The sequence below is a fragment of the Mesoplodon mirus genome, assembly GCF_964341445.2.
Source record: "Mesoplodon mirus genome assembly, chromosome: 2".
Classification (NCBI taxonomy): domain Eukaryota; kingdom Metazoa; phylum Chordata; class Mammalia; order Artiodactyla; family Ziphiidae; genus Mesoplodon; species Mesoplodon mirus.
Window position 1 is genome coordinate 62,475,650 of NC_138977.1, and position 121,896 is coordinate 62,597,545.

The 121,896-nt window shown below is 44.8% G+C and overlaps 3 protein-coding genes across 7 annotated transcripts; 1 reads left to right on the plus strand and 2 right to left on the minus strand.

Moving 5' to 3' along the window:
* Positions 1–2,182: 2,182 nt before the first annotated feature.
* DUSP29 (dual specificity phosphatase 29) lies at positions 2,183–27,114 on the minus strand (the record flags this gene model as incomplete). The annotated part of the gene is made up of 4 exons (XM_082642929.1): positions 2,183–2,384; positions 3,582–3,807; positions 12,841–13,061; positions 26,873–27,114. 4 exons carry the CDS (start codon positions 27,112–27,114, stop codon positions 2,183–2,185), a joined length of 891 nt encoding a protein of 296 aa, XP_082499055.1.
* A 31,324-nt stretch (positions 27,115–58,438) lies between these two features.
* On the minus strand, positions 58,439–72,570 carry DUSP13A (dual specificity phosphatase 13A; the record flags this gene model as incomplete). 3 transcript variants are annotated; one of them, XM_082606439.1, is made up of 4 exons in its annotated part: positions 58,439–58,954; positions 60,373–60,593; positions 62,002–62,175; positions 72,422–72,570. In XM_082606439.1, 4 exons carry the CDS (start codon positions 72,568–72,570, stop codon positions 58,752–58,754), a joined length of 747 nt encoding a protein of 248 aa, XP_082462565.1. The 3 variants fall into 3 exon arrangements, with proteins under 3 accessions (XP_082462565.1, XP_082462567.1, XP_082462566.1); XM_082606441.1 differs by lacking the exon at positions 72,422–72,570 and adding an exon at positions 63,053–63,417; XM_082606440.1 differs by lacking the exons at positions 58,439–58,954; positions 60,373–60,593; positions 62,002–62,175 and adding exons at positions 69,724–69,923; positions 71,185–71,402.
* Positions 72,571–74,265: 1,695 nt separating this feature from the next.
* On the plus strand, positions 74,266–121,672 carry SAMD8 (sterile alpha motif domain containing 8). Of its 3 annotated transcripts, none has more exons than XM_082606365.1 (6): positions 74,266–74,476; positions 91,499–92,091; positions 107,521–107,616; positions 111,685–111,802; positions 116,740–116,890; positions 117,063–121,672. In XM_082606365.1, the coding sequence occupies exons 1-6, from the start codon at positions 74,303–74,305 to the stop codon at positions 117,365–117,367; spliced, it is 1,437 nt and encodes a 478-aa protein (XP_082462491.1). In that variant the 5' UTR covers positions 74,266–74,302; the 3' UTR covers positions 117,368–121,672. The 3 variants fall into 3 exon arrangements, with proteins under 3 accessions (XP_082462491.1, XP_082462492.1, XP_082462493.1); XM_082606366.1 differs by having other exon boundaries at positions 74,266–74,443; XM_082606367.1 differs by lacking the exon at positions 107,521–107,616.
* The last annotated feature ends 224 nt before the right edge of the window (positions 121,673–121,896 follow it).

Consider the following 121,896-nt stretch of genomic DNA (forward strand, 5'->3'; position numbering starts at 1 on the left):
CAAATCACAGCCCTTTGTCCTAGAACACTTCACTCCGGGAGAAAGCCCTAACTTGTCATTTCTCTGATTTAAAGGCTTAGGTAACAAATACATGATGCTTTTAAAGCTGTTAGGTGCTCTACATACATAGGTTACTTTGTTGTTACAAGCAGTACTGGTTTACAGTACAAGTACTGTTATATTATGAAGCAGGACCTTCAATCTCTCGGTACCCACACTCCTGGTTTTCCTTCCCCCTCCTCCATCTTCTTTCCTGGATCTGCCTCCCAACAAACAAACACTCAGGCCTTGGGCTCCCTCTCTGTTTTCTCTCATTATCTCACCCAGTACACTGACTTCCAACACCACCTCTATGCAGATAATGCCCAGGATTATGTCTCTAGTAGTGGACCTTCCTTTGAGCTCTCTCTAGATTTAAGATGAAATGACATGGGATGCCTTTTGTATGTCTTAGACATGATATAACTGGTGATGTCCAACCCCTACCCCCATTTCTGGCCCTGTCAACCCCATCTCAGTATTAAGGCACCACCAAGAAACCGAATCACTATTTTCCAATTCTCTCGCCCCTCCCAGCAGGTTCTGTGTATTCCCCAAGATAATTCCAAAATAATCTTGAATACTAGTCCCCTGGCACTAGCTTAGTCCAGACCATCTTCCTCCTTCCTGTCAACAGTTCCACAACCTCCTTACTGGTTGCCTCCTCCCTGCAGTCCATTCTCTCTACTTCAGCCTGGGTGATATTTTTTTCTTTCCAGAGTGATCTTCTTAAAACATAGATCAGACCATTCCGCTGCTTAAAATTCATCAGTGGTTTTTATTTGCACTTGGAATAAAGTCCAATCTCTCTACCCTTCCGTGTCCACTTGCCCTCTCACCCACAAGCTCCAGCTCCACTGATGGGCAGCTCCTGAAACACACCACCTCAGGTTAGAAACACATCTCTTTGCCACTTTGGTGCCACTTCACCTGTGCTGTTCCTCAGCCTAGAATGTTCCCTCCCCATTTGGCAGGTGCTCTCCTTCAAGTCTCATCTCATCCCATCCGCTCAGGTCTTCTTCAACCACCCCATCTAAAGTGGGTTTTTCCCCATCCCATCCCCATGCTTCTCCACCTCAGTACCTGCTTCCCTCATTCCACTTTATCACAGCATACATTTTTGCGCTGGCCTCCTAACCCAAATTTTAGCATGTGGTAGGTTCTCAAATACTTGTTGACCAAATGAATATTTTATTTCTGAAGAATTTAAATGCTTTTGCAAAAACTTCTGTTCCTTGGATTTCCCTGGTGGCTCAGTGGTTAAGAATCTGCCTGCCAATGCAGGGGACACGGGTTCGAGCCCTGGTCCGGGAAGATCCTACATGCCGCGGAGCAACTAAGCCCGTGCACCGCAACTACTGAGCCTACGCTCTAGAGCCTGCAAGCCACAACTACTGAAGCCCGTGCACCTAGAGCCCGTGCTCCACAACAAGAGAAGCCACCGCAAGGAGAAGCCCATGCACCGCAACGAAGAGTAGCCCCCACTCGCCGCAACTAGAGAAAGCCCATGTGCAGCAACGAAGACCCAACGCAGCCAAAAATAAATACATTTATTAAAAAAACAAAAAACTTCTGTTCCTCCTTTCTCCTACCCCTGGCTCCCATCTTAAAGAGACCAGACCTTCAACTTCTGCTTTCCTCAGCAGGACTTACAGCCCCACAAAGAGGTGGGAACATGTGGGAAGGTTTGAGAGAGAACACCGAAAGAGCACTCCAAGGAACACCAGCACTGGACCTGTCCTTCCCACATACGGATTCATTTAAATGTAAATACTTCATTATGATGGATAAAAGTAACGTTTTATTAAAATGGAAATATTTCTTTCTTTCTGGATAAGTAATAGATCAGACCTAGGAGATAACTGAGTTTAGAGGGGTCTATTGGGATCCTATGATGGGAAGGTCTAGGTAGGGGCCACTAGAATCCCTTTTGGTCTACATCTCTTTCCCAAAAGCCTGTGTATATGGCTCCCCTTACATCCAAATCTGAGTCATTATGAGGACCCATTATGGGCCAAGGTGACCATCCCAGAGCAGATACTAGGCAGCCCCAGGAAGCCCTACCAGCCACAGGGGCCCAGGCCACAGGTCCTCCTCTCTGGCACAAAAGCAGGGCAGCCACCCTAAGGTTACAGGGTGACCCTCAGGTGGCTTTACAAAGCTGCTGAGCCCCTAGTGGCCCCTTTTCCTGTTTTCCCCGTAGGCCTTTATCAGGCAGTTTGGATTTCTGGTCCTGGACTGCTGGCATCTCCATCAGCATCTCTCTCTCTCTGGGTTCTATCTGGTTTCTAGTTCCTGGTTCTAGAAGCCATCTCTCCCCGCTTGGTGCCTGCTGCTGTTTTCTCCTCAAGAATGAGAATCACGCCGTCATGGTGACTGGCTTAGCTCTCAGGGGCGGGGGCATCTCCACACCTGAGCTCACCCGGCTGCCTGGTTCTCTCATTCCAGGGCAAACACATTTGCAAATACTTTCTTCCGGGACTGAAAACAAGCTCATGTTGCTTTGACTAGAATCAACGGAAAAGAAGCTTCCCCAAGTTCCGGTCCCCCAAAGATTATCTCCTTCCAAAATTATAAAGTCAAACTCTTGTTCAAATTTACCAGAATTTGTTGAATTTTTCTGGGTAGTGGCGTTTCTGGCTAAGATTCTGCACAGCCCTGGTTTCCTGAGGAAGGTAGGGGAGCCCAAAGCGGGGGGCCTCTGTGCAGGGGACCGCCACTCCCTACCCCTACCAGATGAATTGCTCTCTGCCTCTTCCAGAGAGCAGCATCTATGGATGGTGACCTGAGCCTGGGGATTCCATCGAAAGGAAGATGCAGGAGCCACCGGTAAGGAAATGCGCGTCCTCCCCATGCCCACCCCCCACCCCAGACAGCCGACTGACTAACAAGCGGTGCAAACTCTCCTGTAACAGCTCTCGCAGGCACTTTTCTGTGGTTAGAAAATAAAGTTATATTTTTAAATTATTTTTTAAAGAATGTGACTTTCAGACAAAGCCAAATATTTAATCACAGCACAATGTCTACACATCTTTAAATCCTTTTCCGCATCCGTCTTACCAAAAAAAAACAACAAAAAAAAACAGAAAAACGGGGGCTTCCCTGGTGGCGCAGCGGTTGAGAGTCCGCCTGCCGATGCAGGGGACAGGGGTTCGTGCCCCGGTCCGAGAAGATCCCACATGCCGCGGAGCGGCTGGGCCCGTGAGCCATGGCCGCTGAGCCTGCGCGTCCGGAGCAAAAAAAAAAAAAAAAAGAAAGAAAAGAAAAGAAAAGCGGCGCATGCGTGCTCACTTGTAGCCAGTTCCGCTGGGAAGCCCGTCTGCCCCATTTTGCTGTGAAGCCAAGCGCTGGCCTCCTATCGGAGGCCGCTATGAATTACCCGCTCTGTTAACCAGCCCCTGGGAAGTTTAAGATTGTTTGGAAGGAGTCAAGCTTTGGTTTCACGTCCCTTCTCTGTGACAAAGGAAGTCACAGGCCAGAGCTATTTTCAGCCTCGCCCCTTCATTCCCGAGTATCCTGCTCACCCCGTGAGGGGGCCTTACAGCTCCGCACCGTCCCCGCCGCGCCGGGCCTGTCGCCTCTGCTGCACCAGTTGCTTGTCCAGTTCCCGGAGCTGCTTCAGAAAGCCCCGGTTGGGTAGGACACAGCGGTTCTTGGCCACTTGTTGGATGGCGTCTACCAGGGTCATGTTCCTGTGGATCATCAGGTAGGCCAGGACGAGAGTCGCCGACCGGCTGCGGCCCATGGCACAGTGAACCAGGATCTTATCTGTAGTGGAGTGGGGAGAAGAAACACCCGCGTTGTAGGTGCAGGGTGGCCTGGAGGGTGGGGCATAGGTGTGAGGCTCACGCAGAGCCAGCTCAGATCCTGACTCTCCCACTATTGTGGGACCCTGGGAAGGTTACGGAGTGGCTGGGAGCCCCAGCTTCCCCATTTGTACGATGGGGATACTGTCAGTATCCTCTTCATTAGGGTCGGTGTGAAGGCAATTGGTGCAAAGCAACTTGGTACACTGCTTGGTGCGTATTAAAGGTTCAGTAAGTCACAGATATTATTGTTGCCTCGGTGAGGAGGAGGAGGGATTGAAACTGATGCTTCCTACCTGCCAAAGCACCTCCAAGGGAGAGCCTTACGAGTTTTTTTTAATGCTCACTTTTAATTTACTTACATTTATAATATATTCATATTATTTATTTACTTAATGCTTACTTATTTTGAATAGGGCAGCCACTAGGGTTCAGATTTCAAAAGGTATAAAATGATGGCATTGAAAAGCCTCCCTCGCACCCACCTCCTCAGTTCCCCAAAGCAACAAGTATTACCAGTTTCTTCTTCCGGAGAATTATCTGTGCATATACATAGCCAAAACATATTTTTTCTCTTCTTTTCTTGCCCAAAAGGTAGCAAGCTTTACACACTTTTCTATACCTTGCTTCTTCCATTTAACAATATATCTTGGAGACCTTTGTGTATCAGTCTCTGAAGAGTTCTCTCTTTGTTATTTTTTTCTTGTGGCTGCACAGAGTTCCTCTATATGGATGAACCATAATCCACTTTAAACGGGGTGCGTTCCATCCCGTGCACGGCTGCAGGTGGATTGTGGAGGAATGCAGGCTTTCTGCACCATTTGCCGTGCTGCTGCATTTGACCTCGAATAAGGAGAGAGCACCCACAGTCCCAAAGGGCCCTTTGAGGGGCCGAGACAGAGGGTGCAGTCTGCTTGCCGTGGAGTCTGTGAGCATTCACGTGGCCGCAGGAGCCTGCAGAGCCCTGGCCTTCTCTCTTGCAGTCCTGGGTTCGAGTTCGGTTCTGCTACTGACCACCTGGGTGTGGGGTAACCCACTCAGCCTGTGGCGCCTCGACTTCCTCAATTATCAAAAGGGGCAGCAACCTCAGATCAACTGTGAGCAAAGCCAACTCAGTAAAAATCACATGGTCAGATTTTTAAAAAATTAAAATAGTTTTATTGTGTCATGTGGTAAAACCAGGGGATGAATATTCTTACAGCTTAGGTGACCAAATTGTTGTCTAGATCAGCGGTTCTCTAAGCATGAGCCAAGACCCTGGGGGTTCCCAAGGTACTCTGGGGAGATCTGTGGAGTTAACATTATTTTCAAAATAGTACTATGGCGGTGTTTGTCTCTTTCACTGTTTTGACATTTGCACTGATGGTACAAAGGCAGTGGTGGGAAGAACTGCTGGTGCCTTAGCGTGAATTATGGCAGGGACACTGAACTGTAGTAGTAATCGTTGCATTCACCACCAAGCACTCTTGGGGAAAAAACAAGCCAATTTCCCTTAAGAATATCTTTGATGAAGCAGTAAAAATTAATTTTATCGAATTTCAGCCCTTGGTTACACTTCTTAATATTCTGTGTGATGAAATGGGATGTGTACGTAAAGCACTCTGGCTGCATACCGAAGTATGATTGTTATCTCAAGGAAAAGCTTATGAGAGATTGAGTTGCAAGCTGAATTAGCCACTGTTTCATGAAACACCATTTTTACTTAAAAGAGTAAATGACAGAAAAACCATGGTAATTCAAACTTGGGTATTTGGCAGACTTTTTCTCGAAGGTGAACAAAGTGAGTCTGTCACATCAAAGAAAACAATTGAGAGTATCCGTTGCCAGTGATAAAATGCAAGCTTTCAAGCAAAAATTAGAATTTTGGAAAACTTGTATCTACTGTGAGATTGACAGTTTCACAATACTCTTAAGATTTTTCTGTTAAGATCGGCAGTCATATTAACAAATGTGTCTTCTGACAATGTACGGTGAAAGTGTCAACATTTGGAAGATCTGCATAACTTAGTGAACAAGATTTTCCACATAACCAATGTGAGATATTACAAAATCATGTGTGGGTAAAAAATCCATTCAAAATGCAAGAGAGACCAATGGATTTTCATGTAACCGAGTACGAAGTTTATAGATATGGTTTCAGATTCCACATCACAACTCACCTTTAAGACGCTATCACTTGTCAAGTTTTGGTGTAGTATCAAAGAAGAATATCCACAGTTTTCTGAAAAGGCTGTTAACATATCCCTTCCTTCTCCAGCTATATATCTGAGTAAGCCTGGATTTTCTCCATATACTTCCACCAAGACACCATATCACAACAGACTGAATGCAGAAGCAGATATAAAAACCCACCTGGATTCTCATAAGCCTAACATCAAAGAGATTTGCAAAAATATAAAATAATGCCATGCTTCTCCCTACTTTATTGGAAAATATAATTTTTTTTCATAAAAATATGTTAATATGCAGTGGGTTCACTTTATTAGTTTTAAATAAATATTTTTACAATTTTCAGTTCTTATTTCTAACAGAGTAGATATTGATAGATCTACCCTACATAAATGCTCTTTGAGGCCTTCAGTAATTTTTAGGAGTGTGAAAGGGACCTGAGACCATAAAGTTTGAGAACCGGAAGATCTAGAAGCATCTCCACACCGGACTTCCCTGGTGGTCCAGTGGTTAAGAATCCCCCTGCCAATGCAGGAGACACGGGTTCGAGCCCTGGTCTGGGAAGATCCCACATACCACAGGGCAACTAAGCCGGTGCACCACAACTACTGAGCCCATGCTCTAGAGCCCGTGAGCCACAACTACTGAAGCCCGTGCACCTAGAGCCCATGCTCCGCAACAAGAGAAGCCATCGCAATGAGAAGCCCATGCACCACAACGAAGAGTAGCTCCCTCTCGTCACGACTACACAACTAGAGAAAGCCCTCCACAAGAAAAAAGCTCCCTTCCGCCACTATCATGGCAACAGCTGGGCCGAATGAGAAATCTACCACTATCATGGCAACAGCTGGGCCAAATGAGAAATCACCATGAGAAGCAGCTTTCCATCCTTCAGGCCTCCATTTGGTGGCGCTCTAGAGCTCACAAAGCACCTCAACATGTTTTATCTCATTTCATCCTTAATACAACCATCAAGGTTTCATTATCCTCATCCCTGCTTTACAGATGGGGAAAGAGCCGAGGCGAAATGACTGCTAGAGGTCACCCAGAAAGATGGTGCCATCTCTAGAAACAGTTCAAAGCAACTTGTTATTGAGACCCCACTGTGTGGTGGCTACTTGCTGCTGTGCTCTGGGGACAGAAAAAGTAATGAGATTAGCGTCTCTGGCTGTCCCCAGCACTGCCGCCACTGCCATCCCAGTGGCGGCCCTCTCCTGTGGTTCTGGGATCCCTTTGCTTGGGTCAAGCTGGCTGGGGCACCTTGAGCTGTGTGACCCCAGTGCTGTCCCTGTTCCTGATTCTTATGCCTGAGGCCTGGAAGGATGACCAAGGAGACACTCATGGACATCACTGGGTTTATGGAGGAGATGAGAAGAGCTTGGCAAAGAACACTTCTGAATGGACGTGGCTCCCCGTGTCCCTCTCACCTCCACTCCCCACCTGCCTCATGGGACCAAGCCCAGGACAGCGGTGATGGTCAGCAACCGTGGCAGCATTAGCCGTGCAAGTGGGCCCAATACCAGGCACCAGGATTCTCTTTCCCCACCCACCCCAGCTGGAGAGGCCTGCACACTCTGCCCTATGGTAAGGACCCAGCTGGTGGCCTTTCCACACACACAGTGCTGACACAGAAGGCGCCCATAAAGAACTGTTAATTTTATCACGATTCGTTTCCACGAATCTCCACAGGCTAACCATGCAGGCCTCCAATCCCCATCGCTGAGCTGCAAGAGTGTGACTGCCTTTCCCCCGTGCACCTGGGCCAGAAAGGCCAGAGGGCGAGAAGCAGTGCAGCTTCTTCAGTGCTGGGTGGGGTTTGGGGGCGGCTGGCCCAGCGCATGGACATGACTGTCCTCCTGGACTGGAATGTCTACCTCTGGCGTTCTAATCCCCACAGACTGTTCCAGAGGCTGCCTGGCCCCTTGCCAGCTCTGCTGATAACTAAAGCGTTTCTTCCTCCCTTGGCAAAAAGGGTAATTCTTTCTGTCATGACTAAAGACTTGAAACAGACGAAAGCTGTAGTTCATTAAGTCTTTAGGGAGCCTGAAGTCTGTTAAGCGGGCGGAGGGGGAGGGGAGAGAGATGGGGGAGGGGATGGGGTTCCTCTGCTCCAGCAGAAGCTCCTCCCGGCTGAACTTGGCTTTCACGACAGCAGCACTAATGCCGTCAGTCAGCCGTGTGAGCTTGGTGGGCCTCCTAGGGTAGAGGACCTGTCCCCAGACTCTCAGGGCACTGCTCCCTCTTTGCTCTGTGGCTCTGCTAATCACCACCCTTTGGGACCCAGCGTTGGATGGTGAGAAGCTGCTCTCAGGAGAGTTCGGGAGACATGCAAGGAAGGCTGCATTCAGCCTGTTCACAGCATGGTCCACACCAGAGGAAGCTGAAGGGAGCATTGTCAGGCTTGGCATTTTCTAGGTCAGTGGCTTTCACATTTTTGTGTGACAACCACCTCCCGCCCCCCGCAAATCAAAAAATTCACAGCTAACAAGTACATGGGTTCAGCCTACCCCATATCTTTCAAACACTTTATATGTTCGTTGTAGTCAGTCCTCAGAACAACCTGATGAGGTAGATGAAATTAGTATCCCTGTTCTATCGAGAAGGTAGCTAAAGTGCAGAGAAGCAATGTGTCTGAGTCACACAGCTGGGAGGTGGCAGGACTATGATTCAAGCCCAGGCCACTGAAACCAGAGGACTTAGATGTTAAGGGGGCTTCACAGGTATGTGTGTGTCAGACAAGAGTTTCACAAATATTTGTGCTTTTTTTACATGCAGTGTAGGCTGATGTCGTCTATTCTTTCCTAATCTTTTCAATTTTTTTTTTAAAGAAATCCTAGTCAAAGCCACGAAATTGATTTTACAACCCACTGATAGGCCACAATTTATGTTTGAAAAATGATGGTTTCAATTAAATATTTCTCCTTTGGCCTTCACCAGAAGGTGAATTCCCACAATCTTATGAAGAAAAGCCAAATCCAGAACCTCTACTGTTTACCTAATGGCACGTTTTCACTGGCAACCAGAAGGTGGGCCTCTGTCACTCAAATCAGACGTATAGGCTAAGCCTGTTATCACCAACCACCCCCCCGACTTCCTTGGTTTGTGTGGGATGCCCTTTGTCTCCCACTCACTACCTTGGAACCTGCAGAAGCAGAGTTCCTACTTCTCCCAAAATAGTTCTGCACACATGGAAGTCCTCAGAAAAAGGATGCATGGCATGTTTTAGAACTGCCAGGGGGCAGGCTTGTATGTGCTGCAGTGGGTCAGGATACCCTTAAAATACCCTGAAAATCTGGTCTGATTAAAGCTCAGAAGCGCCGGAGAAACAGCCTCTTGCTCAAACACAGACTTCATTTATTTCTTCAAACCTACCGTATCCATAATAGATTGTAAGATGGCTTCCAAAGCAGCCTGTGGACTGTTTGTTCAAGTAAAAGAAAGAATAAAAGGAGAGTGGTGATACTAAAATCTGATCTTTAGAGCCGCATGGTATCCGCCCTGGGATTTCTTAGAAGATTTCATTAAATTAAAACCACAGTAACTCAGCTCTGAGGATGCTGTGCAAGGAGCGGTGAAGGCAGTCCAAATGGGGCTCCCAAGGCAGTATGTTGTCCATACTTCTTTTTCTGATGAAGAAGGACAAGTTCAGTTGTTTTAGATCCTATAACCAGCTGGAATGTCTCACCTTCCATGATATTGGGTGACCTCTTATACAGCAAAGTCATCAGGTGCTCAAAATAAGGACAAAGGACTCTTCCGTGAGGCCTGAGGGACAGAAGCGATGCCCGTTGGCCCCTGATTAACTCTGTGACCCTCAGCACATCAGCTGGCTTCTCTGGGTCTCTGTTTCCCCAGCTCTCAGGGCAGAACACTGGACTAGATTATCTCTTAAGATCTTTCAAGAGTGTCTGAGGTTGCCTGGTGAGTTCTTTCGGAAGGGTCAGATCAGGGTAGGGCAGACACAGGGGTGGGCCCCATGTGGCTGATTACAGACCACACGTACAGCTCTGCAGCACCACAAGGGATGCTTTTCCAAAAGAGGGAACGAGACTGGCTGTGAGGAGCCGTGGTGGGAAACGCTATACACTAAGCTGAAGCTAACCAAGGAAGAACAGGAAAGACAGAGCGAGGAAAAAGACATGTCTTTGCCTTTTGGCCAGACCGTCCATCAACACCTCTTCCATCAAGAGTATAATAAGGAATATACGAGTGCGTCTGGCTCCTAAAATGCTACAGGGGTGTCCCGTGGTTTTCCAGGGCATGACTAGACCCGTCCTGGCTGCCTACTGCCTGTGCCATACGTGCTGAGCACACGCCATCTCCACGTATGGAGTCTCTGACAATGCTGATGAGCTTTTTATTTTGTTACTCTGACTACTCAGGGCACAGGTTACAAACTGACAGCCACTGGGTTTCTTTTGTTTGGGCTATGCCGCGTTTTAAGAGATTTTCAATTTGTTGCCAACACTTAAAGTTTGAACAATTTTACATTAAAATCCAGATTGGAGACTTTTCCTGAGAAGTCAGATCTACCACATTGGCACTGATTCTCACAAGACAATCATTGGTTGGGACTGAGTAGCAGCTGTCCCCTTTGGAGGGGATATGGGGCTCTCAGCTCAGCCACAATCACCCTCTCCCCTCACCCTACGGCCACATGCAGCCAGCGTCATCCATTTATGGCCTCTGCCTGGTCCTGAAGGGTTGGGGTTTGAGCCCTCAGCTTGAGGAAGTCTTTAGATATGCAAGTACAAAGGGCACAGAGTAGGGAGTCTGGCCTCCCACTGGCAACAGGGTCCTGTCCTGCTCCCCATCCCTAGCCAGCTGGGCTAGGCCCACATTCCCTGCATGTCCTCTGACCTGTGGATATGCTTTTCCCTCTTGACCCTTTCTTGGCTAGGTGCTTTCGACCACCCGGTCTACCTGTCACGATCCACACCAGCCTGACATCTCCACATCGATGCTCTGAGATCTGCCCAGGCCTAAACGTACGACCACAAAGCCCATTCTTTCCTAATCCGGCAGTGGGGGCAGACTCTAAAATGGCACGCCAGGACCCCGGCAGGCTGTCCTGTGCGTGTATCATACCACTGTAGTTCAAAGTTGGAATGTCTTTTTTTCCTTTTTTTTTTTTACCCCCTCTGGGGGTTGGAAACTTTATTATGATGATGTGCACGTGCTGGTGTGGTTATGTGCTTCGTGGTGCGAGACCTCTCTTTATCAAACACATCTGACAGCCTGCTGTGCACCAGGTTCTAGGCTAAGTGCTTTTTGTGGCTTACTGCTGATCCTCATTATAACCTTTCAAGGTAAATATTTTCATCACCGGATGGAGAAATCAAGGCTTAGAAATCACATTGTTGTGCAGCATGAATTTGAATGCAGCCTTGTCTTCTCCAAAGCCTTCCAGGCCCCTTGCATTAAGGGGATGGTTGAAGATATAGTAACGGCAAGTTGAGCATATTAAACAGAATCGGAAGGATCGTGTGGTGGTAGCTTTTTGTTTTTTCATGTCAAATATGTTTTCAGTTTAACTTCAAATACTGTGAGGCGAATTTCACCTTATGGTGATGAGTCAGAGTCCAGTTGCTTTTTTGATCCTGCTTGGAAACCCAGAATGTGCCTAACTCAAAAGATGGTCCATAAATAGACTCATAAAAAGGATGACTTTGAAATGAGGTATCCCCTAAGACAAGAACTTCAGCTCTGTGGGTTTTTTTTTTTTCCTTCCCTCTGTCATAGCCTTCTGAGCCAAAATAAAGACAAACTCTGGGACTGTCCAGCAGACGTGGCCTAGGCCCAGCTGCAGGTTGCAGTTCCTGAAACAGGCCAGTTGGTCAGCCACTGAGCCTTGTAATCCCAACCACTTGTGGTAAGAAAGGCCTTTAGTAACTGTATACCCTGAATTATGTGATGGCCCCATAAAAGGGTGTGACACGTGGGGCTGAAGTCAGAGCACAGATCAGGGAGTTGAAGTCCCTCTGGCCTCTGTTGAATGTCACTGAGATACATCCTGCAGCAGTCACGGCATATTGGCTCAGCCAGATGCATACCCACACTGTGCCCTTCTCTCCAGCATAGCCTCGTAGACTTTACCTGGATTAGGGCCGCTAAAACTGCATTTTGGGTACGAGGACTAGCACTGTGATTTAAAAGGCGGTTAATTAACTTTGGGAAACTTGGACATCATGAGTGTAAAACTCAGATTCTCAAATATAGTTTGCCACTTAGAAAGAATAGGTTGTTAGCTTTCTACAGGAGGGTTCACTAGACTGATTATGACTAGGGTGGGAGGATGAGGGAGGCAGGTATGAACTTGGTTGGCTGGCAGGAGAATCTGAAGTCTCCCCTAGATTCCCACTCAGGTCAGCTCCCTGAGGGTTTTCGAGCATCGAGGCCCTTGGCTATTAGTCTGGCCTGGACCCAGGCACAATTAGCACCTTGGCAGCATCCCACCTTTGAGGGCTCCCAACCACCCCTGGCGTTCAAAAGATGGATGCTGTGCTGTGCCTTAGGGAAGACAGATTCAGGCCAAAGGCCTCTCCTCTGAGCCCTCCTGATTCTGATTTCCCATAGCGGCAACCAAGGGCCAAACCTCAGCAGCAGCAAGCTCAGTGGTGTTCATAGCCTCCAGGGGAGCAGACATTTCCAGCAACCCTGGCAGGGCGGGATTTGCAAGGGGAGCTTACTTAAAGTGTGCAGATGCCTCTTCCCACCAGGTTGAGGGGCGGGGCCTCAGGCTGGGGGTGGGGCCTCGGGCTGGGGTGGGGCCTTGAGGTGGCCAAGGGCTGGGGGCGGGGCCGTGAGCGGGCCGAAGGTCTCTTACTGTGATCGTAGCGGAGCGCAGCATCAATGAAAGCGGCCGCTGGGTAGAAGAAGACGCTGAGGTCGAAGGTGGGCAGGTCATCGGCCTCGACGCCATGGTACTCGATGGCCATGTCGCGGTAGTAGTCGGGCCCGGTGTCTACGTTCCAGCGGCCGTGGGCCGCGTTCAGCACGTGCGTGAAGCCTGCTTTCTGCAGCCTGTAGCGGTCCAGCGCTGTCGCCCTGGGTGCGAGGGAAAGAGGCTGGTCGGCCACGCGGAGCCTTGTCCTGTATCTGGGGGAAAGTCGGGTGCAGCCCATGGGTTTCTGCTCTCGATTCCGGCTTCCAAAATAAGGCCTAGCCGTTGAAATGAAGGACTTCCCTAGTCCAAGCCCTGCTCTTACTGATCCTTTGGCCACTGTACCCTATTCTTTTGTCCATTCATTATTTCATTCACCAAATGTAGAAGAGCTTGGTGCTGGAGACTCCAGTGGTCCGCGGGAGTGGACTGTCAGCTGCCAGATCCCCTCTAGGGCCATCAGAATAACCTGTTCATCAGGCAAAGCTGAATGTAAGGGAGAGGGCCACCTTCATAGAGCCTCGGGGAGACCCTTTAAAGTGGGCCCCTCCTCTGAACCCTCTGGGTGTTTACAGTGTTTGGAGGTTGGGACTCGAATGAATGGTTTAAGATGGGTCATTCAGGGAATTCCCTGACGGTCCAGTAGTTAGGACACCACCCTTGCACTGCAGGGGGCATGGGTTCGATCCCTGTCGATCCCTGTGCGGAGGAACTAAGATCCCGCAAGCCAGTGTGTTGTGCCCTCCCCGCAAAAAAACAAAAACAAAAACTTGAAAAAAAAAAAAAAAGATGGGTCATTCAGTGTGACGGTTTGATTGGGATCTGGCAAAATTCTTTTCTTTTTTTTGCGGTACGTGGGCCTCTCACTGCTGTGGCCTCTCCCGTTGCGGAGCACAGGCTCCGGACGCGCAGGCTCAGCAGCCACGGCTCACGGGCCCAGCCGCTCCACGGCATGTGGGATCTTCCCGGACCGGGGCACAAACCTGTGTCCCCTGCATCGGCAGGCGGACTCTCAACCACTGCGCCACCAGGGAAGCCCTCTGGCAAAATTCTTAATCTTGGATGTTCAAGAGATCGGTGAACACAGTGCAAAACCTTTGCTTTGATAAGTGAATCATTGTCTACTTGGGCAAAGCACTGTTCTGAAGAGGAGAACTGTTTGAGAAGTCTGTTACTGGAATTGATTTTAGGAAGTTCTTGAAGCCAAGAATTTCCAGGAACAAAGAGTAAAAGTCATGTTAAAGTAGGTGGCCTTGGAACATGGGGCAAAGGAAGCAGGAGTTATTTCAGCCTAGAAGGGCCAGGGGATACTTTATTGGAGAGAGGGCTTTGAGCCTGCCTTACTACAAGTGTCAACACTTGGTGATGGAGGGGAAGAGGGAGGCAAGGACACGCCCAAGCCAAAGAAATAGCACAACCTAAGGGATGGAGGCTGGAGATAATGAAGGCCTTCCAGGAAATGTTTATTATTTCCTGTAACCAATCATTTATCCCCAATTTAATGATTTAGAATCTATTGTGTGCTGAGCACTGTCCTGGGTACTGATGATGCAGCAATAAGCAGGTTAGTCAAGATCCCTCGGGAAGCTTAGATTCTGATGGGGAAAGCAAATAAGTGGATAAATAATTTCAGATAGCAGTAAGAGCTGTGTAGAGTGACCATGGTCCTGTTTTTGGTAAGGTAGTCAGGGAAGGCCCCTGCAGGGAGGTGGCATTTAAGCTAAGACTGAGGGGTGATAAGGGCCTAGGCAGGGGAAGAGTTGGAGGGAAAGTGTTTCATCCAGGCAGAGGCAACAGCAAATGCTAAGAACAGAAGGGAGACTAGTGTGCAAGGGTGGTAGTGGTACAAGGGGAAGCTGAAAAGGGGAGCTGGTTCACGGTGGGCCCTGTAGACCATAGGGAAGAGTTTGGATTTTACTTTAAGTAGTGTGGTATGCCACATGCCACAGAGGAGTTTAAGGAAGGGCTGAGCATTGTTTACTTTTTTAAAGATCAGTCTGGCTGATGCATGGAGATGGGTTGGAGAGGAACAAAAAATAGAAGAGGGAGCTCTGTTGGAGGCTGTCATGGTTATACAGCCAAGAGAGGAAGGTGGCTGGACTAAGTCACAGCAGACTTGCTGATGGATTGGGAATGGGGGCAGGGAGGAGGGGACTGGTGTGGCCAGAGCATAGCATATGAGAGGAGAGATGAGAAAGGTCTGAAGAGGGAGTGTGGGATTTGGCCATGGAGTGCTTGGATGTCAGGATCTGCATTTGGGGGTCAAGGAGAGCTTTTGATGGTGTTTGAGGAGGGTGATCCCATCTGAGCTTCGAGATGACATCTCCCTCAACAACACAAAGCCCAGTTCTACAGCTCAGGGAAGAGGTGACAAGGGTCTGGAATTATAACAGAGGCTAAAAGTGGCAATGCGCTCCAACTGAGGACTCATCTCAAGGCCACTGGTAAAAGGACATGGGCAGAAGTGAGCATATTGGATGCCAACGTGGATCAACACCCTGGGCGGGGAGGCTCCATGCAGTAGAAACACAAGCCATGGTCCCTCGGCCAAGGGGCCCTCGTGTATCGCTGGTTCCCTGGGGCTTTTTATTGGTCATGAGAGGAACCACAGTGGAGTCCAGTGTTTGGGAGAGGGAGACCTGAACACAGGCCTTGAGCTTTTAGAAACGTGCAAACAGCCCATGGGAACTGAGGTGTGGGGAGATGGGGAGTTCCACCAAGCCCCGCAGCTGGCTTTTAGGGCTGCCATCCTGACTACGAAACCCATTCTGCTTTCAAGTTTTCCTCAGAAAGGTCTGTTTTTCATTTTTCTCCTCATCCCAAAGTATGTATACAACAAACATTATGCTTTGGGGACATAGATCTGCGCTCAATTAAAGCCTCCACTAATGCAGTCCATCTTGCTGAGTAGCAATCAACCTTACTTTGAGGTTGAGCTCAGTGGAAAAATTAAAATTAACTGTCCTTGACAGGAAGTTCCTACCCACCATAAAGACTGGTCTCGCTGGGTTCCGCAGCTGGGTTTCAACATAATCAAATGGCAGTAACAGTTTGCGCTTTACTGCTTTGAGGGTCAAGGATCAGGGTAGATATGCAACAAGACTCATTGCATGACACCTCTACATTCACCGCGCCGCCCCACCAGAGCTGGTTTTGACTGTGTCTGAGGGAGAGAAAGGGGCTCATGCGGAGGATTAGACCTGGTGGGTGTCCTGAAGCCCATTGCAGGTTTTCAGGCTCTGTGGCTACCTGGGCCCGGAAGGGGAGGTAGTGTCCTCACACACCCCTCTGGATTTCCCCCAGCTTGGTTTACTTAGAGTCCAGTTGAGGGCTCTGGGTGGTATCCACGGCAGGATGGGGATTTGCAAATACACAGAGTGACTCTCAGTAGACAGTGGCTGTTTTGGAGGCAGATCCCCAGTTGGCCCAGACACCTAGCTCATCTATCACTGGGAGTGGGGTGGGGTCGGAGGGTGCTGCCTGGTGCTGCGTTGTTTAATTTTCTTAACTTTCAGGGCCACCTGCTCAGATATGTGGGAAAGACTAAGAAATGTGCCTCTGCTGAAGGAGAAAAGCTCAGAAGGAAAACAGGGTTAAGAAGTTACTTCTAGGATTTAGGTGATTCAGGAGCCTAAACAACAGTTTCTGGTTGTTTAAGAAAAATCTTAGGTGTAAGTAATCTATTGAGGACACGGGGGTGGGAGAGGGTAAGCTGGGACGATGTGAGAGAGTGGCATGGACATATATACACTACCAAATGTAAAATAGTTAGCTAGTGGGAAGCAGCCTCATAGCACAGGGAGATCAGCTTGGTGCTTTGTGACCACCTAGAGGAGTGGGATAGGGAGGATGGGAGGGAGACACAAGAGGGAGGGGATATGGGGATATAAGTATACATATAGCTGATTCACTTTGTGATACAGCAGAAACTAACACAACAATGTAAAGCAATTACACTCCAATAAAGATATTAAAAAAATAAAAATAATATGTCATCTAATTACAGAAATAACACATGTTCTATGCAGAATGTGGAAAACATATTCCCTCCCACACACACACAAAAACACCTGTATTTCTACTCCCTAGAGATAAAGACTATTTGCCTTTTGATATAAGATCTTTCAGTTGTAAGCAGAAACTAACACACCAATGTAAAGCAATTATACTCCAATAAAGATATTTTAAAAAAAAGATCTTCCAGTTGTTTTTCCATGAATAGATTTGTATATTTTATATAAAGGTTGGGATGGGGGTTACAATACTATATATACACTTTCCAAAACTTTGCATGGTGATATATTGTAAACTTTTTTATTGGAAGCATTTTTTTAAGTTTATTTTATTTATTTATTTTTGGCTGCATTGGGTCTTCGTTGCTGCACGCGGGCTTTCTCTAGTTGGCGGCGGGCAGAGACTTCTTTTGTTGCGGAGTACGGGCTCTAGGCGCACAGCCTTCAGTAGTTGTGGCTCATGGGCTGTAGAGCGCAGGCTCAGGAGCTGTGGCGCACAGGCTTAGTTTCTCCACAGCATGTGAGATCTTCCCGGATCAGGGCTCGAACCCATGACCCCTGCATTGGCAGGTGGATTCTTAACCACTGCGCCACCAGGGAAGTCCCTGTAAACATCTTGTTAGGTCAACATACAGCCTTCAATAGCTGCATACTATTCCATTCCATAGGTAAATCTCAATTTTACCTCACCAAGCCCCTAGCTCTGGACATTTGTGTTCTCTCTCTCTCGTCTGTCTCTCTCCTGGAGACAGAGTGATGGGTGTTACAATAAGAAACACTGTAAACAAACAACTTGCTGTGTTTCTTTGGGCACATCTCTGTGTCCTTAGGAGAGAATTTTTTGAAGTGGAATTGCTGGGTCAACGGATATAAGCATTTTAAACACAGTTGATACTCGTTACTAAATTATCTTCCAGAAAGTTTGCTCAAATTAACATTCCGATTTTTGTTCATTGCTAATTTCATAGACCAAAAAAATGTCTCATTTTCATTCATTTATTTTAGCAATGAAGCTGAACATTTTCTCCCACGTTTGTTGGACTTGTACGGTTTTACTTTTGAAGAACGTTATCACATCCCTGTTTTTGACCCAGATCTCTTTAGCTCTTCTCCCTGCCCGTGACCCTCTGGCCTCGCTCTGGATTCTGAATCTGGGTTGGAGGGCCAAGGAAGGGACTTTCTTCCTCAGAGACCTTCCCTCCCTTCCTCCTTCTCCGGCCTGGCCCAGCCTCCTTTCAGCCCCTCGGAGTTCCTCCAGGAAACTTGCTTTAACCAGCATACCCTCCACGTTGAGGAGTGTCAAGTAAGAGCAGTCTCCCTGGGCAGAGCTCTTGGCATTCCAGTTTTTCGGACCCCTTGGGGGCCCTCCTGATTCCTAGCCTACATACCTCAGCCCCTGCCCGGAAGTCCGTTTCCCACAGATGTGTGCTCTCACAGAGAGGAGGAGGGACATGCAAGTACGCATCTGTACAAGCCATCCACCCGCTGCCTTGCAGTGGGGAACCAGCTGCTTCCGTGTTGCCAAGATTCTGCACTGGGCATTGACAAAAGTCCACTAAAGCTTGGGCAGTTCTCCGTACCCTCACGTCTGTGAGGACCCACTGAGTTCCCGCACCTAATCATGGACTCCTGTTCGCCCACGGCCCACATCCTGTAATCTGGCACCTTATTTATTCTGATGCGTGTGACACTTGTGGTGGCACATCAGTTCGTGGGCATGACCCTGATGGTGACCTTCTCCTTCTCTGGAGTCTTGACCACACCTACTCCTTGCAAGTGAATTTTAAAACAACAGGCACATTTCTAGCTTTTGATCTCCCTCAATTCACGTGATATGAATGCAAAATTCACTAGCTGTCTGTTTTTTTGCCTGTTCTTGTTACTTGCTGATGATGAAGCTGTTTGGCTGTGAGGCTCTGCAGAAAACACAGGGCTCACAGGCGTAGTTTGTAAGCTTAAACTGCTGCATGAACCAAAACAATGACCCTCTGGGACCCTCAGTTTTATTTGTTAAATAGAACCAATTACATTGGCAGTACTTTCCTTACAAGATTCTTGTAAAGTTGAGTGATGCGATATTCAAGTTTCTTTAAAAGGTTAAAAGATAAATTCTGGGGTGAGGGGCAAACAATAGGAAGATGCGTGACAAAATGTTATCAGTGGTTATCTCTGGGTAACGGAATTATAGGGAATTTTAATATTCTTTTTGTCTGTGCTTTGTAAATTTTCAGTAATGAACATAACATATATGCACTTAGTGGGTAAATATATACCAAGATTTTTATTGATGTTCTATCCTTAGTTCTCAGCAGAGACTGTTGCAAAGACATAAGGTGGTCTCGGTGTTTTTAACTCCTTAGAAATCTCTCCATCATCTTCCCCACCCCCCTAGGCTCTAGACCTCCAAGGATGGAGGCTAAGAGGGGAAAGACAATGCATGGGAAGCCTGGTTTCAAGAAATGGTGTTGTATTAATCACTAGACTAGGCATTTGGCTAACCATGAAAGGAAATGGTTGACATCGCTGGGTGAAAAGCTGTCATCCAGCATGAGAAGGCCCAGCCGGACCAGGGCCACCGCATCTCACCCTGGGCACCTTGCCCATGACTGGTGCCCAGTTGTACCTTAGTCGCCTTCGGTACCTGGAGGCTCAGAGTCCAGGTTTTCTAGTTCTTTCAGGTGACATTCAGCATGTTAAATTGTCAACCTTGGCTGTGTTTTTGCTGCCCACCCTGGAGAAGCAGGTCAAGTTTTAGCTGTACTTGGTGCCTCAAGGCTGAATTAGTTCTTTCTTTTTTGGGGGGAGAGATTGCAGCTGTCCAGGTGCACCAGTGAGAGGTCCTCTCTTGAGCTGAGGACCATCTCAGCCATTGATTTGCCTTCACCTCACTCTCCAGCCTCTACGGCTACAGGCCAGCCCCAGAGCTGCCACTGGCTTCAGAGGCTGTCGGTCTGGTTGGGAGCAGAAAAGCAGAAAGGGTGAGCTGGAGAGGCCCCTGGCAAGTGAGCTCAGGCTGGGTAGAGCTGGCCCAGGCATTTGAAGAGTCAGGCTTTATAGGGAGGGGCTGCTGGCTGTCGATGACCCCAAAAGCCAGACCTTGGAGGCGACTGTAGTTATAATAAAAATAGGGCTCCCACCATTCAAGCAGAAGGAGAGCAGCTTCGCAGAGCCTTGGTGTTGGCTTATAGGGCTGCCTCTAACATGAGAGGGAAGAGAGATTTCTCAGTTATGCTGTTGCAACCAAGTCTTACTATGGGGAGCCTGTCCTGCCTGGGACTTTACAATCTCTTTGATGGTAGCCAGGATATTTCCCCTCCTGCTGACTACTGGGGAGAAACAAGACAGAAAGAAAAAAGAATTTGCTCAGAAAATGGAAGATGTGAATGAGATTAAAGTGAGACTATTTAAATTACAGAAATTTAGTGCTTTCAAGCATCCTCAAGCACTTCTGAAGCACCCATTTAGGGACTGCTGATTGATAAGAGGTGATGAATTATTCTTATCTCATCATCAATGCCGGTCCCTGGCTCTCTGGAGGGCAACCCTTGTTTAATCTAATTTGAATCTAATTTGTATGACTTAAAAGTAATAAAACAAGTGCGTGCTTGAGCCTAATAAAGCCTAATTTATTTAATAAGACATTTCTTAAAGAATTTTACTTTAGAGCTGGAAGGGACATTGGAAATCATCCCTTTATTTTACAAATAAAGAAACTGAGTCCCAGAACAATAAGATGTTTTGCCAAAGGCCACACGGAATGGCCACCCACACCGGAGGCTGGAACTCTCTGCCCCGACTCCTGCTGGAGGGCTTTCGCTCTACACCACACTGTCCCCAAGGTTCCCACTTGCAGATTCAGACCCCCTACCAAGTTGTGGGAAATGGGTGGGAGAGGGTGGCCGTGCCTTGAGCCCTTGAGCGAGGAAGACTTCCCCACGAGGCCACCAAAAGGTAGCTGCCTGGCCTGCACTGACCCCCGCCGCTGACCCAGCACATTTCACACCAGCCACATCCCTCTCCCGTCGGTGGCCTCTTCTCTCCAGGCTGTGGTGATGGTGGAGTGGGTGGGAGGATGGGGGGGACATCTCTGCTCTCCTCAGGCTGGTAAGCAACAGACACTTGGAGTCACCAGGCATCCCATTTGGTGGTCCCCTTGGGATAAGCTGAGATTGAGAAAATGCTTTAGACCTTCTGAAACCCACAGGCGTGTAGGGCTTTGATGTGGTACTGCCCCTCAGGCCTTAGGCCACCCGGGTCCCTGGAAGGCCGGGACAGCATCTATGCAGGGAGTAGGCTGGAGAAGGCCCATTAAGAGGGAATTCCTTCCTTCCAACCTGGACTTGGGTTCATGATAGCATCTCCTGGGAGAAATTTGACCAGGGGTGTTTTCTGTCCCAAGGCTGCCCTTAGCAGAGGGACGCTGAGTGGCAAAGTGTAATGACTGTTCTTTACCTCCGTCTCACACTGTGAGTTGGATTTCCAGAAGCTGCCTGATCTCTAATAGTTCACACACAGTGGGTGTGCCAGGAACTGTGCTGAGAATCAGATGTATTAACCCATTGAATCCACATCTTCTAGGTGAAGAAATTGAAGCTCAGAAAGCTTGAGTGACTTGTCCAAGGCCACATGGCAACCAGTAATTTGACCCAGATGTTGTGGCTCCAGAGAAGATGCCCAGCCATTCTGTGCTTGAGGAGAGAGGAGTGGGGAAAGAGTGAGCTGCTTCTTGGGGGTCAGTCTGGTGCCCAGCAGGTCCCAGGCATCGTTGGTCTAGACTTCAGGAGCAGCCGGTGGCTCTGGCTGCCTCAAGGCACCCATTCTCATTCCTGGATCCTAACCACCTTAACTTTCAGATCCTTGGCTTTTAAGAATCTTAGGCGCTTTTAGGGAACGGAAAAACTGAACCTAAATGCAAATATCAAATTAAAACTGAGGCTTCGTGCATGAGGAGCCAGCTATGAGCATTTCACTGCTCTGGGCAATACCTACAAAGAGACGGAGAGACACGGGCAGCTGTGCCTGCTTTCAGCCAGGCTGTACCCTTGGTGTGGTTGCATTGATGGTGGAATTAACTTCTTTCTCAGTAAGCATCTGTGAGTCTCATTAACCTTGTTAAGTGGGTGTCAAGGAGGGACCCTGAGCAGAGAGGGGGACAAGGTCAGGTGGGTGCTGACCTTGGTCCTCTTCTGGGCTGTGCACACAGGTCACACACACTGACTGTGGAGCCTGCCTAGACTGCGTTTGTGTTTGTTTGGGGGCTCAGTTAGGCAGAGCTGGATTGAATCAAAAGGGCAGTGACATTCCCTTGCTTGAAGGAAGCAAACTTATGGTCAGATGTCAAGGAAGTAAGCATATCTTATTGTGTCAAACTCTATTGTCTGTCACTCTATTACACTAGGCCATTTGTATCCTGCTCAGACACTCAGTGGCTTCCTGAATAAAGTCCCTTCGCCCTGACCTACCTTCCCAGGTTTCTTTCTCACTAAGTAGCAATAATAACAACATTTGCATTTACCTGTTACTTCATAATTTACAAAATGCTTTCACATTCCATTATTTCTTTGAATCCTCTCAGTAACCATCTTTAGAGGCCCAGAAAGGTGAAAGGACCTACCCAAAGCCTCTGCACCTGGAGACGACTGTGGCTGTGGTACCTTGTGTGTTACCGTTTGGAATGTTTGCTGCCCATCCGGAGGGCTGTGTTACACTTTCCTGCCCCATTGTCATGAGGCTTTGGCATGGACTTGCTTTGGCCAGTGAAATGTGAGCATCAGTGTCTTGTGTCACTTCCGAGTCAGTCTGTGGTTTGCCATGTCTCTCTTTTCTCTCTGCCGGGAGCCTGACAATATCCCAGAGAGGGGCTGAGTCCTGAGTCCTGGAGTCGAGTGGAGAGACCATGGACATGTCACATGAGGGAGAAGTAAACCACTGTTCTGGTAGGCCAACAAGATGTCGGGGATACCTGTCATCACAGCACAGCTAAGTCTAAGCTGATCACACAGTAGTCAAACTTAGCTTAATCTCAGACCCTCTGGAAGCACATGCTCTACTGCATTCATCCCCAATGTTCCAGATGAATCACCCTGTTTGTTCGCACCTCCTTGCCTTTTCTCACCCTGTCCCCTCTGCCTAGAATTCTGTTGAAATCCTATCCATCTTCCAAAGCCAAGCTTAGAACTCACCACTCCTGTGATGCTTTCTCAGATCCATAATACCAAGCACTTACTGAGCATTTACTACGTGGCAGCTACTACTCTAGCACTTCACTTGTTTTAATTCATTTAATCTTCACCTGTGAGATAAGCCTTGTTACTGTTTCCATAGAAGAGGAAGAGAGGTAAAATAACTTGTCCAAAATCACACACTGGTAAATGGCAGAGCCAAGACTCAACCCCATGCTCCTTCCAACCCACTACCTATTTCTCTTTCTATTCCCTGTTACATGTCTACACATCTCTTCTCCTCAACTGGAAAACAGCTTCTTTATCTGACTGACCACATTTTCTTGATCCTGCTTTGAGAATATATACTGCCACTGCCTGGTGGTGTACCCTTGGGCTGGTCACTTAATTTCTCTGAACCTCAGTTTCCTCTTTGTATCCCCCAAAGCTCCTAGCAAGGTGCCCCGTAAATACTGACTGACTAAATGGATGAACTCCATGAGCCTTGGTTTGCTCATTTTTTTAAATGGGAGAGATAATGGTACCTCCTTCATAGAGTTGTTGGGGGGTTTCAGTGATGCCTAGCACAGGGCACGGCACATGGTAAGAATCCAATATAATTTGGCTATTGTTACTATTATAAGCTGTAGGAAAGGTAAATGTAGTATGTAATATACAGAGAGAAAAAACTTACTTCTCACCATGGGGATTGGGAAAGCTAACTTCATGGCAGAAGTGACTTGAGTGGACTTTGAAGAATGCATAGAATCTGGACATGGAGATGAGGTGAAGGGAAGGGCATTTTAGGCAAAGGGAACAGCACAGAGAAAGACACAGAGACAGTGTAAATCTTTAAATCTTAATCCTCCTTCCCCTATTTATACCATTTGTAGGGTCAGATTTCAGGAAATAATCCTAAATATTAAAAATAAGTTTATGCATAAAGATGTCCACTGCAGCATTATTTATAAAAGTGAGAAGGTGAAAGTGACTGATATGTCCAATAGTAGGGAAAGTGGTTAAATAAATGATCTTCTATCCATCTGATATAATACATATATAATTATACCTACTATTATATTATAATGAAATATATGAGAAGTATATAATAAGGGAAAAGTTTATGAATGATGCTATGTGGAAAAGAGACAAGATAAAGTGAATAATCAATATTGTCACAACTATATAAAAAATTTAAAACCAAATGTATCATGTAGAAAGTGTAGGAGGAAATGTACTGCAGTCTTAGTAGGCGTGGCTTGGCGTGATGGACTTGGGTGATTGTTCTGAGATATTTAAAAGTTTTCTTCCTTACACTAATCACTATTTTATTATTATAGCTAAACTTTTTGAGTGCTTACTCTGTACTAGGCACTGCACTAATATTTGACATATATTATCTCAATCCATACAGACCTATGAGGAATGTTCTCTTGTTAACCTGTTACAAATAGGGAAGCTAAGAGGTCTATATTTATACAATGAGTTTACATTACTTTTAAAATAGGAAAACAATATAGTTACTACGTTTATGTAATATTTTATTATTAAAACATAAGAGATTCAGATTTCTCCCCCCCTTTTTTGCTACTTCAAACAATGATAAACATTGTTGTACATGTTTCCTTGTGTATTGGTACTCTTATTTCTGTAAGTCACATTTCTGAAAGCGATATTTGAGGTCAAAGTGTATGCATGCCTTTTTTGTTTTGAACTAATTTTAGACTTACAGAAAAGTTGCAAAAATAGTACAGAGATTATTTGGCAATAAAAAAGAATAAAACACTGATACACACTACAGCTTGGATGAACCTTGAAAACAGTATGCTAAGTGTAAGAAGCCAGTCACAATAGGCCATTTATTATTATTCCATTTATATGAAATGTCCAGGATAGGTAAATACATAGAAACAGAGCAGATTGTTGGCTGCCTAAGGCTGGGGGAATATGGGGAATTGAGAGTTATTACTTAATGGGTTCAGGGTTTCCTTTTGAGGTGATGAAAATGCTTTGAAATTAGCTGGTGGTTGTACAACTCTGTGAATATAATAAAACCGCTGAATTGTACACTCTAAAAGGGTGAATTTTGTGGAATGCAAGTTATATCTCAATAAAGCTATTTTTTAAAAAGTAAACAATAGAGTCCCTAATTAGGGAAACCCACGTTCCCCAATGTTCACAACTGAGAAATGATTGGATAAATTATGGTACAGCTATACTAAGGAATATTGAAAGTACAGAAGAGTATAACTCTTTTTTTCTGCTAAAAATTATTTAAAAGAAATAAAAATCCTTTCAATATATGCATATATTTCCTTATGTTTGCAATAACATACATAAAGTGAGCTTAATGCTGGTTACTCAGGGCAGAGTTAAGAGAGGACAAAGGGAGATTATGCAGTTTGTTTTTATAACCCTCTATTTAGTTTAATTTAGTGTAAAAGGGCATATAATTTTTGTAACTTTTTCCATTTAAAAATATTAAGGAAAAAAAAGAAAAGGGGTTCTGCCCCTGGAGTTCCCATGAGTAGACAGTTATCTCTAGGTTTGTTTGTTTTTTTTGCGGTAGCGGGCCTCTCACCGTTGTGGCCTCTCCCATTGCGGAGCACAGGCTCCGGACGCGCAGGCTCAGCGGCCATGGCTCACGGGCCCAGCCGCTCCGCGGCATGTGGGATCTTCCCGGACCGGGGCACGAACCCGTTTCCCCTGCATCGGCAGGCGGACTCTCAACCGCTGTGCCACCAGGGAAGCCCTGTCTCTAGGTTTTTAAGCAGCAAGGTGTTTATTAAAAATCACACATGCAGTGGTCCTGCACCATCTCAGAGAGGTGAACCATGAGCTGGAATCTGAGGGATGGAGGAAGGAGCAGGAGTGCTAGTCAGGATGAAAGCTTCTGGGTTAGGCAAAACTGCATTTGAATCCCAGCTCTCAGCCACTTACTGAGCTGTGGACCTTGGGCTAGTTACTTAACTGCTCTGTGCCTCAGTTTCCTTGTCTTTAAAATGGGAGTAATTAGATGACCTCTCATTGGGCTGTAGTGAAAATAAAGTGAGGTCATGCATGCAAGATGCTTAGCACAGTGCCTGGCACATAGTATTCAATAAAGGATAAGTATAATTACTATTATTATTTACAGTAGGCACTTCCTAATTGTTTGAAGAGTGGGGAAAGGTGACTATAAAAATCTAGAGGAGGGGACAGTGACCTCAACTTTGCTAGGTCTGCTGTGCTTCCTGACACATATGATGATGTGCTCTTATGCCACCCACCTGAAAACTGACTTTATTCTTGCTGGTCTTAGCCCCATCTAAAATAAAAGACTACATTTCCCAGCTTCCCTTGCAGCTAAGGGCAGGGGAAGTCTTGGGTGGGACTTCCTTTCGGGAAGATGTCCTTTTCCTCTTCCTTGCCTTCAGCCTTCCAGTGGTCCTACAGTTGACGGCAGGAGCCCTGCTAGCAGTGTCAGACCTTGAAGCAACCCTGAAGGAAGAAACTGCACCCTGGGGATGGTGGAGCCCAAGCCTGGGAGCCTGGGAGCCTGAGCCCTTGGTGACCCTGGAGTCACTATGCCATCCCCAGCTCGCCTTCCTCTGCACTTCTTTTATGTGAGAGAGAAACCAATCTCTATCTTGCTTAAGCCCCTTTTCTGAGTTTTCTGTGATAGGAAAATAAACCCAGCCCTAGCTAATAGAGTTCTCTCAGAACCAACCTAAAAAGCAAGAGCTCATGGCAGGGATGTGGTGAGGGCTGTGCCCTGGGGAGGGCTGGCTACCAAAGGTGAGGCTGGGCCTCGCCACTTACTCATCGCCGATGTAGAGCTTGGGCCAGACCTCGTTGACGTGCGTGTACTGGGGACTGCCCTTCCAGAAGAGACGCTCCAGCTCGAAGGCTCCGGGGGTACAGTAATCCTCAGCCTCCCCCTCCTCCTCCACCTTCGGCAGCAGCTTCTTGGCAGATGGGTAAGCATTCTTGAGGCTTGTCTTCGGTTCTCTTGATGTCATTTTGGAGCCAGGGGATTTTCTTTCCTTTCTGCAGCTGGTCATGAAAGAGGGTCAGGATTGAGGTTAGCAGGGACAGAGGTAGGGAATGGGCTTTACAAAAAAGAGGAGGGTATAAGCTGATCTGAAGATTTGGCAGGCATTTCCCCAGCCTGTTATGCTCCTGCTTCCTCTTCCCAGGCCACAGAGGTCAATAGGGAAGGCCATGATAGCAGTTAAACAACACTTCCCCGAGATTCCAGTCTCCTGCAAAGCAAGCATGCTGGGCACCCTCTGACGTGGGCATTTGCTGCAGACACAAACAGGCTTCATGTCTAAGAAATCCCTGCAGGCTGCCTGTCCTTTGCCATCTTTCTTTTAGATTTAACCCCTTTTTTGGTGCCTGTTCTTTCCTTTATGTGACTGGAGTCTGCTGGCTCAGGCCATTTTGAACCTGAATAAGAAGGCCCAGGAGGTCCCTGCCATTCCAGGCCTGTGGTATTCAGAGTCTGCAGAGAGCTGTCATCCAGTGGAAAGGGCACACCTGGAAATCCAGAGCCTGTGTGGTCTGGGCAGCCACACAAATTCCGGGGCTTCGGAAGTCTTGGGGTGGAAGGAAACTTGGCTGCGTGAGGGTTTGTCAACTTGTTAGGAAGTTGAAGTCAACGCTGGCTGCTCTCACACTAGGAGGCTGGCAGTTGTGCAAGCTCACCAGGGGTTTGGAAGAGACGTTCCAAGCTACAAAGCTGTGTCTGCAGATTGGAACGTGTATTTGCAGAGCTTGTCAGGCTCTGCGGGTAGAATATGGGTGAAGAGTTTCCATTGTCCCCAAAGAAATGAATTCATTGAGGAATTGGGCACCACGTGTTCCGTGAGCTGAGTGACCAATACACTCAGGCAGCCTGGGAAGGGAGGTTATACTCATCGTGCCGGGAGACTGGAGGGAAGGGGGAAAGGGTGGAGTGACTGAGAAACGTGAGCGCAGGTGAGTGATGGGGAGGGAACACGACTCATTTATGTAACAAATACTTATGTAGCACTTACTGTGTGCTAGGCACTGTTCCAAGTGCTTTGCAATTATTAACTCATTTAATCTTCTTAACAACCCTAAGAAGCAGGCACCATGATTATCTCCATTTTGGAGATGAGGAAAACTGTAAATTCAGGGTACTTATAACACACGGTCTTAAGTCTTCTGAGAAAAAAAATAATTGCCCAGAGGGCAGGGGTTGGGGTGGAGGATGCAGCGTGAGGGGGGGCAGGCCGGGGACTTGAAGAATGTAAAAAAGCCCCAGTAGCTTCAAAGACCATTAGGATCCTATCGAAAAGACCCAGAACACATCTTGAAGAGGCTCCCACTTATCAAAAATGGGACAATTTGATCATGAATAATAAAAATAACTGCAGTTAGTAGAAACACATCAAACATTTAAATCATAATGGTACTCAAAACAGTTATTCACTTTTGGAAGATGCTAAAGAGCCAGCTCATTATGAAGACAGGCCAGTAAAGGGAAAGAATCTAGCATTTGTCATTCCTTTTGGATGCAAACTATACTACTGGGTAGATGAGGGAAATTTTCTTTTATAGAAGACCTTCAATAAAGAAGGAAGGAAGCACCATTTTACAACACCCGATGAGCTAATGGATGTAGGCACTGAGCACTGACTGCTGGCAGCATAAGAGACGTCAGACGTCACAGGCCTTCTGATGGAGGAACACACCACCGCTACCATGAAAGGAGCCTCACCAAAGGAAGACCTGGATCTTTGATCAGAGTCCTCAGAGTCTAGATCTAGCAACCAATTTGCAGGAGATTCAGAAGACAGTTAAATTATACCTCAGGGCCTTATCTTTTGGAAATATGTAGTAAAATGTTCACAGATGAAATGATATAATGTCTGGGATTTGCTTCAAAAATAATACTATTGGAAAATACAATAATATATTGTGTCGGGGAGAGGGGTATAGGTGGAGGTGTGATGAGGCAGGATTTGCCAAGGATGATGGCTGCAAGGTCATTCTGTTCCTCTTTGTGTTTGAAATTGTCCATTACATTTTTTTTAAAAGAACAGGAAAAGGCTGAAACCACCGCTTTGGGAAATTTGATTGTCCCACGTTCACAGTAGGTGAATTAAAGGATCACTGGCTAGCAGTGTTTTGGGGGAAGCCAAATGTGACTTCCTCCTGCAGAATCCTGAGTTGAGGTGTGGGGGGGCCATGGGCTGCAGAGGCCCACGCTTCTTTGGAGTCTGTCAAAGCGTGATCTAAAGACCACCTCCCTCAGAATCATCTGGCACTTGCTAAAAATACAGATTCCTGGGTTGCACCCTAGGCCAGAGTGGGGCCTAGGAGTCTGTATTTTAACAAATTCCCAGGTGAGTCTGTTGCTCACTAAAGTTTGATAATAATTGCCCAAGAATGTGGTTCAAGAGTCAAGGAGCTGGGACTTCCCTGGTGGTCCAGTGGTAAAGAATCTGCCTCTCAATGCAGGGGACGCGGGTTCGATCCCTGGTTGGGGAACTAAGATCCCACATACAGCGGGGCAACTAAGCCCGCACGCCACAACTACCGAGTTCGCGCGCCTCAACTAGAGAGCCCGCGTGCCGCAAACTACAGAGCCCACGCGCCCTGGAGCCTGCGAGCCACACCTAGAGAGAAGCCCACGCGCCTTAACCAAGAGCCCGCATACCTCAATGAAGATCCTGCGTGCCACAACTAAGACCTGATGCAGCCAAAAAAGAAAAAGAAAGAAAAGAGTCAAGGAGCTGTTGAGTCAAGAGAAGGGTAGGAGGGGTGCTCAATAGGCTTTCCCTCTTCTCATTGACGTGCAGACCCAGGTCTTTAGCCCAGAGTAAGGGTGTGGGACTGGGACGAGGGAAGGGCTGGACAGCCTTATTCCAAGGCTCCTTGAAGATGCTCTTTCATGTTGTTTTCAGCCTCGGTGTCTGACACATAAGAGGTGCTCAGAAGGTGAATGAGGGGATGACCTAGTGAATGAACAGAAGGAGGGACTCGGGGTGAACGAGCAAGACTGGGGGGCCTGTGCTAGGGGCGCAGTCGGAGCTGATGAGGCAGGATGGAGCCTTGGGCTAATTTGGAGGCGGGGGAAGGTGAGTGAGGAGCAGAATACAGGATGGACAGTCCCCTGCAGCAGGGACTTGCTCAGACCCGAACTTCACTCTGGGGCCTGGCGGCTGGCGTTTGCAGTCACCAAAGGAGGTGTTATTTTAAGGGATGGCCTGAAACTTCTGCAGCAGAGCCAGTCCAGACACCTCAGTCTCCTGAGAGTGGCCACGCCCTCCCCGCTGCAGGCCTGAGGCGCCTTGACTTTGAGAAGTCTGGAGTTCTGCCCGTCTATGGCACCAGCTCTTCTTCTTTCCAAGGGAGTCAAAGCTGGGCACCATTTACCTAAATTTAGAGGTTTGGGCCATTTTGAACCCTGCCTGCCACCAAAGGAGGCTTCAGAAGAAGGGATTTTAGGGAGACACTGGAGTAACTGCATGCTGAACCTTCTGCCCGCCTCCTTGTATTACTGAAGCTGACCTCACCCTTGCCGAGGCTGGTCCTCCTTCATTATACTGTGGAAGGAGCCATCCCCATCCCCATCTCCGTGCTGAAAGCCTCGGCTGGATTTCCAGACAGAAGAGGAAGTGGTGTGGTCTACCCAGAGCGGCTTGGCACGCAGAGGGAGCTCTGGGATCTATTATCCTCCAGCATGCAGATTGGATGGGGTACGAGAACAAAGCACAGAGCCGTCCAGAAACCACAGACCTGTAATCTTTCCAAATCCTGAAGGCGGCTTGTGTGCATCCCTCTCTGCATGGCTCCCAGATCTTTGAATCTCAGAAGGGCTGGGAGTGTCTGTTTCCCAGATCACAGCCAAAATGGAAGGGGAAGACAAATCTGTTCTGTTTGGTTTCCATAGATTCGACCTAGAGATTAACTGCCAAGGTCTTGATGACACATACAATATCAATCACAGGCTAAATGTCATAATGAGAGCTGGGCAGGTTGTCAAGAGAGGCCTCCAGGTTCCTGTTACAGCTTCATATTTAAAGGTTTGGTCCCAGGAAACCAAATGCCAACTTGAAGGCTATGTGGCCTATATGTGCAGCAGCAGCCTACCTCTTCCTCAAAGGATAGCAGACTCAGGCTCCTTCCTGGACGGGCCAGGCAGGTAACATAGAGGGGTTAAGTGCATTGGGTGGTAAAGAATAAAACAAGCAAGAACCTAACTATTGGCCTCAGGTAGGAGGCATCAGGGAGTGGTGGGGACTGTGGCAGAGTAGAGAGCAAATGCCCCCACTGAAGGGGGTGGCAGCTTGCCATTCCATGTGGGAATGCAAGCCCAGATGGTCGGATAGTTTTATGAAAAGTCAGAAAGCCAGAGTTTTGTGGGAAATCTGCTGATTTTAAAATTTTAAGTCAGTAGGCAGCTGTAACAGAGGCTCTCCTTGTCCTGTCACATTCCTCAGCTGAGATCACTGCGGTATAAGTGGACAGCTCCCTTACACAAAAGGCTTCCTGGGCTTCCCTGGTGGTGCAGTGGTTGAGAGTCCACCTGCCGATGCAGGGGACACGGGTTCGTGCCCCGGTCCGGGAAGATCCCACATGCCGTGGAGCGGCTGGGCCCGTGAGCCATGGCCGCTGAGCCTGGGCGTCTGGAGCCTGTGCTCCTCCGCAACGGTAGAGGCCACAACAGTGAGAGGCCCGCGTACCGCAAAAATAAATAAATAAATAAATAAATATAATTATTAAAAAAAAAAAAAAAAGGCTTCCTCACTCAAGCCCCTGTATTCCCCTGATTGAGGCTGTTTTCTAGTCTTTGTGCTGGTCAGGGAGTTACCTGCTTCCTGGAACACCTCACAAACAATTTGTTCCCAAACTCTGGTCTCAGCGTCCACCTTTGAGGGAACCCAAACTAAGATACTGTTAATTTTAAAGCATTTAAAGACACTGTGATAACAGAGAATGCAGGGCCAAGTGTTACTTGACCCATAAGATATGGAGTGCCATTTTCCTCTGTGAAACAGTGCCCTTGCCTTTGAGGAGCTATTTCCAGGAATAATCAAAATAGGGATCCCTATCCTGACTCCATTTCAGACTTTTCAATGGTATAGCTCATTTGGTTAAAGGTTTGGTTTGGTTAAAGGTTTTGGTTAAAGGTTTCCCTTGCCCAGTGAGGAAAGGCTTTAATCTGAATTCAAAAATATAGTTTTGACACCATGATTTGACTTTATATAAAAAAACCCTTATAGAATTTAGGATTAACACATACACACTACTATATATAAAATAGATAACCAACAAGGACCTACTGTATAGCACAGGGAACTGTACTCAATATTTTGTAATAATCTATAAGGGAAAAGAATCTGAAAAAGAAAAGAAAAAAATATATATATATATTCTTGTATATAACTGAATCACTGTGCTGTACCCCTGAAACTAACACAACATTGTAAATCAACTATACTTCAATTAAGAAAAAAACAAACTTGTATATTTTTGTTCTTGTTTTTAACTAGAAAAAAGAAAAAAACCCCAGCAAAATGTCAATACTGTGGGCAAGTGGCAGGACTCAGGGAGATTTTTTTCCTGTCTTCTGTTTTGGGATTCTTTTAATAAATAATCCTATTTTATAATAAATAACCATGTCTATATTTTTTTAACTATGCTGGCCAAATAGAACAGTCTGGGCTGGAAGCTGCTTGTGACTTCTCACTCCATCTTACGTGTTCCCAGGACCTGGCTCTTTCCTGGGGCTCCTCTACCTCTCTGTCCCTCTCTCCCCACATTCACTGGCTTGTGGCTCTTCTCTGCTCTCAGAGCCCCAGCAATAACTGAGGACTCAGATCTACACGTCTTATCCTCCCCGAGCTTCGCTTTCTTCTTTAATAAAATGGAGCTGTAACAAGAGGGGTAAAGGCGATTTTAAAAACAAACAAACAAAAACCCAACCTGAATTATTTTGCTTTCTAAGGTGGAAGATGGAAGCCCAGTGGAGAGATGCATCATTCATTTGAATGGGAAACTTAAACCCCTCAGTGGACCCCTTGAGCCTGCAGAGACTGGCCAGGCAGCCATGCCCAGGAGTGTGAGCCACAGAACAGGCCTCCTGCTTAACAAAAAAACACAATTTAAGGATCCTTTCCTTGGGGAAAAGGTAAGTCCTAAAGCGTGACTCAGAAAGTGATGGAGTGAACAAAGAGAGCTAAATTGTTCTGTGCAAGAAACCAAGGGGCGTTCCAAGCCTCTAGAACATCCCCAGAAGGGGTGTGAGGGACCCTGCTGCGGAGTGGCGAAGGGAGGGCTTGGGGCCAGAGACAGCCAGGTGAGGAGCATCCAGGGCACACAGCCACGGGACTCCTGAGAAGAGTGATCCTAATGCCTAACTTTGCAGTGCCCCCTGGCAGTGTCAGCCCTCTCTTTGTCACCCCAAACCTTCAGTGAAATTGTTAGGACAGACAGCTGTGTTCGTGGTGGGTTTGAGAAATCAAAGGGGAAGAGGCTTGTGCTGGTAGAGAGAAGAGACCAGAAGTTTATGCAGCAGCATGGACAGTCTGATTCTGTTCTTATACAAAAATACATGTCACCAAAATATTAACACTGGCTCTATGTTTATTTTAGAATGATGAAATTATATGTGATTCTTTTTTTTTTTTAAGGAACCATCTTTTCTAAAAATCTCTGTGCTGAACATATATTACTTGAGTATATGGAGGGGGAAAAAAAGCCTGTGAAAGTTGTATTTGAGAACTGTTCTGGATGTAGTAGATGCGCACCCTAAACCTACGGGCTGAGGCACAGGAAGGTGGCCTTCAGGACAAGGCCTAACCAGGTGTTCTTTACATCACATGTGGCACTGAGTGCCCTCCCAGTCAGTGTGAGCTCCCCAAAGGCAGGCCTGTGTCATCCTTGAGCCCTCTGGTGGCAGAACCTGGCCTAGGTCATGTCACAAAGTCATTCTAGTCCCTCAGTGCTTCCCGGGAAACCAGAAGGGAGTCAAGGTTTATGGCTCCTGAAATTTTTACCATTTCTTTAAGAAAAAGAAAAACAAATAGGTGCAGGGCCTTAGAAGAGGCTGGTGCAAGGGGTTCTGAAGCTTTGGGGTAAATCCACCTCTGAAAGAAGATTCTTTCCCCTTTGACCGGAGGCAGACCTCAGATGAAGAGGGCAGCATCCCTCCCCATCCCTTGGGGCTCTTTGACTTGCCTTACCCTGGTCTTGGTTTAGGCTAAGTCAGCCAACATCAGGGGTGCTCTGGTGGGTCATGAGTGGGCATGGGAAGTGGCCTTGTTTTGTTTGTTTGTTTGTTTGACCGTGCCACGTGTGCAGCCTGTGGGATCTTAGTTCCCCAACCAGGGATTGAACCCGAGTCGTCCGCAGTGAAAGCACAGAGTCCTAACCACTGGACCCAGGAAATTCCCTTGTTTTTTTTTACTTCACCTCAGATGTTCGGCCTGGCCCTGCCTGTCCCCGCATGCCTCCACATCCCTCTGTTCAGCACCAGGGATGGGCTGGGCCAGAGAGATCTCTGCCTTCTTCAAGTTTTTGGTCTAGTAGAGCATTTATAATCTAATCTTTTAAAAAGGTGTCCTCTTTCTTTGAAGGTATTCTGTATCTGTGGATATCACATATTTACGTTCCTTGATGCGTTGGGCTCATGGGGGAAAGTTAGTGTGTGTTGCGTGCATACCACATTTTTTCCATGACACCACCCAAGTTGGGTTTGGAATGTGCCTTGAAAGAAGAGGGAGGGTACAAATGTTATCGTGGTTGGGAAAATTACTCTATTAGGAGAGTAATACCTACTGCCAGGGTACGTGGAGGGGCAGAATTTGGCAGCAGTATACATATATACATATACATATTTTTAATTTACTGCAAGTCATGCTTGTCCTTACTCACCTTAAATCTACAAAAACGATACCAACTAGGAAATAAAAGTTGTGGGATTTAAAAAAAATTAAAGCCTGGCTGTAAAAACCCTAGGAATTTTTTGTTGCTATAATTTAATTCCTAATGTATCAGACACAATCCAAGTTTAACAGATACTTTTTTCTTTTGGATTCTGGCAAGTATGTTAATAGGAGGCAATTATGTGAATTAATAGAAAATCCTTTTATTTAAAAAACAGAAATGACTTCATTTAAAGAGGTAATTTAATATTTCTTCTAAGATGGTGTTGATGTCATTAACTTGTTTGATTAACTCTTCAGATGGTTTCAAAATGCTTTGGGGTGGTAATTTATGAACTCCTAATTGATTTTTCCAATCTCAGTCTGGCAGAGTTGGGCCTCCTGGAAACTGTGAGGAAGCTGAATGCTCACATGTGGCTTCCTTCTTAGACAAGGCGGCCGGCCGGGATGGACTTGATCTCTGTGGTCGGCCCAGTGGGGCTGAGGAAGCTCTGGGTCAGGAGACAAGAGGCCATGATGTCTGACCAGGCCAGCTGTGGTGGAAACACTGCAGGCAATTACACAGCTCATGAATTCAGGAACAGATGGCCTTTTAGCCCCGCTCTTTCGAGAATCACTGCCCACTCTGTGTCACCTCAGAACATGAGGGTTCCTTGTGTGGGAGAAAGATGGGGGGGGTAGACTGGCGGGGTGCAGCCCTTACCATGGTCTCACCACCTCTCACTTCCTGTCCCCACCACTGTTACTCACTAGGCCGGTGTCTCAGTGCTGCACGGGGCAGGCTCTGGACCTTGGGAAGGCTGGAGGCCACGCTCCCACCTCTTAAAGATGCCACAAAAGCTCACTGAGAAACCCAGACCCTGGCAGGACCCAGCAAAATGACCAATACACTCGGTGACTCTTAACATGTGCCTGGTGATTATCTACTCTCAAAACCTCCTCGACAGGGAATAGCTGCCCCCACTTTACAGATGAGAAAAATGAGGGTCAGAGAGTTTAGTCACATGACACCAAGCTAGTAAGTGGTATGACTGGGCCTCAACCCAGGCAGCCAAGCATCCCCACCCAGGCCACTATATAGGTCACTATATCTTAGTCACAAGGTATACGTTCCTGAGGGCGGGCCTGGGCCTAGGCCTCCCTCCCCACGTGAACCCCAGAGCAGTGGGAAGTTGTGGAAGAGCCCTCATAGGCCTTGGGGGCTCACATACCCAGGCTTCAGCTTCCTCATCTGCAGAATGGGGATAACATCGGCGCCTCCCTGCTTGTTGGTTAAAGAAGATAACGTGAGTTCTTAACACATGGACGTGGACTCGGAGAGTGTGTCATGTAGAGGGACAGGAGCGGCGGGGGCGGGTGGGGAATTCCCAACTGCGTTGGGAGCTAAGTGCTGAGCCGAGAGTAAGGGAGTGGGGTAAAGCAGCTTGGCAGGGACCAAGGGGTTTTGTACTTGTGGCAAATGGGTTGGGGCGCTAATGAGTCTGAACATCCTCCTCTGAGTGATGGGGCTCCTTTGCTCGTGGGTGAAGTACAGGCAAGGCTTTTGGGAGGAGGAGTAAGGTCTCTCTCCAGCCTGTTGATACCTGGTGGCCATGCCAGGCCGTGATGAGACTTGATCCCCTGTTTACTGAGCAAGTGGTAGGCCCAGAACCATCAAGGCTCACCTGAAGTGAAAAGTCAAGCACCACGTGCGTGCCCTGGAGTCAGGCTGAAGAGGACGAACGCAGCTACCCCCGCGCGCGCTCCCAGCCTGGCTTCCCCGGCACCGGGACCTGGAGAGGCCGCCCCCAGGCCCAGGTGGGAGTTCAGGCAGCGGGGGGGAAGCCAGAGAGAGAGGCGTCCCCCCGCCCCCAGCTCACCCCACGGGCGGGCGGGACACCCAAGCACAGTGGCTCTGCCGTCACGCCCTGAGGCTCACTGGCCTCACTAAGGTCTGGGCTGTGTGATGTCGGGCAAAGCACTCCACGGCCTTGTGTCTCAGTTTCCTCATCTGAAGTGACGTCAGGGCTGCCGCAGTTCTGAGGAGTAAGTACGTGAGCTACTACTCAGAAGGGAAGCTCTCAGAACCCCGTGCCTGGCACACGGTCAGCCAGGGCCCCTTACCGATTCACGGGGTTGCACGGCGTTGGGGGAAGGCCAACCTTGGCTCCGTGGAGGGCAGGTTGCCCCCTCCCCAAGTGGACCCAGCTGGGCGTCACCAGGGTTGCAGGGAACACTAACAGCCAAGCCCCCGGCCTCAGGGCCCCTCTCTGGTCCTCGTCCCCCTCGAGTTTGTCAACAGCCACAGGAACTCCACCCTCCGTCAGGACTCAGTGCCCTCCAACCCAGTGCCACCCCAGGACTGAAAGGTCCCCCGTGAGGGCTTCCAGCTTATCAGATGGTAGAGGACCAATGTCCCCCCCTCACCCTCAGCCCAGATCTGCTTTTGCCCCCGAACAACCTCCGACCTCCCCGTCACTCCTCAGACCCTCTCCCACGTCCCACCACCCCCGCCCCAGTACCCAAGGCTCTTCCTTTGTACGGGACTCAGCCAGAAGCCCTTCAGGTGTTGTTTGCAAATGTCATTTGGTGGAAACAAACTGCTTGTGCCACAAAGAGAACAAGGAGGGTGTCACAATGGAAGGGAAACAGAACAAACACTGAGTACCAGAGCCCCTCAGATGCTGGGATCGGAAGCGAGGAGACCCCGTCCCACATACACCCCATGCCCTCTCCCATCTTACTCAGCAGTTTTTCCCCTTGGAATGTTTTCAGCTTTTCTGAACAGTCAGAGCCCCCCACTCCTTGGGTTCCCGGCCCGTGAGGGGCCACTGGGGCCTCAGGACAAGGGCCCAGGATCTAATGGGAGAGCCCTGGTCTGGGACACAAGACATCTTCCCACCATCCTGCTTACATGCGCTGCTGTCTTGGTCCAGAGGCCAAGTCCCTCGGTGACCCCGTCTCCCCGTCTCTACCAGAGCAGTCATCCCCAACCCCATCCTCCTACCAGGACTGGGAAAAGCTTCAAAAATAGTCACTCTGTCCAAAGGATGCTCAGCGTTACCCAGGACACAGGAAGAGTTCTCATCCCTGGGGTTTGGAGTACTTAGTTGTAATTTGTGCTGCCCTACGCTTGATGTGAGTCACTACGGGTGTCTCCATTCCGCCCCCACCACCCACTGAGATTTTTTTCCCCTCTCCTGGCTAAATGGATAAATGGAGAACCTTGCTGGAATATGATATGCCATACAATGCATCCAGGGCCTCAGAAGGGCCCGATAAGCTTTAACCTGCCCTATTATCCTTTAGAAATGGTCATTGAACTGGAAGCCTAGATTTAGAGGAAGGGAAGTGGAGAAAATTTCTTGGAGTCTCTAGGGAAAGACGGGGCAAGAAGAAGCCTGTCAAACGGAAAAGATGTCAGCTGTTCTCTGCCGCTCCAGAAACAGGGTGGAAAGGGGTCTTCTAATCCCCACACCCAGGCCCCCAAAGGACATTTGATTGGACCCAAGAGGTGCCAGCCTCCCACCAAAGGGGCTTACCTTTGCGCGCCAGGTCCTGGCCAGGTCAGGAGGTGCTGGTCCGTGGGGCGTGTAGCAGCAGCACACCCAGCCACCCCGACTGGCATCCAAGAGCCTATTTTTAGGGTCAGATCTGCTGACGCTGACCTTGTGTGCTGCCCAGTCTGAGAAGAGACCCGTGGCATCTGCTCGCAAAATGATTTGCCAGTGTGACCTGAAACTCTTGACTTCGGGAGTTCTGTACCTGGAGCCCACACGCTTGTCCCTGGCCCGGCTACAGAGGCAGGACTCGCAGGCGCCAGGGCGGGGACAGGCAGGGGGAATTTCCCAGCTTTGTTTTCTTGGGATGGACGAGGCCAGGTGGCTGCTCAGCCCTGCCCAGGGCTCTGTCCTGGAACAGCTGGAATGGGGGAGGTTTGCCCACTGGCACAGAGCCTGTGGGAGGGTCGGGGGGCACCCAGCCTGGAGAACTCTCCACTCCAGTCTTTTCTGGGAGTTTGTGGAGCCATCTCTGGAGAGTGGTTAGAATGAATGCCACATCATGCAGGGCGATCAATGAAACACCTCCGCCTTCCACAGAAACTCTGGAAGCTTGGGTTCATTTGCAGTGTGTTACTTCCTGTGGGACCTCCAGCAAGTGTCCAATCCATCTGGACTTCAGTGGGGAAAATAATCATAATGTTGCCCTCTTATGTTGTTATGAGGGTTAAATGAGATAAAGTTTGGAAAGTACTTAGCACAATGCCTGGCACATGCTAAACATTTAAAAAATGCTGGATGGTATTAGGGTGCCAAAAATATTCCCAATTCAACAGTCATTCCCAGGTCTCTCTTCTTAGCGGTTCCTTCTCTCAACCTCCTGCCTCTTTGGCTCCAGCCTTCTTTGCTCCAGGATCCCCACCACCACCCCTACCACTGTGGTCCTCCTTTTTAGGGCTGAAGGGGGTAGTCCTGTCCAGGCTCCTCTATTTTTCTAGTAAAATCTTTCCAGCGCTTCCTACAGTTCCTGTTAATGAATGACGTGGTTTTCCATCCTTCCCCATCCTTTCACCCTCTTTGGGCATCCTTCAATGTGTGAAGGATTGGGGGAGTGGGAAGGGGGTCCCCAGTCTCTCCACATCCTTCACTTAATAGAGTCTTTTTATGTTGGGGTCATTATATTGGCCTCTGCAACTTTGTATTCAGCAAACCAAAGATCTTCCTCACAAGTTGCATGTTTAGCTACTGGCAGTTTTATTTAGGGTGATTATTTCTTCTGGTATTTTTTTCATTGCAAAACTTCTTAAAAGACTCTGCTTCTATTGATTTCTTGGTGCAGAGAATATTCACAAGGCAAGTTTTCAGGATCTAAGTGTACAAGGAGGTCAAAATGTCAGGGTCCAAATGTCCTTGCTGTCAAGTGCTGGAGTGAGAGCAGCAGGGTCAAAGGCCCTTCTGCAATTACCCCAAGAACTAGAGGAGCCAGAGATGCTGGATCTGACAAAGACTGAACAAAGATTTCCATCTAGCTGGGAGCCTGGGGGGCCGGTCCCAGCCCTAGCCCCAACCCCAGCCCAAGGTAAGGGCTAAGGAGGCAGGAGGAGCTGCTGAAGATATAAGTTGAGAGGGGGCAAAAAACCAAATAGCTAAAGACATCTGAGATAGACAGATAGATAGATAGGTTGATAGATAACCGATAAGAGAGGGGGATAATATTTCACACTGTCTAGAAGGGTGGCCAAGTAAATAAAGCCAAGAAAAGAATGAGGTGGGTTGCTGGATTATCACCTCCATTAGAGTAGCCCCTAAATGCTGTGACCAGAAGACTGGTGACCCTCTCCCCATACCCCGCATGCCCCCAATCCTTCACACATTAAAGGATGCCCAAAAGAGAGTGACCAGGGTGGGGAAGGGTGGAAACATCATTAATTATGAGGAACTACAGGAAGCCCTGGGAAGAGGTTTTTAGAAAAGAGTGGTGCTAGCAGCAACAGACACCTGGTCCGTCTTCTAGCAGCTGAAGGGCTGACCTGTGAGAAACAACAGCCTTCTCTGCGCAACTCTCAGGGCAGAGCTCAGGCCGTGGGTAGATGCCCCAAGAGCTGCCTTGTGTGGACGCAGCAAACACACCATTATGCAAGGATGGGAGCAAGCCAGGTAACCATCAGCTGGACTCAGAGATGTCTCCAACTGTTCAAGACTCCAGACATAGTCCACCAGGATTCTGTGCAACAGCAAGCTGCCCTAGTGCAGATAAACTGTGATCTGTAGAAACAGCTGTTATTTTCATTGTAGTTTCTTAGGAACTTACATACGGCAACATTTGACATAGGTTTCTCCCCGACACCATCGCCTTCTCTGACCCATGTGATTTTCATTAGCAAACGCCCTTCCCCCAGAATCTCCCTCTACCTTCTCCATTTTCACGTGTAGGTAGACATTGCTCTTTGTCCCAACTTCTCTGGATCAGAATCCCACTTAGGCCCAGTGGCAAGGTGTGATAGGCAGAATACACCCACCCCCACCCCACCCCCAAAGATGTCCACATGCTAATGCCTGGGACCTGTGAATAGGTTATGTTACAAGGCAAAGGGGAATGAAGGTTGCAGGTGGAACCTGCAGTCATTAGCAATGATTGCTAATCATCTGACCTTAATATAGGGAGAGTAGCCTGGATCACCCAGGTGGGCCCAATGTAATTAGAAAGGCTCTTAAAAGTGAAAGAGACTGAAGAAGAGGGTGGGGTGATGCCACATGAGAAGGACTGAACTCCCTGTTGCTGGCTTTGAAGATGGAGGAAGGGGCCCTAAGCCAAAGAACAGCCTCTAGAAGCTGGAAAAGGTAAGGAAACGGATTCTCCCCCAGAACCTGCAGAAGGACTGCAGTCCTGCCAACGCCTTGACTTAGCCCAGTGAGACCCACGTCAGGCTTCTGACCTACATAACTGTAAGAAGATAAGTGCTGCTTTAAGCCACAAAGTTTGAGGTGGTTTGTTACAGCAGCAGCAGGAAACTAACACATGAGATGTAATAATGCATGACTTTTCTGGGTTGAAAAATTCCAGAGGCTTCTAGTGCTCTGTGGACACCTGACTTTATGTGGATGCTGAATCTAGCTAGAGCCCAGGGGAGAGGGTGCACTCCCACCTCGGCTGCAGATGTGTGTAGTCTGATGGCTATAAGTCCTCTGCCCTCCAAGAAGTGTCTTTCTTCTTTCATATTAAGAAGAAAAGCAAACAGACTGAGGCCAATGTTCCGCAGGCCACCCAGAACTGTCCACGGCATCTTGAACGACTGGTTTCCTCTGGGAGAAGTACAGGTAGGATGGCTCTCATTTCTCCTGAGTCAGTTTCCCTGTAGCCTTCTTGCCTCTCCACCTCACTGGCACCCACCAGCCTTGCCCTCCTTCAACCTCACCCCAAGTGGGACACCACCCTCTTCTATTCTTCCTCCAAAGCACCACCCACCCAGCGCCATTGTATGCGGCAGAGGGGACCACAGCAGAGAACAGGAGACAACTCCAAATTCAATGTCTGAGCTCCTTATTCTTATAAAATTGTTGTCTGGGCCCCCTCTCCAGGGAATTTCTCCCTCTAGAGATGATCGTCCCTGTACCTGCCATGTTCATGAGGCTCCCCTCTGTGTATACAATCGTCGCCACTTTCCTTTTCCTCCATTCTGGGCCTCTCCCCCTCTTCTCTAGAGCTCCTTCAGAAGGCTCCAGATTCCTCCTCTCTGATGACTATGCCGAACGGGTCAGCTCCCTCTTAGTCTCAGCCTCCCAAGCAGGCTAAGCTAGGGGCCTCCCTTTCTCATCAAAAAGCCCACCATGGGGCTTCCCTGGTGGCGCAGTGGTTGGGAGTCCGCCTGCCGATGCAACGGGGCATGGGTTTGTGCCCCGGTCCGGGAGGATCCCACGTGCCGCGGGGTGGCTGGGCCCGTGAGCCATGGCCGCTGAGCCTGCGCTCCACGGCAGGAGGGGCTGCAGTGGTGGGGGGCCCGCGTACAGCAAAAAAAAAAAAAAAAAAAAAAAAAGCCCACCATGGCATTTTCCTAGATGAGTTACCATCACCAGTCCAAGAGGGGAATTTTTTGACTCCCTTAGACAATATCATCCACAGACCCTGGAAGCAGGAGCCCCTGCCTTGAGCTTGTTTTTTAGAGGTCCATGCATCTGTCTGTCTCTCTCTGTCTCTCTCACACACACACATATTGAGATGCTGCTAAGCACTCATTAGAATAGCTAAAACCAAACAAGAACCCAGCAATATCAAACCCGGGTAAGATTTTTTGGGGGTGGGGAAATGTTCTATATCTTGGTCATAGCGGTGGTCACACAACTATACGCATTTGTCAGTAAAACTAAGAAGAGTGAACTCTGCTATGTTAAATTTAAAAATAAAAAGGATATGGATGCCTCATTCACCTGGGATTTGGCTCTCGGCACAGACAAAGAGTGACCTGTAACTCTATCCACTTTTGTGACGGACACCACTTAGGCCACAGAGAGTGTGTTTCCCCTTCCCTTACTCTGTGTCCTCAAAACAAAAGGTGACTGGTCTGAATTCCTTGAAGGTGAAGGTCGGTGGGTGGTGTTGCTGCTAATCTGGGGTCCAGGGAGGACTGGAACTGTGGAAGCCCGTGGCCAATAGAACAGACAGCTTATCTGGCTGAACCTGGTAGCGAGCGCCGAGCATCCATTGTGCGTCTGTGTTCTGCTCCAGGGCCCTGGAGGTGACCTGGCGTTATTGTGGTATTCCCAACAGTCACACAACAGCTGAGGGATATTTTGGTGCATTTTGTAACAGTTGTTTATAAGATTTAACAAAGGTTTCAAAGACGTGAGTTAAGATTTTGAGGTTTACTTAGATCATTTTGATTTAAAACTTTGATATTCAATAATTACATATTCCTTTTTACTTTTAATAGAAACTTTGAATATTTTAGAAAAAACTCTTTTGAAAATGTACATGGGAATGTTTTTCATGTTTTATTGTTTTCATTTGACTTGCATTTTGATAAAAAATTTACCTTTGTTCACTTTGAATTCAATTACATTTTTAAATTTAATTTTATTTTTGGCTGCATCGGGTCTTCGTTGCTGCGCGCAGGCTTTCTTTAGTTGCGGCGAGCGGGGGCTACTCTTTGTTGCGGTGCATGGGCTTCTCATTGCGGTGGCTTCTCTTGTTGCGGAGCATGGGCTCTAGGCACGCGGGCTCAGTAGTTGTGGCTCATGGGCTCTAGAGTGCAGGCTCAGTAGTTGTGGCGCACGGGCTTAGTTGCTTCACGGCATGTGGGATCTTCCCGGACCAGAGATCGAACCCGTGTCTCCTGCATTGGCAGCCGGATTCTTAACCACTGTGCCACCAGGAAAGACCTCAATTACATGTAATTTTTGATCCTTCAGATCAGCACTGTCCAACAGATATGCAAGCCATGTATGCAATTTAAAATTTTCTAGTAGCCACATAGTGAAAACAGGTGAAATTAATTTTCCAGGCAGGATTTTATTTATTTATTTATTTTTGGCCGTGCCTAACTGCATGTGGGATCTTAGTTCCCCAACCAGGGATTGAACCCCTTTCCCTGCAGTAGAAGCGCATAACCACTGGACCACCAGGGAAGTCCCCCAGGTGAAATTAATTTTAATAATATATTTTATTTAACTATGCCCCAAATATTATCATGTCAACATGTACTCAATACTCAATATGAAACTTATTGAGATATTTGATGTTCTTCTTTCCACGTGACACCTGAGTATCTTACACTTACAGCACATCTCAGCTTGGACCACAGCCACATCTGAAGTGCTCAGTAGCCCCACGGGGCTGGGGGCTCCCATATTGGACAGCCGAGGTCTAGATCACTGAGAGCGAGACAAGTCATCGTGCTAATGGGAATCAGGATGGGGATTTCTGTTTGTCCTCTTGCCCAGACCTGACCTACCTCCTTCCAGCCTGGGTTGCCCCCCGTTCCTGAAGCCCATTGTGTGGGTGCCTTGGAGGTTTCTGTGGCTCTCCAGGGAGTTTGCTGGCAGCCGGCAGGGCCACGTCTGTTGTGGAGCTGTCACTCTTGACTTTGATGGCCTAGCGATGTCAGGACTTCATGTTTGGAAAGAAAGCCTAGGGCCAAGGATGTTTCTCTGAAATCAATACCTCTGTTTATCTCCCTGGCTGTCAAAACACTGGAGTGCCTGCTGCCAACCTCCTGCTGGAGGGCTCTGGAGCCCTTAGGACCCAGGGCATGGGCTGTGGGTCGTGGTCCTCCCAAACTCTCCCCTTTCCCAGGAGATTGCCATTTGAGCCCTGCTCAAGTCTGTCAGTGATCTCAGCAAATGGGTAAATTGCATCTCTATTAGCACCTCTCTCTGCACGCCAGGACTTATTTATTTTACAGATAGATGGCTGTTTCCTCTTCATGGCCTGTAAGTGCATCAAAGTGACATTGATGAGGCTTGACAGTGTGATTATTCGTGTGTGGGAGGCAGGAGAGCAGGGGAGGGATGGGCATGTGCTTTCAAAGCATCAAGACTTGGGTTCAAATCCTGCCCCTGCCACTTAGCTCTGGGCTGGTACAAGTCCCTTAACTTCCCTGAGCCTGTACGTTGGGACTAATAACAGGATCTACCTATGGGGTTACCATGCAGATTAAATAATATAATGCACATGAAGCTCTTGGCTTGGAAGAAGCATCGATGTTCTTCTCATTCTCCCTCAACTCTGGTTAACTGTTTTATCTCCCATTGGATGGATTAAGAAATCCCTAAAGAGGATTAAATTAATAAACCATTAGGTTAGGAGCTGAAGTCCCCCTCTGGTTTCAGCAGATGTTTATTGAAGTGATGCCCTACTCTGTGTCCAGGCCCTGTTGTAGAAGCAGGTGGTGGGACCGGAGGCAGGAAATCAGGGCCTGCCTTGGGTGAACTCACCGTGCAGTGGGGAAACAAACCTCTAAGCACCCACCGGCAGCTCGGTGAGCAAGGGCTGTGTTGGGGGTGCATAAGGGGCCAGGGTTGCCCAGAAGAGCCCGGAAACTCAAAAATGTCCGAGAAGGCCAACTTTGGCAATGGGGGAAGAAGGCTTGATGGGAGTATCCCGTGGTAATGTGTTGGTCATCCATGAACCCAGTAGGCACTCAGCAAACTGTCATGGACATTTTTAGTTCAATCATTGGCATTAGCCAACCCATGATAGTTTAGTCATGACAGGTACCTTGAACCAATTCCAGTTAGATCTGGGGGCATCATCTGGGATGGGGAAAAACACACACATATACACATACACTCACATGCATATATACACACACCCATACACACACCCCACACACCCATGTATATACACACACCCACATATATACAAATATATATACACATACCCATATGTATACATACACCCATATATATAGAAATATATATACACACACATATATATATGGGCTGAACTAGGCTCAATTTTAGGAAGGGGTTGACTTTGACACATTGTGTGCAGTGAACCCTTATCAGTCAGGGGTCAAAAAGGGACAGAATTCACCAGGGATGGTTTAAATGAAAAGATATTGATGGCCTACATACAGAGTGTGAGCAGGGTTAAGGGAACAAACCAGGGATACCGAAGCACCCAGGAAGTAGCAACAGTGGAAAGCCAGGGGCTACAGATGTGGCTGTGACCCAGCTTCGACCAGGCAGACGAGGACAACACTCTGGGGGTTGGTAGAGCAGTGAGGTAGAAAGGCACCTGGGTCCCTGCATGACCTCCTGGAGCTGAGTCCCCTCACCCGTCTGGACTGCCCTCCTACCTCTGTACAGTGACATGAGAGAGAAATAAGCAGCTGTCTGTTTAAGCCACTGTGTTTTGGTGTCTCGGTTACAGTAACCTAGCCTGGACCCTAATGCAGTCAAAGGCTAGTGTGTTTGCAACAGGGTGAAGGAGGGAGAAAATGTTGGCAGGTGAGGGCCTATAATCGTGGGGCCTTGTGGCCATGGTAAGGAGTTTGGATTTTCTTCTAGGGAGGATGCTTACATGATTTGATTTGCATTTTAAGAAGAACATCTTGACTGGTATGTGGGGAATGGAATGTGGTGAACAAAAAGTGAACTAAGGAGGGGGCTGCTCTGGTTGTCCAGGGAAGAGATGCTGGTGCCTTGGCCAAGGATGGCAGAGACAGAATTTGTGAGAAGGGGAGTCATGTTCCAGATATGTTTTGATGGCAGATTATAAAGAATTAGCTGGTGACTTTGAGGTATTTGTTGTATGTTCAGGTATAAATGAAATAAAGTGCTTAACACAGACCTTAGCACACAGTATTATTGTTGTTTTAATAAAGGTTCTGTGACTCTGATGAGGTAACTTTTTCCTGCACAAGATGCTGATGGATCTTAGGAAAGAGACTCATGTTTTATTAAGCGACTCACCACTTTGGTGTCTGTGCACATGGTCTCAGACTGTCCCTGAGGCCACTTCTCAGGGAGGGAGGTCAGGTGTGCCCAGGACCCGGGGAGACCCTCACTGCTGCAGTCAGTCTGGCTTGGAATGGGTGGAAAATTCACTCTCTGCTCATCCCAGTAGAGCACCTGTCATGTGCTGAGCAGTGTTCTAGAAACGGAGGGAAAGACAACAACAAGGTATACTACGCCACTGCCCTCATGTTGCTGTTATTCTTTTCACTGGGATGTACAAAGAAAGCGAGGTGTCTTTATTTTTCTTTAGCTCTTCTAATCTTTCCCACAAGCCCCTCCCTATCTGCTGGGAATGGCAGACACTTAAATTTGCTAAGTAATAATATCCCAGCCTCTTCCCAGTTAAAAGCTCAAACTCTCAGAATCCTCTTCTGTTGCACAAGATGGATTGTGGATGTACATTGGGGTTTATTGCAAGAACCAAGGTGGGGAGGGAGCCTTGATGCTGGAGGACCCCTTGAGCCTGGCTGCTGCTCGCATTGGGCAAAATGGTCTCCTTCCAGAAGCCTAAATAGGTAAAGAGCAAGGCACTCCCTGCACATTTCACTCTGTCCCTGGGGCGTTGTCTTAGAGAACAGAGGTCACCACCTCTAGGCCTCACTGCCACCTGCCCCCTCCTTTATGCCTTGTTCTCTTCAGTCATTCACTTTTACTTTCTTACCTGAACATCCTCTGGATTTGGCCTCTTTTTCCCATTTGTCAGGGGCTATAATAGTGAAGTGACTTCCAGGTAGGGTTGACTGATTTACAAATACATTTTTAGTATAAGTATGTCCTCTGCGATATTTGGGGACATATGTATACTAAAAAATTATTTGTTGCTTATCTGAAATTCAAATTTAACTGGTATCCTGTACTTTATCTGGCAATCCTGCTTCTAGGGAACTTGATTATGGGGGAGAGGGATGAAAAACACAGCCATTTAGTATTTTCAAAATATTATGCCTAATATAAGGCTTCGCTCCTGCTGGCCTCTTGGCTGGACAGATTTAGAGGGCCTTCCGAAAGAAGGAGGCTGCCCGCCGCCACCTCCTCCCTAGCATGGGCTGTTCCCAGTTCCTCCGAGGAGTCCATCGTGTGTGTGTTGTATGGAGAGGGGGATGGTAAAGGAACTAGCTTTGGCTTCCTGCCCTCCCCCACACACCCCACCCATCACACCAGGCAGGCCTCCCTGCAATGTGGGTAGACCCATCCTGCTGGCAAAGCTATTGCTTACCTAGAACTTTTATGAGGGCATTTTTATTGAGCTGTAATTGAAAAGAAAAAAAAAAAAAACTCCAAGACATTCCAGATTTTTCTCATAAGCCTGCTTCAGGCGTGTGTGTGTGTGTGTGTGGGTGGGTGTGTGTGTGTGTGTGTGACATTTAACTTTTCTCTCTTCTTCCCTAAGTTAAGGACCAGAATAAAGATGAACTGGCAGTCTGGAGAGCCTGTAAAACTCTTTTCATTAAGCAAATATTCTAGTGTTTGGAGAACCAGGGCTTTATGTAAGAGGGCTACATTTGTCATTACAGTCTAATATCCTAATGTAAGTTTACAACCATATCTAAGAAACCTGTGATAGAATGCAGAGCCTCTTATATGTGTAAAACTGCTTGGCAAAAGTTTATAAATCATATACATCTATTTAAAAGAATGTGAAAGTAAATCCAGATGACGGCCTTTGAGAAACAGGCTGATTGTGGTCACCCCATTGCTGTTCTGAGAAGCTGCAGGAAAAAATTGCATCTTTCTTGGGGTCTGTGTGACCAGCCCTCCCCTCCCTCACCCAGGAAGGATGGAGATCCAGACCTTCCTTCCCAAGTCCCTGGCTTTCTCAGCAGGAAGGAAAGAAGCGAAAGCTTTTGTCGAGGTCCTACTATGAGCCAGGCACTGGGCTGCTTCTCTTGTTTCCATGCTTACAACAGCCCTGTGCAATGCTGGGATCCATCTCATTTTTTTTTTCTTTTGTGGTACGCGGGCCTCTCACTGTTGTGGCCTCTCCCGTTGCGGAGCACAGGCTCCGGACGCGCAGGCTCAGCAGCCATGGCTCATGGGCCCAGCCGCTCCGCGGCATGTGGGATCTTCCCGGACCGGGACACGAACCCGTGTCCCCTGCATCGGCAGGCAGACTCTCAACCACTGCACCACCAGGGAAGCCCCTCCATCTCATTTTTACACTTGAGGGATGTGAGGTTCGGAGGAGCTAACCTGCCCAGGCTCACATAGCTGGTTAAAGGATGGAGTCTGAAAGAAAACCAGAGTCCATGTGTGTCCAGGGCTCCTGTCCTTCGTGCCACCCCTTTCCCACCCCAGGCCACTCAGCTCAGCGGTGGCGGTGTCTGTTGTGATCTCCTTGCCTAGAGATGTAGTGCTGCTTCTCAGGAGCCACAAAGCCAGACTGAGAGTGAGAGGGGTCTCAGGCCAGCCCCTTCTTTATGGTGGCCGTTTCTGAGACAGGACTGCCTCCACTGACCCATTGTCCTGCCCAAGGGACTCATTCTCATCAGGGGATGCTTGTGGTCTTACAGAAGTTCAGGAAGTGAATAGATGAGGTTCTTTCGGGTCCCCAAAGATAAACTCTCTCTCCAGTGACCTCAGGGATTCATTGTAAGAACACACTGGAAAGCAATGAATCTCCCGGAGAATGGGAATACCTCCCAGGATACAGCACGACTCCAGTGACCAGGTTCACGTGGGGTCTCATCAGGTGTGGGCTGCTCCTCACTCCAGGGCTCTGGCTTTACGGGGACCTGGCCCCTCTCTGTTTGGCTTCTAATATTGCCGTCACCACCAGCTGACTCCTTCTGCTTCTCCACTTTGTCATTTCTGCTGCCCATGGCTCCTGCTCCCTGATTTCAGGTACCCACCGCCCAGGAGGTAATTGCCTCCCACTTAGACTGCCCAGGAGAGAGGACCTCGTTGGGTCGGTAGCCTTGCCCAGGACAGAACACCCATCAATGACAGCCTCTTACATCAGACCAGTTTGGCTGCAAGTAACAGAGACTTGGAAAACAATGGTTTAAACAAGACAGACATTTCTTTCTCTCTCATGTGAAAGAAGTGTGGAGGCAGAGCAGTCCAGGGCTCGCAGGGAGCCCAGCCAGTGCCATTCACACTCTAAGTAGCACCATGGAGGGGCGTGGGGGGGTCAAAGGGCACACACTTTGCCCTTTAAGGAGACTTATCAGAAGTTCCACACAATAATCCCACTACATCCAATTGGCCGGAACATAGTCACTTGGATATGGGGAGCAAATAGAAGTCCATGCCCTGGGACCCATCCTGATGCAACCATCTATGGCTAGGACAGTAGAGCAGCAGAGTCATAGGACAGAGAGTGTGAGACACCAGGAATCCCTCAGAAAGGGGTGCTGGCATGATGGGGGCCTTGCATGGGCTGTACAGAGTGCTATCTGTGTGGTATGGTCTCTAAGGGACCGTGAAAGCCCCTTCACCCACTCGCAAGTTTCCCCGTTGTAGCCCTGCCTGCAAGTTCAACATTCAAGTGAAGCAGTGCCTTCCCTGCACCCCTTTTATTTTTTTATTTTTTATTTGTTTTTTACCGAAGTACAGTGGATTTACAGTGGTATGCCCATCTCTTTTTTTTTTTTTTTTGCCTTTTTTGGTTGTTGTTCATTTTTTTTTTTTTGCTTTATAACAAATTTAATCAGTTATACATATACATATGTTCCCATATCCCCTCCCTTTTGCGTCTCCCTCCTACCCTCCCTATCCCACCCCTCCAGGCGGTCACAAAGCACCGAGCTGATCTCCCTGTGCTATGCGGCTGCTTCCCACTAGCTATCTACCTTACGTTTGGTAGTGTATATATGTCCATGCTTCTCTTTCGCTTTGTCACAGCTTACCCTTCCCCTCCCCATATCCTCAAGTCCATTCTCTAGTAGGTCTGTGTCTTTATTCCTGTCTTACCCCTATGTTCTTCATGACATTTTTTTTTCTTAAATTCCATATATATGTGTCAGCATACAGTATTTGTCTTTCTCTTTCTGACTTACTTCACTCTGTATGACAGACTCTAAGTCCATCCACCTCATTACAAATAGCTCAGTTTCGTTTCCTTTTATGGCTGAGTAATATTCCATTGTATATATGTGCCACATCTTCTTTATCCATTCATCCGATGATGGACACTTAGGTTGTTTCCATCTCCGGGCTATTGTAAATAGGGCTGCTATGAACATTTTGGTACATGACTCTTTTTGAATTATGGTTTTCTCAGGGTATATGCCCAGTAGTGGGATTGCTGGGTCATATGGTAGTTCTATTTGTAGTTGTTTAAGGAACCTCCATACCGTTCTCCATAGTGGCTGTACCATCTCTTCTGTACAGCAAGGTGACTCAGTTATACACATAGAGGCATTCTTTTTTTGTATTCTTTTCCATTATGGTTTGTCACAGGATATTGAATATAGTTCCCTGTGCTATATATTAGGACCTTATTTTTTGTCCATTCTAAACGTAATAGTTTGCATCTACCAACCCCAAATTTCCGGTCCATCCCTCTCCCTCCCCCACCCTTGGAAACCACAAGTCTGTTCCCTATGGCTATGAGTCTGTTTCTGTTTTGTAGATAGGTTCATTTGTGCCATATTTTAGATTCCACATATAAGTGATATCATATGGTATTTGTCTTTCTCTTCCTGACTTACTTCACTTAGTATGATAATCTCTAGTTGCATCCATGTTGCTGCAAATGGCATTATTTTGTTCCTTTTTATGGCTGAGTAGTATTCCATTGTGTATATGTACCACATCTTTATCCATTCATCTGTTGATGGACATTTAGATTGTTTCCATGTTTTGGCTATTGTGAACAGTGCTGCTGTGAACATAGGGGGTGCATGTATCCTTTTGAATTATAGTTTTATCTCGGTATATGCCCAGGAGTGGAATTGCTGGATCATATGGTAATTCTATTTTTAGTTTTCTGAGGAACCTCCATACTGTTTTCCATAGTGGCTGTCCCAACTTACATTCCCATCAACAGTGTAAGAGGGTTCCCATTTCTCCACATCCTCTCCAGCATTTGCTATTTGTAGACTTTTTAATGATGGCCATTCTGACCGGTATGAGGTGGTACCTCACTGTAGTTTTGATTTGCGTTTCTCTAATAATTAGTGATGTTGTGCATCTTTTCATGTGCCTACTGGCCATCTGTATGTCTTCTTTCCGGCACCCCTTTTAAAGTGTGCATGTGATCCTGGGGAAATTAACCTGTCCTCAGTTCTTTATACTTGCATGTATATTTTCTCGTGTCTGCTTAATGAGCAAACCTCCGCCCTAGTTGCTACCAGGACCAGGAGGGCCTGAGCAGTCAACAGCACTAAGCCCTGAGAAGCTTGAAAACTAGTCTGATGGGGTCCCAGGAGTCCCATTGTGGGCCCGGAGGGTACAGGAGACAACGTCTGAATACCTGTGCAGGACTGTGAAAGGGGAAGTGTTTCGAGGGATGGGCTGATGGAAGGCTCTGAAGTAGGAGCTGGGGTGCAGGAAATCTCAGAGGAGGGGAAATTCTAGCAGGTCCCAAGGAGAGAAGGCCAGGCTGACCAGACATCAAATGGCTCAGGAAGCACAGATGAAGAGATTAGTGCAGAAACCTGGGAGCATAACCTAAGAAGAGCTGAGTGATGGGGGAAAGGGAGAACACCGGTAGCCTGTTCCTCCTGCTTACTCAGGAAGGTGGGACCTGGGTAGGTAGGGGTGGGGTGGGGTATTTGAGTTTTCCTCCAGCGAGGTTTCCCCAAGGCCCCAGTGGCTGCAGAGTTCATACCGCAGCTGCTTTCCCCAACCCCAGTGGGGGAGGAAATGGAGGAGGCAGGTGTCAAGGCCAGGCTGTGAGCTAGAGGCCAGCAGACCCACAGGGGCCTCCTGGGGACCAGGAGTCTTGGACCACTCAGCAGGAGTCTTTTGGCCTGGAGGGTAGGGCGGCCGGAGCTTATGACAGAGCTTGGGAGAACAGGGCAATGTTCCATTCCTGGTAGCCTCCCCACCTTGCCCACCCCAAAGCATGTGCCACCACCATTCCCCTTGGGCCCCTAACCATCTTTGGTCTCCAATGGGGCTCTGGACAGATAGAAGCCAGGGCTCTATTGTCATCTGTACTCCTCTGTAGCTGTGACATCATCTTCATGCACTTGGCATGGGAGTGGATTGATGTGGCTGCTCTGTCCTTTTCTCATTCACATATTCCTCCAGAGGCTGATTCAGTGATTAAAAACTGGGACTTTAGTTCAGTCCTGGCTCCACCGTTGTTATCTACTGATACATAACAAACTACCCCAAATGTTAGTGAGTTAGAACAAGAGCATTTTGTTTTAGCTCGTGATTTTGTGGGCCCTTAATTCAGGCAGGTTCAAGTGGACTGTTCTTCTGTTCCACATGGCATTGACACCTATTGCAAGTGGTATTCAGCTGGCAGGTGTGCTGAGGTCACTGTAATGTCTATAGGGTCTTGGCAGGGAGGCTAGAAGGCTGGACTCAGCAGGGCCTACACCAGTTCACCTACACATGGCTTCTCCAACCTGGTGGCCTTCGGGGAGTCAGACTTCTTGCATGGTGGCTCAGGGCTCCCAGAGAGCGTTTCTGCCCCGGGCAGAAGTTTGCAAGGCATTTTATGACCCAGCCTTAGAAGTCGAAGAATGTTACTCCTTCCCCAAATTCTATTGGCAAGCAAGTCACTAAAGGCCAACGCAGAATGAAGGCTCAGGAAGTGTTTAAGAAAATAGGCTTGCTGACTGAGTTTGTAATATGGTTCTACAAGTGCTACCTAAGTGACCTTGAGAAAGTTTACTTAAGCTCTCTTTGACCCTCAGTTTTCACATCTATAAGATTGGAATATTAATAATAGTATCTACTGCCATGGCTTATGAGAATTAAACGATTATATATATATATATATATATATATCTCTTATCAATGCCTGCTCTGGAAACACCTGCTCAAGATCACCAATATCTGCAGTTTCCTCTTCTTCCTGGGCGCCCTGCTAGACCACATTTCCCAGCTGCCTCTGCAGTTAGGTGTGATCATGTGACTGAGTTCTGGCCCTGGAAACTAGAGGGGAAGTAATATATCTGGCCTCTACATCCTCCATGCTTGCTCCCCCTTGCACCCATCAACTTGTGTTGTGAGAGAGAAATAAAGCTTTGTTTGTCAGAGCCACAAGCCTGACTAACCCTCAGGTACATAATAAGCTCTCAAAGTTAGCTGCTATCTGGCTTAACCTCTCCCCACCTGTGTTCTTGTCTGTAAAATGGGGTGATAATGGGACCTATCCCATAGGGTTGTGAGGATTAAATGAAATGTACAGTTGACCTTTGAACAATGAGGGGGTTAGGGGCACAGACCCTTCTACAGAGTTGAAAATTCATGTGTATAACTTATAGTTGGCTCTCCTTACACATGGTTCCTCCATATCCACAGTGCCTTTGGATTGTATCAGTGATTCACATTGGTGGATTCAACCAACTATATATCGTGTAATACTACAATATTTACTATTGAAAACAATCTGTGTGTAAACAGACCCACACAGGTTTAACTGAACTTTGAACCTTCGTTGTTCAAGGGTCAACTGTATAGTTTGACTTACTGGCCTAGCTTCCCTTTGATCACAGTTATTTCATCTAAACTCTATAAAATGGTCATTATTACCTTTTTCTTGAAGCAAGATTATCCATAATCAAGCCTCTTGAAGGTTTTAAAAGGATAACATGAATTTGCAGTAGTTTAGGCCTAAAGCCAATAATAACGGCACCATTTTAATTCAGAATAGTTCCTAAAACCCATTTGCTGATGGCTTTCAAAACCTAAATATAGAGAATAGAATGTTTCTAATTTTAAAAGTCAGTCAATTTATTTTTGATTTTTTAAATTAGGATATATTTTAAGAATACAAAAAAAAAATAACAGACACCTATATTCCCAAAGCTCAAGATGGTCAAATCTTAACATTTTGCCATATTTGATTTGTGTTTTTTATAAAGAAATAAAACATCACGAATGAAACTGGAAAAAAAAAAAGATGTATGACGTATCTAAAGCATTTAGCATAGTAAAGCATATGCAAAGCAGTCAGTAATTGTCAACAAATTTTTAAAACTTTTTATTTTGAAATAATTTTAGATTTATAGAAGAGTTATAAAGATAGCAGAGACATTTCTTAGATACTCTTCACCCAGCTTCCTTTAATGTTAACTTCTTATATAACCATGGTCCATTTATCAAAGACATTAAAATTGGTGTAACACTATTAACTAAACCACAGAATTTTTTCAGATTTCATCAGTTTTTCTGCTTACGTCTTTTGCTGTGCCCAAATCCAGTCCTGAGTACCATGTTGCATTTAGGTCAGCTAATTTTTAATCATTCATTCATTCAATTCACTGAGAGTGCTGCCAGCCTTTAGTCCAAGACTGGGACTTCCTGTGCAGCAGGTGATGCCAGGGGCCCCTGTACTACATACTATGACAATAGTCAGAGCTCTCATTTTTTGAGAGCCTGTCACATGTTGTACAACGCACTTTCTATATGCCTCACTTTATCCTTACAACAATCCTATATGTTGGCTATTATTACTCCCATGTTACAGATGGGGAAACTGAGGTATGGAAAGGTTAACTGAGTTTACACACCTGGTAAGGGGCAGAGGTAGAATTTGAACCTAGGCAGTCTGGCTCCAAATTCACAGTCTTAACAATACCTCACTCCTTTCACGAGGCTGCTCTATAGAACAGGAAGAGTAGATGCATCATTGCAGACTTCCTGGGCCAAGTGTGGCAGGCAGGAAGGGTTCCCGGTGGAGGTGTCAGTCTGGAGCTCAACCTCTGTTTCCTTGTGTGCTCTGGGGAATGTTTGGCTTTCCCTGCCTTCTCCCCGTAGCCCCAGAATCTGAGCCCAACCCTCGGAGCCCCAAGAAGGTAACCTGCTGAAACTCAAGCCCCAGGCCCAGGGTGTGTCTCTGTCTCAGATTCAGGGCACTCTACCCCAGCCAGCAAGGGCAGGCTGCCCACAGTCATAGACCCGGATGTTGATTTAGAGACTGGCTTCTGGAGCCACTATTTTGGATCCTGCTGACCATGCATAAGCAAGAGATAGCAACAAGGGCTGAGTTGTCAGGCTGAGTGGGGGGGATCCAAGGGAATTGGGGGTGGGCAGACTACTGACGGGACTAGCTTTGTCTGCTCGGGAAAACCATAGGCCCCACCAACCTGAGGATGAACTGAGAAGTTTTCCATCCTGCCTGGCTGGGCACAGCAGCACCAGCCCTCCTGCCAAACTCCAGTTAGGACATGTGTTTACCCTTTGGAAAAGGCCCAGAGAGCACCTTAGGTAGCCAACAGCCAGCTGGGATTAGGACCAAGCACTGCAGGCAGCAGAGCAGAGGATCTGCTGGGCAGTACCTGCCCTTTGAGGCCAGAGCCCAGAGACCCTGGATCCAGGAGGCAACATCCAGCCTCATTTTAGCTTCTCTGAGCATCAGTTTGTTCATCTGTAAAATGGGGATATTAATCCCTATGGCCCAGAGAGGGCTGTCTATGTTTCTGCAGTTTATAAATTGCAGAAGGAGTAAATGGGGCCTAAAACCCAGCCTGTGCTCAGCTCACTGAGTTGGGCACCATAACTTGGAACTACGTCTACTTGGGAGGAAGGGACACCTTTTTCTTGACCAAACTGTTTGCCCAGGAGTGCTCCTGCCTAAAAGGCTGGTTTGGTCAGAGGGTGCCCCTTTTTGGATTTGCACAAAGGAAAAGCACTTGCTCTCTGGAAATAGAGCAGATGGTGGAGAAGGGCAAAGGGCCCTTAAGTTCCCAGGAGAAGGCAGGGCTGTTCCCAGAGAGCCTTGGCAGGGGAGCAAAGAGGGAAGTCAAAGGTGGCCCAAGGGGACAAGATGAGCTGGGAAGAGGGTGTCAGGGTGACCAAATGGTGAGATGCTGTGTGCAGGTGGAGCTGGGGGGAGACGAGGTGCCCTCTGGAGGCTGGCCCAGTCCCAGGGGCAAGTCCACTCCCCCTGGTGGCCCCTGTAGAGAGGGCCCAGTAACACGGAACTCTACCTGATGGCAAGGTCATAGCCAGAGAGTGTGGGAGTCATGGGGACCTTGAGCCCAGGGAAAGCCTGGTGAGAGACAGCCAGCTGGAAGAGAATGACAAGGCACCAAGCAATTATAGTTCAGAGTGACAGGTGATACCACAAGGGGTGGATGGACATTTTGGTAGCATGAGGGAAAACACTTCACTCAGGTTTGCTGGGTCCAGGGGCGTCCCCAGAAGTGACATCTAAACTGAGACCTCAAAGAGACCCCAACAAAAATGGGTGAGGATGTGCATTCAGGTGCTGCAACCTGAAGCATGTGCAAAGCACCAAGAGGTAAGTGGGTGGTACATTCTGGAAACTGCAAGTGTATTTAGCATTTCTTAATTACATGGCATGTATGGGAACAGAATTAGAAGAGATATGTCTGGAGACATGAAATGGTCTCAGAAAATGAAGAATCTTTATGCTTTGTCAAGGTGTTTGTCCTTCAGGGGTTGTAAGTGTTGGGGTGATGTGATGAGATTTTCCTTTTAGTAAGCTGTCTGGGGCCCGCATGGAGATTGGAGGGGGCAAGGCTAGAAGCAGAGAGACCATCAGGGGCTTGAACAAGAATCCAGGTGAGAGGTAAGGTGGCTTGAACTTGGGTAGTCAGCAAAGATGAAGCTAAGTGAGCAGGTCTGAGCCCTGTTTAGGAGGTAGAGTTGGTAGGCCAATTGGAAGAGTGGCAGAAGTCCACCACTGACTTGGATGACAAGGCCTATCAGAACCCTTCACTAAAATGGGAACTAGGAAAAGGAGTGGGTCTGGGTGGGAGGTGATGAAAAGTTCAGTTTCAAGCTCAGGTTCAATATTCGAATGAAGGTGGCCAGTAGGATACAGAGGTTCTGAACTCAGAAGAGAGAATTGGGCCGCCGTAGGGGTCTGAGAGCCATCAGCCTAGAGATGTGAACTGAGGCTGTGGGAACAAGAGGACCCCCAGGAGAGCGAGAACACTGAAGGAGAGAAGAGGCAGAGGCCAGCGTCCTCGGACACCTTGATGTTTAAGGGTCAGTGGAGGAGGCCAGGGCTACATGGAAACAGCCAGAGAGGGAGAAGGAATGCAAGCCCATCTGATCCTCATAAATACCTCACGTACAGGTGAGGAACCTATGGGCTTTTGACATTGTTTTGTTTTATTAGGGTACAATCACTAAGAAACTCAGAGCCAAATATTGCCCCATCATATAACTGTCCTTCACCAGGAATTCTGGCATGTCTCCTCCCCAACCCCTGTGCTCTCGTTTAATGCTTCTATTAGGTTTCTGTGACTTTAGTCAGTCCTTTTTGAAAGAAGAATGAAAATGAAAAGACTGACCGGATTCAGGAGACGCTGTTTGTGCACAGTGAGTTTTGATAGTCGGTGTTTGATACAGGGTGGGCATGGAAAGGATGGTGATGCATTGAACTTTGGTCTTTACTCAGACAGTTGACTCAGACTCCACCTATAGGCTGCCATCATGGGCTGGCAAGCCTTCTGGAACCTCGTGACCACTGCCCCACAAACCACCAGAAGGTCTCCTGTCTTTATTATGATGAACCTTTTATTATAGAGACAGACTGAACTCTTTTCTGCATAAAGAATCTTTGGATTGGGTCAGGGGGATCCACTTGCTAAAGGTCACCACCCAGCTCTCCCTGCCTCTGCCTCAGCTAAGCCCCCACTTACTATTTAGATCTCAAGGTCACTGGAAGCAAGGTTCCCAGGGCCAGGCTGGTTGGATGGGCCATGCTGGCTGGAGGGTCAGGGTTCCTGGTTGCCCACCAGGTCACAGCCGCCCCGTCTCCTGCCCCAGTCGGTTGTCCAGAACCTGGAGCTGCCGGAGGAAGCCTGAGTTGGGGCAGATATCCCGGTGCGCCTGCACTGTCTGGATGGCCTCCACCAGCGTCATGTTCTCGCAGATCATGAGGAAGGCCAGGACAACCGTGGCAGAGCGGCTCACCCCCATAGCACAGTGTACCAGCACGCGGCCTGCGGGGAGACCCAACCTAGCATCAGCTACCTGTTCTCACACACCTCCTGCCTCTTAGGGAATCAGGGATGCTTCTGCCCACCTATCACAGCATCCTGGAATACTGACACTGTCCTCACTGTCATATGGGGCAACTGAGGCCCAGAGAGGAAAGGGACTCGCTCAAGGTCACAAAACAAGTTAGTGGTAGGGCGAAGGTTAGCAGCTGGGACTCCCTTCTCCTGGTGCGAGGTGCCTCCTCTGGCATCCCTTGCCACTCTAGCACGGTGGGGGGTCAGTACTCCTGGAGTCCCCTGGGTTTGCATCAGATTACAGGGGGTGTCCACCTCCCTCCCTTTCCCCTCAGTTCTGCCTTCTCCCCAGCCCCTGCAGCTCTACACTGAGGCCTCACCTTAGCAAAGGCTCTTTTTATTTATTTTTTTTTTTTTCATATTCTTTTCCATTATGGTTTATTACAAGATACTGAATATAGTTTCCTGTGCTATACAGTAGGACCTTGTTGTTTATCTATTTTTTTTTTTAACTTATTTTATTTTTTTGCTTTATAACAAATTTAATCAGTTATACATATACATATGTTTCCATATCCCCTCCCTTTTGCGTCTCCCTCCCACCCTCCCTATCCCACCCCTCCAGGCGGTCACAAAGTACCGAGCTGATCTCCCTGTGCTATGCGGCTGCTTCCCACTAGCTATCTACCTCACGTTTGGTAGTGTATATATGTCCATGCCGCTCTTTCACTTTGTCACAGCTTACCCTTCCCCCTCCCCATATCCTCAAGTCCATTCTCTAGTAGGTCTGTGTCTTTATTCCTGTCTTACCCCTATGTTCTTCATGACATTTTTTTTTCTTAAATTCCATATATATGTGTTAGCATACAGTATTTGTCTTTCTCTTTCTGACTTACTTCACTCTGTATGACAGACTCTAGGTCTATCCACCTCATTACAAATAGCTCAATTTCATTTCTTTTTATGGCTGAGTAATATTCCATTGTATATATGTGCCACATCTTCTTTATCCATTCATCCGATGATGGACACTTAGGTTGTTTCCATCTCCGGGCTATTGTAAATAGGGCTGCTATGAACATTTTGGTACATGTCTCTTTTTGAATTATGGTTTTCTCAGCAAAGGCTCTTGAGCAGTTTTCTCTAGGTCCTGTACCTTCTGCCCAACACCTGGCCTCTTACCAAGCGATATGGTTACCCTGATGACCACACTGGACCTTAGTTATATCTATGATTGTTGGTTTCCAGGGTGTCCCTGAAGGGGATGCTCACTAAATGGTAGTAGTGAGCCCCATGAGGTGGGAGGGTTGCTGAAGGACCCCACCATCCATGCTACTGGAAAAGTAGATAGCCCCAGATCCTGCCTGCACCCCACCTCCACCCCAGTGCCTTCCCCAGCAGCTGACCTTGGGGAATGCTGAGGGCACTTTGGATGTATCGAGCAACGGGCAGAAAGTAGACACTGAGGTCGAAGAAGGGGTTGTCATCAGCCTCAATGCCATAGTACTCCAAGGGCATTCCACGGTAGAACTTGGCACCTGTGTCCACCTGAAACTTGCCTGCGGCGACATTCACGATGTGGGTGATGCCCAGCTGGGTCAGGTTGTTCTTGTCCCGGGCTGCGTACCTGGAGGCGGGGGGCACGGGGGGAGTTGGGAGGTGGGATAGAGCTCACTGGGTCAGCTCTGGCTGGCCTGGAACTTGCCCCCTTGCCTCCTCTGCCATTCTCCTCCAAGGGTAGACTGGAACCAGTGAACTGGCTCGGGTGAAGGGGCTCCTCTAGTAAGAGTTCAAGACTCCCTTTCACTCAGCCCAACTTTTCTGGAAGGCAGGTCGGCCACATGGCATCAGAAGCCTCAAAAATGTACACTTACTTTGCCCCAGCAGGTCTCCTAGGAACTTAAAGAATCCCAAATGTGCTCACAGACAAATGTAAACTGGATCTAATGTTTAAGATAGAGAAAAAATGGGGGAAAAATCACTAAATAGCCTATAAGAGAAGATTGACTATGGTATAGATAAAGAAATACTACACAACCACTAAAATGTGGTAGATAGATGCTGGTGAACCAAGAAAGGTGTTGGTGCTATATTGAGAAAAATGGAGGATAACAAAACAGAACATTGTTTGAAAGTGTTTTTAAAGTATGTTGTGCAATTCCATTTAAAAAGTTTTCTGTATAAAGCAGATTACAAGATGGGATTATAAAGCGATACCATTTTTGTATGCATTTTTAAAAAGTCAACAAGGATTTTATTACTGGTTATCTGTGTGTGTAGGGGGGATAATATTTGCCATATTGTTAATAGGATATTGATCTATATTTTCTAAATATTAAGGAAAACATAAAATCCACATATATTCATCCATATGTTCTAAATTTTAAGAAAACTTTTGGGGAAAATGACTCACATTCCACTCTATATATACATCCTAGAGAAACATGTGTGTGTTCCCAGGGCACATGTACTAGCTTCTAGAATCACTGTTTATAATAGCCCCAAAGTGGAAACAACTCAAGTAAAATAAATAAACTATGGTGTATTCATACAAACGAATAATATATAGCAACCAAAAATGAATGAACTATAGCTACACGTAATGTCGGCGAATCTCCCAATTTTGAGCAAATGATGACAGGCACAAAATACACAATATGATTCTATTCCTATCACTTTAAAACATAGGCAAAACTAACACAAATGGCAAAACTAAAAAGAAAAAAGCAAGGAAATTATTGTCTCAGTACTCAGTGATTAGCTACAGGGAAAAGGGTTATGATGAGAAGGGTTCCGCGGGGGCTTCTGGGGCACAGCTAATGTCCTATTTCTTGACCTGGGGGGTGAAACTGTTCGTTTATGCTCTGTGCACTTTTCTTAGGTGTGTTCTATTTCCACAAAGTAATAATAATGTAAAAGGAAGTAAACGGGTGGAAAGAGATGGTTGGAGGCAAAGAGGGTGCCAACTCTGCCCCTTGGCTCTGGAAGGGGCTCCCCTTCTGTTTTCCCCAACACCCACTGTGGATCATACTTACGCATCTCCCAGGAAGAGGTTGGGCCAGACTTCGTTGATGTGGCTCAGCACAGCAGCCCGACGGACCCACAGCAAGCGCTGCAGTGAGGCCAGCGTGGGTGGCTGGTAGGGGGACACCCGGACTGCCCCGTGGATCTTGGGCCTCCGGAGGTCCTGTTTCTGCAGTGAGTCCATCCTGGAACAGAGTGGAAACTGTGGTGGCGAGGGGCAGGCTCCCCACAGATGGGTCCAGCTGACAGGGAGGCTCAGGCATGGTGCAGTGCCCAGGTGCCACTAGGATGCTTCAGAAGGGCCTCAGTTATTTCACATGAGGTTATTAACCCGCTCAGCTGGGGCTGAGGCCTTTCCCCAGGGAACAAGGAATCAACCCCTCGTCACCGCTGTGGAGCTGGTAAGCCCTCTCTCCTGCCCTCTCCAGAGGCCCCTGATGTTGGAAGCTTTTTTCAAGGGGCTCTTGGAGTTCCCTGTTGTAACAACTAGCCAGTGCAGACCCCACCCCTTAAGTCTCTGGTTACTTGGGACTTCGTAGGGGTGGGGACTCCAGATGGCTGTGGCCCTCAGAGGGCACCTAGGAAGACCCCCGCCAACTGGGCAGCTCATCTCAAGCCCCCTTCTCTGCTACTTCCAGGGCTGGTCCTCAGACTCCCATCCCTTCCCATCTTCAGGTGCTTGAAGGTCAGAGCCCATCTCTGGAGGGAGGGGCCTGGGCTATGAACTGATATTTGTTAGCACTTCCGTACTGAATGAGCTAATGCCTCTTAGGGGCCTGGTGCCTCACGCATGGTAGGTCCCTGTCATACATAGGAGGAAGCTGAAGCAGGAACATGAAGGTCACAGAGAATAATTTTTAAGTAATGCTCAAAGTCTTACGGCTGTTAAGGAGCAAGGCCTGGGTTTCAGTCCAGTTCTGTGCTCCTTCAGTTACATCCCCAAGCCTTCGAGTTACCACCTTCAGGGACTCCAGAGGGTGGTCGCTAACTCATCTGTGTCTACAGGGAAGCCTAGTGTAGCTGTTCCATATCTCCCATAGGCCCTAGGATTTCCCTCCTTACCCCCATGACTCAGGCCAGTGCTGCAGGTCAGGCCTCACCCAGGTGGGGTGGCTTGTGTCAGGAGTCAGCTGGCTGAGGGGGTCCGAGACCCTGCAGAGCTGGGATGTCAGTGGCACCAGAACCTGGGTCTTGTGCTGGGCTTGGAAGGAGTGCCTCTCTTGGCTAACTGTCCCTGGTCCCCTCAACCAGTAACTAGGGAAGGTACAAACTGGGAAGAACTTCTTTGCTCTTTGGTAGGCGGTGCCAGGAGCAGGAAGAGAAATGGGAACCCAGAAGGCCACCGGTTTGGCCAAGCTCACCCAGCGAGCAGTGGGAGGGCAGGGCGGAAGCGAAGACCCGGCTTTCCCTTTCATCCCCCACTGTGACCTCTCAGGGCAGGCTGAGCTGCCTGCCTCCTACCTAGGGCATGGTCTGGGGCTGGGAGTTGAGGTGTGGGTGGACAGGACTCAGCACATGAGCGGAACCCCTAGGGCTGCGGCAGGTTCCGCCCGGAACACAAACACTATGAAGCAGCTAGAATTCCAGGTCCTCCCCTTGGAGCCCGTGGGGGTGGGGCCTGAGAGCAGACCTAGGCCACTGCTGACTGAAGTGCAGACCTACCAAACGCCCAGACCCCTCTCTGCTTGGTGTCTCTTTGCGATTAAAGGCTCTTGGCCCTGGAACTCCCCATGGAGATGGGAGGCTATGTGAACTGGTGGAAAGAGAACTTTAGAGGGAGGGTGGAGAGCCTGGCCACAGCTAATTTCGAGGTCAAGAGCAAGTCTTTGCTCCTGTCTGGGCCGCGGTTTCTCTTTCTCAACTTAAAGATGCTGGCCTTGCCTGACTTTAAGGAATCTCTGGAGGGTCTGACCCGAGAATGAGAGAGGAGTGGCTGGGTTTGCAAAAACTGCAGGGTACAGCACAGTGTATCGTGTTGGGGTGGGGAGAGTCCAACAGCCACACTGGTCTGGAGCTACCAGCTGGGCCTGCAGGAGCCCCAGGTCGGGTGCGATGGGGCTTTGGGAAGTCTGGCAGGTGCCGCTGCAGGCTTCTGAGCTTGGTGTGGGGTAAGGCTGCCACCCAGTGGCCAATGGGTGCCTTGCAGCCCAGCGGTGCCTGGGCGCGGATAGCCAGGCTCCAGCTGAGACAGAACTTGTCCCTGTTCCTCCTGGAGGCTCCTGGGAGGAGAAGGAGTCAGTAGAGGGGTCAGGGATGAGGGCTGACCCCTCTACTGGCCCAGCCTCTTCTACTGGCTCATGCCTCAGCCTCTTCGGGGCCTAGGCCCACGTCTGGAGAAGGGGGCTTTTTCCTCGGACTTAGGGGTACCTCTTGCTAGGCCTCACGTTGGACCTCACACCTGACGCTCATGGATGTACCCCCTACCTGTCTGCTCTATCCCACAAGGGTCCAGCCCACCTTTTCAGTCAAGGTCAGACCTAGCCCCCACCCAGCGACTCATCCTTCAAGCTCCGGGCACACCCAAAGAAGGGGAGTTGGTGGCTGCAGCAGCCCCCTGGTTTCTGCCATCCCCAGACCTAGATGCCGAGTGCCCGGCCTGACACCTCCTTCCACATCTCCTCAGCCACCGTAGGGTGAAGCCTGGGCCCAGCATCCAGCAGGGACAGGGCCGGCCTGGCTCTTCTCCCCGCTCCCTCTGGTACTCCTCCTGCGACCTTCCTGTGTCTCCTCCCTAAGCTGAGCAGCTGCCTCCGTGGGCAACGGTTTTCCTGAGTCGCTGCTGTTTACAAGTTCAGACACCTGTGTTCTGCCTTTGTCAGTGCCTCTCCTCCCCTCTGTGTCACTCTCCCCGGTTGCCTCTGTCTCCCCGCCTCTCACAGGAGCTTGTGCTCCTCCAACAGCCTCCCAACACACCACCCAGCACGCCGGTAGCCTCAGGCCAAGGCCCAGGCCTCCGCAGGGCAGGGGGCCTCTGTCTGCCATCCACCTTCTCCCTGAAGGTCCAGATGTGCTCCCCCTGGTCGTCCCTCCTGTTCACTCTCCCTGCTTCCTCCTCCTCCCCCCAAGGCAGACCACAGGGACTGTGGCCACAGGACAGCTGGGGCTGGACATCTCAGGGCAGGACAAGTGAGGAGTCTGGTGAAGGAAGCCTTGGGGAAGGTGGCTGGCAGGGGTGGCCTGTGGTGAGCTGCCTGGGACTCTGCACTCTGTGTGCAGGCCTTGGAAGAGGGCAGACCTGAGCCGAGTTCTCAAGTCTGGAACTTGTTTCTGTGTAGTCTTCTCTGAGCTAGTTTTCTCAGTGGGGCTGCTGTGAGAATTCCATGAGATAAGAAATGTTCAAGGGCTTCCCTGGTGGCACAGTGGTTGAGAGTCCGCCTGCCGATGCAGGGGACACGGGTTCGTACCCCGGTCTGGGAAGATCCCACATGCCGCGGAGCAGCTGGGCCCGTGAGCCATGGCCGCTGAGCCTGCGCGTCCGGAGTCTGTGCTCCGCAACGCAAGAGGCCACAACAGTGAGAGGCCCGCATACCGCAAAAAAAAAAAAAAAAAAAAAAAAAGAAAGAAATGTTCAAGGCACCTCCCACGGGGTCTTCCTCCTGGTAGGTGCCCCATAAATGGTGCATCTTACTATTATTATCATCGCCATTATTACTCTTTCCCTTTCAAGCCTCAGCCATATCCCATGGGCCAATGAGGCTTGGTCTCTAACTCTTTGTATTTCTTAATTTTTCTTTCTCTGTCCAACAATAATTATTATATTCACCACTAACTAAGAACGTACTATGTATCAGAGCTAAATGCTTACATTTTTTTTCACTGAATCCACACAGTACCCTTATGAGGCAGATGATATTATCATCCCCATTTTACAGATGAGGAAACCGAGGCTCAGAAAGATTAAACAATATGCCGTAGGTCACACAGCCAATAGGCGTGGGAGCCAGGATTCAAGCCCAGGTCATTCTGACTACTCTGCTTTGTCTGTGCCTCTATCTCTGACCCAGTCCCTCCCCAAATCTAACCCCCCCACACACACACACACAGGCACAGGTGTCCTGGCCCTCATTACCCAGCATGCTCTGCAGCCCCCCTGAAATAGGGGCACTCACCCACCTGTGGGGGTATCTGGCCCAGGCTGAGGTCTTCTCTGACGGGCACTTTTTGCTCCCGGCTTCCAGCCGCCTGTCTCTGCACGCTTGATGCTGTTTCTATTTTTTGATTGGAGTTTAATTATAAAGCATGATGTGCTGCTCCCCTCCTCTGGCCTCCCCCTGCCACTCCTAACTCACCCACTGGTCCCCTGGCATGGTCAGTGCCAAGCCCAGCCAGGCATCTGGCCCTGCTGGGAGCAGAGGCAGCCTGGCAGGGGTCTGCCTGTGGTATGTGTGGATGTGGATGTTGCTTGTGAGGCAGGAAGAAGGAAGACTGAATAAGCCATTTTGAAAGGTCAGTTGGCCTTCAAGGGTGATGTGGAGCGTGGGCAGAAAGTTAAAGCTACAAGGATCTTCCATGGAGGAGGACAGGGAAGAGAACAGCCAGATCACACGCACACTGGCAGCATTGCCAACATCAGAACCCAGGTCCAGGGGCCCTCAGTTGGGAGCCGAGGATTACAGGACTGGCCCAGGATAAAGATCCAGAAGACTCAGGCTGAGGGAAGTGGGGGCAGACAGAGATATAAGTGGAGTTCAGAGCAGGTCTTTGGAGCAGGCGCGGCCTTCAGTCAGAAGCTGTGTGTCCGCAAACCACTCTGCCCTCTGCCAAGCTCCTCCCTCCCCCAGAAGACATTCCTGCACAGGCCTCACTGCTCCTTGAGGCCAGTGAGATGGTCTTTAAAGTTCCTTCCAAGGCTAACGGCTCAGTGAGGGACCTTGGATTTGGGCCTATTAAGAACACTCCCTGCTCTCCAGAGACCCTCTTCATACTTTAATACCCTTCCCCACTCATACTCCCAGATGACTGACACACACACAGACGTATGCATACCCATAGCCACGCCTCCACGAGGTCTCTGAAGCCCGAGCTCCAGGGAGCTAGGGCTTGGCCCCTGCTGGAGCTCCCTGAGCCCTGGGGAGAGCTGGTGGAGACGGCCGTGGCCAGGGGCCATCATAAACGCTTAGAATCCCCCCTCCCGTGTTCCCCCACTCCTGAGGGAACTTAGGGCTCCTGGTTGAGGCGCCTCGGGGCCTGGCTGAGAGGGCAGCCCCTTCCCACCTGTGAGAACTGGAGACAGTGGCTGAGAGGGGGTGCAGGCAGCAGGCGGAAGCGCATGGAGTTGCAGGCTCTAGGGCGGACCGCACACTGGTCTCTTACCATCTTCTGGGTACCCACCTGGGCCAGAGCCTCCAGCAGCACCAGCAGGGCCAGCGCCAGGGTGGCAAAGTGGCAGAGCCCTGTGGCAGGGAGTAAGGACCAGTTCTGGGGGAGAGACGAGCTCCATGTTACAGGCAGGTAAACCACGGTTCAGACTGGCCGGGACTCATCAGGGCAGGGACAAGAGCTGCCAGCTAAGCCTGCTTCTGCCTTGAGCCTCTGTGTAAGGTCAAGTGGGTACGGGTGCCGGGAGAGATGAGGCAAGTTCGGGGCCCAGGGCTCATGGAGAGAGATGACCATCCCAAAGCCCCCTCATCCCTCAGAGTCCCCAGCCCCAGGGCTGCTGTGTACACTCACACAGGTTGCTCACTGCACAACTCCTGGGGCTCCAGCTGTTGGATGCACTCCCAGTAATTGTGCAATGCTGTAGTGCAGATGATTCTCCCAAAGCTAGCTGCCCAAAGGGAGAGATGCTGAGGGCTGAGGTTAGAGTATTTAAGGGCCCCAGGCCGAGGAAGTAGGATGATTGCACATGATCAGAGAGTTGCTGTTCTCCCAGGTTCCCAAACCGTGTTTAGAGGAAAGAGAGCAGGATGGGAACATGCCATTCCTGGCCGCCTCTTGGCTCCCACACCTGCAGAGCTCCCCACGACAGTTTCCTGCCCAGCTTCGCCCCAGGTCTAATCTCAACGCCAGCTACAACTCTCATTTTCTTCTTTTACACTCAGCCCCAAGCTCTAAACCTCGCCCTCCGTCCTGCCCTAATCTCCGACCCCAAGATGCTCATCGTCCTGACAGCATGTGGGGAGGGGTCGATATTGCTCAAACGCTCCCCTTGGTTGGGCTGGCTGTGCATTCGGAGACGAAAGCACCTCTTATGGGTGGGGGCAGGGGGAGATTCAGTCCATGCCCCAGGGAAGCTCTTGGCAGGAGGAGGAAGCTGCTGCTCTTCTAACTCCCAGGAGAGCCTAGGCCAGTGCCCCACTCCCACCTGGCAGCCCTTCTGAGCCAGCGGGCGGTGGGGCACAGCCAAAGTCAGGGTTGAGGAGAGATGAAGGGAGGAGCAGTATGGGTAGCAGGAGCTGGAGGCTGGATAGGGGGAGTGGAGAGCAGCTCTGGAGGCTTAACCTTCCACCGATGGCCCTCGGTGGGGATGTGAGTGTGAGGAAGATGGCTGTCGGGGACAGTCCCAGCCTGGACATGATGGGAGAAGACGGGCAGTAGGAATTCTGCAGCTCCTTCACAATCTGGTACCCTCACAGCCACTGACCCCAGAAAGAGGCACCCCTGCCTCTCCGTGGAGCTGGAGGAAAACACAGAGCTGACGCCAAAGAAATTGCAGCAGCACCTTGGTAACCATTTGTGGGCTGGGAGCCTGAGAAGCATTGTTGCTGCTAGGGGAGCCCAACTCCTTCTACTGGGCAGCTGGGGACGCTGGGGCCTCCGGCGGGAGGGAGGTGGCTTGGGAAGAGGAGGTATTGGGGATCTGTTCCCCTTAGGCAGCTTAAAGACTGGGCGCTATTGCTCCAAATGCATTGAACATGGAACAGGAGGAAGGCAGAAGGTAAATGGACAGACTTCAGGAAAACCTTTATGTCCTAAAGGGGTCCCCAGGACCAGAGAGGGAGGGAGGTTAGGGAGGGTCCTTCTGTAGGTCTCTGAGATCACATTGGGTGGGGTGAAGGTAGAGAGTGGGGTGCTGGGTCCAAGGCAGAGAACTGAACGGCATGGCAACAGAAGCAGGGCTTGTGCGAGGAGGTCATGGCTGGTGGCAGGAGCACCTGTTCTCCTTCCCCATGGTGGGAATGGATGCGCAGGGCTGACAGAATTAACTAAGCTTGGAGCAATAGCTGCAGGACACCTTTCCCCTAGAGCTGGGTTCCAGACCTGAGGGGAGGGTGTGCAGAGGCGGGGGAAGGGCCAGACAGCCCTCAGGTGCAGGACTGGCTGTGCTGCTGCCTTGGTGGGGTTCAGGTGAGCCCCACAGGCTTTCAGCCAAGGAGGCAGGACAGATCAGCATTAGGACCAGGTTGGAAGGCCTCACCTCTTCCATTTTATGCTTTCCACCCCTTTCCTTCCTAGCCTTTCCATCTTCTCTGGGTCTGAAGAATCTGGGTGGGCTGGAGAAGAGGGTCCTACGAGAGGGGTGCCTCAGCCAGTCCCAGGTGAGACCTTGGATTGGTGAGGGGAGCCCAGCAGCTTGGGGAACGGGCCAGGTCCCCTTCAACCCTCTCTTCCAGCCACACACAGCCTTGATCTCCAACCTCTGAACTGGTCCCATCCATGTCCCCTGCCAGCCCTCACCCAGCCCCTTACTTCCAATTGTACCCTTGCCCTCTGCCCAGCCCTCACCTGACCTCTCACTGCTAACCGCACCCAGCCCCGGCCCCTCACGCCCTGCCCGACCCTCACCTGGCCCCTCAGCTCCGGCCTGCACCCCGCAGCTGCTGGTCCAGCCGGCAGAGCTGGTGGAGGAAGCCTCGGTTGGGGAAGACCCATCGGTGCTGCCTCACGGCGATCACTGCCTGGCGCAGGGACAGCTGCTGGCGCAGCATGAGGTAGGCCAGGACCAGCGTGGCAGAGCGGCTCACCCCTACCACACAGTGCACCAGGACCCTGGCTGAGGAAGACATCCTGCTGAAAGACCCTTTCCCACCCACCGGCCCACCCAGGGGCTGAGGTGGGGACCCAAGTTCCTTTCCCTCCTCTGCCCTGGGTATGTTCTGTGACCCTGAGTAAATCATTCAGCATGTATGGGCCTCCATTTCCTGCTCTGTCAAACGGGCACACCAGCACCTATTATGCCTTCCCTCGGGATGGGGTCCACACTCCCCAACGTGGCTCACAGGACCCTCTGGGAGCTGGCCCCTGCGGACCCTGCAGCCACACCTCAGGCTGTCCCCCACCAACCCTCAGCTCTAGGAACACTGGGTAACTTTCAGGTCCTTGAAGCTGTCATGGTCCCTGGCCTCCAGCCTTACCACATGCTATTTCAACTACCTGTAAAAGTTTTCCCCTTCTCTTGGTCTAACATCTACTACTCATTTGTCAGGTTTTGGCTGAGACATGGCTTCCTGACCACTCATGGTATCACTTGAATCAGAGCAGCTCATCCTTTTTGCATGTGGCCTGGTGAATACTGTTGTAGAGGGAAGTCCCCCCCTCACCTCCCTTTGCTCTTCACATTTGCCCACTCATCTGAGTAGCGCTCGTAATAATTCACAGTTTGACTGTCTTTCCACCAGGGGCCCTGCCTTGCCTAAGTGTGGATTCCCAGTATCTAGCTCCGTGGCTGGCACAGAGAAGATAATAGTTGGTGAATGAATGGTGAAGGAAAATGAATGTCAGAGTGCCTTGGATTGAACAGTGCTATGAGCCATAGTCTTGTCTTTCCCACGACACAGAGGAGAAACTGAAGTCCAGAGAAGACACTGGCTCACCCAGGGTCAGGTGGCAAGGGGCATGGCTCTCACCCAGGATGAACATAAAGCAGCTTCCCCAGGCTCCTTTGTTGTACCCCTGGTATTAGAAGATTTTTTCCATTCGAAAGTACTTTGGGGCAGAAGCCAGACATCTAGGTACCAGATGGCAATGTCCCAAGGCTGAGTGATACAGAAAGAACTGTTTTGTTGTTTGGGAGACCTGGCTTCTAGCCCCAGGGCTGCTCCTAACTCGTGGCATGACCTTGTATTCTAGGCCTCAGTTTCCCTATCTGTGAAGCAATGCTGTTGGATAAAGTGCTGGAACACTGAGCAGAGAGTTTTAAAAACCTGATGGCCCTTTAAAAACTAGGGGTGTGAGGACACTGATGTTTAAGGGGAAACTGGACATCCCCCCATGACTGAGCAGGATGGGATATGGGTTCAGACCCCAAGTCTTACCCCCAGGTGTGCTGAGGGCACGGTGGATGAAGTCAGCTGCAGAGGAGAAGTAGGCACTGATGTCGAACTCAGGGAGGTCGTGGGCTGGCACCCCCAGGTAGCTCACAGTGCTGCCATAGAAGTCAGGGCTGCCCTGACAGTAGAGGCCCCCATGGGCAGCATTCAGCACGTGGGTGATGCCCAGCTTCCATAGCTCAAAGCGGTTATTTGCCGTGGCCCTGGGGAGGTGAGGAAGGGGAGCAATGAGGTCCGGGAAGGCTTTGTCTGGACCCCCGCTTCTGAGCGATGAATCCATTAGGGTCCAAAAGGAGCCAGAAGGAACCCATGGGGTCTGCAGCTCACAGCCCCACCCTAGGAGCCTTCTGGTAGGGGAGCTGGTGGAAAAGGGATTTAGCTCTAGCCTCTCTTTGCTTCCTGAGGCAATCCACCCCTGCCTTGGACAGGACAGGAATGAAAAGGATTGCTTCGGCCCTGGGACCCAGCTGCACCTCCCTTCTTGCCCCATGCCCTACCATGCACATCTGGCCTCTCCTGGCCACTACCTCATACCTGCTTCTTCTTTTTTTTTTTTTTTTTGCAGTACGCAGGCCCCTCACCACTGTGGCCTCTCCCGTCTCGGAGCACAGGCTGCGGACACACAGGTCCAGCGGCCCTGGCTCATGGGCCCAGCCGCTCTGTGGCATGTGGGATCTTCCCGGACCTGGGCACGAACCTGTGTCCCCTGCATCGGCAGGCGGACCCTCAACCACTGCGCCACCAGGAAAGCCCCATACCTGCTTCTAATCTGCAAATATTTAAAGGTGACACCTCCCCTGATTTACCTTCAGTCAGCCTTCCTCACCCACTCTGTGTCCAGAGGAGGGAGGCTGGAATCGTAAAGGTGAGCTCTCTGTCCACCTCATCTCATACCCCAAATCACCATTCCCCAGTCCTTTGCCCCCCCCCCCCCCCCCCCCCCCGCCCCCGGACCCTCCAGTTGTTCTGGATGTGCCAGAAGACTCCGGGAACCTCTGGGAGCTCCCTTCTTTCAGGCAGGCAAAGTCTCTCCTCCCCCTGGTGGCTGAACCTGCTCACTGCACTGTCCCCAGTACAGAGGGGTCCTGGAGAAAGTCCCTGGCCTGGGAAGCTCAGAGAACTATTGCCCTTGTACCCACACCACCCCCATCTCTGGTGAAGACCCCAGGAACTGTCTCTCCTTGTCTCCACCCCCTTATCCCTTCAGTCAGCTACCACTCACGCATCTCCTATGTAAAGGTTGGGCCAAACTTCATCCACGCGGCTGGAAGAACACTTCCCTGCCCTCAGGAGCTCCTCTAGTTCCAGGACACTGGGGCAAGGCGTGGCTTCGGCATCTCCCCGCAGCTGTGGGAGCGAGGCCTCCGCCATGGGCCGGCCCACCTGCCCCTCTGTCTCTGCGGTCACTCCTCTCTGCCTCTCCAGTGTCATTCCTTTCCTAGAGATTGGCAGGGACAGGTGAGACGGCAGCAAGTGACTCAGCAAGTCACAGGGGCCTCGAGAGAGAACAGGACATTTTCCTCCCCAAGCCACCCCCTAACCCCAAATTCCATGACAACATGGAATCAGACATACCTCTGCAAGTCACCTCTCAGCCTCAGTTTCTTCACCTCTAACGTAAGGATAATTGTGGGGATTAAATGAAACCAAGGATGTTCTGCATCTGACACGTAATAAATGTTTAATAGATTTAGACTCCTGTGTAAGGCTATTTGGTTCTGAGGGCTGAGTTAAAGTAGAGATCTGGGGTGCAGAGGAGGTGGTTGCCTCCAAGGATTCGTGATAGGAAAAGTTCTTCAGGCCTGGGTCACAAACTAAGTGGGAATTGTATGGCTATTGGATGAGCTTCTGGATTACGGGGCTCAGGGGAGGGTTCCTGCGTTATAGAGTCGGAGAAAAGTGGCGAGGAGGCATGGAGGACCTCATCTAAAGGGTGCCCACAGGGTTTATGAGGGAAGGTTTGAGCAGTGGTTCTGTTATGAAAATGGCTGATTTCTCAAAAGAGAAGGCTAAAATGGGCCACATATTTCAAAGGGGGGAGAAGGGAGATGAAAGTTCCCCTAGTCTTTCTGAAGAACCAAAGGGCTGTCATCAGAAATATTTGGGGGGGGGGGAGGGAGAGTCCTCTGCCTATAAGGACTTTTGTCTTCACAACAGAAACAGAGAAAGGTCTGTATCTGTCCTTCTGCCAGAGCTAGTTATGGGATGAAGAAGTGAGATGTCTTGCCAGCTCTCAGATTACTTCATGAAGGCTTGATCCGGGGCATGAGCTGCAGTGGGGAGGCTCCCAGCTGCCCCTGGCTTTGAGTCTGGCTCGAGGGTAAAGGCCACACCAGGGCATTCCATGGTAGCAGTTTGCACTCATGTCCACCCCAGAACCTGTCCCCACCCCCATCAGAGCCACTGAAGTCTGCCTTGCACCGCCTGGGAAACCAAGGCCAAGAAGGGGCTGGAGCCCAGGTCGCAGGTGGTTTTGGACTTGGTTTATGCCAATGCTAGGCCTGGGCTGGGGGCTTCCCTCAGGGTGGGGCAGTATAGTAAGGTGAGAAGAGCAAAGGTTCTGAAGTCAGGCAGATTTGAGTAGGAATACTGGCTTTGGCACATATTAACTGCCCAACCTCAGGCAAGTTTCTTGGCCCTTCTGTGTTGTAATACTCTGTAGAGGTGGCACAAGGACTAAGTGAGATATTTATATGGCATTTGGCATAGGGACTATCAGAGAATAAAGGGGTAATAAATGGTAACAATGATTGGAGGTTGGCAGTTGGAGAGGAGCTGGCTCCCTCCAAAGGAATTAGGATAACCTCCTCTGGCCCCCAAACACTATTTGCTACTCCCATAAGCCCCGCCCCATCTCTGCTAGCCCCTCATCTTCTCACACTTCGGCTTTGGGCCTGACGCATGCGCTCTCGGGGTTCCTTGCTGCGGTTTCTAGTCTCCGTTCTCCCCTCGCGCTCATCTTGAGCCCCGCGTCCCTTCCGGTTTCGGCCCCGCCCCCGCTCTAGGGCTCCACCTCCCGCCGGTAGGGCCCCGCCTCCCGAAGCAGTTCCGGTTCGGATTCGAGCGGCTGTCGGCGCGGTTGAGACCAGGGCCGGCCAGAGCAATGCCTGCACGCAGCCGCCACCGCCCTAGGGTCCACTTCGGCTCTCCTACCCGGGCTCCACCGCCGCTTCTTGAGGCGTCTCACTCCGGCGAGGCTCGGAGGGCGCTGGGTTCCGACAGCTGCTCAGACGCCGACTCGGAGGTGGGTCTGGGGAGCCCGACTCGGACCGCGGAGGTGAGCAGGAGCTGAGGCGGGGAAGAGGGGTTTGGGAGGCGCCTGCAGCCAAGGGTGAGTGGAGAGTCGGGGATGGAGCCGGGGGCTGCCACGGACAGGGAGCCGGAGGGGCCCCGGGAGACTGCTGAGGGAAAGTGGAGAGTCCCCTTTAGCATGGAAATGGAGGTTGTTGAGCCGAGGGCCTGAGGGGCGTGACGATGGCCCGAGACAGAGGGGTAAGGAGAGGTCGAGGGGAGAGCGACAGGGAGTGGGAGGCTGAGGGAAATGTGGCCTTGAAGAGGCAGGGGCTTGAAGGTTTTGGAAAGCCGGGTAGTGAGGCAAAAAGACCGAAGGGGTACCGCGGGAATATGGGACCGGGGGAAGAGATGCTCTGAGATTTGGCACTGGAGGCGCGGAATCAGAGGAGCCGGACCAGGGTCGATGCTACCACCTGGCCAGAGAGAGGGAACCGGGGTGGGACTGACGAGATCTCTGACCAGAGTGGGTGGTGGTAATTAGAGGAAGGATTTAGGCTTGAAGAGGAAAGGGCTATTGGGTGGCAAGTCGTCTGGCTTTAAAGGCCAGAAAAAGAGAAATAGGGTCAAGAAAGAAAAGGAGCCCTTGGAGGCTCAAATTTAGGGCTTTGGCATTTTCACAGGTGTCTTTCAAAGCATGGAAGATCACTAGGGTAATGTATTTGGGTTATGGGGCTTTCTCATTTGTGGACAGTGAATACTTTTAAGAATCTGGGGTGGGAGGGTTGATGTTAAACACTGATTTGCCCAGAGGACTAGGGGAAGTAGTGGAAAGGAAGTGATGTTTGGAAAAGATAGTGAAAGGAGTGATTCTGTAAATAAAGATAATCATTTGGCTTTCTTCTAACAGTAATAGTGCGTTTCTTTTTTTTTTTCTTTGTATTTTTCTTAAATTTAAGTTTATCTTAAGTACCAGACAAGTTTAGACTATCTTTTTTCAAAAAAAAGATTTAATACATTACCTTTAAATTAAAAAAACTAAACTGGAAACAAGAATTTGGACACTTAGTTTTTACAGATACTCAGTATCAATTGATTTCACTTTGGTAGCTTGAGTTGACACATATTGGCCACAGGGTAAAGATGTGGTCAATACAAGTGTCTGGGTTAAAAAGGTACATAAAACGGTATGTGAAATCACCACAGTCCAGGAGGCTACCAGATGTTCCTCTCACCTGTAACTCCAGAATTGGAGTTGTGTCTTGAAAATTGGAAGGAGGGTACCTTGACAGATTTGCAGGACCAATGCTTTGCAGATGTTGTATGAATAATACTTTTAGTAGAGTTATCTAGAAGAATAAGAATAGACGATGCTTGTAGTTGTCAGTTAACAGAACTGGGATAGGTGGGTACACAGATGCCTTTTATAGAAGACATCGTACCAAAACCATAATTATGCCAGAAAAATAATGATTGCAGTATTTATACTCTCTTTAGTTGAAATAGGTTAATTTTCTTTTGTAATTGTTAAATTATAACATGTCTTTGTGAAGTGTTGACTTTAGCCATGTCTCATATGTTGTTTTACTTTTACAACCTTTTATCCTATTATAGGTTTGCAAAGTTGTTGGCATTTCAAAACAAACTTTTAATCAAGTATTTCTAGTCTAAATGGGTATCCAACAGTTTAATCTTCATGAGATGATAATTTACTGATTGCAGCAAGCTGTTAAATTAATTTATGTATATTGACTATATGTCATATCTTCAAATGCTCAGTAGACTAATAATTATTTCTTCAAAGGAGAGGTGAATTCTTAACTTTGCTTTTAGCTATTGTTAAAAGATTAACTCCTTTTTCTTTAAATTAATACAGTCTTTAGTTGAAGAAGTATATATAGTATTACTATTGTTTATTTATGTTTATTTACCCTCACTAGACTGCGATTCTCTAGAGACCTTGTCTTCATACTTAGCTCTAAATAAAAGTCTTGGCATGTAAAAATTTGCTGAACTGAACCAAAATATAAGAACTCTCTATTAAGGTTACATCTTAATGTTACTGCAAGATTAAAGAAACTGTTACATGAATTTGTACGGTTAATACATTAGCGTCCCTAATAGTTAGTCTTTGTTTTGCCTTGACAGTTTTCACAGCCACTTAGTTGTAAATAAAATCAGTTTATGGTAGAGCAGTTTCTCTAAGGCAAGAAAATGTATATTACTCCAGAAGAAGCCATTATGACTGCTGTGGCAGAACATGCAGATATATTTAGATAATCACTTTTGATTTCAGTAGCATCATCGCCATTCTGCAAAGACTCTTTACTTTGCGCAACTACTTGTAAACATTTTTATTTTGTTAATCACTAAGATCTTCAGTGCTTTTTCAGAACTTTGCCGTAGCTGACTTAGAGACATTTTCATGACTTCTGAGAAATGAAATTTGAACATTGTTTTTGGGAAAATGTTGAATCACAGATGTTCTAATGAATATCATCATCATTATTTTGTCTTATAAGAATGGCCATATTAACTAGTTATTCTTTCAAAATGCTTACCTCCAGGCCTGATGTAATACTCTGGTGTTAATAGTAGGATGTACCTAGCACAGCCATTAATCATAATAGTGATTCTTACTTTAGGTCTTATGATTCTCTTGGCTTTGAGAAATCAGGAGGTTAACTAAAAATTAGAGGAGCATGGGCCAGGCACCGTTTGAGAGCAATTCAGTGTTTACATGCTGCCTTTGTCACTGGTAATTTGTCATTTGAATATGTGGATATGGATTTGTGACAGACCTGTACCCCCTCCTCCCATACACATAGCACCATCATAAGTGGATCTTAACCTAGCTGAGTCTAGACTTCAGGCTTCCATATTTGAAATATTTTGTTACTTTACTAAATGCTGGGCCCTACTAGTAATAAAATCACCTCACTGCAGAATGTAACATAATATGAGTCTATCTTGGCTTTTGTTTAGGATGGTAGAAACTAGGAAATCTTCGTCATAATAGTTTCAGCACGGTGTTTCACCGTTAAACAGTGTTTTATGATATGTACCTTAGAAGAATGTTGTGGAGGCAGAGACCTATGTTTGTATTTGTCTTGAATATTTATTGTGGGCTTAGTGTAGCTTTTGAATTGTGGCTGAGGACGAGATTGATTGATTGATTGATTGATTGATTGATTTAATGCTCTTAGATTTGGCACTGGGGGCAAGGAATTTTTATTTATTTATTTTATTTTTGGCTGCATTGGGTCTTCGTTGCTGCGCGCAGGCTTCCTCTAGTTGTGGTGAGCGGGGGCTACTCTTTGTTGCAGTATGAGGGCTTCTCATTGCGGTGGCTTCTCTTGCTGTGGAGCACGGGCTCTAGGTGCACAGGCTTCAGTAGTTGTGGCACACAGGCTTAGTTGCTCCACGGCATATGGGATCTTCCCGGACTAGGGCTCTAACCCGTGTCCCCTGCGTTGGCAGGCGGATTCTTAACCACTGTACCACCAGGGAAGCCCTATATCTATTATCTTGACCCTTTTTTCTGTTCTCTTAAAGTTCTTGACAGGTAAGTTCTAGTAGGAGGTGAGAACCATGAATTCTGCTAATTTAGGGTCTTCCTGTAAGTTAAACTGTGTCACTGAGTTATTGGAAATGCCTACAAATTGGCTTTAGTGTGGAACTTTGAGACTAAATTAAATCTATGTCAGTTTCATCAATACAACATTGGTATGAAAGTCAGAGATTGCCAGACCATACATTAAATTTTGGGGCCAAATCCAGTATATTTGCACAATATTGTAATGGAGTTTGAAGTCTTGAGCAAGTTTCTCATTTTCTATTATGTTGATTTGATTTGGGGGTGTAGCATATTTAAAAATGAAGGTTTTTACCAGTCAATCTGTCAGACCACTACTAGCCTGCCCAAATATTATTTTAATGATTAGAATAAAAATTTGAATTTTATATACTTGGCTTCTTTACTGGTGTGCTCTGGCATTTTGCCAGGTTAAGGATTTTTCATCAGACTTACCACTAAATTTTGACCATTGTGTAAAAACTTTTACTGCAACTGAGGATATAACCTGCACAGTGTTGTCTGTTAGATTCTTATTCATTGAACTGACACAGTTCTGAATGTGGTAGAGAATTAGGTACAACCAGATAGTGGAAATCTTAGTTTAAAGGCAAGTTGGAGTCAGAAAAGGTTTGTGTTCTTTGGTATACATGACAACCTTTTTTAATAATGGTATATAAGAGTGCATGGTTTGTGCAGCAAAAAAAATGTCCCAAGGCTAAAGTGCAGCCAATAGAATGATAATGTAACTGAAGAAACAATTTAATTTATTTCAAATGTGCTACCCCAAATTCTGCTGCTCAGTGGGACATAGTAAAATGGTAGAAGATCACTGCTAGAGTTTCAGAACTGGTAGGAACTGGTTCTGGGTCTTTGAAGCTGTTTTGTAATTATAGCAGATTCACAGATACTTGGAAACATTGCTTACTAAGAAAAAGTAAACTACCTTTTGATAACTATAAAGGGAATATAATAGTTTTTGTTTGCTCAATGAAAAGATTTTAATTTAGGATTAAAAAATTTTGATGGGATTTTTTTAAAGCTGAATAGGGACTTCCCTGGTGGCACAGTGGTTAAGAATCCACCTGCCAATGCAGGGAACATGGGTTCGAGCCCTGGTCTGGGAAGATCCTACATGCCACAGAGCAACTAAGCCTGTGTGCCACAACTACTGAGCCTGCACTCTAGAGCCCATGAGCAACAACTACTGAGCCCGAGCGCCACAACTACTAAATCCCACGCACCTAGAGCCCATGCTCCGCAACAAGAGAAGCCACCACAATGAGACGCCCACGCTCCACAATGAAGAGTAGCCCCCACTCGCCACAACTGGAGAAAGCCTGTGAGCACAGCAATGACGACGCATTGCAGCCAAAAAGAAATAATTAATTAGTTAAAAAAAATAAATAACAAGTGTTGGTAAGGATGTGGAAAATTAGAACACTTGTGTGTTGCTCGTGGGAATGTAAAATGATGCAGCTGCTTTGAAAATGGTATGGTGATTCCTGAGAAAATTAAACAGAATTACCAAATGACCCAGCAATTCCACCTCTGGATATATACGCAAAAGAAGTGAAAGCAGGGACTTCCCTGGTGGTCCAGCGGTTAAGACTCTGCACTCCCAATGCAGTGGGCCTGGGTTTGATCTCTGGACAGGGAACTAGGTCCCACATGCTGCAACTAAGAGCCCGAATGCCACAACTAAGACCAGGCGCAGCCAGATAGATAGATAGATAGATAGATAGATAGATAGATAGATGATTTTAAAAAATGAAAGCAGGACTTGAAAAGATATTTGTATACACCTATGTTTATAGCAGCATTATTCACAATAACTAAGAGTTAGTTAGAAGCAACCCAAGTGCCTACTGATGGATGAATGAATAAACAAAATGTGATATATACATAGAATGGAATATTATTTAGCCTTAAAAAGGAGGGAGGTTCTGATATATGCTACAACATGGATGAAGCTTGAAGATATTATGCAAAGGAAAATAAGGCAGACACAAAAGGACAAATATTGTAGGATTCCACTATTGTATCTAGAATAGTCAAATTCATAGAGACAGAAGGTAGAATGGTGGTTGACAGGAGCACAGGGGAGGAGACAATGGGGAGTTATTGTTCAATGAATATGGAGTTTCCATTTGGAATGATGAAAAAGTTCTAAAAATGGATGGTGGTGATGATTGCACAATGTAAATGTACTTAATTCCACTGAACTGTACACTTAACAATGGTTAAAATAGTAAATATCCAGTTATGTATAGTTTAACACACACATGCACACATACACACACACACAAAGAACACATAATCATATCTGTGATGCAGGCATTAGAAAGCCAGTACTGCCACTCTACAACTGCAGCTGCTTCCTGACACAAAGTCAGTGACTAGAAACTGGAGAATTACTTGTACACTCACATACAACCAACATTTCAATAGTCTTTCTTGTGGATACCCAAAACTTCAGGAAAATGGCCCCTACTTCACTTTCTGCTTTCCTCTCATGTCAGAGCATCTAGTTGGCTGAACCTAATTCACGTTTAGAACCCTAGTTGCAAGGGATCCTGGGGAATAATTTTTACCTTTTTAACCTCTGTAGTACAAAAGACAACTAGAGGGAGATTGGAAAGGATCCTGAGTGCCAATTCATCATATTTGTCACAGGCACTGAGTCAATGGTGATTCATAGATGGTGATACTCCTTGTAGTCAAGTCATCATTTCCAGTAGTTGGCCAGATTGTCCTGCAGCTGGTCAGTCACAAAGATAGGATAGGACAAAACAAATAGCTTCAGTGAGGCAGAATAGGGAAAAAGTTTGTTGCTGGTTATTGTCTCCTTTTGCAGTTCTGGGCTGATTGTGCTTAGTTTGTTAAACCTAATATACAGTATTTGCAGTTTTATTATGGTAACTGAGTTTTAATAAGTAAATGAGTTATTTATATTATCATGAAGATAATTTAATGCATATCACTCCATTGGTATGCATTAAAGGCTCATTGATTAAAGAACAGCCATGCTACTGTTAAGAAATACCAGATAAGCTGTTTTCATTGTATTAAGTATGGAGATAAGATCATGGGAAATATGCTGAGCTCTTTTGCTGTCAAGCTGCTGACATCTTTAATTAGTATGAATTAAATTTGGAGAGAAAAGAAATTTTCTAGTAAATGAACAAGTTGATGTGCTGAAAATTGCATTTTTTAATAGTTTTCAAGGGACTTCCCTTGTGGCGTAGTGGTTAGGACTCTGCGCTCCCAATGCAGGGGGCCTGGGTTTGATCCCTGGTCAGGGAGCTAGATCTCACATGCATGCTATGACTAAGGAGCCCTCCTGCTGCAACTAAGGCCTGGTGCAAGCAAATAAATAAATAAAAAAAAATAAATATTAAAAAAATAGTTTTCAAAAATTTCTCACCGGAGTCCATCCAAAAGATAAGAAATGTTTTGTTCCACTCTGTACAGAACAGTCAGCTACTTTAGTTTATCTGTTATCTATGAGTTGGAACTAAGTTTGAGCAATGCCTCTTGATGGTAAGATTCTGCATGAGTGGACTATTCTTTCAGTGCCTTGATAATAACATATTGACCTTTGATAACTAATTTCTTAATTGCTCATGATTTCAGAATAAACTTCTTTTAAATTTTATCTCAAATTGAAATGTTTCCTTTACGTAGCAGTTAACATTTTGGACAAGTACCATGCTTTGCGTGCAGTGCTTTTTGTTGTGGGTCAAACTTTAATGACGTAGCTAGGAGTGAGTGTCTAAATAATATGTCAGATTTTTTAATTCTATTATTCTACTTCTATAAATCTAACCCAAGGCACTGCAGTACTATTTGTAATAGTAATAAAATTGTGAACAGTTGCTGACAGTGGGGAAATGGACAAATTATTGTATAGCCATACAATGGAATATCCTTTTCAAAGGATAGTTTGATAACATTAGACAGGACTCATGCAATAATGTTAAGTAAAAATGATACAGAATTACCAATGGTATGATTTCTCTATAGAAATTTTCTCTATAGAAAATTCTGTGGATGAAGGATAAATAAAAAATTACAAGCATTAGTTCTCTGGGGGGTAATTTTGAAATTATATTTTAAATGTTCTTCAACAAATATGTATCGCTTCTATATATTTTTCTGTCTTTTTATTGTAGAAGTGCATTACTTTAAAAGATCCAAACAATGCAGAAATTTGTAGACTACAAACTATAAAAGTCCTTCAGTCACCTACCTAGGCAAATGAAGTCCAGTTTATCAACTTGTTCTTTTATGGATTTTGCTTTTGTTGTCATATCTAAGAAATCTTTACCTAACCTAAGGTCAGAAAGATTTTCTCCTGTGTTTTCCTTTTTTTTTTTTTTTCTCCTGTGTTTTCTTTTAGAAGTTTTCTAGTTTTAGATTTTACATTAGGTCTGTGATCCATTTCAAGTTAATTTTTTATATGTGGTGAGAGGTATGGATTAATGTTTTTTTTGCATATGGATATTCACTTGTTCTAATACGATTTGATGGAAAGACTATCCTTTCTCCACTGAATTGCCTTTGCACGTCTGTAGAAAATCAGATATCCATATGTACGTAGGTCTATTTCTGGATTCTGTATTCTGTTCCATTGATTTGTTTATCTTTATGCCAGTACTACTTTGTCTTAATTAGGGTAGTATGATAGAATTCTAAAATGACCTCCAGTGACCTTTGTATAGTGGGAAGGACCTGTGAGTCTGATTATCACTCTGATTATGTTATATGGCACAGTTGACTAAGAAAGGGAAATTATCTTAGTGGACCTGACCTAATCAGTGAGCAAAGGACTGGGCTTTTCCTGGAGAAAGAGATTCTAAGTACAAGGGGCATTCAACAAAGAAAAAGCTGCTGGTTTTCTGAATAGGAGGAGGCCCTGAATGCCAGTGGCCACTAAATTTACAGTAATTTGTTACACAGCAGCAGAAAACAAACACTGTATATAGTAAGTCTTGTAATTAGCTATCTAATCCTATTCTTTTTCAAGGTTGTTTTGGTTGTTCTGTGTCCTTTGCATTTCCATATCAACTACTGAAATAAGTTTATCAGTATCTATAAAAAAGTCTGTTGGGATTTTGATTGGGATTCCATAAATATATAGATCAAATTTTGGAAGAATTGACGGATGTCAATGAAAAATTAACCAGTCGATCTAAGAAAGAAACGGAAGATTTTATCTGAGCCAAATTGAGCACTGTAACCCAAGAACAGCACATCAGAAAGCTCTCAGAGTTGTTCCACCAATAAGAAGTGTAGGCATAGTTAGATAAGTTTTTTTGAGACAGAGGGCTGTACATTAAATGATGTTTTATTGACAGTTACACACTCTGGATCTAAAAGTCGTGTGGCCCCTTACAAGATCAAGAAGGAATGTTACCTTTTTTTTTTTTATACATTTATTTATTTATTTATTTATTTTTGGCTGCATTGGGTCTTCATTGCTGCATGCGGGCTTTCTTTAGTTGTGGCAGGGCTCGTCTTCGTTGCAATGCGTGGGCTTCTCATTGCAGTGGCTTCTTTTGTTGCAGAGCACGGGCTCTAGGCGCATGGGCTTCAGTAGTTGTGGCACATGGGCTCAGTAGTTGTGGCTCGCGGGCTCTAGAGCGCAGGCTCAGTAGTTGTGGTGCACGGGCTTAGTTGCTCCGCGGCATGTGAGATCTTCCCAGACCAGGGCTCAACCCGTGTCCCCTGCATTAGCAGGCAGATTCTTAACCACTGCGCCACCAGGGAAGTCCTGGATATATATATATATATTTTTTTAGATGTTGGGGGTAGGAGTTTATTAGTTAATTAATTTATTTTTGACTGTGCCGGGTCTTCGTTTCTGTGCGAGGGCTTTCTCTAGTTGTGGCAAGTGGGGGCCACTCTTCAACGCGGTGCACGGGCCTCTCACTGTTGCGGCCTCTCTTGTTGCGGAGCGCAGGCTCCAGACGTGCAGGCTCAGTAGTTGTGGCTCACGGGCCCAGCTGCTCCGCAGCATGTGGGATCCTCCCAGACCAGGGCTCGAACCCATGTCCCCTGCATTAGCAGGCAGATTCTCAACCACTGCGCCACCAGGGAAGCCCCTGGATATATTTTTGATAGGCTGATTGTTGGATAAGAGAAAGAGAGGGGACAAGGATGATTCAATTTACCAAGTTCAAAGGTGGATTCTTAAACAGCTGCGCCACCAGGGAAGTCCCAAGAAGGAATGTTATCTTTTAAGGAGTTGTTTTGCTGGTGCTAGGAGAATGTTGCTCTTTATGGCTGAGCAGGTATTTATTGCCAATGGGGGAGGTTTGGTTGATACGTAATACAGTTACACAGTTCTCAGTAGTGGGGAGAGAGGAGGCCAAAGGGCAGAGAAAAAATTTTTATGTTTGAATTCTTCTTGTCTGGACATAAAATATGAATTTTATTTCACAGCATTTTTATTTTCTTAAAAATTTGAATCTTTTGACCCACCCATGTCACTATTTATTTAGATCTTTAATTTCTCTTAGCAATGTTTTATAGTTTTTAGTGTACAGATCTTTCCCGTGTTTGGTCAGATTTATCCTTGGGCATTTTATATTTTTTGGTGCTATTGTAAATGGTATTATTTTGTAAATTTCAATTTTTTTATTGTTTATTTCTAGTATATAGAAATACAATTGATTTTTGTATGTTGATATTAAGCAATCTTGCTAAACTAAATTATTAGTTCTAGTAACTTGTGTTTGTGTGTATGTGTAGATTCCATTGAATTTTCTACATAGATTATCCTATTGTCTGCAAATACAGTTTTGTTCCTTCCTTTCCAATCGTATGCCCTTTATTTCTTCTTCTTGCCTTATTCTACTGGCTAGATTGCTCAGTGTTTTACCGAAATGGTGAGAGTAGACAGTCTTGCCTTGTTCCTGATATTAAGGGGAAAGCCTTTAGCCTTTCATCATTAAGTATGATGTTAACCATAGGTTTTTCAAAGATGTCCTTTATCAACTTGATGAAGTTTCTCTTTATTTCTCATTTGCTGAGAGTTTTTCATTGGGAATGAATATTGGATTTTGCCAAATGCTTTTTTGTGTCTTTTGAGTTATTGTGTGGTTTCCCTGTTTTAGCCTATGGTGAATTATTTTTATTTTCAAGTGTTAAACTAACTTTGCACTCCTGAGATAAACATCACTTGGTTATGTTGTATTATCCTTTTAAAATATTGTTGGATTTGATTTGCTAAGATATGTTTAAATTTTTTGCTTTCATGTTCGTAAGGGCTATTAGGCTGTAGTTTTATTTTCTTGTAATGTCTTTGTCTGGTTTTGGTATCAGGGTACTACTGGCCTCGTGGAATGAATTCAGAAATATTCCCTCCTCTTCTGGAAGAGTTTTATTTTAGTAGTCCATTTCTCCCAACTTTTGTGCTATTGTTGACATATTTTACTTACATATTTACCCATATATCTACCATTTCTGGTATTCATATTTTCAAATGATGGCATTTTTGTTCTGCCTGAAGGACTTCCTTTTCACATTTCTGGTAGCTCAGGTCTGCTTAAGATGAAATTATTCAGCTTTTGTGTGTCTGAAAAAGTATTTGTTTTACCTTTGTTTTTGATCGACATTTTACCGGTCATAGAATTATAGGTTGATCATTTTTTTTCTTTCAGTGTTTTAAAGACATTGTTTCACTGTCTTCTAGCTTGCAACGTTTCCAGTGAGGAATCTGCTGTCATCCTTATCTTTGTTCCTATGTATATAATGTGTGTATCCTCTCTTTTTACTTTTAAGATTTTCTCATTGTCATTGATTTTTGAGTAATTTGATTATGATATGGTGTGGTATAGTTGTTTTTGTTTGTTTGTTTTTTATTTATTTTCGGCTGCGTTGGGTCTTTGTTGCTGTGCGCGGGCCCTCTCTAGCTGTGGGAGTGGGGGCCACTCTTTGTTGTGGTCCACGTGCTTTTCACTGTGGTGGCTTCTCTTGTTGCGGAGCACAGGCTCTAAGCATGTGGGTTTCAGCAGTCGCGGCTCGTGGACTCAGTAGTTATAGCTCATGGGCTGTAGAGCGCAGTCTCAACAGTTGTGGTGCACGGGCCCAGTTGCTCCGCGGCATGTGGGATCTTCCCGGACCAGGGCTCGAACCCGTATCCCCTGCATTGGCAAGAGGATTCTTAACCACTGTGCCGCCAGGGAAGGCCTGGTGTGGTATAGTTTTTTGTGTGGTTCTAATGTTTGGAGTTTATTGAGCTTTTTGATTTGTGTTTATAGTTTTTATCAAATTTTGAAAAATGTTAGCCATTGTTACTTCAGATATTTTTTTCTGTCCTCTCCTCTCTCTCTTGTTGTTTGGGGACTACAATTATGCATCTATTAAGATGTTTGAAGTTGTCCCACCTCTCACTGATATTCTTTTCATTTTCATTTTTTTTTAATCATGGTAAAATATACATAACAAACTTATATTTTAACCATTTTTAAGTGCACAGTTTAGTGGCATTAAGTACATTTACATTGTTGTGCAACCATCACCACCATCCATTTCCAGAACTGTTTCATTATCCCAGATGGAAACTTTGTACCCATTAAACAATAATGGGCATTTGTCTCCTACTGCACAGCCCCTGGAAACCAACATCTACTTTCTGTCTCTATGAATTTGACTGCCTCATCCAAGTGAATCATACAATATTTGTCCTTTTGTGTCTAGCTTATTTCACTTAGCACAATGTCTTCAAGATTCCTTTTAAAAGCTGAATAATATTCTCTTCATTTTAAAAAATACTGTTTTTCCTGTGTTTCATTTTGAATAATTCCTATTATGTCTCCAAGTTTACTAAACTTATGCAATATCTGATCAGCTGTTAATCCCATCCAGTGTGTTTTTTTTATTACATATCTTGTAATTTCATCTCTAGAAGTTTGATCTTTTTTATGTGTCTATATCTCTATTTAACTCTTTGAACATATGTAATACAGTTATCATAACTATGTTAATTTCCTTGTCTGATAATTTTATTATCTATGTTAGTTCTGGGTCAATTTCAATTGATTTTCTACTCATTATAGATGAATTTTTCTACTTCTTTGCATGCCTGGTAATCTTTGGTTGGTTGCCAGACATTGTGACTTTACCTGTTGGGTGCTGAATACTTTCTTATTCCTATTAATATTCTTCCGCTTTGTTGTGGGATGTAGTTAAATTACTTAAAAACAGTTTGATCCTTTTGGTTCTGCTTTTAAGATTTGTTTGGCTGGACCAGAGACATGTTTAGGTTTAGGGCAGGATTTCTCAATATCAGCACTATAACACTTTGGGTCAGATAATTCTTTGTTGTGAGGGGCTGTCCTGTGCATTGTAGAGTGTTTAACAGCATCCGTAGCCTCTAGTCTTTAGATGATCCCCTAGTTGCGACAACCAAAAATGTCTCCAGAAATTGCCAAATATTTTGGGGGGGGCAAATTGCCCTCAGTTGAGAACTACTGTTTTTAGGGTTAATTTTGCCTTACTACTATGGAAAGATCTTATTGTGTACTCTACCCAGTGCCCCATGAATCATGAGATTTTTCATTTTTTTCCAGTCTGGTTGTTTATAGTAGGCACTTTTAGTGGTCTTGTGTGAATACTGGGTGTTATTGCCTCTAATCTTTCTGGGTGGTTCTTTTTTCAGTCTTGTTTGGCTTCCTCACATATATGTGCTGATCAGCATTCAGCTGCCTATTCAAGGGAGATCCTTTGCAAATCTCTGGAGTTCCGTCTTAGTCTGCTTGGGCTGTTATAACAAAAATACCATAGACTGGGCGGCTTAAACAACAAATCTATTTCTTACAGTTCTGGAGGCTGAGGAGTCCAAGATCAGAGTGCCAGCAGCTTTGGTGTCTGTGAGGACCTGCTTCTAGTTCATATATGGTCATCTTCTAGTTGTGTCTTTACATGACAGAGGGAAGAGAGAACTCTCTGGGGTGTCTCTTATAAAGGCATTAATTCCATTCACGAGGGTTCTGCCTTCATGACCTAATCACCTCCTAATACTATCCTATTGGGGGATAGAATTTCAACATATGAATTTGGGGGGAATATAAACATTCAGTCCATAACAAGTTCTTTGTGTATCTTTCTCCTCTCTAGTATTCTATCCCAGGTACACTAGCCACCTTGATTTCCCTAGATTCTCCGTTCCATTTCAACTCACTAAGTCTGCTGGGCCTCACCCAGTTTATATCCTGTACCACTCATGGCTGGGGCAGTAGGGCTCACCTTGTTTCCTACTCTCAAGGGTCTCCTTTGTTTTCTGGTGCCCACTGTCTTGAAACTGGTTTTCTCCCCATATATTTTATCTATTTTTTGGCTGTTTCAGGTGGAAAAGTAAATTTGGTTTCTCTTATTGCATCTTGGTCAGAAGCAGAAGTCCCTTTAACTGATAGTTGATTCATATTAATTATTGGTTAAAGCTGAAAGTATTCTGAAACATTTACTTACCTAAATTTCTTCATTATGTATATTTGTATGAAACTTATAGCTGTCATATTCTTCGTTAAAAGTCTCCTGTCCCCTGTAGTTCCTGTGGTACAATGTAAATATTAAATTGCCTTGAAGCCTTTTATCATCTGTTAATATACCTCTTTAATGCAGGTTTTCATAGTGTTATCTAAATATGGGCCTCTGACTGTATGTAGTAGCATACAATTAACGGGTGTGCCCTGACCTGATGAAGCACAACAGTGCAGTGTGTCATGCTTTTAGGGCATTGCCACAGCAGGCTCAAAGACTTCCAGGAGGCTTTCTTGCATGATAACTCATATTTTCTAGCAGCTAAAATGCCAGCATCAAAGCCTGTTTGTTAGACAGATTGAGGGTATAAAGAACAGATTGTTAGCCAGATTGAAGGTGCTATAAGACAGAAAAAAAAATAACCATGAAAGAGATCATTTTGAGCAGTGTGTGAGATGAAACTACTGAAGAATAAGGCTAAAAGGATGGGGGTGACTTGGAGCCCGTTGGTGGTAAGCTGTTAGAAAAAGGAGAAAGGTAGCAGAACAGAAGTAAAATGACAGAAGGAATCTGGCCTTATTTTGTATGAGAAGAGCTTCTCATACTTATTACATCGTAATTGTTGCAGAGTTTGTAGCATGTGTTTGTTGGATATTCAGAGATGAAATAATTTATTCAGAGAATACCTTGGGGAAGAGATATGTACGTAGTGTGTAGGATGAAGCCATCTGGCTATCTATATAGACTAAAACATAGCAAAATCATTTAAAATGGAACTATATATATGTAATACATGATATAAAATTATATATATCAATGTGTATAAATTCCATGAGTTGAAAGTGAATAAATCATAATTCCTTGGCCTTTGGGATGACACTGATATACTGTAGGTAAAAATTTAAAAGTTGAGTATGATTTTTTTGTAGCTCTGCAGTATATAAAACACGTCCTTACAGATGCATGTACTGTTAATTTTTTAAGACTGAAAAGCTATTGTGGATTAATACTATTAAAAGCTCTGTTTTGAAACACTGTGATTTAAGGTTTCCAAAAACTAGGATTGCTTTTTAGTAATTAAGAAACATATTTAATGGGCATGTTTCTTGTTGGCTGAATACTTTTGATGGTATAAGAGGTACTTAGGTAGTTGAGTATCTGCCTTTTTCAGATGATTATAAGTATTCATGGCAAGAGTTTGTGTGGATAGAAGAATGCAGAAGTAGCAGCTTTTTACTTTCCTTAGCATAAGGAAGCACAGAAAGTTTTTCATAGCCAAAAAATGCATGTTGTAAGGGAATGATAAGCACTAAAATTAGGAATTACTACATCTGAGAGGAGAGGAAGGGGTTGCTATCAGGGAAGGACATTCACTTGTATTGATGTTTTGTTTTGCTTTTAAAGCAAACTTTTAAAATCAAGTTCAACATATGTAAAGTGTAGATCATACGTATACAGATTGATGAATTTTCACCTGTATAACTAATACCCAGATTAAGAAACAGAACATATGTATTGGAACTGTTTGGTTTTTTTTTTTTTTTCTTTCAAGCTGGGTAGTGGGCACATAGGTGTTTGTTGTATCATTCTTTCTCCTTCTTCTTCTTTTTTAATGCTTTAAAGTTTACCTACTGTGGGTTTTTTTTTTTAATATAATATTTATTTATTTATTTTGGTTGCACCAGGTCTTAGTTGCGGCACGTGGGCTCCTTAGTTGTGGCATGTATGTGGGATCTAGTTTTCTGACTAGGGATCAAATCTGGACCCCCTGCATTGGGGGCGCAGAGTCCTATCCACTGTGCTACCAGGGAAGTCCCCTTACTGTGTTTTTTAAAAATCATCTCAGAAGGAAATATGGTCTTCAGAGATCTGGAAAATGTCAGAAAGCCCACAGGCTTTAGTAGTTGAGAAAGTACTTTAGGGAACTAGGTTTTTTCTCCATGTAGGCCTTTGTCTCCTGTATATCTGATAAAGTTTATAAACCTGATATAGGCCCAAGTTACTGAACATTTTAAAATGGAAAAATAATATAAACAGAACTGTGTGGGATCAAAGTAGTAAAAATTATTAGTACTTTTTGAAATAGTACATTATTGGCCTTTTATAATTGCAGTATAGGGAATTTCCCAGGGGTCCAGTGGTTAGGACTCCGTGCTTTCACTGCTGAGGTCCCGGGTTCAATCCCTGGTCAGGGAACTAAGATCCCGCAAACCACGTGGTGAGGGCAAAAATTAAAATTAAAAAAAAAATGAAATACTATAATTGCAGTATAAAATATGGCCCCTCAAATTTATGGTACATTGAAATGTTTTATCACTAAATCTCAATGATAGTTTAAGAAGAAAATTCCTTTTTCAGTTCTGTAATGGAATATTCAAGGTATAGAAAGAAATGAGCTGTTAAGATATTTATAGATACTTATATCTAGTAAAGGCTTTATATCTGTTGTAGAAATTATTTGTATAGTAGATAGAAATATGCTTAATCTAAGGGGTTTCCTGCAATTAGTTATCTATCTGCCTTTGTGGGGTTGTGGTTTTTTTTGGAGGCGGGGTGGGGGGAATACTTATTCCATGAACATGAAGATTTCTGAAATTTGATTTATTTTTACATATAACAAATCTTTCTATATATCTCATTTTATGAAAAGTGTTGAGTTATTTTTCTCAATTGTTCTCACCAGTAGGCTTTTTCTAATTAAGTTATGGCTTGCTGTGGTGTGGAAAAGCCATTTGTAAAATATTACCAAAAAAACATTTTGTAAAAATGTTCGGTCATTAGCTTTCCTTCTGCTATTGGGGTTATATGCATATAATAATTAGAATGTTAATCTGTTGAAAACTACTCATTAATGAATAATTTTTGTCTCTTTTACTCTCGTCTGGAAGCCAATAGGGCAGTGTAGATGAATTACTGTTTCTGATGTGTTTACGTGTATTTTGTCTTCAAAGGAGTTGTTAGGACACCCTGAAATTTTTGTTTTATTTTCCTGTTTTCCCTTGACAGGCAGTGGAAGAGGAAATGGCTTTTCCTAATCAGCTCTGCATTCGCCGCTGGACTACCAAGCATGTAGCTGTTTGGCTGAAGGATGAAGGCTTTTTTGAGTATGTGGACATTTTATGCAATAAGCACCGACTTGATGGAATCACATTGCTAACGCTGACTGAATATGATCTCCGGTCTCCTCCTCTGGAAATCAAAGTCTTAGGGGACATTAAAAGGTTAATGCTGTCAGTCCGAAAATTGCAGAAAATACATATTGATGTCTTAGAAGAGATGGGATACAACAGTGACAGTCCCATGAGTTCCATGAGCTCTTTCATCAGTGCTCTTCAGAGTGCAGAGTGGCTCTGTAATGGGGAACCTTCACACGACTGTGACGGACCCATCACTGATTTGAATACTGATCAATACCAGTATGTGAACGGTAAAAACAAACATTCTATTCGAAGATTGGACCCAGAGTACTGGAAGACCATATTGAGTTGTATATATGTTTTTATAGTGTTCGGATTTACATCTTTCATAATGGTTATAGTCCACGAGCGAGTGCCTGACATGCAGACCTATCCACCACTCCCGGATATATTCTTAGACAGGTAAGTTTTGTTTCTAGTTGCCAAGTTTGTAGAAGATAGCTGTACTAACAATGGTAATGATATATTCATGATAATTACGTTGTTTATTATTGTTGTTTTGGTTGATATATACTTCCCATTTGCTTTATCTGGTACTATATAAAGATATGCTTTAGAATTACCTTTTTCCCTTAGAGTAAACTAGACCTTAAGCCTAGATGAGTAGGAAGAACCACTGCTTAATTTATTTTTCTACAGCTATGTTATAGCTCCTTGGGCACTTCAGATTTTAAAAGGGTTTCCTGGAATGTTATATGTAATAAATGGAATTTGTTTACTTTTTTCAAAAAAAAGAACAGGGTTTTGCTTCTTTTAAAAATATGGGGAGGTCTCATGTATCATCAAATAAATTAGAACTATCACAAATACAAACTGATTCATGGATAGTATTCTGTTTTTATAAATACTGAATGCATAAAAAAGAATATAGTATATTATATGAAAAATAAGAATAGAACAAAACTCAAAACTATTAATTTTTATATTTGTGGTTTTAAAAAATCTTTTGAAAGTTTGTAGTGCTGTCTTGTTTTTATAAAACGTTGTGCCCCTGAAATTGAAACTGTGATTAAAAATCTTCCAACAAACAAAAGCCCAGGACCAGATGGCTTCACAGGCGAATTCTATCAAGCATTTAGAGAAGAGCTAACACCTATCCTTCTCAGACTCTTCCAAAATATAGAGGGAGGAACACTCCCAAACTCATTCTGTGAGGCCACCATCACCCTGATACCAAAACCAGACAAAGATGTCACAAAGAAAGAAAACTACAGGCCAATATCCCTGATGAACATAGATGCAAAAATCCTCAACAAAATACTAGCAAACAGAATCCAACAGCACATTAAAAGGATCCTAGGGCTTCCCTGGTGGCGCAGTGGTTGAGAGTCCGCCTGCCGATGCAGAGAACACGGGTTTGTGCCCCGGTCCGGGAAGATCCCACATGCCGCGGAGCGGCTGGGCCTGTGCGTCTGGAGCCTGTGCCCTGCAACGGGAGAGGCCACAACAGTGAGAGGCCCACGTAACGCAAAAAAACAAACAAAAAAAAGGATCCTACACCATGATTAAGTGAGGTTTATTCTAGGAATGCAAGGATTCTTCAATATATGCAAATCAATCAACGTGATATACCATACTAACAAATTGAAGGAGAAAAACCATATGATCACCTCAATAGATGCAGAGAAAGCTTTTGACAAAATTCAACACCCATTTATGATAAAAACCCTGCAGAAAGTAGGCATAGAGGGAACTTTCCTCAACATAATAAAGGCCATATATGACAAATCCACAGCCAACATCGTCCTCAATGGTGAAAAACTGAAACCATTCCCACTAAGATCAGGAACAAGACAAGGTTGGGGCTTCCCTGGTGGCGCAGTGGTTGAGAGTCCGCCTGCTGATGCAGGGGACATGGGTTTATGCCCCAGTCCAGGAAGATCCCACATGCCACGGAGCAACTGGGCCCATGAGCCACGGCCGCTGAGCCTGTGCATCTGGAGCCTGTGCTCCGCAACGGGAGAGGCCACAACAGTGAGAGGCCCGTGTACCACAAAAAAAAAAAAAAAAAAAAAAAAGACAAGGTTGCCCACTCTCACCACTCTTATTCAACATAGTTTTGGAAGTTCTAGCCACAGCAATCAGAGAAGAAAAGGAATCCAAATTGGAAAAGAAGAAGTAAAGCTGTCACTGTTTGCAGATGACATGATACTCTACATAGAGAATCCTAAAGATGCTACCAGAAAACTACTAGAGCTAATCAATGAATTTGGTAAAGTAGCAGGATACAAAATTAGTGCACAGAAATCTCTGGCATTTTTATACACTAGTGATGAAAAATCTGAAAGTGAAATTAAGAAAACACTCCCATTTACCATTGCAACAGAAAGAATAAAATATCTAGGAATAAACCTACCTAAGGAGACTAAAGACCTGTATGCAGAAAATTATAAGACACTGATGTAAGAAATTAAAGACGATACAAATAGATGGAGAGATATACCATGTTCTTAGATTGGAAGAATCAACATTGTGAAAATGACTCTACTACCCAAAGCAATCTACAGATTCAGTGCAACCCCTATCAAACTACCACTGGCATTTTTCACAGAACTAGAACAAAAAAATTTCACAATTTGTATGGAAACACAAAAGGCCCCGAATAGCCAAAGCAATCTTGAGAACGAAAAATGGAGCTGGAGGAATCAGGCTCCCTGACTTCAGACTATACTACAAAGCTACAGTAATCAAGACAGTATGATACTGGCACAAAAACAGAAATATAGATCAATGGAACAGGATAGAAAGCCCAGAGACAAATGCACGCACATATGGGCACCTTATCTTTGATAAAGGAGGCAAGAATATACAGTGGAGAAAAGACAGCCTCTTCAATAAGTGGTGCTGGGAAAACTGGACAGCTACATGTAAAAGTATGAAATTAGAACACTCCCTAACACCATACACAAAAATAAGCTCAAAATGGATTAAAGACCTAAATGTAAGGCCAGACACTATCAAACTCTTAGAGGAAAACATAGGCAGAACGCTTTATGACATAAATCACAGCAAGATCCTTTTGACCCACCTCCTAGAGAAATGGAAATCAAAACAAAAATAAACAAATGGGACCTAATGAAACTTAAAAGCTTTTGCACAGCAAGGGAAACCATAAACAAGGCCAAAAGAGAACCCTCAGAATGGGAGAAAATATTTTGAAATGTAGCAACTGACAAAGGATTAATCTCCAAGATTTACAAGCAGCTCATGCAGCTCAATAACAAAAAAACAACCCAATCCAAAAATGGGCAGAAGACCTAAATAGACATTTCTCCAAAGAAGATATACAGATTGCCAACAAACACATGAAAGAATGCTCAACATCACTAATCATTAGAGAAATGCAAATCAAAACTACAATGAGATATCATCTCACCCGTCAGAATGGCCATCATCAAAAAATCTAGAAACAGTGAATGCTGGAGAGGGTGTGGAGAAAAGGGAACCCTCTTGCACTGTTGGTGGGAATGTAAATTGATACAGCTACTATGGAGAACAGCATGGAGGTTCCTTAAAAAACTACAAATAGAACTACCATACAACCCAGCACTCCCACTACTGGGCATATACCCTGAGAAAACCATAATTCAAAAAGAGACATGTACCAAAATGTTCATTGCAGCTCTATTTACAATAGCCAGGACATGGAAGCAACCTAAGTGTCCATCATTCGATGAGTGGATAAAGAAGATGTGGCACATATATACAATGGAATATTACTCAGCCATAAAAAGAAACGAAATTGAGTCATTTGTAGTGAGGTGGATGGACCTAGAGTCTGTCATACAGAGTGAAGTAAGTCAGAAAGAGAAAAACAAATACCGTATGCTAACACATACATGGAATCTAAGAAAAAAAAAGTCATGAAGAACCTAGGGGTAAGACGGGAATAAAGACACAGACCTCCTAGAGCATGGACTTGAGGATATGGGGAGGGGGAAAGGTAAGCTGTGACAAAGTGAGAGAGTGGCATGGATATATATACACTACCAAACGTAAAATAGATAGCTAGTGGGAAGTAGCCGCATAGCACAGGGAGATCAGCTAGGTGGTTTGTGACCACCTAGAGGGGTGGGATGGGGGGGTGGGATTGGGAGGGTGGGAGGGAGGGAGACGCAAGAGGGAAGAGATATGGGAACATATGTATATGTATAACTTGATTCACTTTGTTATAAAGCAGAAACTAACACACCATTGTAAAGCAATTATACTCCAATAAAGATGTTTAAAAAAACAAAGCAAAACGTTGTGCCCTTCTGAAAGTGCCTTATAGTATATGGGTTTTTTAAAAATGAAATGAATTAAAATGTCCATTTTAAGATGGCAGAATGACATATATATAACATTTTATTCTCTCTCAAGCCCTGACTAAAAGTATAGTAAAGAAGTTGTGTTTGTTTGTTGGTCTTAAGTTGTAAACTTACAAGGAAAGGGTAGATAAGAGAGGAGAAAACAGCCATACATTTTTGGGAGTTTGAAAGCAGATGGGTGAGGGTCTTCCCTGGTGGTCCAGTGGTTAAGACTCCCCACTGCAATGCAGGGGGCCTGGGTTCGATCCCTGGTCAGGGAACTAGATCCCATATGCTACAAATAAAAGATCCCGCATGCTGCAACTAAGACCCGGCGCAGCCAAATAAATAAATGAATATTAAAAAAGAAAAGAAAAGCAGATGGGTGAGTGGCAACTAGCAGAGCTAAAGTCACCTAATTCTAAAGCAGCAGTTGGGTAAACTGAGAACCAACCCAAACTATCTTGCAGATTTCTCAAAGCTCTGGATACTGTGGGTGAAAGGGTGGTGCTAAAATAAGAAAGCTGTTTAAGAAGCTGTTAGATCCCTGTATCTCCTACCCTGTTCTATCGTGCACAGTTTTTCCAACAGAAGACCCTAAGGAAGTAAGGAAGACAGCATGTGGATATCTGATGAAACAGTACTCTAGGCAGAGGAAACAGCAAGGTGCAGGAATCCTGAATTGGTAGTAGGCTTAGCATGTTTAAGGAACAGCAAGTGAGAGATGGAGAGAACAGTTGGAGATGAGATCTGAGAGGAGACAGGAGTCCAGATTTTGTAGGTACTTGTAGACAATTTTAAGGACTTTAGCTTTCATTCTAAGTGAAAAGGGAAGCCATTGGAAAGCATTTAGGAGAAGAGTAGAGCAATCTAACTTCCATTGTAAAAGGTCACTCTAATTGTTGTTAATAGAATAGCTTGGTGGTGGGGATGGGAAAGCAGAGGTTAAATTATTGAAGTCGTCTAGACAAAGATGGGGTGGATTGGATGAGAAGAGTAGTGGTACATACATATATATGGGTGTGTGTGTAGATATACATATATGTATGTATATATAGATGTGTGTGGGTATGTATGTACATACAGGCAACAAGATTTGCTTATGGATTTGCATGTAAGGTGTAAGAGAAGGAATTCAAGGATTGTTCCAAGATCTTTTTAAAATTAATTAATTAATTTATTTATTTATCCTGGGCTGTGTTGGGTGTTTGTTTCTGTGCGAGGGCTTTCTCTAGTTGTGGCAAGCCGGGGCCACTCTTCATCGCGGTGCACAGGCCTCTCACTATCGCAGCCTCTCTTGTTGCGGAGCACAGGCTCCAGACGCGCAGGCTCAGTAGTTGTGGCTCTCGGGCCTAGTTGCTCCGCGGCATGTGGGATCTTCCCAGACCAGGGCTCGAACCCGTGTCCCCTGCATTAGCAGGCAGATTCTCAACCACTGCGCCACCAGGGAAGCCCTATTCCAAGATTTTTGACTTGATCATCTGGAAGGATAGAGTTGTCCTTTATAGAGGTGGGAAGACTGTGGAAAGACCTGACTTGAAGAGAAAAGTAAGGGTTTGGTTTTAGACATGTCAAGTTTGAAGTATCTTTTACACCAAATCAGAAGTCAAGTAAGAGATGGAAAGATGAGTTAGTGTTCAGAGAGATCTAGGCTGAAATTTGGGAGTTACAAGTGTAGGTAAAGCCATGATATTAGATAATATCTACTAGGAAGTGAGTTTAGAAGGGAAAAGAAGATTGAAGATTGAGCCCAAGAACAGGTATAATGTTTAGAGGTCAGAAAAGTAAGGCAAAACTAGTAAAGAAGAAGACTGAGGAGGTCAGGGCAGAGAGAGTGAGAGAGTATTATGGAAGCCAAGTTAAAAAAAAAAAGTATTTTAAGAAGACAGGAATAAATTATAATTAGCTGTGTCAAATGCTGCTGAGGGGTCAAGTAAGATGAGGATAATTGACCGTTGACTTTGACAAGAGTTAATAAGGGCAAAAGCCTGATTATAATGAGTTCAAGAGAGAATGTGAGACTGGAATTTACCTAAAGGTATATCTCCACAAATATGAAACAGCATATGGACAGAGTTATTCATTGTGACATTAATTGTAATAATTATAAATATTGGAAATAATCTAAATGCTTATCCATGGAAAACTGGTTGAATATACTGTGGTACACCTACACAATAGAGTACTATTTAATCATAGAAAAGAATGAGGAAGATTTCTATGAACTGATGTGAAATGGTTTGTAGGAAAAACTCAGTAGCTGTGAAGCACCATGAGCATCCAGATCATGGTTTCTAAATACCAATCTGTACTAAAGGAACAGACCAGGGCTCCTTAGAGAAATGGCTAATTTTAAGTCTGAGGAATGGTAAGCATAAAATTAGCCTGAAATAGATTTTGTGCCATAAAGCAAGGAAGTAGAAACCTATCAGAAGAACATATGAGCTGGTTTTAAGGGGCTCCCATTGATCAAATTAGGACAATTGGAACATCAAAAAGCATAATGAGGGCTTCCCTGGTGGCTCAGTGGTTGAGAATCTGCCTGCTAATGCAGGGGACACGGGTTCGAGCCCTGGTCTGGGAAGATCCCACATGCCACGGAGCAACTAGGCCCGTGAGCCACAACTACTGAGCCTGCGTGTCTGGAGCCTGTGCTCCGCAACAAGAGAGGCTGCAATAGTGAGAGGCCTGTGCACCGCGATGAAGAGTGGCCCCCTCTTACCACAAGTAGAGAAAGCCCTGGCACAGAAACGAAGACCCAACGCAGCCAAAAATAAATAAATAAATTTTAAAAAAAGCATAATGATGGTAATGGATTATAATATACTGAGTAAGAAAAAGAATCTATGAACCCATAGTGATAAACAAAACAAACAAAAAATGGTTGACTGAGAGGGGAAGTTCTTCAAGGGAATTATAAGGGAAGTTGAAGAGCCATAACCAAGCGCAGTACATGAACTTCAATTGAATCCTCAATCAAGAAAAAAAAAATACTTCTATAAAGGACATTTTAGAACAGTTAGGAAAATTTGAATATGGATGGCATATTAAATGATACAGTTTAACACTAAATTGGTGTTACAGTTTCCTGGGTGTAATAGTGTATTGGGTTATGAAGAGGGTATCCTTGTTCTTAGGAGATACATGTTGAAGTATTTAGGGGAGAAGTGTCATAATGTCTGCAACTTATTTTGGGAAGGGTTTAGTCTCCTCCAAGAGTGTGTATGTGTATTTAGGTTTGTACAGAAAGAGGGAAGTAAAGCAAATATGGGAAAATGTTAATTATTGTAAACAATTGATAGACTTAAGTGATGAATATAAAGTTTATCTTTCAGCTTTTGTTATGATCAAAATTTTTCAAAGTAAAAAAATTGGGTAAAGAAATGAGAGAGAGGAAGAGAATGGGAAGAGAGAAATTGGAAACAATCAAGTCTTACAAGCCCTTAAAAGTTTTTCTATAAGGGCAACAGAGAAATGGAGTTGTATTGGAGAAAGGAGGAAAAGATATGGAGTCACCAGGGTTTTGTTTTGGATGGGCTGTATTATATAGCATGATTGTTGTACTGATGATAGGAATGACCCAATTTAGAGGGAAGGAGATACTGTTAGAGGAAAGAGAGGGTATAATTGATGGAATAATATCCTTGAGTAGATGAAAAGCGGTAGGATCTAGTGGGTGGGAGAGGCTGGTCTTAGGCACAGGGTCTATTAATTCATAACAGAGGGGAAGACAGAAAATATGGAAACAGATATGAGGTTGCTAGATGTGATGGTAAAGCATGAGGAAGTCCTCTGCTGATTGTTTTTATTTCCTCTGGAAACAGAGATTTAGAAGAGAGAGAAGGTCGGAGGTTTGAGGAGAAAGGATGAAGTGTAAAATAGTCATCTATGAGTGAATAGACTTGTGTGATGTAGTAGCAGCACTAAAGACCTCCTTGAGGTTAATAGTCATGTTGATATTGTGTGTTTTTATCAGCCTCACTCAACTGCACAGATACAGGTATAGAATAGGTAGATAATTGGATTTAAGTGGGCTTTAAGGTTTTTTTTTTTTTTTTTTGAGGTACGCGGGCCTCTCACTGTCGTGGCCTCTCCCGTTGCGGAGCACAGGCTCCAGACGCGCAGGCTCAGCGGCCATGGCTCACGGGCCCAGCCGCTCCGTAGCATGTGGGATCTTCCCGGACAGGGGCACGAACCTGTGTCCCCTGCATCGGCAGGCAGACTCTCAACCACTGCGCCACCAGAGAAGCCCGGGCTTTAAGTTTTGCTAGGCAATGCAATGAAGGAAAAAGAGGAAAGGGAGTGATTATAATGACTAACCATGGGCATAGGTAGATAAGGAGGGACAGGGGGATATGAGGTAGGTGAAGGACTGTGAAAGTGTTATAAGATCTATGGATTTGGGGTCTCAGAATTATTGAAGTTGGAGTACTAGATAAGATGGAAAGACAAGAGGTGTTGGTTAGTATAGAATTCTTGACATTGAGATTATGAAGAATAATCTTGATAATGACAAGATCCAGTTTATAACCGTGAATGGTGGGTCGCTGAAGTAGAGTAAAAGACAAGGTCATAGGAGGAGAAGTAAAAAGAGGAGTGAGAAGGATATATACCACAACAGGAGAAGTTTTGGAGAGTGACAGTGAACCAAAAACTAAAATCTCAAGAAATCAGAGAATGGATGCTGAGGTTCTATAGATGACTATGAAAGGCATAATGGGAAAGAAGAGGGAAATGATTGATCATGAGGATTTTATTTTAAAGTGTACAATTCAGTGGTTTTTAGTATATTTACAAAGTTGTGCAACCATCACCACTAATTCCAGAACGTTTTCAACACCCCAAATAGACTCATCCATTATCAGTCACACCCCATTTCCCTCCTCCCTCCAGACCCTGGCAACCACAATCTACTTTCTCTTTCTATTTCTATGGATTTGTCTATTCTGGACATTTCATATCAATGGCCATTACAACATGAGGCCTTATTTTGTGTCTGGCTTCTTTCATTTAGCATAATGTTTTTAAGATTCATCCATATAAGTAGTATGTATTAGTACTTCATTCCTTTTTATTACAGAATATTATTTCATTGTTTAGATATACTACATTTAGCTTATCCATTCATTAGTTGATGAAGGTTTGAGTTTTATCCACTTTTTGGCTACTATTAATAATGCTGCTATGAACATTCATACAAAGTTTTGTATAGACATATGTTTTCAATTTGCAATGGGGGTTTGAAACCTAATTTTGCCTAACAGTCTACAGTTCCACCAGCTACAAAGCCCCATGCTCTTAAGTATCTAAACTTTATTCACAGGAGAATGGTAGCAGGTGCTGTCAGCATTCCTCCTGTATCCCCTCAGATCTCTTTTCCATTTTCTTGCACACTTATACTCCCAACATCCGGCAATTGTATGTCTTTGTTGGAGAACTGCTCTTGGGCTGCTGGAATACACTTTGCCTGCTTAAAAAGAGAGCCAAACATACTTGGAAATTTACATCCCTTCAGCAGCAGCCCTTAACCAATAACTGATGAGGTGGGGTATAAATATTTCATTTCTCTTTGCCCTAATTAGGACAACTTTTAGGTTGGACCTACACTGTCTCCCAGATTCCTTGCAGGATTGAGCCAAAGTTACCCTTGCCTGAGTTTACCACAGGGCTTTGCTTGACGTCTCACTCTTGCCTTGCTTCCTTGCCTTCCTGATCTCATTTTCCCACTACCCTATATTTTCCCTTGGGAACATTCCTAATAACTTTCACAGTGATCTTTGTTTCAGAGTCTGCTTCTGAAGCTTACTTGACACAGTTCCAAGAGCTTCAGCACATCATAAACAAAAAATTAGGAGATAGAGATGCTTCTAGAGGCAGGCCCACTTATATGTGAGGAGGGATAGCTAATAGCCGTAATAGAGAAAACAGAAGCACTATAAAAAGCACACATAAATAATGGAAAAGCCACATTAATCTGGGGCTTCACTGCCTTTCATTTCTCAGTAGTCTCTGAGATCATTACCATGTCCAGTGTAATAATCAGTGTTCACAGTGATGACTCTGAATTATGAAAGAAAATTAAATTCTATCCAGAAAAAAAAAGCATAACATGTATAATGCATTTTAGAAAGCATTGCATCAGAATAAATATGAGATATTGAAAACACATTTGACAATTTCCTTACAACACTTCACTAAAAAAGAAACAAGAAGTGGGGGTGGGGGCCCCCAGGAATCCCATGAAGGCAGAAGCAGTGATAATAATGAAAATTTGGAAAGTAGAAAGCTAAGTGTCTGTTGTGAGGTTGGGAGTGGGGACTAGCGGTGCCCAAGAGGTGAGTTTATTTGTACTGCAGTACTCCAGAAAAACTCTCAAAACAGGAGGCATCAAACATCTCTCAAGACTGGGTATAGATAGGAGCTAAATATGGGAGAACTGGTTGAAAATCAATTTAAGACCTGTTCTACTGCAACAGAAGACAGGTGGTTTGTTCTCCAGAGTAGTTGAATGTGAGGGACTCTGGACTCGGGGACACCATGCCCAGATGAGAACGAAGGTGCCTGTTTTCATTGTATTTTCTGTGATTAACTGTAAATTAACTGATTTAATGTAATTAAATTGATTAACTGTAAATCTAGATCACAGAGACTTCCAGCTCCCTTCCTTAAGTAACCAGACTTAACTTCCCAGCCCCAGTCTTCCAAGCAGGAGAACAGATTCCTCTCCTTGGAAAACCTGTACAAGAGAAAAGGACTATAGATACTGTGATAGGAGAGATATCCATATCTCATCAACTAGACCTCTGTTCTATCACAGTGAAACCCATACTTCACAACCTCAGTCCATGCATACAGAGCATCACATTATTTTTTTTTTTAGTACTTCCCTGTCAAATATGAACTGTCAGTCAAGAATCACCAGACATTTGAGGAAAACAGATCAGTGCAAATAGAAAAAAAACAAACTGGGAAACACAAAATAGGGAGCAGAACACTTCAAAAAAAATAACCATTCATATACTCACAGGTAAGAGATACTGCATTCTGTGAGACAGTAACAGTAGACTATGAAAAAGGAAAATTCAGAGGAAAAAAGCTTTTGAAAAATAAAAAATGAAAGTAGAAATTTAAAATGCAGCAGGATGGGCTTCCCTGGTGGCTCATTGGTTGAGAATCTGCCTGCCAATGCAGGGGACACGGGTTCAAGCCCTGGTCTGGGAGGATCCCACATGCCGCGGAGCAACTGGGCCCGTGAGCCACAATTACTGAGCCTGCGCGTCTGGAGCCTGTGGTCCGCAACAAGAGAGGCCGCGATAGTGAGAGGCCCGCGCAGCGCGATGAGGAGTGGCCCCCGCTCGCCGCAACTAGAGAAAGCCCTCGCACAGAAACAAAGACCCAACTCGGCCAAAAATAAATTTTAAAAAAATCCAGCAGGATAATTGGAACATGGATTTGATGAAATTGCCCAGCATGTAGAGCAGAGATAAGAAGTAGAGGAGAAAAAGTAAGATCAATCCCATTGGCCCAGCAGTGGAAAAAATAGGGGTTTTAGGAAGAACGTAGAGAAAATGAAGAGGAAGATATTATCTAAGCTATAATAAAAGGAAATTTCTCAGAATCAAAGAATGTGACTTCCTAGATTGAAAGAGCACCCAGTACAAGAAATGAAAAATTTCAGAACACTAGGTATAGACAGAAGATCCTAAAAGCTTCTTAAGAGACAAAACAAGTAACACACAAAGATTAGAAATCCAAATAGCATCACACTTCTTAGCAACCGTGGAAGTGAGATGACAATGGAACAAATGCCTCTAACATTCTGAGACAAAATAATGTCTAACCTAAAATGTTCTGCCTAGGCAAACTACCAAATAGACATAAGGCTAGACCCAAGGGTATTTTAAAATTTGCAAGTCTCAAAAAAATTTACTCTCCAACCCCACAGCTACTAGAATTACTAAAATGAAAAAAATTGCTAATGACAAGGCCTGACGAGGATTCAGAGCAACTGATGCTCTCATACTTTGCTGGTAGAATTGCAAAATGGTACAACTGCTTTGAAAACAGTTTGATAGTTTCTTAAGAAGTTAAACATAAACTTAACATAGGACTCAACAGTTTCATTCCTAGGTATTTACCCAAGAAAAATGAAAACATACGTCCATGCAAAGACCTGTATGTGGTCTTTATTCATAATCACCCAAACCTGGAAATAGCCCAGAATACCCATCAACCTGTGAGTGGATACAGAAATTGTAGACAAAGAATAGATAAAGAATTAATTGTACATGCAATAACATGGATGAATCTGAAACATATTATGCTGAGTGAAAATAGCCAGATACAAAAGGTATTTGGACAAATACTGTGTGATTGCATTTATATGCCATTCTAGAAAAGGCAAACCTATAGGAATCAGAAATCAGATCAGTGGTAGCCCCACAGCTGGAAGTGAGAAAGGGAATTGACTACAAAGGGACACAGGGGAACTTTCTGGAGTGATGAAAATGTTGTCTTTATTGCGGTGGTGATTACATGATTGAATGTGTTTGTCAAAACTCTTTGAACTGTATAGCTAAAAATGGTGAATTTTTCTGTTTGTAAATTAAACCTCAGTAAATCTGACAAAAAAAAACAAGTTTATCCTCCATCCCTCCTCTGAGAAAATAATTCAAGGATACACTACATCAAAACTAAGGAGTGGGCTTCCCTGGTGGCGCAAGTGGTTGAGAGTCCGCCTGCCAATGCAGGGGACACGGATTCGTGCCCCGGCCCGGGAGGATCCCACATGCCACGGAGTGGCTGGGCCCGTGAGCCATGGCCACTGAACCTGTGCGTCCGGAGCCTGTGCTCTGCAACGGGAGAGGCCACAGCAGTGAGAGGCCCATGTACCACAAAAAAACAAAAACAAAAAACAAAAACAAAAAAAACTAAGGAGTAAACTGAGAAAGAGGAGGACATGGGATTCAGGAAACAGAGGATCCAATATAGAAAAGAGAAATTCCCAAGATGAGGGTTAAGTTTTATTCCAAGAAATAGCCATGCAGGAGGGACTAGATAATGCAGCCTTTCTAAAGAAGGAGCTCTAGGAGAGATTTCTCCAAAGGAAACATTGAAATTGATAGAATAGTCTGAAGATGAATTGGTGATAGGCACAGAAGAAACAGAAGAAACTTTTTTTTTTTTAAGTTATTAGCTCTGGAGAATTGTAAGGAGTTGTACGAGAAAGGGACTTAATCTTTGCGTTCCATTGTCTTAGCTATGAACTATACTTAAACATTTCCATCAAGTAAAAGCCAAAAATTATTTTAAATAAAATGATGAAATAATATTGAGAGCATGGGAAAGAAAGAGAGAGTGTGTGTGTGTGTGTGTATGTGTTTTTGTGTGTGTGACTAGAAGATATAACTTCAAATAAACCAGAAGAATGAAAGTGACTATCTCTGGAGAGCAAGAATTAGGTTTAGGCTGGGGGTGGGGCAGAAAACTTACTTTTACCATAAACACTCTAAAACTATTTAAAATATATACAGGGCTTCCCTGGTGGTGCAGTGGTTGAGAGTCCGCCTGCCGATGCAGGGGACACGGGTTCGTGCCCCGGTCTGAAAGGATCGCACATGCCGCGGAGCGGCTGGGCCCGTGAGCCATGGCCGCTGAGCCTGCACGTCCGGAGCCTGTGCTCTGCAACGGGAGAGGCCACAGCAGTGAGAGGCCCATGTACTGCAAAAAAAAAAATAATAATAAAATAAAATAAAATAAAATATATACATATGTATATACACATGTATACATATGCACATGTACACATACATATATAGGTTTTTTTAATGTTCATTAAAAAAGTTTAAATTTTTAGAAGTCATTTAAAGGGATCTTTTATCTGAAAATTTCTATTATGTGAAATAACCCTTTCCCCCATAATGCCAGATAAATAAGGCAGCAATAGATTAAAAATTCACAAGAGGAGTCTTTATTTTCTGAGGTAATAGGTAAAAGATGAGTCCCTGAATGGAGACGATTGACTCTCTTCAGTTACTCTGAATAAGGTTTGGAGTAGACTGTTAATATCTTTCAGACTTAATGCCTTTTTTCTTTTTTTTTTTTGTGGTACGCGGGCCTCTCACTGTTGTGGCCTCTCCCGTTGCGGAGCACAGGCTCCGGACGCACAGGCTCAGCGGCCATGGCTCACGGGTCCAGCCGGTCTGCGGCATGTGGGATCTTCCCGGACTGGGGCACGAACCCATGTCCCCTGCATCGGCAGGCGGACTCTTAACCACTGTGCCACCAGGGAAGCCCTCATGTCTTCTTTTTAAAAAATACCTTTATTTCCTTAGTTATAAAATTAACATGCCATTGTGTAAAAATTTTTAGTGTAAATTTACAAAGAATAAAAATAAAACTATCAATAATCTTACCACCCAGAGATGACCTATTTGGACTAATTCATTTCCATCTCCTCCCTTCCACCACTCTCCTCCTTTTTTTCTTCCTCCTCCTCCTTTTCTCCTTTTCCTTCCTTCTTCCTTCTTCTTTCTTCCTCTTTCTTCTTCTTTCTTCTTCTTTCTTCTTCTTTTTCTTCATCTTCTTCTTCTCCCTGCCCCCGTCTTTCTTTCTTTTTAATTGAGAATGTGACATGTCTTTTACTAGTGGGTAATCACAGGAGCTGTGGATTTGGTGAGGAAAGACAACAATGGAAAAGATAGAAGAAAACAAATATAAAACAAAGGAGGGCAGAGAGAGAAGGAGAGGAGTAAAACAAAACAAAAACTCTATTTACTTGCTTGAAAACAAAATATACTAAAAAAAAGAGTAGTTGAGTTCAAGCCCTGATTGTCTGGATTCTGAAATGAGCACACCATTTAAGAAGTGAGCCTTTTCCCCCCTGTCTTTTGGGGACAGTCCTGTATACAGGTCTGCCATGCTATGGGAAAGGAGAAAAAAGTTATTTCTTTACAGAGAACCATGACTGGGAATCACAAACAACAAAGAGGTCCTGGTAAATGAGGTACTTTATGAAACAGTTTTTTTCCCCAGGTTCTCCAGATATCATCTTCTAAAAGAGGTAGAAGTTAAAGAAAACAGGGACTTCCCTGGTGGTGCAGTGGTTAAGAATCTGCCTGGCAGTGCAGGGGACATGGGTTCGATCCCTGGTCCAGGAAGATCCCACATGCCATGGAGCAGCTAAGCCTGTGCTCCACAACTACTGAGCCTGCGCTCTAGAGCCCGTGAGCCACAACTACTGAGCCCGCATGCCACAACGACTGAAGCCTGCGTGCCTAGAGCCGGTGCTCCGCAATAAGAGAAGCCACCGCAATGAGAAGCCCACGCACTGTAACAAAGAGTAGACCCCACTCGCTGCAACTAGAGAAAGCCTGAATGCAGCAACGAAGACCCAACACAGCCAAAAATAAATAATTAATTTTTAAAAAAAGTTAAAGAAAACAATTTTAAGGTAATTATTAGCAGAGTATCTTACTGACAGGGTGGCGCCATTTACATACATATACTTCTTGTCCAAAATTTAAATTTTTTTCTGTTCCAGCGTTCCTAGAATTCCATGGGCCTTTGCCATGACAGAAGTATGTGGCATGATTCTGTGCTATATTTGGCTCCTGGTTCTTCTTCTTCACAAGCACAGGTACCTCTCTTATTCCATTAAAAGACTGAAAGTGTTTTGACTGTCTTATGCAAAGGTCATCAAACCTTGTTTCTTCCTTTGCTGTTTCCTTGTTACTTTCCTTCTCTAGTCATTGTGACATTATAATTACTGACATAGGAAAATGTTTGGGTTTGATCAACAAAAGAGTCAGCCTGAGGTAGTACCTACATATTTAGTAATATTCTGAAGGTATTTTGCAGGGAAGGATTAGAGATGACGGTATTCAGCCATGGGCCAACCACGACAATCTAAGTCTAGCCTTGCCTTTCTTTGGAAACAGATCGGAAATGTCACTTTCTATAGAAGGCTGGAAACTCCTCCAAGGGACAATCTTTGGTCAGATGTTTGGGTGGAAGAAATTATTCTCTGCTTGGAGGAGGTGCATGAAACAAGAGGTCATCTTGCACACCGTGCACATCTAGCACGTGTAGTTCTCTTCAGATGGTATAGAAAATTGCTGAACAGGGAAGGCGCAAGAGGTAGAAAGGGAAGAAGGTTTTTGCGTCAAAAAAGAGAGAAGCATAAGAGGAGGCTACTTTCCTACTTTAATGAGGGGAACTTACTTAAGTAAAAAAATAAGCATAGTGTGGAATCTAAAGAGTAATACAAATTAATTTATTTACAAAAGAAAAGCAGACTCACAGACATAGAAAACAAGCTTATGGTTACCAAAGGGGAAGTGGAGGGGGGAGGGATAAATTAGGAGTATGGGAGTAACAGAGACATACTACTGTATATAAAATAGACAAACAACAAGGATTTACTGTATAGCACAAGGAACTATATTCGGTATCTTATAATAACCTATATTGGAAAAGAATCTGAAATATATATGTGTGTATATATATAAATATGTATATAACTGTATCACTTTGCTGTACACCTGAATCGAACACAATATTGTAAATCAACCATTCTTCAACTAAAAAAAAAAAGGCATAGTGAAGAAAAAATAGATCTGATAAAGTTGTGGGTCTGCTATCCATTGTCTTTGGATACTGAAGAGGAATAGGGACACTTTCGTGAATTTTTTATTCTTTCTCCTCACCAGGGAATGCTTGAGGTAAACTACAGTGATGAGCTTTAGGTCCTAAGCAGCAGTTATTTCAGTGCTTTGAAGGTGAAAAGAAGGGTTGATGATTGCTATTCTTGTCACACTTTTAGGCCATATTGCACTTCATTCTCTCTCGCTTTGCAACAATATTTGTAACTGGATTGCTTAAAACCAGAGGTGGTTTAAAAACACATGTTTCGGGGCTTCCCTGGTGGCGCAGTGGTTGAGAGTCCGCCTGCCGATGCAGAGGACATGGGTTCGTGCCCCGGTCCGGGAAGATCCCTCATGCCGCGGAGTGGCTGGGCCCGTGAGCCATGGCTGCTGAGCCTGCGCATCCAGAGCCTGTGCTCCGCAACGGGAGAGGCCACGGCATTGAGAGGCCCGCGTACCGCAATAAATAAATAAATAAATAAAAACAAAAAACAAACAAAAAAACCACATGTATCACTGCTGCTTTCTGGTTTAACTTTGCCTCACAAGACCCTGTAGATTTGAATTTATCCACTCTTCAAAACAAGAAAGAGTTTACCTTATATAGGAAACCTTGGTAGGTTTAGCAAAGCGTAGCAGTGACCAGCTAAATGCAAGTTTTTTGTTTGTTTGTTTTTGCGATATGCAGGCCTCTCCAATGTTGTGGCCTCTCCCATTACGGAGCACAGGCTCCGGATGTGCAGGCTCAGTGGCCATGGCTCACGGGCCCAGCTGCTCTGCAGCATGTGGGATCTTCCCGGACCGAGGCATGAACCCGTGTCCCCTGCATCGGCAGGCGGACTCTCAACCACTGTGCCACCAGGGAAGCCCTAAATGCAAGTTTTGATGTTTAATTAGTCAAAGAAAGTGTTTCTCAAAGTGTGGTCTTTGTAGCACTTTCTAGAATCACCTGGGCTCTTGTTAAAATTCAGATTCCATGTTGTCTTCCTCAAAAAGCTCACAAAATGGTGGCATGGAAAAAAGAAGGCAGAGACTTTTGCTCTGGACTTTCCACTATATGGTAAGAAGATGCACCATAAATCCTGTGTTAAGAAAGGATTGCATCACTGAACTTGCAGGAAGAAAGGAAAATCTCCAAGAGCCCCAAACACACAAACACATGAAAAAGGAAACACAGAAAAAATAATCTGTGGTGTACAATCAGAGGAATGAGTAAGCATCTCTGAAAAAGCATTCCACTGGTTGTAATGCCAGAGCTAAGATAAGGAGACTAAGCCTTAGGTATGTAACAAAGTTGAGTGGCTGATACCAAGACTCCCAGATTAAGCTGTGGATTTTAGAATGGGCTAGAGTGTTCTCAAGTCAGTAGTGCTAACTGGGTCTCAGAAGAAATGAATTTAATTCTTCTCTGGATGACAGTATATTCAATTTAGGCTCCTGTGTTTTCCCAAAATACTGGAGAGCAGGGCTATTAAGAAAGGTGAGAAGTGGTAGAATCCTCCTGCTTTGAGTTGGTACCCTCTCCATTCAGTGTTACTTTTTCTTACCTTCTTTTCTTCTTTTTTTACATTACCACTGCTACATTTTAGAAGTAGTAGTGAACCAGAAGTGAAGCAAACCCTGCAGGGACTGAAACCTAGCTTGAAATAATTTCAGTTTCAAAAATTGCATTAAGGTGACCCCAGATTGTTAAAGCCCATAACCACTTGCCAAAAGAGATATCAAATCTCTCTTTGGGAAGATAATATAGGCCTAAATTTAATTCTAAAATTTTTTATATACAATATCTGGCACTCAAGTAAATAACTTATAAAGGGGTACATAAGTATGTACGAGAATATGATCAAAATTTAAGAGAAACAATAAATAATGGAATAGACCCACTGTGGATCCAGAAAATGGAGGTACCAGATACAGATTTTAGAGTAACTCTGCTGACTGTGTTCAAGATAATTTTAACAGAGAATGAAATGGAAACTCTAGAAGTAAACACATTTTTTAAAATCCCTGAAATTGAGAATTCAGTAATGAGTATGACATCAGGTTGAATCCAGCAGAAGAGAGAATTAATGAATCAGAAGATAATTGGAAGAACAAAATTTTTTAAAGATAGAAAATAGATGAAATATTTGGGGACACTGAGGGGATAGCCTGAAGAAGGTTTACCATATAGGTAATTAGAGTTCCTTGAGGAGAGGAGAAAGAAAATAAAACAGAAGTATATTTGAAGTGAAAAAAATAAAAAAATAAAATGCAGATTCCTGAGCTCCATCCCAGGTGTACACACTGAAGTTTGAAACTTACCTAACCTTATATTGAGTACTTTTTTTTGAGGGTGGGAGGAGCATTTCAAAAATGTTTAAGTAAAGTCTCTGTACTTAAGAATCATATAGTCTGTTTTGGTTGAAGACATTAAAAAAAATTGTTAGAGATATACTTAATGTAAAACATAGTATTAAAAAAACCCTTAGTATTTTATAGCTTAAATTTAAGAGAAATTAAAGAATGTTTATTATATAATTACTGTCAACCAATTTACAATGTCATTAATGAGCAAAAAAATTCCCTAGGATCACGTATTTAACTTTACTTCTCATTAAATAAGTTATGACAATATATGAGTAATAAAACTAACACTAAGCTAGAGTCAGTCTGGGTACTATCTTACTTCTCTCTTGCGTAATTCTTACTTTCTCTTAGCCATATTTTCTTAACAGTGAAATGATGCTCTTAGGTCTGCACTGTCCAGCATGGCAGGTGCTAGCCACATGTGGCTATTTAAATTTAATTTAGTGAAAATGAAATAAAATTAAAATTCAGTTCCTTACTTGTACATTTCAAATGCTCAAGAGCCACATGTATATAGCTTATTGGACAGTGCAGTTATAGTCCATTTCCATCATCCTATTGGACAGTGCTTTAGATGGTCTCTAAGATTTCTGTCCTCTTCAAAGAATCTAATGGTTTTCCTGCTTGTTCTCCCTTTAAGTAAACACTAGATGCCTGAGGTATTTTGGTTTGTTTTCTTCTGATCTTTCTCCCTTTTTGGTCACTGTTCACAGGTCAATACTTCTCCGAAGGCTTTGTAGTCTGATGGGCACTGTATTCTTGCTTCGCTGCTTTACCATGTTTGTGACCTCCCTCTCCGTGCCAGGACAGCACCTACAGTGTACTGGAAAGGTAGCCTACTGTCTTCTTTATCATTCTTTCCTCTTATTCTTGGTGTGTTGATGGCACCATATACGAACTAAGGCTAAGGCTTTGCTTTTAACATTAAAATGTGCTTTTCAGCATTTTCAATATCTGTAATAAACCTCTAGAAATAATTTGGTAAAAATCTTAAGCCAGAATCTACCTTCCTGTTACTTCTATCCATTGATACTAACTAGTTCAATGCTGTAGAGCTATAGAAAAAAAGTAACTTTCGATTATCATTTTCCCTTTCTCACCATCCTCAACATCTTTAGTTCCTCATATGATGTGACTCTGGCCTCTTCACTGTCCTCATCACTCCTTTCTAAAAAATGTTGCAGTTGGACCATATTCCATTTAAAATGTAGTACCCACTACTCTAAACTTTACTCTTTCTGAGATATATTTAAATAATGGCTAACCTTTTTTGTTTTTGTTTTATACTTTGTTGCTTGTTTTGGTATACTGTAGACATACCTTCTCTTCTGGTTAAATTGAGAGAGGATAGATTATGCAGATGGGAACAAAAAAACAGGGTAATGAATTACTGTAAAAAATAAGAAAATGTTTAAAAACCCTGAAGATCACCTGTGCTTTATATATAAAATTGGCTGTTGTGACCCATTAAATTTGGACAAGAGAATTTATTAGCCTACTTTTCTAAGCCTCCATGCTTTAGTTATGTGTTCCCAAATATTCAAATGATGTATTAACACCTTTGTTATTTTAATGTTGTTTGTAAAGTGTAAAACAAAATTAAGTGTCTGTTCTTCTACTGCAATATAAATAGCTGAAATACCTGCAAGGGAAGATTAAGCAGCCAAAGGAGATCAGGAACTAAAAATATAGTCCTGAGCTGCAGAGTGACCAAACTTTCTCCAGGTATAAGGAGACTGACCAGTAAGAAAGGAGGAAGGGTTAATGACATTTAGGATTTAGTGTAAAGGAAATGCTTTATTTTTAAATAAAAGCTGTTTTTGTTTCTTCTTCTTTTTTTTTCCAAAAAGGGAAAGTACTTCTTTCTAGTTACAAAGTTATATAAACTTATTGTAAAAATTCAAATTTTATAGAAATATATAAATTAAAAAGTAAAATCTCACAAAATTCCCACTTCTTTCACCCCACCCCATAAATAATACTGTTAATAGTTGTGTATATACCACATGGACTATTTTTAACCATGCTTACATATTCATACAAGTTTATATAGATAGATACTTTTTAAACAGAAGATAGGATTATATTGCAGACATTGTACTTTAGCTTATATTTCATTTAATAGTGTGTTGTTTACTTTCTTCTGAAGAGATACATATAGCTATACCTCATCCTTTTTAATAGCTGCAGAGTATTCCATTGTACAATTTACCAGTCTCCAAATGATGTACATTTAAGTTATTTTCAAATCTTACTATTTATAAACAATGCTGTCATAAACATCCTTGTACATTTATGGTTTTTCACTTATTTAATCGTCTTAAGATAAATTCCTGGAAGTGGAGTTAGGAAATTAAAGAACATACACACTGAAAATTGTGATACATATTGCTCACATTTTCACTAGGAAAGACTAGTTTTTCACTACTATCACCACTATGTGCATGTCAGTTTTCCCATCACCATGCCAGCACAATTTTTGGAGTCATTGCCATTCTGATTAATGAAAGATGATACCTGAGACTTTTATGGTCTTATATTTTAAATTTAATAAAAATGCACAGTGTGAGAGCTGTGAGTTTATTTCGAGACTTACTGAGGACTATAGCCCAGGAGACAGCTTCTCAGTTAGCTCTGAGGAAGTATGCTGAAGATGTAAGGGGGAAGGTTAGCATATATGTGATCTTGGGGAAGGTGTACGTGCAATCAAGCCACACATCTTGGTAGAAGGTTGCTGCTAGTCATGAGGAACAAATGTCTTAGTTAATGATTTTAGTGCTTTTCTAAGTATGGGAAGATGCAAGAAATTGGGTTCATAAAATTTTCTCCTGAAAAAATCTGACTATCCTGAAGGCCTTTTCTGTCAGTTTTCCCAGAGCATAGAGTGCCTCATTCCTGACTGTGTCCTGAAGTCTTTTCAGGGTATGTTGAAGGTCAGCGACTGCAGTGGCTAATGACTTAATTCTTGTAGAATCAGGTGGCAAGTGACATTCTTTAGTTAGCAAATCTATTGAATTTCTGTGCATGGTGTGAAGGAGGGATAGAACAGTTATTACCCCCAATTATTGTAGTATGCTAAGTGATTAGAAGAGATTTAAAAGAAGAAATACGTAAGCTTACTATAATGAAAAGAGCATTTCCTGTAGCTGAGGGATTTGATTGTGGATCAGCCACTAAAGAGAAAAATATATGTACATAGGGCTGCAACATGTGCTACAAAAATAAATGAGGGACTTTGCTGGTGGTGCAGTGGTTAAGAACCCGCCTGCCAATGCAGGGGACATGGGTTCGAGCCCTGATCTGGGAAGATCCCACATGCTGCAGAGCAACTAAGTCCATGCGCCACAACTACTGAGCCCGTGTGCTGCAACTACTGAGCCTGCGTGCCCAGAGCCCGTGCTCCGCAACAAGAGAAGCCACTGCAGTGAGAAGCCCGTGCACCGCAACGAAGAGTAGCCCCCACTCCCTGCAACTAGAGAAAGCCCGCGTGCAGCAACGAAGACCCATCAAGCCAAAAATAATAAATAAAATAAATAAATTTATATAAAATAAATAAATAAATAAATTAGATACCATCTCGCTACAGTATGGACAGCCCTTTTTCTGTCTCTAATGATGGTTTTTTATTATCAGTTAGTTTTATGTGGACATATTTATTCAAATCTGCCCTAAATACTGTTAATTGCTTTGAATTATAACCTACTTACTGACCTGTATTTGCAGCAGTCATTAAAATTAGATAGTTAAGGTGATATTAACTAGCAATCAGATCCCTTACAGTGAACTCCGTAGGGCATTTTCATTGTAATAAAGTAATTGCTTGAAATCTCACTCCCAGAAGTAGTAGGTTTGGAGACAGAACCAAGGATATGCCTGTTTTTGAAATTAGACAATGGAACTACCTTAAGAAAAGAAACATTTAAAGCAAATTTCTCATCAGAGTGTCTAAATTCATTCTGTTGTGCTGTGTTTCAATTTTTATTTTTATTTTTCTGGAAGGATATTTGGGACATTTTAAGATTGGAAAGGATGGGGAGACTTGAGTAATTGGGCAATAATTGCTTTCCTTTTTTTGTGATACAGTATTTTTTTTAATTTTTTTATTGGAGTATAGTTGATTTACAGTGTTGTGTAATTATTGCTTTCTTTTGCATGGCATCACTTGTTTCCTGTCCTTGGCTGAGACATTTTCCTAGCAATCTCTGTTCTGTTCTTCACTGTCTGATTTTTTACTTTCACGAGCATAACATCTCTAACCCTATTCTCATTAGAGGTCATGGAAAGAACCAAACCATGTATATTTTAGTACCTTCCCTTTCCTTTTCTCTAATAATGAATTTCTCTCCCTACCATCAATTGAGGCAGAAAGGGAAAGCCTGGGTAGTGTATAATCAGGTGAGATTTCTAATGAAATGGTGGTTCTAATAAGATTGTTTCTTTTGTTCTTTAAGACATAGGGCTTTGGAATTGGACACCCTGTGTTCACATCCTTATTACGTTACTTACTAGCTGTGTGACCTCTCTGAAGCCAGTTCCCTCATCTGTACAGTTGAATCAGTTCATAGGATTTTTGTGGAAATTAAATGCAATGACATAAAAGCATATAGCAACATGCTGCACATAGTAAATGCACATAAAATTGCAGCAGTTTTTTATATTATTATGTGTTAAATGCCTTTTTAAAAGAAGTGACCATTGCTCAAACCCTTCCTCAAAATGGATTGCTTTTTTAAGTTTATGCGTGGGAGTTGGGATTAGGTTTGGCTACTAATAACAGGAACTTCGCGATGGCTATAGTTTAATAAACAAGCAATGATTTATTCTCTCTCATAAGTCTGAAAGTAGGTACTCCATCCAGGTCAAGTGTGATAAATTTATGGAGTCATCAAAAATCCATGATTCTTCTGTCTTTCTGCTCTCCTGTCCTAACACTTGACTTGCATCCTCAAAGCCACTTTGTGGTCCCAGATGACTGCTAGAACTTTAGCTATCATGTCTGAGTTGTAGGCTAGAAGAAGGAAAGGTAGAAAAGACTTCCTCCAAGCTGTTGTCTCTTTCGTTTATAAGTAGCATTCCCAGAAATCTTTTACACTTCCACTTACATCTTACTGTACAGAACTTAGTCACGTAGTGACACCTAGCTACAAGGGAGGGTGGAAAATGCAATGTTTTTTTGTTTGTTTGTTTTGTTTTGTTTGTGGTACGCGGGCCTCTCACTGTTGTGGCCTCTCCCGTTGCGGAGCACAGGCTCCGGACGCACAGGCTCAGTGGCCATGGCTCACGGGCCCAGCCTCTCCGCGGCATGTGGGATCCTGCCGGACCGGGGCACGAACCCGTGTCCCCTGCCTGCATCGGCAGGCAAACTCTCAACCGCTGCACCACCAGGGAAGCCCACGGAAATGCAGTGTTTTAGTTGAGTTCATTGCCTCTTCAAATAAATTTTAGATCCTATTACCAGTGAAGAAGGGAGAGTGGATATTGAATGGTAGCCATTGTCGCTGTCATAGCCTGTTTCTTATTGACAAGAACAGCCAAGCAAATAATACTGTATTATAGAGTATAAAACATGGAAATAGTTTTGTGTTGTAGTAACCTTTTCATTATAAAGGAACTCCAAGTAGAGAAGTTTGAATTGCATTGATTTCATTAAATTACCAAAATAGTTCTGAGTACAGCCAAGCTTTGACCACCCTTGAATTTGAATGGGAGTGGTAGGAGCCTCTACTGCCCTCAGCATTTGAAGCACTAATTCTTAGCTTTCTTTATAGGTATATGGCAGCGTATGGGAGAAATTACACCGGGCCTTTGCCATTTGGAGTGGCTTTGGTATGACCCTAACTGGTGTTCACACTTGTGGAGATTACATGTTCAGTGGCCACACAGTCGTCCTAACTATGCTGAATTTCTTTGTCACTGAATGTAAGTATCTTTAGTGCTTCTATGCATATCAACTGACTAGCTGCAGAGGAGGCTGTGGGAAGGGCATCAAATTCTGTGAAGAATGGGAGAAACAGACTGATGTAAGAAACATATGATTGAGAAACACTGGAAGAAGTGTGGTTTTAAAATGATCTTTCTGTCCTTTTCCCAGATACACCAAGAAGCTGGAATTTCTTGCACACTTTATCCTGGGTTCTCAACCTCTTTGGAATCTTCTTCATTTTGGCTGCCCATGAACATTATTCCATTGATGTGTTTATTGCCTTTTATATCACAACGAGACTCTTTTTGTACTACCATACTCTAGCCAATACCAGAGCATATCAGCAGAGTAGGAGAGCAAGAATTTGGTTTCCCATGTTTTCTTTTTTTGAATGCAATGTTAATGGTACAGTCCCAAATGAATATTGTTGGCCATTTTCAAAACCAGCAATAATGAAAAGACTAATTGGATGAAGACTGTCTTTGTAATGTGTTCGTGATTAAATATACAGTCGTTGTTGAAAGTGAGTAACTTTGCTTTCTCCCCCTAGGTTGTTCCTGGATGTCTTGCTTTTTGGCCTGTATGTTGACAGAGTAAATTTCCCTGTCCTGATCAAGGCTGTGATTATAGCAAGCAAGAAAGAATCATTAAGAGTCCTTAGGTATCTGTTTGAACAGAAAGCTTAAGTAGATGTCTTCCGCCCCTTCTCTTTAGGCAGACTTAATGTTATGATTGAAGTCAGTCTCTTACCTTTACCTATTGAGCTTAAGCAAATCAGCTTAAGCAATTTGCTGGTTGAAAGATTTTATTTTTTAATTTCCAGTAGGACTCTAGTCAAGAAATAATAATAATAATAATTTTTTAAGTTCGTTATTTTCTTCAAACGAAAAACCCCTACCAAGTGAGCAGTACTTGTTCTTTGAACTAATCTCTGTGTCTTTCTAAAAAACGCAACTCTGGAAAATGATCCTTTTTACTAGCAAATTAATTTTTGCCTTCTGAACCATCCTTAAGAAAAGTATACTGAATATACCAGGATCCCTGAAACAAGAAGAGAATGAAAGGGGCCGTACATAAGATGACAGTGCAAATATAGTGCTGGTATTTTTCACCAAAATCAACAAAAGGTGCAGTTCCTATTTTGTGCTGAGGGTTCAGTATGATCATCAGTAAGTATGCATGAGGGGAAAATGGCTGCATCCATAAAAATAAAATTTGCTTAATTTTAGTGATGAAAGTACCTGGAATAACTTTGTACTGTGACTATTAGCTAGACAGATGACAGCCCAATTTTATGCTTTTTAATGGTGTTATTTAATGAGCAAAATAATGGAGTGTTTTATCAGATGTTAAAGTTCTGTGTCCTTAAGTAGGGAGGTATGCATGCAAATTTTTCTCTTTCTGAAGTTTATAACAGGTTGCAGGCATTACTTTTTGGTTTTTGAAATTTCTCATTCTTGGCCACCAGAACTAAGCCATTTCAGACATATTTGGATATGAAAAGGTTTTGTTGTTTTTTATTTTTAAAACAATTGTGTACATACATTCTTTCTATTTAGTTTTAATTTGGCAGTCAGGAGTGATATAACTTAGTTGCTGTTTACAACACTAGAAATTTAGTACCTTAAGTAATTTGACCTCTGTGATTACATTTGTCACTTTACTTTTAATGATTTTGTACAGTAGTTTTGAGAGTAGTTTGGTTCTAGAATTAGACTTTGAACCCCAGCTGATGAGCTTAGCCACTTGGAATATTAACTGTATAGCTTTTACATTCTGTTTTAAAACAAGGAGTTAAAAAGGTGCTGGCATATTGAGGTCTAAAATTAGGCCACTTAGCAGAAACCTGCTCCTTAAATGGTGAAATATTTTATTTTTGCACTTTGAGTCATATTCCTACCCCATATAAGCTACAGAGGAGCCTGAATGGATTGGGCAGGAAACAAATATAATGCAAACAAGTTGCAGCTAGTGCTGAGTGATCCCAATTTGGGTGTACTCTGAACATTATTTTTCACTTGAGAAAATGGCACGAGGCAATTTAAGTTTTATTATGCTTTTAAATCTCATACTTTAGAATCTGGTAACATCTTAAATTGTTGATTCTGTTACATGTTGGGAATGAAAATGCCAACATTTCATCTAAGGAAATTGCATAATCATGAAGGGTGAAGGATGTTTCCTTTGCAGTTAGAGTACTTTGACCCTTGAGGTCAAAAGATATGTAACTCCCATTTTTTTCCAGATGACAGAAGAGGACTGAATTTAGCTAGGGAGGGACTGGCATTGGCTTTTGGGAAAATGTTTGAAAAAAAATCCATGGCAACATTAAGTCAAGAATGTTGAATAGCTACTTAATGGTAAATTTCCTAACATCAATCTTCTTTCCTTCGTATGGATTTTATTCTAGAACAAAATAGAAAAAAAAATTGCAACTAACTTTGCAGATCTATTGATACTGAGAGTGCCTAATAGCAGACTGCAATGAGGATTGTAAAATAACTTCGCACACTCACATTTGTCATATCTGTTTTGAGGAAAAGGTAAGCTAGATTTATAATTTATTGTTATAACTATTACAGGGCATTGTTTACATATATTAATCATCTCCAGGTCTCTTCCTTGGAAAACTTTGAGACAAAATTCTTTTCATTTCTTTTTTTAATACAAAACCTATAGTTTTGTTGCTTTTTGTTTTGTCCAGAAATTTCCAGATTTTGTCTTTTTTTTTCTTGTTAAAACCATAGTGAAGGTAGGATATACATTTTGGGTGTGAATATGGCTAGGTAGAGAAACAACATGCCTTAGATCTACATATTTTTTACCTTGTCTACAGTTGGAAACGTGTGAGAGGCTTACATCATTAAACACTGAGATTTCAGTATAGAAGGAACCAAGGTTTTTTGTTTGGGGATGCAAACTGGAGGTTATATTGAAAGTCCTCCATGCAATTTCTGTCTTCCTAGGGGCAGCATTACCTGGTTTTTTTTTTTTCCTTTCTTTTTTTTTTTTAATCCCATGAAGAGCAGCATTACTGAAGGGTAATTGAAGTTTCTAATCAGGTTTAGAAGAAGGCAAGTTTGCTATTATCACCAGATAATTTGGGAGAAACCTTTTTTGGCTGCAGAATTCTCAACATGCCTATTTTCTCCATAGTTCTCTGTGGCTAGAATTGCTAGAGTAAAAATACAACTTCCATATGCTAGATCTATTTATTAGTATCCCTTTAAATCAGAAAGCAATGAGCTTAGCCATAGAACCAGTCAGTTAAATAAGTGTGGACTGTTCACAGGAAGAACCCCATGCTAGAGACCTGCTGATAGTGTAACTCTGACACTGCACGTGGCATTCTTCCCTGCCCTGTACCTGCCTGAGTGTTGTTACTTAGAATTCTAAAAATCTTATAATTTTGTAAATCATAAGGACAGAGGCATCACATCCTTTTGTAGCTGATATGAAACCATGTGTTTTAAGGAAACCTGTTTGGAAAATGTTATTTATATACTCAAAGTCATAATCATAACACTAACCTGCTTTGATGGTATTAGTAAAAAGCAATTTCATCATCAGTTTCATAGTAAACTTTTTTTAAGGATTCTTGTTCATAATGTTTGAGAACATTAACCATATTCTTTATTTAAACTCTCTAATCTAATAAATTTAATTCTGTGATAGTCTTCTTGTAGACTTAAGTTACCCCTTACTAAAAGTAATTATGGTAATAGTCATTTGTCAGTTCTTTATGGTATTCAGGCATTTGAGACAGGAAAACTCTTTTTTTACAATAGTCCCATGGCTTTCTTAAACAGTGTTGGTTTCATTCAGATAGTTTCAGAGCCAACAAAGTATGTCAGCTTTAATGCCATCTTTACTTTGGCAGTTAAGACAGTTTGCATTTGTAAAATGTTTTAATCTGAATTACCCCACACTACTGTAGAGAAAAATTGTTAATAACACCAAAAGTCAGACTGCTACAGGTGAGCAATGAGAAAGGAAAGAGGTTGAGGGTTTTTCTTTCTCTGTCTTTGAGTAGCTTTGAATGACTGAAATTAGTATGGAAGTAGGTTTTGTTTCGCCTTTCACCTATCCCTCACCACCAGCAAATGCCACCAATTTCAAGTAACTAAAATATGGCCAGTTATTTTGCATCAAGTTCAATGAAAACATCTGTGAAATCTATAATCCAACTCCCCAAAAGTTGTTTTTTTAGAGTATGTTCTACCCTAAATTGACCAAAGGACTTTTATTCAGTGTACTACTCCATGTTTAAGCATAAGGAAGCTTTGTGCCTAATATGGAAGGAGAAGGAATACTATGTTAATTTTGTTGTTATTTCAGGTCTGTTTCAATCTGAACTACTGGGTTGTCTGAACTAGCCAAGCAATGTTACCAGTTAGTAATATCATCTTTAAAATGCTTAATTTTAATAATTTTTTATTCAAAGAATCTATAGATTGTTAAGACAGTTGAAGTATTTCTGATATGAAACAAAGGGAGTGGAAACTGGTACTTAATGGGGGAAGCAAAATTAGCTTGGGCTAAAGTGGGCATGTTTTGTTTTAAGAATGCTACCTAAATGTCACCCAATCTGCAGAGATACTAGTATTACTTGAAGATGTGAAAGTTCCTGTGGTAGCCATACCTTGAAGCACAGTGTTGTATATAAGTAAATATCTTGATTCTAAATTAAATCCAGATTTAACTAATATATATTATTTTATATCTTTGTTGTATTAAAATGTTTAAAAACACTAAAAATAAAACATTTGAAAGTTGGATTGCAGTCTCTTATTTAAATGCCTTTCCATTATTAATACAGCTGGTTTATTTTTTATGCAGTGAATTTTTATCATTTGCAAATGATTGGGCCCTGCAACTTTAAACCCTAATGTATACCTGGTCCCTGGCATTTACTAATTCTTGGTTGTTTATTGATAAGCCATTTGTCTTTTCTCCTTTCTTTTCTGTTAACTAGGAGAGAAAAGTAATCTTCATGATGGTA

Coding starts and splice junctions, on each gene's coding strand:
- SAMD8 (XM_082606365.1), top strand. CDS start 74,303: ATGCCTGCACGCAGCCGCCACCGCCCTAGGGTCCACTTCGGCTCTCCT. Junction 107,617..111,684: donor CTTCTTCTTCACAAGCACAG/GTACCTCTCTTA, acceptor CACTGTTCACAG/GTCAATACTTCTCCGAAGGC. Junction 111,803..116,739: donor ACCTACAGTGTACTGGAAAG/GTAGCCTACTGT, acceptor CTTTCTTTATAG/GTATATGGCAGCGTATGGGA.